The sequence below is a fragment of the Nyctereutes procyonoides genome, unplaced genomic scaffold, assembly GCF_905146905.1.
Source record: "Nyctereutes procyonoides isolate TBG_1078 unplaced genomic scaffold, NYPRO_anot_genome, whole genome shotgun sequence".
NCBI classification, from domain to species: domain Eukaryota; kingdom Metazoa; phylum Chordata; class Mammalia; order Carnivora; family Canidae; genus Nyctereutes; species Nyctereutes procyonoides.
The window spans coordinates 51,410,656-51,554,834 of record NW_026575131.1 but is presented as its reverse complement, the minus strand read 5'-3'; the positions used below and the strand labels follow the sequence as shown (position 1 = coordinate 51,554,834).

Genomic DNA, 144,179 nt, shown 5'->3' with positions numbered 1-144,179 from the left:
TTGGCAACAAATGTGCCATTAATCTTTTTCTTTCAATTAAAACATTTTAAATGTTTTCCGATTCCAGCATAATTAACATACTGTTTTATATTAATCTCAAGTGTACAATAGAATGATTCAACAATTCTATATATTTCTCAGTGCTCACCATAAATGTACTCTTAATCCTCTTTACCTATTTCATCCCCCCCCCCACCCATCTCCCCTCTGGCAACCACCAGTTTGTTGTCTATATTTAAAAGTCTGTTTTTTATGTTTGTCTCTTCTTTTCTTTGTTTTGTTTCTCAAATTCCATATATGAATGAAATTATATGGTATTTGTCTTTCTCTGATTGACTTACTTCACTTAACATTATACCCTCTAGTTCCATCCATGTTATTGTAAGTGGCAATATTTCATTATTTTTTATGGCTGAGTAATAGAATTGCCATATGATTCAGTAATTCCACTAATGACTATTTACCCAAAGAATACAAAAACACTAATTTGAAAAGACATGTGCGTCCCTATGTTTATTGCAAATTTATTTACAATAGCCAAGATATGGAAGCAGCCCAAGCATCTAACAATAGATGAATGGATGAAGAAGATATGGGATGGATAGATGAGCTAGGGGACTGTTTCATCCCCACTAAGGAAGGAAGAAGAGAGGAAGGTAGGGAGGGAAAAACACTAAACTTGTTGTTAGAAAGATTCAGTTTGATGTGCCTGTGAAACATCCCACAAATAGTTTCCACTTGGCAGTGGCACAGGTTGATCTCATGTTCTGTCTTATGGCCTTAGTGGGAGAGAATTGGATTACAGAGGAACCGGTCAGAAAGACATTATGCTTGGTTCAGCCCTACTCAAGATCCTTAATTTCTCAGTGTGGCTCCCCCTTTCTAAGGACAATTCTTCCCAACTTCTGACTCTCCTGCATCACAAATAAACTCTTGTGGACACTACATGTTGCTGCAGGTCACTATCCAAATGGTGATGGGGTGGACAGTAAATCTGTGTTGGGTCAACCACTTCTCCCTTCAGAACTATGGGCTTATTCTCCAGGTTCAAGGAGTGCAGCCATCTGACACTCCTCAGCCTTTAGCCCTCTTAGAGAATTGCACTCAGCTAAAGGAAACTGACTTACCCACTCAAGTCTCCTGCTGGGGGAGCATAACTGCCTGACAGCCATGTGTATCCACCATTGTATTTCCTCTGAGGATACTGATGGCTGCTCCCACCCACTGACTGATCACAGCTGGATACCAGTTCATGCCCACTGCCATGCTCATGCAATGACATTTATGACCAGGGTCAATTAATTCTGCCAAGGAGCACCTGGGTGGCTCAGTCAGTATCTGCCTTCAGCTCAGGTCATGATCTCAGGGTCCTAGAATTGAGCTCCATGTTGGGCTCTCTGCTCAGTGGGTAGTCTGCTTCTCCCTCTTCCTCTGTACTTCTCTGTGCTCTCTCTCTCTTTATCTCTCTCTCAAATAAATAAATAAAATCTTCTAAAAAAAATTAACTCTGTAGAGATGATGACTCGTCTTTCTGCCATGAGGGACCTCAAGTGCCAGGTAGTTACATAGCTTGAAGTTCAATGAGACTTTTTCTTGACTTTTTTATAGATTTTATTTATTCATGAGAGATACAGAGAGAGAGAGGCAGAGACATAGACAGAGGGAGAAGCAGGCTTCTCACAGGGAGCCAAGATGTGGGACTCGATCCCCGGACCTGGGATCATGCCCTGAGCCAAAGGCAGATGCTCAACCGCTGAGCCAGCCAGGCATCCCAATGGGACTTTTTCTGTCTCTGGAAATGCTACCTTCTAGATGTCAAGACCTCTAAACCTGCTGATGCCAGAGTGGAGGAGACCTGAAGCAAATACTGCCAAATTTGCTCACCAGGCATGACATTAGACAGGGCTGCTTCTACTAACAGCTTTGATTTCTGGACCCATGTATCCCATACATTAGAGATACAACACATTATGATTGTCATTTACTTAGAGTGTATATGTGTCCTGTGAATTGTGTGGTCAGAATGTATTCTGTATTTAAATGCCTGAAGTAAATAAATATGGTCATACCCTTTGAAATCAAACACGTTCCCTTATTTTCCATTAAACAAAAATTTTGTTAACTAACCATACTCCATGATTTCTTTTTTATTTTAATTTTTTTATTTATTATTTATGATAGAGAGAGAGAGAGAGAGAGAGAGAGAGAGGCAGAGACACAGGCAGAGGGAGAAGCAGGCTCTATGCACCGGGAGCCCGATGTGGGATTCGATCCCGGATCTCCAGGATCACGCCCTGGGCCAAAGGCAGGCGCCAAACCACTGCGCCACCCAGGGATCCCTACTCCATGATTTCTTATGCAATGATTTACCTCTATCCTCACCTTCCCTAACAAACGTCATAGGTGATTTATATCAGCACCTCTATTTCCTCAATAGTCACTCATCAACCCACTCTACCTGGATTGTTTATGCCCCTATCCCTCACTTTAAAGGTAACAAATGGAGCCGTCCCTAATATCAACAAAGGCGTCCATGTCACCAGTAAATGTCAAGGAATATTTTCAGTTCTCATTTGGTTAGTCCTTTCAATAGAACCAAAACTATTAACCACTCTACTTTTCACCAGAAAGGACCTCTTTGCCTCCATGACACTGTGGACTAAGTGATCATTGCAATCTCCAAAGACTCTTCAAGGAGTGAACAAGTGAACATCACAGAACACTCGTTCCTGGTTTTGGTTCTTGTAGGAGTTCAACGTTCCTTAGGGGATACTTTGTCATTTAAGTCAACCAAAGAGAGAAGAATTCCTCCTTGAAGAAAATACCTTCATCTTGGCCCACTGTTTTCTACACAGACACAGCATTGTCTGAAATGTTTCCATTCTTTCATCTTCCTATCCCAAGGGAGCTGAATTGTTCAGAGAGAGGAACGTCAGTAGGACAATTTATTTAATGAAGAGCTCTAAGAACACAACCTTTGGGATGATAATAACATATCTCTGTTGGCCCTTTCCTGTAATTCTCTGTTGCCAGCCTAGGGGGAAAACCCAAATGGCCTGCTCCAGGACAGACTGCAGAGAAGAGAAAGCTTCAGTGATAACCATCAGAGAGGGTAGGATCACTGCTTCCCAGTCAGGGCTGGAGGAGTATGAGGGAATGGGGCGAGAAAGTGGGTACAGATCTACCTCTAAGAGTAATGAAACTGGAACAGTCCCATATTTAGGTACAAAGCTGAAGTCTCTGTAGTATGAAGGTGCTTTACTTGCTCCTTAAACCAGGCTTTCCAGCACTTGCTAAATTTCCTATTTTCCAATGAGTCTCCTCCTCTTCTCTATTCTATTCCTTGAATTCTAGGCTCCTGTTCCATTACCCATCCCATCATTTATTCATTAACTGAAGATCTATTAAGCACAAGGTATTGACTATTTCATTCCTCATGTGATTGGATTTTTCTATTATATTCCATTTTTGTTGGCAGATTTGACTTGCTGATAGCACTTGATAGTTCTGTATTATTTTGTTTTCCTTTAGTGTCCACAATGTATCTACAAATAATGTCATTACTTCTGGCATTGAGTACTCAGGCTGATTTATTTTTCTTATGAATCTCTTTAAATGTTCATGAGAATGTTGAATGACTGAAGTTGGAATGGACTGCCTTGGCCTTTTCATGAACTTAACACAAATATTTTAGTGTTTTAATGTAGAGAACCCTGTTGCTGCAGTTTTCAACAGGTATTCTTTATTAGGTTAAGAAATTGTTTTTAGTTTCCTCCTTTAGTGAGAGGCTCTATCCTGGCAGCTAACCGCAGGAATGGCTGCTACATTTTCTCAAATCCATTTTCTGTTGTGATTATGATTATTATTCCTCTTCATTTCCCTGTATTTGTGATGAATTGTTTTTTTTTTTTGCAAACATCCTAGCATTAAACCATCTTTCCATTCCTAAAATAGGTATGACTTGTTTGTGATATATTATTCTTTTAAACAATTATGAATGCATTGCATTTAACTTTATCATTCTATTTTGTGTTTGCATTCAGGTATATGATGAGTTTGAAGATTCTTTTTTTGTATTATAGTTGACACTTTTGGTCTCAATCTTTATTATACATCTAACATTTGCAAGTATTGAAAAACTACTATGTGCAGACCCTATGTAAGGCCCTGGAAAGACAATGGTGAGCTAAGAAAGTCTCAGTTTCTGACTCACAATATATATATAATTACTAACATGATAGCACACTAAGGAATAGTACAGGATGCTCCACATGTGCTGCTCATACACTCTTTCCCTTTGACCTTCACTGTCTGTTCTCCATTTCACTGGCCTCTCAATTTCTTTCCATTACCAAGCTCACCCAACCATGAAGAAAACTATAAATTCTGTTCTTTCTGCTCAAAATGTGTGCCTTTTCCTTATTTCCCTTAATTAACAGTTAATTAATTGTTCTTCCTACCTCTCACAGCTCAGATATTCAGATTTCAGAGAAGTCTTTTCTATCCACCTCCCTAGGTTAAGTTGATCCCCAATGGTTCTGTTTTCCTTTTAATTAATTAGCATTCTATATACATTAATAATACTGAAACTTTTTCTATTATAGAAGGTATAAACATTTATTTTCACATCTTAAATTTGCCTTTAAATTTTTAAGATGATTGATTTATAGAATCTTTAAATATTTTTTATTAAGTTAACCAATATGTTTTGTAATTAACTCCTCTGATTTTTAATATAATACATCCCCACTTGCAGACATGTACACTTGGGCATACACTCCCATACGTGCTTTGTATTTTATTTTAATGATTTTGCCATTTTTTCCACTCTTCTAATTTATGTAGTTCATATCCTTTTTCCTCTTTCTTGGAAGAATCTACCTAGAAAGTGGTATCTGAAAGAGGGAGGCATAGGGTCTTCATTAACTAGAAGTGCTACGTGGTGGTCAAAAGAGGTTACAGATCTGTTGTGTTTATAATGATCAGAATTCCCTCTTTGATGGCTATCCCAAGTTTAAGTAGAATATTAATAAATGATAGCCATAGAAGATAAAATTTTTGTGATGGTAAGAACAGAAACTCACCTTTTCAAGTGTCCTCTGTATGTCACAAGAACCATAGAAGAAATATTATATGCATGATCTCATTTAATTCACTCACCAGGCTTGCAATGTATGGATTATTTACCACCCCCATTGTAGAGGTGAGGTATCTGCAGCTACAAGAGATTAATTAACTTTGTCAGGGCCACACGGAGAGTAAATTAGTAGACAAAATTTTTATTCTAGAAAGTCTGACTCAAGATCCCTTCTCCTTCTTTTTTTTTAAGATTTTATTTATTTATTTGACAGAGAGGCCACAAGCACAAGTAGGCAGAGTGGCAAGCAGAGGGAGAAGCAGACTCCCTGCTGAGCAGAGAGCCCAATATGGGGTTTGATCCCAGGACTTAGAGACCATGACCTCAGGCAAAAGAAATGCTTAACTGACTGAGCTCCCCAGGCACCCTCAAGATCCCTTTTTCTAAATCACAGTTCTATAACACTGTATTTGGGGGGCAGTTGTATGTCAAAAAATAATTATCATAAAAGGAATAGATTAATAAAATAGCTATTATTTATTGACATCTTACTGTGCACAACAGCATTTTGAATCATTATAAAGAAGGTAATAGCAGTAACCACATTTTTAGGGAAAAAAAGATACCTGAGAGTTAACTGTGACACCAGCATGCCAACTGTGACATCAGGTAACAGAGTAAATGTTGTTTGAGTTGAAAACCCATCCTAATCACTATGATAGGGTTATTAGAATAAAGGGAGTAATCAAAGAAAAGACCTAGAATGTCTTCAATTATTTTGGAAGATCATACCAAAGAAGAAATTGGTTTATATACATAGATTGAATAGAAGAACTAGAACCAGTGAGTAGCAGATAAAAAGAGAAAGATTTCTGCTAAGTTGAATATAGTCTGAATGATTATACACATTTAAAATAGAAATGGGTAGGGCACTTGAGTGGGTCTTTGGTTGAGCCTCCTGTCTTTGGCTCAGGTCCTGATCCCAGGGTCCTGGGATAGAGTACTGTATCAGGCTCCCTGCAGGGAGCCCCGTTTCTCCCTCTGCCTGTGTCTCTGCCTCTCTTTCTGTCACTCATGTATAAATAAATAAATAAAGCTTTTTAAAAAATAAAATAGAAATGGGTTGCCACTTCAATGAATGAGTCACTGGCATTGGAAGGAATAGTGGAAGGTGAAGGATGTCCATGCAAAGTGGGATCAAAGGTGAATACTAGGAAGTGACAGCTGACTGTTCATTGAGGGTTGCTTTTGTCTCCTTTTCCAGCAAACAGACCAGCTACATGGGAGCAGGAAACCAGACAGAAGTATCAGTATTCCTCCTTCTGGGCCTCTCAGAAGATCCAGAACTGCAGCCTCTCCTCTTTGGCTTGTTCCTGTCCATGTATCTGGTGACTGTACTGGGAAATCTGCTCATCATCCTGGCTATCCTTTCTGATTCCCACCTCCACACACCCATGTACTTCTTCCTCTCCAACTTGTCTTTTGTTGACATCTGTTTCATCTCCACCACTGTCCCGAAGATGCTGCTAAACATCCAGGTACACAGCAAAGACATTTCCTATATAGGATGCATCACTCAGGTATATTTCTTTATGATTTTTGCTGGAATGGATGATTTCCTCTTGACTGTGATGGCCTATGACCAGTTTGTGGCCATCTGCCACCCTCTGCACTATACCATCATCATGAACCCACGACTCTGTGTCCTCCTGGTTCTGATTTGTTGGCTCACCATTTTCTGGGTCTCCCTGATTCATATTCTAATGGTAGGGCAGCTGACCTTCTGTACAGGCACTGAACTTCCACATTTCTTCTGTGAACTGGCTCAGATTCTCAAGGTGGCCTGCTCTGACACCCTCATCAATAACATCTGCTTGTATGTTGCCACTGCTCTGCTGTGTGTTTTTCCTCTCACTGGGATTCTTTTCTCTTACTCTCAGATCGTCTCCTCCTTAATGAGGATGTCTTCCACTGAGGGCAAGTATAAAGCATTTTCCACTTGTGGGTCTCACCTTTCTGTGGTCTCTTTGTTCTATGGTACAAGCCTGGGGGTCTATCTCACTTCTGCTGTGACCCATTCTTCCCAGAGAAGCTCAGTTGCATCAGTGATGTACACTGTGGTCACCCCCATGCTGAACCCCTTTATCTACAGCCTGAGGAACAAGGATGTGAAGGGCACCCTGCGAAGGCTCCTCAACAGAGCAGCCTCATGTCCATGATGGGCCACTGGCCTCAGAACCAAGTGGACATTGCAGGCCCCAAAGGCAAATGTGAATTTAAATATTTTTCTCCTTTAATAGACATCTTTGATTTATCTAATTCCCAAAGTACCCATGATTTCCTTTTTGTTTTTGTATTAGTCTCTCCTCAACAATCCCTCTGTAGTCCTTTTTGACTTTTCTTCCCTATATGCTGTCCAAAAAGTTCCATGTTTTATCAGCTTTCTTGTAGCCATTCTTAAGATTTCTAACTTTAGGTTTAAAGTACTCATCATATCAAGTGCTGCTGTGGCTGCCCCCAAAATTATACTCTAAAATGTTGATGTTCTCCGCATCCTCTCCAACATTTGTGGTTTCCTGCCTTGTTAATTTTCCCCATTCTCACTGTGTGTGAGGTGTGAGGTGGTATCTCATTGTGGTTTTGATTTGTATTTCTCTGATGGCAAGTGATGCAGAGCATTTTCTCATGTGCATGTTGGCCATGTCTATGTCTTCCTCTGTGAGATTTCTCTTTGTGTCTTTTGCCCATTTCATGATTGGACAGGATGAGCACTGGGTGTTATTCTGTATGTTGGTAAATTGAACACCAATAAAAAATAAATTTATTATAAAAAAATAAATAAATAAAATGTTGATGTTCTTCACCTTCATTTGCTTGTGGGCTTGTTTTCCCCGCAAGAAATGGAATGAAGTCTTACATGGTCATACCAGTGTTTACCATATCAGAACTGTGCCTGTTCCTTCACATGTATGACTTTACATCATCTTGAAAACATGTCTTGGAGATATTTCCATTCATTCACCCCACTTTTCAAAAGAAGAGAATGAGGTTGACTGGGATTGTTACCTGGCTAGCTGACATGGAGTTTCTATCCTACTTTTTGTAAGAACAGTGATGTGATTTTCAACTTCAAAATAGGAATCTAGATTTCTCTTATTATATTAATACTAATATACTGCTTAAGAAAACTCTGAGATCTAGATTCATTCTTTGTGATCCTTCCATCTTTCCTTCTTTCTTCATTTCCTTCTTTTATTTGACTTTTATTCCCATATATACAATTTTAAGATACACCCTCTAAGATCCTAAATCATGTAATAATGAATACAATAGAATAAAAGTTATTTTTCTTACATGGTTTATTTTTTTTTCCTGGGACTCTCTGGAGATGCCATCAGAAATGGTAGTTACACACATGTGGAATGTGTTCAGAAGTTAGCTCATTTGAGAATAATGTTGATAGAATTGAGTGTTCAGTGAAGGTTGGGGTAATAGATGCTGTCCACATTTCTCCCACATTCCCTGAGATCCTCTCACCATATCCACTGCGTGACTGCCAATTGCCAACCCCATCCAGAACCAAATTTGCCCAATAGGTGGTGGCAGAACCTCCAGGGAATTATGCTCACACAAAGACAGCCCTTGATGGAGAGCTATGGGATTCATTGTCTTTCATCCATTAGCTAGGATAATTCTTAGATTTGTATTTTGTACCACTTTCCAGAATTTCCCCACAGGATGAAAATTCTGCTCATTCTCTGTGGTAGCTGACTTAATATAAACTTGACAGATGTATTTCTTCCATGTATCACTTCTCTCTCACCCATGTTCCATGTTCTTTGTTCCTACCAATAAAACACTTGCACATAAAAACCTTGGCTCAGCATTTGTTTCTCTGAGAACCCAAGCTAAGACAAGTGATAAAGCCTTTAATGTGTCAAGACAATATCATGAAAGGAGAAATTTTTGGAGGAAATAGAAGGGACCTAGCTATCGGGAATATAGTTAGGACTGAAAGATTTCTCAAAAATTATAATTTGTTAGAGAGGAAAGACTTATTTGATGCGGCTTTAATTCACTTTGATTCCATGAACTCTAATCCAATGTGAGTTTATTTTCTGCTGTGCACAAATTGAGTAGGGAACCAAATGATTGCAATACAGAGAAATGAGCATAATAATATTGGTGTGTTATAGATCCTGTTGAAATCAAAAGTAAGGGACACCTGGATGGCTCAGCGGTTGAGTGTCTGCCTTCAGTTCAGGGTGTGATACTGGAGTCCTGGGATCGAGGCCCACATCCGGCTCCCTGCATGGAGACTGCTTCTCCCTCTGCCTATGTCTCTGCATCCCTAGCCTATGTCTCTGTGTCTCTCATGAATAAATAAAATTAAAAAAAAAAGAAAGAAAACAAAGGTAAGCGTTTTCAACCCAGATTGAGTTATTCCCCAAAAAACCTCTAAATTTTTATTTTTTAAAATATTTTTATTGAGGGACACCTGGGTGGTTCAGTGTTTGAGCATCTGCCTTTGGCTCAGGTCGTGATCCTGGGGTCCTAGAATTGAGTCCTGCATTAGGCTCCCTGGGGGAAGCTTGCTCCTCCCGCTGCCTATGTCTCTGCCTCTGAATTCTCTGGGTCTTTCATAAATAAATAAGTAAAACAAAATCTTTTTAAAAGATTTTTATTGGGGGAGGGCGGGGCAAGATGGTGGAGGAGTAGGGTCCCCAAGTCCCCTGTCCCCACCAACTTCCCTAGATAACTTTCAAATCAGTCTGAAAACCTATGGATTCGGCCTGAGATTTAAAGAGAGAACAGCTGGAATACCACAGACAGAAGAGTTTGCACTTCTAATAAGGTAGGAAGACAGAAAAAAATAAAATAAAAAAGAATCAAGTTGGGGAGGGGCCCCGCGAGGAGCTGGACTAAGGCCGGGTGGTGAGAACCCCCGGGACAGGGGAGCCCAGCCCCGGAGAAGCAGGAACTTCAAGAATCTGCACCAGATTCTTTCCGAATGGAAAGGCGCTCAGCAGGGAACTCGAGCAGGATCCCAGGAGGGGTGATGGAGCCTCCAGTCTCCCGGGGTCACTAACAGAGGAGGTGCGCCCGGGAGAGAGCACCCACACCCCACAGGGTAAAGGGCTGGAGCCCGCCCGGCATAGAGGGGCCCAGGAGCCGGATCCCAGCGGCGCAGGCCCCGGAGCCCAGGACGCCGGGGGGACACAGCCCATGATCCTGCGCTCCCTCGGGACAGGCGGAGGCCGGGGGACACAGGACGTTGAGGACGCTCCTGCCGCTGGTTGACGCCTGGAGCTGTGCAGGTCAGTGACCCGCCACTGGAGCATCCAGGCCCCTGCCGACTGGGAGCTGCGGTGGTTACTGCGGGAGCTGACTCCAGGGCTGGAGAGCTGGCTGCCGCCAGTGTGGTTGTTCCTCCCTGTGTCACCCTTTGCCTGGGAACAGAGCCACCAGGGAACAGAGGCGTCACAGGATAAACAGCTCCCACTGAGCCGTGCACCTGGCGGGAGGCGGGGCAGCCATCCTAGGTGCATACACCTGAGAATCAGCACAGCAGGCCCCTCCCCCAGATGACCAGCTGGAAGGACAGGGGAAAAGCAAGGTTTTGACCAACCAGCCCTGGAAAGCTCCAGGGGAAGACGAAGGATTTACAATATATAGAATCAGAGGGTACCCCTCCTTTTTTTTCCTCTCTCTCTCCTTTTTTCTTTTTTTTTCTTCCTTTTTCCAGTACAATTTGTTTTTACCTACTCTGCACTGAGCAAAATGACTAGAAAGAAGAACCCACCACAAAAGAAAGTATCAGAAACAGTACTCTCTGCCACAGAGTTAGAGAATTTGGATTACAATTCGATGTCAGAAAGCCAATTCAGAAGCACAATTATAAAGCTACTGGTGGCTCTGGGAAAAAAGCATAAAGGATTCAAGAGACTTCATGACTGCAGGATTTGGATCTAATCATGCCAAAATTAAAAATCCATTAAATGAGATGCAATCCAAACTGGAGGTCCTAATGACAAGGGTTAACGAGGTAGAAGAACGAGTGAGTGACATAGAAGACAAGTTGATGACAAGGAAGAAAGCTGAGGAAAAAAGAGAAAAACAATTAAAAGATCGTGAGGATAGATTAAGGGAAATAAATGACAGCCTCAGAAGGAAAGATCTACATTTAATTGGGGTTCCCCAGGGCGCCAAAAGGGACAGAGGTCCAGAAACTGTATTTGAACAAATCATAGCTGAGAACTTCCCTAACTTGGGAAGGGAACCAGGCATTCAGATCCAGGAGATAGAGAGACCCCCCCTAAAATCAATAAAGACCGTTCAACACCTCGACATTTAATAGTGAAACTTGCAAATTCCAAAGATAGAGAGAAGATCCTTACAGCAGCAAGAGGCAAGAGATCTCTAACCTTCATGGGGAGAAGTATTAGGTTAACAGAAGATCTCTCCACAGAGACCTGGCGGACCAGGAAGGGCTGGCAGGATATATTCAGGGTCCTAAATGAGGAGAACCTGCAGCCAAGAATACTTTATCCAGCAATGCTCTCATTCAGAATAGAAGGACAGATAAAGAGCTTCCAAGATAGGCAGAAACTGAAAGAATATGTGACCACCAAACCAGCTCTGCAAGAAATATTAAGCGGGACTCTGTAAAAGAAAGAGGAAGTCCACAGAAACATCCACAAAAACAGGGACTGAATAGGTATCATGATGACACTAAATTCATATCTTTCAATAGTAACTCTGAATGTGAATGGGCTTAATGACCCCATCAAAAGGCGCAGGAAAAAAAAAAGGCGCAGGGTTTCAGACTGGATAAAAAAGCAAGACCCATCTATTTGCTGTCTACAAGAGACTCATTTTAGACATAAGGACACCTACAGCCTGAAAATGAAAGGGTGGAGAACCATTTACCATTCAAATGGTCCTCAAAAGAAAGCAGGGGTAGCCATCCTTATATCAGATAAATTAAAGTTTATCCCAAAGACTGTAGTAAGAGATGAAGAGGGACACTATATCATACTTAAAGGATCTATCCAACAAGAGGACCTAACAATCATGAATATTTATGCCCTGAATGTGGGAGCCACCAAGTATATCAATCAATTAATAACCAAAGTTAAGACATACTTAGATAATAATACACTTATACTTGATGCCTTGAATGTAGCGCTTTCTACAATCGACAGATATTCTAAACACAACATCTCCAAAGAAACAAGAGCTTTAAATGATACACTGGACCAGATAGATTTCACAGATATTTATAGAACTTTACACCCAAACGCAACTGAATACACATTCTTCTCAAGTGCACATGGAACTTTCTCCAGAATAGACCAAACTGGGTCACAAATGAGGTCTTAACCGATACCAAAAGGTTGGGATTGTCCCCTGCATATTTTCAGACCATAATGCTTTGAAACTAGAACTAAACCACAAGAAGTTTGGAAGGAATTCAAACACATGGAGGTTAAAGACCATCCTGCTAAAAGATGAAAGGGTCAACTGCGAAATTAGAGAAGAATTAAGAAGATTCATGGAAACTAATGAGAATGAAGATACAACCATTCAAAATCTTTGGGACACAGCAAAAGCAGTCCTGAGGGGGAAATACATCGCAATACAAGCATCCATCCAAAAACTGGAAAGAACTCACATACAAAAGCTAACCTGGCACCTAAAGGAGCTGGAGAAGGAACAGCAAATGAAAACTTCACCCAGCAGAAGACAGTTAATAAAGATTTGAGCAGAACTCAATGAAATAGAGACCAGAAGAACTGTGGAACAGATCAACAAAACCAGGAGTTGGTTCTTTGAAAGAATTAATAAGATAGATAAACCATTAGCCAGCCTTATTAAAAAGAAAGAGAAAAGACTCAAATTAATAACATCATGAATGAGAAAGGAGAGATCACCACCAACACCAAGGAAATACAAGCGATTTAAAAAACTTATTATGAGCAGCTATACACCAATAAACTAGGCAATCTAGAAGAAATGGATGCATTTCTGGAAAGCCACAAACTACCAAAACTGGAGCAGGAAGAAATAGAAAACCTGAACAGGCCGATAACCAGGGAGGAAATTGAAGCAGTCATCCAAAACCTCCCAAGACACAAAAGTCCAGAGCCAGGGGCTTCCCAGGGGAATTCTATCAAATGTTTATTTTTTTATTCATTTTTATTTTTTATTTTTTTAAACATTTTTTATTGATTTTATTTATTTATTAATGAGAGACACACAGAGAGAGAGGCAGAGACACAGGCAGAGGGAGAAGCAGGCTCCATGCACCGGCAGCCCGACGTGGGATTCGATCCTGGGACTCCAGGATCACGCTCTGGGCCAAAGGCAGGCGCCAAACTGCTGAGCCACCCAGGGATCCCCAAATGTTTATTTTTTAAAATATTTCAGTTATTTATTCATAAAGACAGAGAGAGAGAGAGAGAGAGAGAGAGAGAGAGAGAGAGAGAGAGAGGCAGAGGGAGAAGCAGGCTCCATACAAGGAGCCCAACGTGGTACTCGATCCCGGGTCTCCAGGATCACACCCTGGGCTGAAGGCGGCGCTAAACCACTGAGCCACCCAGGCTGCCCTATCAAATATATAAAGAAGAAACCATACCTATTCTACTAAAGCTGTTTGGAAAAATAGAAAGAGATGGAGTACTTCCAAACTCATTCTATGAGGCCAACATCACTTTAATTCCAAAACCAGACAAAGACCCCACCAAAAAGGAGAATTATAGACCAATAGCCCTGATGAACATGGATGCAAAAATTCTCAAGATACTAACCAATAGGATCCAACAATACATTAAGAAAATTATTCACCATAACCAAGTAGGATTTATCCCCGGGACACAAGGCTGGTTCAACACTCGTAAAACAATCAATGTGATTCATCATATCAGCAAGAGAAAAACCAAGAACCATATGATCCTCTCATTAGATGCAGAGAAAGCATTTGACAAAATACAGCACCATTCCTGTAGAGAAAGCATTTGACAAAATACTGCATCCATTCTTGATCAAAATTCTTCAGAGTGTAGGGAAAGAGGGAACGTTCCTCAACATCTTAAAAGCCATCTATGAAAAGCCCACAGCAAATATCATTCTCAATGGGGAAACACTAGGAGCCTTTCTCCTAAGATCAGGAACACAACAGGGATGTCCACTCTCAACACTGCTATTCAACATAGTACTAGAAGTCCTGGCCTCAGGAATCAGGCAACAAAAAGAAATAAAAGGCATTCAAATTGACAAAGAAGTCAAACTCTCCTTCTTCATAGATGACATGATACTGTATAGAGAAAACCCAAAAGACTCCACCCCAAGATTGCTAGAACTCATACAGCAATTCGGCAGTGTGGCAGGATACAAAATCAATGCCCAGAAGTCAGTGGCATTTCTATACACTAACAATGAGACTGAAGAAAGAGAAATTAAGGAGTCAATCCCATTTACAATTGCACCCAAAAGCATAAGATACCTAGGAATAAACCTAACCAAAGAGGTAAAGGATCTATACCCTAAAAACTATAGAACACTTCTGAAAGAAATTGAGGAAGACACAAAGAGGTGGAAAAATATTCCATGCTCATGGATTGGCAGAATTAATATTGTGAAAATGTCAATGTTACCAGGGCAATTTACACACTTAATGCAGTCCCAGTCAAAATACCATGGACTTTCTTCAGAGAGTTGGAACAACTCATCTTAAGATTTGTGTGGAATCAGAAAAGACCCCGAATAGCCAGGGGAATTTTAAAAAAGAAAACCATAGCTGGGGGCATCACAATGCCAGATTTCAGGTTGTACTACAAAGCTGTGGTCATCAAGATAGTGTAGTACTGGCACAAAAACAGACACATAGATCAATGGAACAGAATAGAGAACCCAGAAGTGGACCCTCAACTTTATGATCAACTAATATTCAACAAAGCAGCAGAGACTATCCACTGGAAAAAAAACAATCTCTTCAATAAATGGTGCTGGGAAAATTGGACGTCCACATGCTGAAGAATGAAACTAGACCAATCTCTTACACCATACACAAAGATGAACTCAAAATGGATGAAAGATCTAAATGTGAGACAAGATTCCATCAAAATCCTAGAGGAGAACACAGGCAACACCCTTTTTGAGCTTGGCCACAGCAACTTCTTGCAAGATACATCCATGAAGGAAAGAGAAACAAAAGCAAAAATGAATTATTGGGACTTCATCAAGAAAAAAGCTTCTGCACAGCAAAGGATACAGTCAACAAAACTCAAAGACAACCTACAGAATGGGAGAAGATATTTGCAAATGACATATCAGATAAAGGACTAGTATCCAAGATCTAGAAAGAACTTTTTAAACTCAACAGCAAAGAAACAAACAATCCAATCAAGAAATGGGCAGAAGACATGAAGAGAAATCTCACAGAGGAAGACACAGACATGGCCAGCAAGCACATGAGAAAATGCTCTGCATCACTGGCCATCAGGGAAATACAAATCCAAACCACAATGAGATACCACCTCACACCAGTGAGAATGGGGACAATTAATAAGGCAGGAAACCACAAATGTTGGAGAGGATGTGGAGAAAGGGGAACCCTCTTACACTGTTGGTGGGAATGTGAACTGGTGCAGCCACTCTGGAAAACTGTGTGGAGGTTCCTCAAAGACTTAAAAATAGACCTGCCCTATGACCCAGCAATTGCACTGCTGAGGATTTACCCCAAAGATACAGATCCAATGAAACTCCAGGACACCTGCACCCCGATGTTTCTAGCAGCAATGTCCACAATAGCCAACTGTGGAAGGAGCCTTAGTGTCCATCGAAAGATGAATGGATAAAGAAGATGTGGTTCATGTATACAATGGGATATTCCTCAGCCATTAGAAACGACAAATACCCACTATTTGCTTCGAAGTGGAGGGACCTGGAGGGTATTATGCTGAGTGAAATAAGTCAATCGGAGAAGGACAAACATTATATGGTCTCATTCATTTGGGAATTAGTGAAGGGGAGTAAAGGGAAAGGAGAGAAATTGAGTGAAAATATCAGTGAAGGTGACAAAACATGAGAGACACTAACTCTGGGAAATGAACAAGGGGTAGTGGAAAGGGAAGTGAGTGGGGGTTGGAATGACTAGGTGATGGGCACTGAGGGGGCACTTGGCGGGATGAGCTCTGGGTGTTATGCTAAATGCCGGCAAATTGAATTCCAGTAAAAAAAATAAAAAATAAAACAAGGAAAAAAATCCAAATGGACCACTTAGTAGATTTGTGACTTTGAATGGTCCTTAATTTCCGTAAACATTAGTTTTCTCTGTTCACCATGAATGTGAAATTTAAGGGCATTTTGGGAATTAATTCACATAATATGAATGAAAGTGCTATATAAACTGTGTGTCACTAATATGCTTTAAGAAGAGCTGTTTTATTTGTTTTCCTTTAACTGTAATTGATTTCTAAGTTGGAACAGAATATTCATTGCAGCTGTGATTAACAAACGCAGTTTTTATTCCAATGAAATATTAAGGACTTTTATATTCTATCTCATTTAGCCTTTGTGACACACCTATCAAACTGTATTTTTATTCCCAAATGAAGCACTAGGGGCAGTTTGGTTTTGTATCTTAGATATATCCATATAACTAATAAGTGTTCAATATAGCCAGGAATTATCTACAATTAAAGTCTATTCTCTAAAAGAAAAAAAAATCTCAGAAAATGATTCTGATCTGTACAAATGTGTTCTCTTTCAGCTTGGGCCAATCAACTGTGGTCAGGAAACAATGTCACTAGCAGCCCCTTTAGAACAACATTTTTTGTTTACTTTTTACTGTGTCAGTCATATTTTAAGTTCGGTCTCCACAAGGATAAACAGGTAGAGGTGTATGGGAAGAGCAAGTTGTCCTATTAAAAAGCCTGTTCTTAATAAACCTTATTGAGTACATTGCATTTGTTTTTTTTTTTTTTAAGATTTTTTTATTTATTCATGGGAGACATAGAGAGAGAGGCAGAGGGAGAAGCAGGCAGGCTTTCTGCAGGAGCCCAATGTGATAAATAAAAAAATAAATTAATTTTAAAAAGGGGGGGGGGATCCCTGGGTGGCGCAGCGGTTTGGCGCCTGCCTTTGGCCCAGGGCGCGATCCTGGAGACCCCAGATCGAATCCCACGTCGGGCTCCCAGTGCATGGAGCCTGCTTCTCCCTCTGCCTGTGTCTCTGCCTCTCTCTCTCTCTCTGTCTCTGTGTGTGTGTGTGACTATCATAATAATAAATAATAATAAATAAATAAATAATAAATAAATAACAAACAACAACAAACAAATAAATAAAGGAGCCCGATGTGGGACTCAATTCCGGAACTCCAGGATCACGCCCTGAGCCAAAGGCAGACGCTCAACCGCTGAGCCACCCAGGCATCCCAGGCATACATTTATGAAGAAGGTGAATGCACATCTAGGGTGGAGTGCCCTGGATAAATGGTAAGGTTAATACAAAGTCCCTGAGGTGGGAGGACACCTAGGGGAGGATGTGGCTGGAGTGGAGAATGGGAGCAAATGCAAAAGGAGGTAAGATATCCAGTACTGATCTTGTGAGGCTTTCCCTGCCTTTGGAAGATTTTTGCTTTCCTAAGTTCTGAGTGATGTGGGGAGTCGCTGCAGGATTTGGGGCAGATGCATGACACCATATAACAGGATTTCAAAGATCATTCTAGCTGCTGGGTTGAGAATGGATTGCAGGGTGTGAGGATGTCTGCTCGGAGCCACCTGCAGTAAGCCAGGTGAAATATGTATAGGAAGGTAGGGCCAGGGTGGCACTAGTAGTGTAAACCTTGAGAACTTGTCCATGGGGCTATACTCGGAAGATAGAGCCAAGAGGATTTGTTCTCAGAGGAGATGGGTGTGAGATAAAAGAGAGGAGCCAAGATTGGCTCCAGGGTTTGGGGCCTGAACAATGAAAGAATGGAATTGTATCCATTGAGGCAAGGAGGGCTGTGGGTGGAGCAAATTTGAAAGAAAAGTGGACATCAGAAGTTCAGGTTTTGAAAACCGGGAAGGTCAAAATTGAGATATTGCAAATGGATAAATTTTATATTACTCCACTTATATAAGGTACCAAGAGTAGTTAAACTCACAGACAGAAAGAATGGTGGTTGTCAGCGGCTGGAAGAAGGGAGGAAGTAGAAGGTTAGTGTTTAATGGGTACAAAGCTTCAGTTTGGGAAGATAAAGACATTCTGGAGATGGATGGTGGTGATGGTTGCCCAACAATGTGAATATCGTCAGTGCAAGTGTGTAGAAATGTGCACTTCAAAAGGACTAAAATATAAATCTAGGTACAATACAAACCATTAAATAGAGGGGAAGGGAGAAGAAATGGGTAGGAAATATCAGAAAGGGAGACAGAACATGGAAGACACCTAACTCTGGGAAACGAACTAGGGGTGGTGGAAGGGGAGGAGGGCGGGGGGTGGGGGTGACTGGGTGGCGGGCACTGAGGGGGGCACTTGATGGGATGAGCACTGGGCGTTATTCTGTATATTGGCAAATTGAACACCAATAAAAAATAAATTTATTATTAAAAAAATACAAACCATTAAATAGCACAAAAGAAAAAAAGAAAAAAATTGAGATTTATTTACATATTTTCAATATCTTTATAAAATAATAGAAAATGGTTGGGATTTTTTAGATAAAAATTTTAATATTATTCCCCAACAGTTTAGACCAGGGTTTCTCAACCTCAACAATATTGACATTTGGGATCTGTATTGTTTGTCATGGGGAGGCAGTGTCCTGTATATTGTAGGATGTTTAACAGCATCCCTGGTCTTTACCCACTAGATGCCAGCACCATGTGGTGATAACCAGAACTTGTTCTAGAGAGGTCAAAATCAGCCCATTTGAGAACACTGGAGTGAAACAATTCCATGAGCGCAGAAGTTGATGGTGTTTGCTTTCAAACTAGGGGTGGTGGAAGGGGAGGAGGGCGGGGGGTGGGGGTGACTGGGTGGCGGGCACCGAGGGGGGCACTTGACAGGATGAGCACTGGGTGTTATTCTGTATGTTGGTAAATTGAACACCAATAAAAAAATAAATTTATTAAAAAACAAACAAACAAACAAAAAGAGATGGGATAATAGAGAAGCAACATTTGGGAAAGGTGAAACATCCTGGAAAGAAGTTGAAGGGCCTAGAACACCCCATTGGCACCATTATCTTGGAGGGTCCAATATATTGGTCTGGAAATCATCGGTCTGCACGGATGGTAGTATAAGTCAACTACTGGTAAGGAATGAGTGAGAAGTTCCTGTTTTGAGATCAGGAGTTAGAAAAGCCAATGTCAAAAAAAAAAAAAAAAAGAAAAGAAAAGAAAGAAAAGAAAAGAAAAGAAAAGAAAAGAAAAGAAAAGAAAAGAAAAGAAAAGAAAAGCCAATGTCTGGCTGAATCCTACCCCATCCCTTCAGTTCTCAGTTGTACAGTCTCCACCAGATAGATCCTCTTCTCATTGAACACTATGCTATCCACAACATTGGCCATTGTAATTAAGTAATTATTTATATAATTATTAGTAATGATTGCCTCTTAGAAACCTCCACCTAAACTTTGAATCCCATCCTTTCCTACTTTTTGGGGAAACCTACACTTCAAATATCTTTTTTTTTTAAATCCTGTATATTCCATGTAATGTTATAATTTCTAATAACATGGGAATCTTCCATATTCCCATTTCTTCAATAGAAATAAAACTCACTCATCGGGGCACCCCCGGTGGCGCAGCGGTTTAGCGCCACCTGCAGCCCGGGGTCTGATCCTGGAGACCCAGGATCGAGTCCGCGTCGGGCTCCCTGCATGGAGCCCGCTTCTCCCTCTGCCTGTGTCTCTGCCTCTCAGTCTCTCTCTCTCTGAATAAATAATTTTTAAAAAAAAAAAAAAACTTACTCATCGACCTTTACTCTCCTTTGGACATTGCTCCAAATTTTAGGAGATTTGGTCTATACATGCTACTTCCATTCCCACATTGTTCCCTATCTTCAACCAACTAATCTGGAATCTTTCTACCTCCATCACAATTTCTCTCCCTGAGGTCTGCCACGATCTCACATGCCAAGTAAATTCTAAGGGGGCGTTCCCACTCTTTAGAATGCTTGGTTTTCCGACAGCAATGTCACTAACGGCTACATTCTGTTTCTTGAAATAGAGACCTCTTTTTTTTAATAAATTTATTTTTTATTAGTATTCAATTTGCCAACGTACAGAATAACACCCAGTGCTCATCCCATCAAGTGCCCACCTCAGTGTCCACCACCCAGTCACACCCCCCCCCCCTTCCACCACCTCTAGTTCATTTTCCAGAGACCTCTTTCATGCATTTCATTTTTGTTACAGTGGGATTCTGCAGGTCAGGTCTGCTGTGTTCTTTTTAACATGAACACATCCCTTAGGGAGAAACTCTCAACTTTGAAACTAAACCCTGTGAAGAAGGGGAGGCAAGAATTGGGGCAATATTTTTTTACCCCAAGAAAATACAATTGTGCTTATTTATTTTATTATTTTTTTAATATTTTAAGGACAGTATCTTAAGGAACCCTGGAAGATTTCTTTGATGGAGGATAAAACTCTTTTTAATCTCTAGGAGCATGATCTTGTTGACTGCACGTGTTTGGATGTACCAGGTAATGAAGAAATCATTGGAAGAAGGAAATACGCCTCTCTGCATAGCAATTTTCAGGGAAACAGAAGGGGGAGAATGTTTCATTTCTATTATTCTCTTAATCTTAATTGTTTAAAAAGTACAATGACAATAGAACAATTTATTTAATGAGGTGCTCTGAGAATTCAGCCTGGAAGTTCCTGGAAGCTTTGAATAAGCTCTGGGTGTCTCCAAGGCAGACTATGTTGGGCCTCCCAGAGATATGGGATATTCCCTGCCTGGATCATCTCCTTGAACTTTCTGGGGGAAAGTCACTGTAGAAAACAGAGCCAGGGCAACCAGGGGTTTCCCTGAGGCCATCTGAAAGAGCCAGCATATCCTAGTAAAGGCTCAGGCTGAGGTCAAGGAGAGGAGATATAAACAGTGGAGAAAAACTTTTTATTATTTTATTAGACTAGAACATTAGGGACACAGACAAGAGCAGTGTTTCTCCATATCAGCAGCATCTCCATCTCCTGGGAGCTTGTTAGACTTGCAAATTCTTGACCTACATCCCAGATCTACTAAATCTGAAACTCCAGGGTCAGGCCCAACCATTTGGATTTAATAAGCCACCCAGGTGAACCGCTAAAATTAGAAAACAATGACCTGAGGGGATTTGTTGAAATGCTTGATGAGGGACCCGCACAAGGCTACATCTTCAGAGGTCTGAGGGCTCTCCACCTCCAAAATCTTAATCTGTCTCTCACTTTGCAATGCTTGTGTCCCCTCTCTTTTTCATCTTATGCATTTCTTTGAATTATCAAAATGCTATTAAAACTCATGGTTCATAACAGCAATCCCTGTGTGTTCATTAATTATCATGCTCCCATCTTCAGCTGACCATTATCTCTCATTAAAAATCATTATGGGGAAAAAATCATTATGGGGGATCCCTGGGTGGCTGGGGATCCCTGGGTGGTTCAGTGGTTTGGTGCCTGCCTTTGGCCTGGGGCATGGTCCTGGAGTCCCGGGATCGAGTCCCGTGTTGGGCTCCCCGCATGGAGCCTGCTTCTCCCTCTGCCTGTGTCTCTGCCTCTCTCTCTCTGTCTCTCATGAATAAATAAATAAAATCTTTTAAAAAAGTTAAAAAATCATTATGATTTATCACTTTGAAGATAAATCCTTATTTTTTTGATTCCAGAGCCTGCATCCCCTCCCTCCTGCCCATGTACATGCCACCACTTACAGCAAAAGGTTTTTTTAAATTATCAAATAATTTTCTTCCTATTGATTTTACCATCTTTTTTGTCAACCTGAAATTGTCAGGAGACAATAATTGAGCAAAAGCATGTATTTGAGATCAAAGTATTGCAACTTGGGTGCATAGATTTTGTAGCAACCCAAATAGTGTCCCACTACCCAAGCAAAAGTCAGGGTTTTTTAAAGCAAAGCAATTTTATACATTTCTCAGTGCTCATCAAGTATACTCTTAACTGTTGAATCACTAAATTGTACACCTGAAACTAAGTACAACACTGCGCATTACACTGGAACTAAAATTAAAAATAGAAGGATAAAAAAATAGAGACAATGAAAAAACACACACACACACAAAAAAACAAGATAAGTGTACTTTTATCCCCTGTATCTATTTCACCCATCCACTTACCCACCTCCCCTCTGGCAAACACCAGTTTATCCTCGGTATTTACAGGGTCCATTTATTTGTTTGTCTTTTTTTTTTTTATTTGTTCATTTGTTTTGTTTCTTAAATTCCACATAGGAGTGAAATCATATGGGATTTGTCTTTCTCTGGTGGATTCATTTCACTTAGCATTATATCTCCAGGTCCATACACATTGTTGCAAATTATTGGATGTCTTTGTTTCTCATGGAGGAATAGTATTTCATTATGTGTATATGCAAAAAATAAAAATAAAAACATATATATACATACGCATATATACATATGTATACACCACATCTTCTTTATCCATTCATCCTTTGACAGGCACTTAGGTTGTTCCATATCTTGGCTACAGTGAATAATGCTGCAATGAACATGGGAATGCAGATATCTCTTCAACATTTGTTTTAAAGCCTATTATGTTTTTTCCTCATTTTTAGAATTTTAATGCTATTTAGTAAAGAAAAAGTCTATCTAACATCTATTAGAAGATTTTGCTATTTCAACCCAAATTGTCCTTTGAAAAACACATCTGCCCCTCTCTCAAGCCATTAGCCAGTGATCTTTTTTTCATTTTATGGTGGAATTCTATTATAGTGCCTCATTTACCATTTAACTCTGGGATCTTACACAGTACTTGACCTAAATCATTTAGTAAAGATTTGACTAATTAATTAATTAGTGGCACATCTAGATTCAAAGCCCCTATCAAGATCTTTCAGATCCACTAATCTGACATCCTCTTTGCCTCTTCCGTATTTTTCCTAAGGACTACCAAAGTACAGAATAGGGACTTTCCAGGATTTGTTGTTCAATGTCCCTGGGACAGTGTTTTTTCAAACATCTGATCATTTGGCATGCTTTTAAAAGTAGAGTCTCAAGATCCATCAACTCCATATCTAGATATATGCCCCTGACAATTGAAGGCAGAAACTCAAATAGAGAATCTTGCCAATATTCATACCAGCATTAATCACAATAGCTAAGAGATAAAAACAGTCGAATGGATAAACAGAATGGTAAATATGCATACAATGAAATATTATTCAGCCTTTAAAAGAACTGAAATTCTGATACATGTCACAACATGGTTAAATCTTGAAAATATTCTGCTAAGTGAGATAAATCAGACGAAAAAGGATAAGCACTGAATGATTCCACTTATATGAGGTACCTAGAACAGACAAAGTCATAGAGACAGAAAGTAGAAGAAGTTTCCAAGGGTTAGGAGGAGGGGAAATGAGGAATTGTTGTTTAATTGGGACAGAGTTCTTATTTGGGATGATGATAAAGTTCTGGCAATGGATAGTGTGATGGTTATACAATATTGTGAATGTTCTTAATGCTACAGAATTGTACACTTAAAAATGCTTAGAATGGGGATGACTGGGTGGCTCAGTGATTTAGTGCCTGCCTTCAGCCCAGGGCATGATCCTGGAGTCCCATGATTGAGTCCCACGTTGGGCTCCCTGCGTGGAGCCTGCTTCTCCCTCTGCCTATGTCTCTGCCCCTCTCTCTCTCTTTCTCTCTCTCTCTCTCTGTGTCTCTCATGAATAAATAAATAAAATCTTTTTTAAAAATGCTTAGAATGGTAAATTTTGTTATATATCTGTTATATATATATATTATATATATTATTGTGGACACTATATATGTATAACATATATACAATATACATAATAAATATATTATATAAATTATATATAAGTTATTGTTTAGAACACATAAATAATAAAATATATAAATTATATATTATTAAAATAAATATGAACATCTATTTATAAAAATATAATAAAAATAAAGTACAATTGTTGTCATTTTTTTTTTTCATAGTAGAGTCTCAGCCTCTTACCCTGGAGATGTTGACTGGGTAAGTCTGGAATAAAATGGGAAGCTATACATTAACAATAGCCTCAGATGATACTTTTGATAAAGCTTACATTTTAAAACTTTGCCCTAGGGCAACTGTTTCCAAAAGATTGTCCTAGAGACCAGCAAAATTCAGAATTTGTGAAAAATCCAAATTATCAGACCTAATCCCAGACCTACTGAGATAGAGACTTGGAGCTGAAACGCAGAAATCTGTTTAAACAAACACTCATGGTCATCTTGGTGCAAAGTTTGAGAACCATTATCCTAGTGGCTCCTGGGACCCTTTACTACTCAGCCATCTGCCTAATATGAATACAAAAAGTCAGTTGTCCCCAAGAGAAGATCTAAGAAAGACTGGAGACATTCTTCCAAGAGAGAAAAAGGACGCAGGAGGGAGGAGTCACAGCTGGCTCAACTGTTACTCTCTCCAAGGGATAAAGAGTTGGCAGGTCAGAGACACTTTTCTCCTGTGTGGTCCCTGCCTTTGAGGAGTCAAACTGATCAGGGAATGGAAAATCTATCGATCAATTTGTCTAACAAGCTTCAGAGGGGATTCAGTCCCCAGGGCCACAAAACCTGTAACACACCAACTTATCATCACCAAGGCCCATGTACCACTCAAGATACTCATGCTTTCTCCAGGAGAAATCAGCCAGGCCCTGTATTACATGCCTGGCTCTGTATCCTTTCTCTTTTGGGAAACAAATCTTTCTTCGTTACCTCCACAAGAGAACAAGATACAGGGAAGTTGGCCCCTGTGGTAAGCCCACATTGCTAAGCATGCATAGCCCAGTAAGTGCTCTCGGTAATAGGGAAAGGAGGTGGTTGGGTAGAAAGAGCATTGACTATAGCATATGGCAGAGCCACCCTGTGATGTCTGTGCAGAAGGAGCCCTATGGACCAATTGCTTAGGAGAGTTAATGGCTACACTATTTGTTCAAAGCCAAACAACTTGCTGTTGTTAGTGAGCTTTTACTTTGATTGCATGTTATTTGGGTGAGTGGGTGATGGAGATTATAGGAATGAGGAAGAAGAGGCTAAGCACAGTTCACTCTGGGATACCATAGCACTTTCCAGAACTACACTGTGTAGTGATAGTTACCAGTCAGAGATGTACAAATGGATGCCCCCATGTACTGAGAGATTTTTAGGTCATTTATCATGAAGTATTGATCTTCTCTTGTTTTCTCCCATCATTTGCTCCAAAACTCCAGTGCCTCCATCTTCACTCAGCCTAAATAAAACCTTTCTTTTTTTTTTTTAAGATTATTTATTTATTTGTTTGACAGAGAGAGAGCACATGCAGGAGTAGTGGCAGGCAGAGGGAGAAGAGCAGAGGGAGAGGGAGAGGGAGAGGGAGAAGCAGGCTCTCTGCTGAGCAGGGAGCCCAATGTGGGACTCAGTCCCAGTACCCCGGGACCAGGACCTGCGCCAAAGACAGATGCTTGACCAACTGAGTCATCCAGGCACTCCAACAAATCCTTTCTGAATCCTTCTTTGCCACCTTCATTTGCTGGGGGAACATCTCCTGTTTCTTCAAAAGGACCTGTCCTTCCTCCTCCTTCTTCACCTTTATCTGTGATTCTTTTAGACCTTTTCAAGTGTGAAGAGTCTGTTCCCTGGAAATTAGGGCTGCAGTAGGTAAGACTGGGGCAGGGTGGATAAGGGAGGAAAAGTGAAGTGCACAGGAAGGTCCAACATCCAATTCCCTCTTGACATTCTACCCTTTTGCCCTGGGAACATTCTATGGGAAATTGAAATGCACATGTCCCTTTCTCATAGTTCTCTGGATTGCACTTGGGTATGAGGTCTCATCCTTAAGTAGTTACATGGAATCATTAGCAAGACATTGGGCTAATTTATTCACCTCTTCTGGCCTTTGTTCCTCTTCCCCAAAAAAGTGACTTGGCCCCTTCAACATTAATGATGTGAGGTTTTCCAACCCCATTCCCTTTGACTCTAGTTTTGCCTGCCTTAAATCTATCTTTCATTTCAGGCACCAGGGAAAATTGTGATATGGATTATGTTACTTCTTTGGTCACAGTCCCTACATAGCCCCTTCATCAATTTTTTTTTCAAGGTTTCCAGAGATGTGGTCTCTGTTCATATGTCCAACCTCATTCTTCATTATTCCCATGTCCTGCTTTCTGCTTCAGCACATTGCTAAGAGCACGTTGTCCCATGCGGCTTTTTGCTTATGGGCCTTTTCCCTTGCTGCCTTCTCTGCCAGAAGAGCCTATATTCAATCATCAGACTAGACAACTCCCTGCCCAGAGATCTCTTCCTCCAAGAATCCTTCTCTGACTCCATCACTTCAGGCTAGATTTGGAGCTGCTTTCTGTACTTCACTCTGCAGACTGCCTTTATCTTAGCATTTAATTCACTGTGTTGCAATGTCTGGTTTCTACATCCATCACTACTCCTGGAAGGCAGGCTCTCTCAGGACAAAACCATACCATTAATCTTTGTTTCCCCAACAGCTAACACTTAGCCTGTTCCAAAGAAGCCCTTCTTGGACTAGACACTAGAAACAGAATAGAAACATAGGACAAACGTGCATTTGATGCATGAGGAAAGTATACATGACAAATGGTTGTATCCTCCACCTCTAATTTCTAACCTCTGGTCCTAAGATAAAATGTTTCTAACGTGTGAGAAACTCTTTTTAAAAATGAATGCTGTTACTCATTATTTCATGACCCATTTGAATTGTAATCCAGCCTCTGTAGGAAATGAAATTGTTTTGCTTGGTTATAATGTCGTTGATGACATTAACATGCACAGCACACTCCAGGAAATACCCAGAACTGTGGGTATGTCCTGTGCACTCTCTGATAGTCTGCTTAATAAAACAGATCGGAATGCAAGAGAGTAAGCCACACTTATTAGAAGTCAAGGGAATCTTTTGCAAACTATCGTACTTTATTTACTTATTTAAGATTTTGCTTATTTATTCATAGAGACACACAGAGAGAGGCAGAGACACAGGCAGAGGGAGAAACAGGCCCCATACAGGAAGCCCAACGTGGGACTCAATCCTGGGTCTCCAGGATCACACCCCAAGCTGTAGGCGGCGCTAAACCGCTGCACCACCAGGGCTGCCCCAAACTATCATACTTTAAAGATGAGTCATGACCATTTGCTTAGAAAACCTCTCACCAGAAGCCAGCAGAGATCATTGCAAACTACTCACCCCCTTAATGGTCAGAACAAAGGTGTTTATTTGTAGTTAAACAATTTGCCTCTGATCTGATCATTTTTATCATTCCAGGGACACTCTCTGCTTTGGGATTTTTGTGGGTTTTCTTTTTTTGAGATAAAATTGGCATGTAACATCATATTAGTTTCAGGTGTACAACATGATTCAATATATTGCACATATAAGGGTGCCTGGGTGGCTCAGTCAGTTAAACATCTGCCTTTGGCTCAGGTCATAATCCCAGGATCTTGGGATCAAGCCACAAGTATGACTCCCTGCTCTGTCAGAAGGCTGCCTCTCTCTCCCCCTCTGCCACTCTCCCCTGCCTATGTTCACTCTCTCTCTGTCAAATAGTCTTTAAAATTAAATATATATATATATTATATATATAATATATATATTGCACATATAATATTCGACATATTATAGGTCGAATAAGTCAATAAGTCTAGTTAACATCTGCCACCATACATAGTTACAAAAATTGTTTTCTTGTGGAAAATGTTTAAGATCTCTTTTCTTAGCAATTTTCAAATACCCCATACCGTATTATTAATTATATTCATGCCACACATTACACTCCATGACTTGCTTGTTTTATAACTAGAAGTTAGTGCTTTTGACCTCCCTTCACCCATTTTGGCCACCCCCTCCTGCTACTTGGTTTTTATATCTAAGAAGACTGACAGGGATAACAGCCAATGGTGGCTTTTTTTCCTTTGTAGGTAGGGGCATTACAGAATAGTACATGTTCAAAAATACTTCTAACAAGGCAAAACACAACACTGAAGATCATTTTATGATTTTATGCTGTTCGGCATACTGGGTTATAGGATCCATTCCTCTCTGTTTGGGTATAGGACCCTCAGGACCTGGAGTAGAGAGAGTAGGAAAGTGGACCTCAGATGAGTTCCCCCATCTTCCCAGTCTCATTTGAATCATCACCTTAATGTGAGTGCTGCATCTGATTCTCATCTTTTTTGGGCTCATGTGTCAACATCCTGGTTTAATTTCTATCTTGCCCAGTATTTAACGAGCACCATTGAGGATTTGACTCAAATTCTTTGTGTGTGTGTGTATATACATATATATATATATATATATATATATATATATATATATATATATGAGTTCAATTTGCCAACATATAGTGTAACACCCACTGCTCATCCCATCAAGTGCCCCCCTCAGTGCCCATCACCCAGTCACCCCGTCCACCCGCCCACCTCCCTTCAGTCACCCCGTCCACCCGCCCACCTCCCTTTCCACTAACCCTTGTTCGTTTCCCAGAGTTAGGAGTCTTGCATGTTCTGTCACCCTCACTGATATTCCCCACTCATTTTCTCTCCTTCCCCTTTATTCCCTTTCACTATTTTTTATATTCCCCAAATGAATGAGACCATATAATGTTTGTTCTTCTCCGATTGACTTACTTCACTCAGCATAATACCCTCCAGTTCCATCCACGTCGAAGCAAATGGTGGGTATTTGTCGTTTCTAATGGCTGAGGAATATTCCATTGTATCCATAGACCACATCTTCTTTATCCATTCATCTTTCGATGGACACCGAGGCTCCTTCCACAGTTTGGCTATTGTGGACATTGCTGCTAGAAACATCGGGGTGCAGGTGTCCTGGCGTTTCATTGCATCTGTATCTTTGGGGTAAATTCTCAGCAGTGCAATTTCTGGGTCAATAAGGTAGCTCTATTTTTAACTCTTTGAGGAACCTCCACACAGTTTTCCAGAGTGGCTGCACCAGCTCACATTCCCACCAACAGTGCAAGAGGGTTCCCCTTTCTCCATATCTTCTCCAACATTTGTTGTTTCCTGTCTTGTTAATTTTCCCCATTCTCACTGGTGTGAGGTGGGATCTCATTGTGGTTTTGATTTGTATTTCCCTGATGGCAAGTGACGCAGAACTTGCCAACAAGTGACATGTGCTTGTTGGCCATGTCTATGTCTTCCTCTGTGAGATTTCTCTTCATGTCTTTTGCCCATTTCATGATTGGATTGGTTGTTTCTTTGCTGTTGAGTGTAAGAAGTTCTTTCTAGATCTTGGATACTAGTCCTTTATCTGATATGTCATTTGCAAATATCTTCTCCCATTCTGTAGGTTGTCTTTGAGTTTTGTTGACTGTTTCTTTTGCTGTGCAGAAGCTTTTTACCTTGATTAAGTCCCAATAGTTCATTTTTGCTTTTGTTTCTCTTTCCTTCATGGATGTATCTTGCAAGAAGTTGCTGTGGCCAAGTACAAAAAGGGTGTTGCCTGTGTTCTCCTCTAGGATTTTGATGGAATCTTGTCTCACATTTAGATCTTTCATCCATTTTGAGTTTATCTTTGTGTATGGTGCAAGAGAGTGGTCTAGTTTCATTCTTCTGCATGTGGCTGTTCAATTTTCCCAGCACCATTTATTGAAGAGACTGTCCTTTTTCCAGTGGATAGTCTTTCCTGCTTTGTCAAATATTAGTTGGCCATAGAGCTGAGGGTCCATTTCTGGGTTCTCTATTCTGTTCCATTGATCTATGTGTCTGTTTTTGTGCCAGTACTACACTGTCTTGATGACCACAGCTTTGCAGTGTGGAATCAGAAAAGACCCCGAATAGCCAGGGGAATATTGAAAAAGAAAACCAGAGCCAAGGGCATCACAATGCCAGATTTCAAGTTGTACTACAAAGCTGTGATCATCAAAATTCCTTTTGTGACTTTGGAGTGTTTTGTCTTATGATCCTGAAATGGCTGAAACCTTGATATCCTCATTTGCCTTAGACATTTTCACCAATTCCTTAACCTCACAGATAAAGGGTGTTTTGTCAAGCAACAAATGTCTAGGAAGCATCTGTCCCTGTCCCTGCAAGATGTTGATGGCCCCTAGTACACTAACCATTAAGAATTTGTTCATGTGTTTTATTATTTGGTAAAAACATTTTCTTTTTCTTCCTTTCTTTTTTCTTGAGGAGTAAACTTACATTCTGCCGATCCTGAAATAGTCTGTCCAGATATTTGAGATAGTCTCAAATTTTCTCACCTCTGAGATATACTTATCTGTCCCTTTTCTGCATCCCAGATAAGGCAGATAATCCAGATTAAGTTACAAGGTTTCACTGGATCTCATGTTCCACATTTGCGTTAGATTGAGTTTGGGCCATTTTATTGCTAAGGTTCGAAGTTGTTCTTAACTTTTTAGATTTGATGATTCTAAATAAAGAGGATAAATGGGTGTCTTAGAGGCCAATGGACAGGGGTTGATCAACATTATTAAATATCTCACATAATGAATAACAGAATGTTGGATTCCTAAATTTTGTAATGTTAAGGCTTTTATCGCCAATGCTTCACTTCAAGAAATAAAAAAGGTAGAGAGACTCTAGAGTCTATCCAGTGCCTATTTCATATTCATTTCCTGCTTCAATCATCTAGCTGATGAGTTGGCAATATGGAAGCAAGAAATCAAACAAGTGTTTCAGAATTTTTACTCCTGGGATTTTCTCAAGACTCAGTGCATCAGCCCATTCTATTTGGGCTATTCTTGTCCATGTACCTGGTCACCGTGCTTGGGAACCTACTCATCATCCTGGCCATCACCTCTGATTCCCACCTCCACACCCCCATGTACTTCTTCCTCTCCAACTTGTCCTTTGCTGACATCAGTTTCACCTCCACCACGGTCCCTAAGATGCTGGTGAACATCCAAACACAGAGCAAATCCATCACCTATGCAGGCTGCATCACCCAGATGTATTTTTTTATGGTCTTTGGAGGTATGGACACTTTCCTCCTTACTGTGATGGCCTATGACCGATTTGTGGCCATCTGTCACCCCTTGCACTACACAGTCATCATGAATCCACAGCTCTGTGGCCTCCTGGTTCTTGTGTCCTGGTTCATCAGCTTGTCATACTCCCTGATCCAGAGTTTGTTGATGTTGCGGCTGTCTTTCTGCACCAACTGGGTAATTCCACACTTTTACTGTGAACTTGCTCAGGCCCTCACCCTTGCCTGTTCAGACACATTGGTCAATCATATCCTGCAATACATGGTGACTGCCCTTCTTGGCATTGTTCCCTTCTCAGGGATCCTTTTCTCCTATACTCGAATTGCCTCCTCAATCCTGAGAATCCCGTCAGCTAATGGGAAGTATAAGTATAAGGCATTTTCTACCTGTGCGTCTCACCTCTCTGTGGTTTCTTTATTCTATGGGACAGGGCTTGGTGTGTATCTCAGTTCTGATGTATCTTCCTGGAGAGGCATGATTGCCTCGGTGATGTACACTGTGGTCACCCCAATGCTGAACCCCTTCATCTACAGCCTACGGAACAGGGACATCAAGAGGGCTCTACAAAAAGTCCTGGGGAGAATACTCTATGTTCAGTGATGGGGACACTAGTCCTGGTTTTTTTGAGCTGACAGTGGTAACAGCAGTTGGCTAAAGAAATCCTGCCTCTTAATCACAGTGAGTTTTTCCCTCACCCCTCATTCATAAGTGAATTTGCTCAGAACTACCTTGTGAGTACTTTTTCTTATGTACTTTAACCTCTTATGTTGACTGCTCTGTTATCATTTCTACTCTCCATATCCCCTCCTTTTACTTTCCTATTACTACACTGCAGCTTGGATTTCCAGTCCCATAGCCACTTTCAGTACCAATTCAGAATAGTTGCCTGAAATAGTGCATTTTATCAATAACCATTGCTAGTTCTTCTTACTGAGCACATTTGGTGTGCCAGGCTATGGTAGGTATCTAGAACACAGCAATGAAAGAAAAAAAAAAGACAAAAATCTTTGCCCTCATAGAGCATAAACCTAGGATCTCAGAGTTTATCTGATCACATTATATGTCCAAACAGAATATACACTGATGGATAAATTATGTATTTGGTTATTATCAAGGTTGAACTTTTCTCCATGTGTTTATTGAATGCATTTCTAAAATAAGCTATAAAAAATGTATCACTAGAGATCAAAATACCCCAAGGTCCAGACTAGCAAAACTGATCAGGCTCTAATACATTATTTGGTTTAGTTGCCTTGTTTTGCAGGTGAACTTACCAAGGCCCACACATAAAAGTTCAGACAGTGATAAAATCTGTCTGAAAGGGGACCTTCAAGTGTGATGTCAGGAAAAAGCATCGGATTACAATTCAGGAGAGTAAGAACGGAATCACAGAATTACTACCCTCTAGGTATGTGATGCTGGGCAGCTTCAGGTGATGCAGAATATGTTAGGACCAGTGGATCTCTTAATAAATATTTTCATATCTTCTTCACCAAAAAGAAACTGGATAATGTGTTAAGTCTTTGGATGGTGGTGTTTGCCAAGACACTGTAGCAGGAAAGGCAAACATAGATACATAAATATTCATTCTGGTAAAGATGAATTACTGCCTACTCCAGGATGGAAGGAGTCTGACAGGATCAACTTTCCATCAAGTGGAGTCCTCAAAGCATATTACCATTTTGAAAAATCACTTTATGGGTTTCCAAAAGGGAGAACCATGCACCCCTTAATCTCTTTCAGGCTTTGCATCTAAAAACAGACTTAGGTCTGGAAACAGAAAAGAATCATGATTTTCTTTTTCTTTCTTTTTTTTTTAAGATTTTACTTATTTATTTATTTATGGTAGACACAGAGATAGAGAGAGAGGCAGAGACACAGGCAGAGGGAGAAGCAGGCTCCATGCACTGGGAGCCTGATGTGGGACTCGATCCCAGGACTCCAGGATCGCGCCCTGGGCCAATGGCAGGCGCTAAACCGCTGAGCCACCCAGGGATCCCCCTCTTTCTTTTTTTTTATAAGAATCATGATTTTCAATTGTGGTAGCTGACATCTGATTTTTGCTGACTTGCTTTTGATATTTTGGGTTATCTAAGTCAAACAACAATCTTGATGTCTGCTCACCTAATGGTCTGTTGCCACCACCACAGGTCTCTGGCTCATGGGCCCCGGTCACCATTCTGGATTTGTTGCTCAATTATCCATGGTTAATGCTGCTGCCATTTGAGTTTAGAACTCAAGATACTTGTAATTTAGAACTTCTGCTCTTTAGCTAACTGAATCATGTTAAAAAAAAAAAAACATGAGAATTATAGAGGTGTCTGGGTTGGTGCTAAGCATCCAACTCTTGCTTTCACTCTTCAAGTCTTGATCTCAGGTCATGAGATCAAGCCCCATGTTAGGCTCCATGCTCAATGTGAAGTCTGCTCGAAATTCTCTCTCACTCTCTCTCTCTGCCCCTCCCACTCATGAGCATGCTCTCTCTCTCTCTCCAATAAATAAATAAATCTTTTTTAAAAATCCTCCTGCTTTTTGTTCTGTAGAGTTGCAATAGTCTTGAATAAAGTCTTCTTTACCTATTGACTTTGTCCAGTGCAATTTTTCTTGGCAACAACTTTCTAGACTTCCTAACAAATTTCCCATCAAAGTATTGTTTCAATGAAATTTCCCAATGTCTTCTCTGTTAAGCAAATAATATTGCATCTCACAAAGGACTTCAGGCTGGAAGAGGAGCAAAACTCACTTTCTTGATGCATCAGTTTAATTTGGAACAGAATAGCTAAGGCAACCTGGTACAACAACTGTTACTAAAAATACTCAAGGGGATCCCTGGGTGGCGCAGCGGTTTGGCGCCTGCCTTTGGCCCAGGGCGCGAACCTGGAGACCCGGGATCGAGTCCCACGTCGGGCTCCCTGCATGGAGCCTGCTTCTCCCTCTGCCTGTGTCGCTGCCTCTCTCTCTCTCATTCTCTGTGACTATCATGAATAAATAAATAAAATCTTTAAAAAAAAATAAAAAAATAAAAATAAAAATACTCAAAACATGTGAGTTCACTCTGAAGGAAGTGGTAGTAAAAGATGACTAGAGACTAACTTGATGGAGAATTTAGATGGGCGTCAGACAAGACATCTTTAAGTTTTGATACTTAAGTGGAAAGTTCAGTAAGAAGGGGAAAGAAAAGTTTAGGCAGAGAGAATTAAGTGTAATGGTCTGGAGACTGAAACATGGTCTGTTTAAAGAACAATAAGAAAGCCACTATGTCTAGACAAGTGGTTCTCAAACTTAGTGTGCAATAGAATCACCCAGTGGGCTGGTTAAAACACAGATGGCTGCAGAGATTCTGGTTCATCAGGTCTGGAGAGGAGCCTGAAAATTTGCATTTGCAAGTTCCCAGGTGAAGCTGATGGTGCTGGTCCAGGGACCAGTGAGGGAGCTGGAAAAGAATAGGAGAGACTTACTGAAGGGTCTCATAGACTCTGGCAAAGGGTTCAAATTTTATTCTAGGAGTAAGACAAAGTGATTAGAAGGTTTTAAGCAAAGAAGTCACAAGTTTTTGAGTACACCTAAAAAAATCAGTCTGGCTGCCATGTACATGGAGAGAAAGTGAATATTGAGCAGTCATTGGGGACACTCTTGTAAGAGCAAAAATAAAATGTTACTATGAGCTGTTTTTATTTTTTTATTTTTATAAGATGAATTCTCTTTTTATTTTTTTTTAATTTTTATTTATTTATGATAGTCACACAGAGAGAGAGAGAGGCAGAGAGAGAAGCAGGCTCCATTCAGGGAACCCGATGTGGGATTCGATCCCAGGTCTCCAGGATCGCGCCCTGGGCCAAAGGCAGGCGCCAAACCGCTGCGCCACCCAGGGATCCCTATGAGCTGTTTTTAAAGATTGGGGAAAGCAATCATATAAAGGAGATGGTGCTATTCAAATGATTCGATTGCTTTGTTATAGACACAGATAAAACAAGGATCTAAAATGATAAAACTGGGGGGACCTGAGTGATCTGGATGGGAGTAGTAGGTTTCTCACTTGAAAATCTGAACGTGCTAGATGCTAGTGAATTTTGACAGTGGAAGCAAGAAAAGAGCTAAATAGTATGTCTGTCGGCATGTGGATAAAGCACCTCCCACTAATGGACAAGTGTTGGAATATTTCTGAGTTCTTCAGAAGGCTCCTCTTCCCAGAAGAGCAGGAATAACCTCAGTGTTAAACACTGTGGTCATCCCCATGTGCAATGCCTTCAACAATCCAATGAGCAGAGGAATCTGCATGGCCCTGGTAAAACTTGTAACAAAATAAAGGATGGTGAAGGGGAGACTGTTTATGACTGGACCATTGGCTCCAGAAATTTGAGGAGTACAACTGCAGCAGACGACAAATAAATGATCATTTTTAAGGCATATTTTATTTACATCCCAGGTTTTAATGTTTTAAAGTAAACTTTTTTAAAGTGTAGTACACAATGAGATATGTATTAGTTCAAACTCTGCACTCATTTTTTTATCAAGCATCTCTGAGTTTGGGTTTCTAGATTCATTAAGATTTTCTATTGGGACATCCCTGCTGCCCCCTGGGAGGCATTGAATGAATGCTCCCATTCTTCATCTCCTTTCCTTGAATTTTCCCATTCCTGAGCCCAGCATTGGGTGTATAATTCAAAGAATATTGCAAACCATTGCAACTACCTTGGAACTGTCTTTAAATTTTTCTTTTTTTTTTAATTTTTATTTATTTATGATAGTCACAGAGAGAGAAAGAGAGAGAGGCAGAGGGAGAAGCAGGCTCCATGCACCGGGAGCCTGACGTGGGATTCGATCCCGGGTCTCCAGGATCGCGCCCTGGGCCAAAGGCAGGCGCCAAACCGCTGCGCCACCCAGGGATCCCTAAATTTTTCTTAAATGAATTTTATTACTAACAAGGTGCCTTCTGAAGCAGACTCTTAGACATTGATTAGCACACAGGATGTTTACCAGGCAGTGTTCCTAGAATCAACACTTGGGGAAGGTCAGATGTGTAGTAAGGAATTTGGCTTCACTTAAAGAGAAATATGGACTTTGTCCCAACTTCCAAGAGGTGACCTTTAAACATTTGAAATTTCTCTAGTGATAAGAGTGATTGGTTATTCATGGAGGGCCTCATGGACTGTATCTGATAGTTTATGCGAACGAAATGACTCAGGATAGGGGTTGGCCATGCCAAAAAGACTAGCCAAGTGATTCAAGGGTTGGAACTTTGGGCAGAGTGATATCAGTCCAACCTCGGGAGGGAGGCTGGAGGTTGAGTTCAACCATACAGGCCATAATTCAATTAATTGTATTTATGTTATGAAGCCTCAATAAAATTCTGGACACTGGAGCTCAGGTGAGCTACTGGTTGGTAACAGTCTTTGAGAATTATCACACATATTGTCATCAGGGAAGGGTAATGGATCTGGACCCCAAGGAGAAAGGATACATATAGGATGTTCCAGATCTTGCATTTTGTGTATCTTCCTTTGGCTGAATCTAATTTGTATATTTTTTCTATAATAAAACTGCAATAATAAATACACTGCTTCTTGAGTTCTGTGAGTAATTCTAGTGCATTATCAAACCTGAGGCAGTCCTCTCAATTTGAATCATTCCAGTAAATTACGGAATGTGAAAAAGTTCCCAAATTTGTATCTGATGTGAGAGTGGACCTAAGGACCCTTGAACGTGTGGCTGGTGTCAGAGGGGAGGGCAGTCTTGTGGTTTGGCAAATTCTTTGTAATACAGTCCCTGTGTTGGGCTCTGCACCACTCATGGAGTCTACTTAAAAATATGTACATATAACTGACCAAGATCATTAAGGCATAAAAATGTATTGGATATTTTGGTCCTTAATGTAGGATTTATTGTTTTATTTTTTTTATTTGAGTTCAATTTGCCAACATATAGTGTAACACCCAGTGCTCATCCCGCCAAGTGTCCCCCTCCATGCCCATCACCCAGTCACCCCAAACCCCCGCCCACCTCCCTTTCCACTACCCTTTGTTCATTTCCCAGAGTGAGGTGTCTCTCATGTTTTGTCGCCCTCACTGATATTTTCACTCATTTTCTCTCTTTTCCCTTTATTCCCTTTCACTATTTTTTATATTCCCCAAATGAATGAGACCATATAATGTTTGCCCTTCTCCGATTGACTTATTTCACTCAGCATAATAACCTCCAGTTCCATCCATGTCGAAGCAAATGGTGGGTATTTGTCGTTTCTAATGGCTGAGGACTATTCCATTGTGTACATAAACCACATCTTCTTTATCCATTCATCTTTCAATGGACACCGAGGCTTCTTCCACAGTTTGGCTATTGTGGACATTGCTGCTAGAAACATCGGGATGCAGGTGTCCCGGCGTTTCATTGCATCTGTATCTTTGGGGTAAATCCCCAGCAGTGCAATTGCTGGGTCATAGGGCAGGTCTATTTTTAACTCTTTGAGGAACCTCCACACAGTTTTCCAGAGTGGCTGCACTAGTTCACATTCCCACCAACAGTGCAAGAGGGTTCCCCTTTCTCCACATCCTCTCCAACATGTGTTGTTTCCTGTCTTGTTAATTTTCCCCATTCTCACTGGTGTGAGGTGGTATCTCATTGTGGTTTTGATTTGTATTTCCCTGATGGCCAGTGATAATGTAGGATTTAGATCCTCCTAACAAATAGGGGAGGGGAGATTATAGGAAAATAACAAGAAACAGAGAGCTGTGATTATTTTGCAAAGATAGAAACAAGACTGCTCATGACCAAGAGTCCTGGGCAATGCATAAAGAAACTAAGAGGGGTATATGGATATATGCATAATCCTGCAGGGGCTATGATTTAAGTGGAGAATCCAAAATAATCTCCCAATTCCATTAGAACTATGCTAACAGGAAAAATTGTGTAAGTGTAAAGCAGAGATCCATAAATGTACATATACCATGTGGCTGCAGATTCAGAATTTCTTGTTGTGCACCTTTGATTTGCTGTATTTTCCAGTTCTATGAACCAAAAAGAATAAGATATATGCTGAGATTAAGCTGTTATGCTTATAATCCCCCACAGTGCCCTCTTGATGTCCCTGTTCCTCAGGCTATAGATGAAGGGGTTCAGCATGGGAATGACCACAGTGTACACTACTGAGGCCACTGCATCCTTCCCGGGGGAGGGGGAGATGGATGAACCGAGGTACACTCCAAGGCCTGTTCCATAAAATAAGCAAACAACTGACAGGTGGGAGCCACAGGTGGAGAAGGCTTTGTACTTCCCACCTGTAGTTGGGACTCTCAGAATGGAGGAAGCAATTCTAGTATAAGAACAAAGGATCCCTGAAAGTGGAATGCCACCAAAAATGGCACCAATAAAATAGATTAGTATGGTGTTGATGGAGGTATAAGAGCAGGCAAGGTGGAGAAGTTGAGGTGCATCACAAAAGAAATGATGAATTTCCACATCTGTGCAGAAGGTAAGTTGTGACACCATCAAACAGTGAATCTGAGATTCCAAAAGGCTGCTGAAAAAGGACACCAGGATCAACAAGCCACAGAGGCGTGGGTTCATGATAATTGGGTAGTTCAGGGGGTGACAAATGGCCACAAACCGGTCATAGGCCATCACAGCCAGGAGTAGATTGTCCAAACACCCAAATAGAAAATAAAAGGACATCTGAGTTAGGCAGCCTGCATAAGTGATAGATTTGCTGTGTGTTTGAATGTTCACCAGCATCTTAGGGACTGTAGTGGTGCTGAAACCAATGTCAGCCAAGGACAGGTTGGAAAGGAAGAAGTACATGGGGGTGTGGAGGTGGGAGTCAGAGCTGACGGCCAAGATGATGAGCAGGTTCCCAAGCACAGTGACCAGGTACATGGTCAGGAACAGCCCAAAGAGGAGGGGCTGCAGTTCTGGATCATCTGAAAGGCCCAGGAGGAGGAATTCTGAAACACTTGTTAGATTCTGTGGTTCCATGCAGGTGAGCCACCTCTCGAAAAAGAAGAGGGTATTGAATAAACAAAACAAATGTGGAGACCCTTGGCTAAGTGTGCATATTTTGAGGCAAGCAGTTCACAAGTAAAGTATTCACACTTGAGGAGCATACATCCCATTACCTTCAGCAACATTTCTCAATTATAAACTCTTTTTAGAACGCTTTCCCTATTGGTGTCTGGGCTATTCACCTGTTTCTATACATACCCACTATGAAGACATTGAACCAAGAATGCTACAGAAACATATACATATTTAAACATAGATAAACGTAGTTATATTTGCTTCAGAACTCATATTTGTTACCAGTAAAATTTGGATTTTCTTGCTTTCCTTTCATGATCCCATTCCCCTACACTTCAGTTGCCCAAAGGCAAACACTGTCATGGATGTGGTAGGCATATTTTCCATAATAATAGTATTGGTTTATATTTCATAAATAGTTTTCTTTAAAATTTACATAATACTGTAATAATACATGTATTGTGTCCTGAGTTCTCATTTACCACAGTAATGTGTTTTAAGTGTCTCTATGAAGAATATACATCTATTTCCAGCACTTCAAATGAAGCATAGTCTTTTTTATTTGAGGCATAGTATTATCCAAAAGATGAACTTTGTTTTCTTTTTAATTTCTCATTACAATTTCCCTAATAAAATTCTTGTGCCCACCTCCATATTACACAAGTGAGAATTTCTATAGTATATAGGCATAAAAGATGAAAGAATTACAAAAATCAATATATGTATAATTTTCTATTAATTACCTACATTGGACAACCCCGGGTGGCTCAGCGGTTTAGCACCTGCCTTCAGCCCAGGGCGTGACCCTGGAGTCCTGGGATCGAGTCCCATGTCGGGATCCTTGCATGGAACCTGCTTCTCCCTCTGCCTGTGTCTCTGCCTCTCTCTCTCTCTCTCTCTCTCTCTCTCTCTCTCTCTGTGTGTGTGTGTGTGTCTTAAAAAAATTACCTACATTTATTTTCCTAATAGAAAGCATAGTCCAAATCAATTTCATGATTTTATTGTCAGGGTATAGAATCAGAAAGTCTGATGAAGCCTGAAGTCTGTGTTACAATGGTCTTTTCATGATAGATCCATGTGAAAATTCCTATCTTATATCAGGAGTAATATTTCCATATCACAGATTTCCAAAATAGGCTGTAAAATGCATTACTCTCCATTGAAAATCCTATGATCTATAATATTCAATCAGTAAAGACCCCTGTAAACCACTTACCCCATTTCCCTAATTCACAGATGAACTCATAAAATCCCAAGAGAAGGAGTTTGTTGCCCTGTTTCTGTTTGCTTATCTGGGGCTAAAGTATATTTGAAAAGGAAGCAATCAGGCTGCCCCTGTGGCTCAGTGGTTTAGCGTCGCCTTCAGCGCAGGGTGTGACCCTGGAGGCCCGGGATCAAGTCCTACATCAGGCTCCCTGCACAGAGCCTGCTTCTCCCTCTGCCTGTGTCTCTGCCTCTCTCTCTCTCAGTGTCTCTCTGTGTCTCATGAATAAATAAATAAAATCTTCAAAAAAGAAAAGGAAGCAATCATTCCACACTGGTGGAGTGCACAGAACCCTGGGATGGAACTAAATGGGATCAGACTAAATATGGAGTATGTGTCAATGTATGTCTCAATCCCTCTGCTGGTATCCCTCACCTAGAAATGGGGATAACAGCATCCATTTCAAGATACATGTTGGCACCAAAAAGAGATTTGCACCCGATAAATATTCAGTCATGATTTTTAAATCAGAATTTGCACTGTTCTTTGGAATGGTGGGTTTATTGATGAAATCCTAAGAAAGGTTTAATGACCTTTATTTTGTTATATATCAGAGCGGTAGAAGCCTATCATGTCCCAGGAAATCCATTCAATAATGGGTGGAAATTGGGGTTCCTGGGTGGCTTGGTTGGTTAAGCAATCAACTCTTAATTTCAGCTCAGGTGATGATCTCAGAATTGTGGGATGAAGTCTATCTCCCTAACCTCTCCTTCTCTAAAGAAAAAAAAAGTTGGAAATCCAAAAATGTGCATCAGTGCATGCAATAAGATTTACTTCTCTTCTATTTTTCTCTCTTTTAATTTTCATCTTTATGACAATCTCCAGTAATTTTTAAATAATTAAACATAAATTCTATTAAGTGGAAAATGATAAGTCTCTTAGAAAATCTGTGTCATAGACACACACAAGCACTGTTTTATCTTTTATGTAGATCTATGAAACGTCATTGGCAGGAAAAGAAGCACCCGGGATCTCTGGGTGGCGCAGCGGTTTGGCGCCTGCCTTTGGCCCAGGGCGTGATCCTGGAGACCCGGGATCGAATCCCACATTGGGCTCCCGGTGCATGGAGCCTGCTTCTCCCTCTGCCTGTGTCTCTGCCTCTCTCTCTCTCTCTCTCTCTCTCTCTCTCTCTCTCTCTCTGTGACTATCATAAATAAATAAAAAATAATAATAAAAAAAATAATAAAAAAAAAGGAAAAGACCACCCAGTACATGGAAGCCATGCTGTCTATGCTCTATTTCTGAGAACCAAAGAAGGGTCTATTCAATATTCAACAGAAATCTCTGCTGTTCTTATAGCCTACTCTGTGCCAAGCAAAGTAAGCTCTGGGAAATCAGAAATAAATGTGATTTAGTTGTTTCTCTCCAAATACTCAGTACCTACCTGTACAAGGACAAAAAAAAAAAAGTTCTCTCAGGACCTAGGGAAAATCGAACCTTCCGATCACAGGATATTTTAATTGGATACATGGTGCTTGATAATGACAATAATAACAACAATAACAACAATACCTAAAATTTACCTTGCCTTTATTATATGCATCCCTTACATATTTAGTCACATGTTTAGTGCTTATATTAATCCTTACTCAGTGCAGTTGTATAAACTGGCTTAAAGATATTATGAACTTGCCCAGTTTCATACAGATAAAAAGTAGAGCAGATAAGATTCAAAATTAAATAGTGGGTCTCTGAAGTCCATGCACTGAACTTGTTTGCTTTGTTTTCTTGTACTTCATAGAGTTTAAGCAGAAGTCCAGAGGTCTTTTCCAAAACTGCTAAAATATATCTTTGAACAGTTTATTATTTCCTAACTAAGAATGGAATCTAACATCCTGACTATATCTCCCTTAGAGATCAAGGGTGAGGAATGGAGGAGGAAATGGAATATGAAGCAAAATCTGAGAGCAGGGTCAGTAAAGCGAGCTGCCCTGGATTGTCGGGAGCTGATTCGTTATGATCTCTACCTTCATCTTGGCTATCTTTTCTATAGTTGACACAGCAGGTGATTGACTGCTCTCTGGTGTCTTCTACCATGAATCCCTCAAAAGAGAAGAGCACAGCGAGTGGAGGTCTCTTGCTGGAGTAACAGGAAAGAGATGTACAAATTGGGTAGGCAGGAGAGAACACTGTCTAAGTGCCCTGTGACCAGTCTCACTGTCTGCATTCAAACCTGATTTCATCCCCTGTCTACCCCAGGACCTAATAAAACTTAAAAAGCTTCTGCACAGCAAAGGAAACAATCAACAAAACTAAAAGGCAACCTATGGAATGGGAGAAGATAGTTGCAAAGGACATATCTTTTTTTTTACATTTTTAAAATTTAAATTCAATTTGCCAACATATAGTATTACACCCAGTGCTCGTCCCATTAATTGCCCTCCTCATTGCCCATCACCCAATTACCCTATCCTCCCACCCACCTCCCCTTCTGGAAAGGACATATCTGATAAAGCGTTAATATCCAAAATATACAAAGGAATCAGAATGCTTTAGCCTGGGACACGTGGGTGGCTCAGTGGCTGAGCATCTGCCTTCAGCTCAGGGCATGATCGTGGGGTCTTGGGATCGAGTTCCGCTTCGGGCTCCCTGCAGGGAGTCTGCTTCTCCATCTGCCTATGTCTCGGCCTCTCTCTGTGTCTCTCATGAATAAATAAATAAAATCTTTTTTAAAAACACCTTTTTAAAAAAAGGTGGGTTGAAGACAAAAAATAAAATCAGGTGAAAAAAATATTGTGCTCCTATCCTTAACTGTGAGATGATGATAATGCATGTTGCTGTCTTTCAGGGGTGGTAATGTGTATAAAAGGTAGCAAGCTACATAGAAAATTTATGTATCTGGGGATCCCTGGGTGGCTCAGCGGTTTAGCGCCTGCCTTTGGCCCAGGGCGCGATCCTGGAGTCGCGGGATCGAGTCCCACGTCAGGCTCCCGGCATGGAGCCTGCTTCTCCCTCCTCCTGTGTCTCTGCCTCTTTCTCTCTCTCTCTCTCTCTCTATCATAAATAAATAAATAAATAAATAAATAAATAAATAAATAAATAAATAAATAAATCTTTAAAAAAAAAGAAAGAAAGAAAATTTATGTGTCTGGCACTTGGAGTCCCAAGGTAAAAGTTTGTGGTTGCTGATATTTCCATCATCACCATCATCATCACCTTCATGATCATTTGGAGGATTTAGGGGACAGTTAAGAAGAACCCATTTCCTGCTCTGATGGGGGAATATGCCCAAGGGAAATAGAACTAGTATGGGACAAAAGTAGAAATCTAAATAAGAGTTCTAGGATTCCCACCAGAACCAACAACATTAGGTCTTTATAGGGCTGTGAGCTGATTCTTTGCATTTTGGTCCCCTCCTTTCTGGCTATCCCAACTGTCCCAGTGGTCTTGAGGAGGAGGAAACAAAGTTCTCCCAGTCCCTCCCAACATATTTGCTACTCAGTGGGATGTACTGTGTCTCTGCTGGAGCAGGACTGAGGAAGACAGATCAGGCTGCCTGTCCCCTACCTGGAGCTGGATGAGGACAGAGGCTTTGTTTCCAGGACTGGCAGGAAGACAAATGCAAGTATGTGTCCCCTGGAGCAGACAGCTCTGCGAAGAGGAGACGCATGTATGGAGACCACTGAACTGGAACTGGCAACTAAAAGGCTGGAAAGCACAGATTGTTTACCGTTGCTTGGCCTTGAGGGCTCGAATTATGGTACATAATTAGCCAGATTGGTCTGCATTCTCCCAGTCCCCAAAGATTTGCTGTTACTAGTGGAAAAGGAAAAAAAGAAAAGTGAATGTACCAGAGGGGGTGGTATCTAGACCTGTCATCTTCTCAGGAAGAAGTGACCTCTACTCCTCACTTCTGACTTCCAAGTTACCTACCTCATTGTAAAATTCAGACACATTTGTTTTTCAACTACAGAAAGCAACATATGACTTTAATATCTGTACAGCCATTGACTTAATCATGTAATTTAGAGAGAATTAGGTCTTTTATACCAAGAATCTTATAGAATTTCTGTTTTCTCAGTTAAAATTTATGTCTCTAAGGATAACTTTCTAATTTTCTTTCTATAGTCCTGGTTTGGGTTTTGGAATTTTATGCATTGGAGACATATGTTTTTTGCTGTTTTGAAAGACAGCCCAGGTTCTAATTTTTCTGTCTAGTGATGAATGTTATTATATTAGACAATTATTTATTTTTACATATTTACTTTACATATTTATATTTACATGTTTTACACATTTATCTGGTGACTTAAGAGTTGGCTTAAATACTTCAGGGGTTCTCAGAGATCTCTACATTCAAAATGTGGGTCAGAGATGTAATCATCTCAAGGCTTGACTGGAAGACAAACTCAGAGCTTGATTTCTCATTAATTGATATGAAGAAAATTTCAATATTTACCCAATTAAATTGGGTATGAAAGAAATTGTGTTAATTATGTGTGTGGGCATAAATAACAGAGGAAAATTTTAGAGAGCCCAAATGACCAAATGACAGGAGTATAGAGAAGGATCAGAGGAGGTGGGAGTGTTGAGATGTTTTAGAATGCTTGAACAGGAGGAAAATCTAGTATTAAACTGAAGTCACGGAACACCTGGGTGTCTTAGTGGTTTAGTGCTTGCCTTTGGTGCAGGGTGTGATCCTGGAGTCCCAGGATTAAGTCCCATTGGGCTCCCTGCATGGAGCCTGCTTCTCCCTCTGCCTATGTCTCTCTCTCTCTCTCTCTCTCTCTCTCTCTCTCTCTCTCTCTCCTCTCTCTCGTCTCTCATGAATAAATAAATAAAATCGTTAAAAATTAAAAAAAATAAACCAAAGTCATTTTGGAGCAGAAAGAACCAATCCAATACGAGGTTCATTGTCAGTGAAGCTGGTAGGCCATTTGACTTAGTATAAAGGCAGAGCAAATTGAACTAGTTATTAGGCAGCTTTTCAAAACGCACAGATTGCTACTTCAGAAATTATATGTAGCATCTATAAAGGAAATATTGATATGTATATGGGTTCCTGGGTGTGTAGCAGCAGACAGAAGGACCCAAAGTCAGATTGATCATGATAGAAGAGAAGGAACCATGGTGACAAAGTGGAATCCTAATGAGATGGTTACTAGTAAAAGAAAAATCTCCCCTTTGCTGAGGACATGGTCCTTTGCTACCCTTGAGTAATAAAAATGAAGATAGAGTTAAATTTATCCATAACTTAGGTAACTTAGCAATCTACAGGCACAAAAGAACCACACAGCCACCAGAAATTTCACCACTACTTGAAACGTCAACTGTATCCCCTTGACTAAGATATATCATTACAAACACCTTTTTAACCTGAGCTCACTTTGCAATCTCCCCCATTGAATCTCACAACGTAGCTTTATTCCCCATATTGTGATTTATCAGTCAGAATTCCGTCAAGAAAAGAGAAACCACACTACTTATTTAATGAAGGTAATTTTAGTATAGGTAGGAGTAAATGCTTATTGAAAAGTGAAAGGCACAGAAGAAAAAATGTGGTAACAGAGCCATAGTTGCGGGATATAGTGACAACACCATGGGCTAAGAGGTTGGGGAAAAAAATTGGACATTAGTGCATGTGATCTTTATTACCATTATTAAAGAAAAGCCAGGTGGAAAATCAGAGCAATGGTTTAAGGATTCCCAGCCCCAACCACAGCATCACAACTTAAAGTATAGAAAGGTAAGTTTGGAGCAGAAAACAACAGCTTATTATTCAGCACAGTGAACCAGCTGTAGAGTGTGGAGGGAGAAGATATGTAAAAAAAATATTACCTAGAATATGAGGGGGAAAACCACATTTGTTACTGCTATGGAATACTCTTTCATGTCTCCTCCTTTTTGATCTCTGATCACTTTGAGATGTTCAGGGTCTGACACTGAACACTAAAAGACCCAACAAATGCAAGTTATCTTTGAATGAAAGGTCTGACAAAATTCAATAGTCCTCCACCTTAGCTGCTCATTAGACCCACCTGGAGTGCTGGTAAAAAAACTTCACGTTCTTTTTACTCTCAAGTCCAATTGAATCTTAATCTGTGGTGGTGGGACTCAGGCATGAGGATTTTTAAAGTGTATCAGACGCTTCAAACATGAAGCCAAGGTTGAGGACCAGTGACATACACTCTCTCATACAACCTGCATCAATAGATTTGATCAAAGCCAAAATCTTATGGGAGATAGACATGACAATGAAAATGGGTGAGAATTGTGCATACATTTTATTTTTTTAATTTTTTTGTAAATTTATTTTTTATTGGTGTTCAATTTGCCAACATATAGAATAACACCCCCCAAAAAAAATAACACCCAATGCTCATCCCATCAAGTGCCCCCCTCAGTGCCCGTCACCCAGTCACCCCCACCCCCCCCTCTGCCCACCTCCCCTTCCTCCACCCCTAGTTTGTTTCCCAGAGTTAGGAGTCTCTCATGTTCTGTCTCCCTTTCTGATACTCATTTTTTCTCCTTTCCCCTTTACTCCCTGTCACTATGTTTTATATTCCCCAAATGAATGAGACCATATAATGTTTGTCCTTCTCCGATTGACTTCTTTCACTCAGCATAATACCTTCCAGTTCCATCCACGTCGAAGCAAATGGTGGGTATTTGTCGTTTCTAATGGCTGAGGAATATTCCATTGTATACATAAACCACATCTTCTTTATCCTTCAATGGACACCGAGGCTCCTTCCACGTTTTATTATTATTTTTATTTATTTATGATAGTCACACAGAGAGCGAGAGAGAGAGGCAGAGACACAGGCAGAGGGAGAAGCAGGCCCCATGCACCGGGAGCCCGACGTGGGACTCGATCCCGGGTCTCCAGGATCGCGCCCTGGGCCAAAGGCAGGCGCTAAACCGCTGCGCCACCCAGGGATCCCCTCCTTCCACATTTTAAAAGAGAGTTGTGAATTTCTACAGGATGTCTGGGTCATAGGTGACAAATACAGAAGATTCCATAGGTTTAATAAGATTCAATTGTGCAGTGATTTTGACGTACATAGAGTCCCAGAATACTCCCCTAATTCCATCAAAGATGTGCCAAAATAAGTAATATTTAGATGTGACAAATCAAGAGGAATGGAAACCATGAGCTACAAAAATTATGTGACCAAAGGGGCATGCTTGCCAATTCCATATGTTTGTTTTTGCAATTATTTCTAATCAACAGACCAAAAAAAGAGTCCAAGAATTAAGACTGGGCTGTTCGTTGTTTTTTTTTTTTTTTTTTTTTTTTTTTTTTTTTTTTTTTTTTTTTTTAAGACTCAGCTTTTCTGTTGAGGAGCCTCTGCAAAGCCCTCTTGATGTCCTTGTTCCTCAGACTGTAGATGAAGGGATTTAGCATGGGGACAATGACAGCATACATTACTGAGGCCACTGCATCCTTTCTGGGAGAATGTGAGATAGTAGAACTGAGGTACACCCCAAGACCTGTTCCATAAAATAAGCTAACAACTGACAGGTGGGAGCCACAGGTGGAGAAGGCTTTGTACTTCCCACCTGTGGATGGGACTCTCAGAATGGAGGAAACAATTCGTGTATAAGAGAAAAGGATCCCTGAGACTGGAATACCACCAAAGATGGCGCCAAGAAAATACATGAATATTTTACTGGTGGAAGTATCATTACAGGAAAGCTTGAGGAGCTGAGGAGGGTCACAGAAGAAATGAGGAATTTCCACATTTGTGCAGAAGGTAAGTTGTGACATCATGAGGCAGTGCAGCTGAGAGTCCAGAAGGCTGATTAAAAAAGATATCAGAATGAGCAGGCTACAGAGGCGGGGGTTCATGATGACTGGGTAGTGCAGAGGATAACAAATGGCTACAAACCGATCATAGGCCATCACAGTTAAGAGTACACTGTCCAAACATCCAAAAAGATTAAAAAAAGACAACTGAATCAGGCAGCCCACATGGGAGATGACTCTGTTGTGAGTTTCAATGTCCAAAATCACCTTTGGGACTGTGGTAGAAATGAAACCGATGTCAGCCAGGGACAGGATGGAAAGGAAGAAGTACATGGGGGTGTGAAGGCAGGAGTCAGAGCTGACAGCAAGGAGGATCAGTAGATTCCCCAGCATGGTGACCAGATACATGGACAGGAACAGGCTAAAGATTACAGGCTGCAGTTCTGGATCTTCTGAGAACCCCAGGAGGAAGAATTCCAGGACATCTGTTAGATTCTGGGGTTCTGTGTAGCAGAGACAGCTTTTGAGAAATAAATGAGAGTTTAAATAAAGGAAACAAGTATACTGGGATCTGTCAGTGTGTCTATATTTTGAATTCAAGCAATTCATAAATAAAGTATTCACATTTGAGGAAAATTTAGCAAAATTTCTCAGTTGTAGCAATACATTCTTCCTAGAACTCTTTTCTCATATTTTGGTCCATTCACCTGTTTCTATGTGCATCCACTTTGGAGAGACTGGGAGAAAGAAATTAGAGGGACTAGGATACTTGGAGATTTAAAAATCCATAAACACTCTAATCAGCTCCCTCCTTTAAGGGAAACAAAAGTAATAAGAAATATCCTTTTCCCTCAAAAATTATTCTAATTAAAAGACACTAATAAGAAGTCAAAAGTACTTTATTTTATCTTGGGAGGACTGGGTGGCTCAGTCTGTTAAGTGGCTGCCTTTGGCTCAGTTTAAGGTCTCAGAGTCCTGGGATAAAGCCCTATCTCGGGCTCCCCACTGGGGCGGGAGGGTGCCTTCTTTTCCCTCCTCCTCTCCCTCTCCTTCTGTCTCTCTTCTTCTGCCCCTCCTCCTCCTCATGCTCTCTCCCTTTCTCAAGTAAATAAATAAAATCTTTTTTTAAGTACTTTATTTTATCCAAATGCAGAGAAATTAATTCCCTTGACTTGGACTATTTACAAATACCCTATAAGAATTTTGCAATAAAGTGACTCTATTTTTTGTGTGTGATATTTTATTGCTAACAGAGTTTAAGACATACTGCTCTCTTTACCCCATCAACTCAACATCTGGGCTAGTTTATAAGAAAACCTGGGTCTTGGGGTGCCTGGGTGGCTCAGCAGTTGAGCGTCTGCCTTTGGTTCCGGGCGTGACCCTGGTCCCAGGATCGAGTCCCACATCTGGCTACCTTCAGGGAGCCTGCTTTTTCCTCTGCCTGTGTTTCTGCTTCTCTCTGCGTGTCTCTCATGAATAAATAAATAAAGTCTTAAAAAAAAAAAAAGAAAACCTGGGTCCTCCAGTTATAAGGTAAATTAGTTCTGGGGATGTGATGTATAGCATAGTTAATATTGTGTTTCATATTTGAAAGCTACCAAGAATAGATCTTAAAAGTTCTGTATGTTGGCAAATTGAACACCAATAAAAAATAAATTTATTATTAAAAAAAGTTCTCATTATAAGAAAAAAATTTTGTAACTATGTATAGTGATGCATATTTGCTAGACTTATGATCATTTTGCAATATGCCTAAATTTTGAATCATTATGTTGTATACCTGCAACTAATATAATGTTATACATCAATTATATTTCAATTTTAAAAAATCAAGGAAGCAAGCAAGCCTAGGTTCTCCCTCCTTTGGTGACAGTGAAACATTCAAACCTCACAAGCACATATGCAGGAACTCTCACGTTAAACTCACACTGTAGACACAATAAAAAACCCAAGTGAGCCACATTCCTTGAACTCTTGTGCCATTTCAGACTAGTTTAGAAGGCCAGTTATGCTCTCTCTACAAGGGAGATCTTCATATGAGGAATAAAACTTTTTATATCTTCTTATATGTGTGGCATTCCCAGCCTCAACATCCAAGCCAAATTTTGAATAGATGTCCATCCTATTTCTTCAGTGTCTTATTTGGTTCAATGAGTGGGGCATGAGACAATGACCATCACCACACAAGGTCTTTCTTCTCTTGCTCTGGCTTGCTCACTGTCCCTGCTGCCTACTGGCAAGCATGAAGTATGCACTCTGGATAGCACTGCACTGTGATGCATTTCTTAAGCCCTTCCGATCCTTTCTTATAGATCTAAATGACTTAATTTGGAAGTTTCAATAATTACTTGGCTGTTAGAGACAAAAGAATGGGATTGGGTCTTTTCTTAATGTGGCCCTGGGTCTTGTGTCTTGGTTCAGACCTGTCTTTGAACGAAGCTGTGACTGACACTAGGGGTTTTTTGTTTGTTTTTTTTTATCTTTAAACTTAAAATTTTTATTTAAATGCGATTAACATACAGGGTATTATTAGTTTCAGAGGTAGAATTCAGTTATTCATCAATTGCATACAACCCCCAGTCACTAAACTCATATCTTTCAATAGTAACTCTGAACGTGAATGGGCTTAATGACCCCATCAAAAGGCGCAGGGTGTCAGACTGGGATAAAAAAAGCAGGACCCATCTATTTGCTGTCTACAAGAGACTCATTTTAGACAAAAGGACACCTACAACCTGAAAATAAAAGGTTGGAGAACCATTTACCATTCAAACGGTCCTCAAAAGAAAGCAGGGGTAGCCATCCTTATATCAGATAAACTAAAATTTACCCTGAAGACTGTAGTGAGAGATGAAGAGGGACTCTATATCATACTTAAAGGATCTACCCAACAAGAGGACTTAACAATCATCAATATATATGCCTGAATGTGGGAGCTGCCAAATATATCAATCAATTAATAACCAAAATTAAGACATACTTAGATAATAAGACACTAAGGTTAAGGAAATGCTCTTACCCTGACTGATTGTGTGTTTCAAACAGACATTGACCTCTAAGGGTGCTTAGGGGAAAGAATATACCCAGTACAAGATCTAGGTCCATTGGGTGGTTGCTCATGAAGGAATGTCATTGGAGGGGAGAAAGAAGGAGACAGAGACTGAGAAATAGGGAGGGAAGAAGAAGAAGAAAAGCAGTCATCATGTGTCTTGCCGAGGTCTATACCCCTAAAACTAGGCTAGGACCTTTCAATACATCTGCTGCTCCTGTTGTCCACATCTTTGTTGCAACAAAGATCCAAATCATCAGGGTTATAGAGAGAAACATCCATAGCTCCCCACCCCCACCCTGTAGCACAGTAAAGGGGTTAATTCAAGCCTGATTTAAGCACAGGGTATATTAACCCTATGAAACAATCATCATCATGGAGGAGGTCTCTTACCCTGAAGACACTAGTTGAAGCTCTCTGGAGAAAGAAATGTACAAATATGAGCAGGATAGAGAGGACCTCCCTTGAAATAGATCCAGTGACAAAAAATGAAGAAAAAAAAGAAAGGCAACTGACCCAACTGGAAGTCTGAAATGTATTAAAAGAATTTATAGAACAAAAAATAGAAATGTGCTAATTAGCTTTTACATCCTTTCAACATAGGTTCTTAATTAACTTTAATGTCCTGCGCTCATGTGAGTGATGCATATGGAAGCTAGAAATGATGTTGGAGGAGAACAGAATTCTGAATGAGAACTATGAAACCCCCAACACGAAAAAGAACACAAACTTCATAGGTCTCTGAGCTGAAACTTTGCATATTGCTGCCTTTCCATCTGGCCAGCCCCACCTCATCTAGCTGGTAAGAAAGCAGTTCCCAGCAGGCCATCTTCCATCCACCATCTCCCTGGGCACTCAGTGATCTGTGTATACCTCTGCTGGGTCATGACTAGGAGTTTGGATCCCCTCTTCTTTCCTGCTTGGTGAATGATGATGGTTGAGGCTTTTTCTTCAGGACTGGTAAGAAGACAGACTCAGGCATGAATCCTGTTGTGCAGATGATGACTCTGGGAGATAGTATGTGGCCTAACAGTCCTGGCACCCAGAAGGGCTGAAGGCACTGTCTAATTATTTATTCCTGCATGACCTTGAGAGCTCAATGCACAGAGCTCATAATTAACAAAATTGGTCCATATTATCCCAATCTCTGAGGATTTCCTAATAAGAGAAGAAGAAAAAGAGAAAAGTGAATGCATTTAGAAGGGTCTGGGCAGGGGTACCTGGGTGGCTCAGCATTTGAGCATCTGCCTTTGGCTCAGGACATGATCCTGGGGTCCTGAGATTGAGTTCTGCATTGGGTTCCCTGCAGGGAGCCTGCTTCTCCCTCTGCCTATGTCTCTGCCTCTTTCTCTCTGTATCTCTCATGAATAAATATTTTTTTAAAAAATCTTTAAAAAAAAAGAAGAGTCTGGGCATTCCTCTTCTTAGAAGAAAGCTCATCTGTACACTTTGCTAATGACTCCCAGTCTTGAGGATCTTAATATAAAGTACAGACTCTTTTTTTTTTTCAATTTAATTTATGACTTTTTGACTTTGGCATCTGCAAATCCATTATGTCAATCACATACATTAGGGAGAATTCAGTCTTCTATAACAAGAATCATAAATTGTTATCGTCTTCTGAGTTAAGACTTATGTCTCTAAGAGGAAATTCTTTTAAGTTTTTTCCCTTATTTAAATGACAGCCCAAGTCCTAGTTTTTCTTTCATTGATGTGTGAACATTAGAATATTATTAATTTTTATATGCTTATTTATATCTTGCTACTTCTCTTAAATAAACAAAAGTGTCTAACAAGACTGCAATCAGAGTCTACCATTTGACCACAAATGGCAATACTACTTTCCCACTCAACTAGGTTCTTTGGCTATTATTCAGCTTTGCAATAATGGATATGAAAATATATAAATGTAGTAATTTTTATTGGATGGTAACTTCCCACTAACTGCTTTGGCTTCATTATCTGTCCATTTCATGCCTTTCTCTAATATCAATGTTCCTTATCAATGTAGTTGGTAGGTGATCTACCTCAGAGATAAAAGGCAGGGTAAACTAAACTAGTTGTTGGACAGGTTTTCAGAGAACCAAGATTACTACCAAAAAACTACGTATGATACTTCTAAAGAAAGATGGATACTCATTTTGAAGAACCAAATGGACCCCAAAGACTGATTTATCAATGACAGAAGACAAAGAAGCATGGAACAAAGTGAAGTCCTAAACAGGCCGTTACTAGAGGAAGAAAAGAGCCCACCTTTGCTGATGACACAAACTTTTGCTGCTGAGGATTTTTTTTTTTAAAGAAGGGTAAAACACAATCTATTTATTTTATATTTTTAAAGATTTTATTTATTTATTCATGAGAGACACAGGGAGAGAGAGAGAGACAGAGACACAGGCAGAGGGAGAAGCAGGCTCCATGCAGGGAGCCCAACGTGGGACTCGATCCCAGGTCTCCAGGATCAGGCCCTGGGCTGAAGTGGCACTAAACTGCTGAGCCACCCAGGCTGCCCAAATTACAATCTATTTGTGATGAAATTCATGACTTAATAATCCTCAGATACCGTTAGAGCCACCCATCTACTGGAAATATGCTATCAGTACCTAGATCTCAGTTGTACACTCCTAACAAAGATATATATTTAAAACCACCTTTATTTTATGAGCTCATTTTGCAATATTCCAACTCACACAACTCATAACACACCTTTCTCGTCATGTTAATTTAACATTCAGAGTTTATTAAAAGAAAGAAAGAAAGAAAGAAAGAAAGAAAGAAGAAAGAAAAGAAAAAGAAAGAAAGAAAGAAGAAGAAAGAAAGAAAGAAAGAAAGAAAGAAATCAGAGGCACCTGGGTGGCTCAGTCCATTAAATGTCTGATTCTTGTTTTCAACTCGGGTCATAATCTCAGGTCATGGGATTGAGCCCCCCATTGGGCTCCATGCTCAGTGTGGAGTCTGCTTAAAATTCTCTCCCTTTCCCTTTGCCCCTTCCCCCTTCTCATGTTCTCTCTCTCAAATAAATAAATAGAAAAAATAAATCAAGCTAATTAGTTTAATAAAGAGAATTGAGTGTAGATAGTTGGTTAAATACCTACTGCAGGACAAAGCAAAAAATAGAACAATATGATGACAAATGGAAGCCAATAAATACCAAGGACTTAGGGGTTTAGAGAGAGTAATGAACTTTACTTAATTTTAGAGTATAATGACATTTGCTGACCATTATTAAAAATATGTATCAACTTTTAACTATAGAGAACAAACAGGGTTGCTAGAGGGGAAGTGGGCAGAGGAATGTGTTAAATGAGTGATAGTTATTAAGAAGGGCACTTGTGATGAGCATGGAATGTTGTATGTAAGTATGTAAGTAGTGAATCACTAAATTCTATGCTTGAAACATATATATATATATATTATATATATATATATATATGACAAGAAAAGCCAGAGGGAAAATAAAGCAGTGATTTCAAGAGACTCACCCTAGCATTACAAGATAAATATAGAAGGGTGAGTCTGGAGCAGAGACACTTAACCAACACAAATGAAAAAGCTTATAGTACTAAAGGACAATGGATTTGAATAAAACATTTGAAAAAAAAAGACCTTTGTCTGGAACTACAATAAATTTTTTCATAACTTACCCTTTCAAGCTTGATCTCTTTAGGAACTTGCAACTAAGTGATCACATACCTATCCAACTAAATCAGAGTCTCTGGTAATGAGACTCAGTTACCATTATTTATAAGACTCCTCAGAGGGTTCTAATAAAATCCATGGTTGAGGAGCAGTGAATGGCACCCTTGGACATTACCTGAATAAATAGTTTTGATAGATGCAAAATTTGCATAGAAAATACACAGAAACCATGGAAAGTATATACATTTTAAGTATATGAAGAAACAGTTGTAAAGCCACCTGGGTGGCTCAGTTGGTTAAGCATTCAACTCTTGGTTTCAGCTGAGAGTTCATGGGACTGAGCCCCTCATTGGGCCCCATGCTCAGTGTGAAGTCTGCTTAAGTCTCTCCCTCTTTCTCCCTGTGCCCCTCTTCCCCTTCTCAAATAAATAAATAAATCTTTTTAAAAAGAGAGAATTCTACATTTCATCAAGATACCAAGGTCATTAAGGAGAACCTCTCATGCATTCATTATGATGTACAAAGCATCCTAGAATACTTCCCTAATCCAATTAAAAACAAATAAAAAAACTAACACTCAAAAAAAAACTAACATTCATATATGAAACATGAAGAGGAATGAAAATCATGAGACTGAAAAAATTATGTGACCAAGAAAGCAGTATTTGCTGGTCTACACATTTGATTTTGCCAGTTTTTTTTTTCACCTCACCCTTCAAAAAGGATTGCACACATACTGAGATTAGCCTGTTCTTCTGAGGAACCTCCATAGGTCACTCTTAATGTCCCTGTTTCTCAGGCTGTAAATGAAGGGATTCAGCATGGGAGTGACCACAGTGTACATCACCGAGGCTACTATATCCTTCCTGGGGGAAGGCAACAATGCTGATCCAAGGTACACTCCAATAGCAGTTCCATAAAATAAGCAAACAACTGACAGGTGGGAGCCACAGGTAGAGAAGGCTTTGTATCTCCCACCTGTGGATGGGACTCTCAGAATGGACGAAACAATTTTATAGTAAGAGAAAAAGATCCCTGAAATAGGAAGAAAGCCAGAGATGGCACCAACAAAATACATGATTATGTTATTGGTGAAAGTGTCAGAACAGGCAAGGTTGAGGAGTTGAGAAGGATCACAGAAAAAATTAGAAATTTCCACATCCTTGAAGCAGGTAAGTTGTAACACAATCAAACTGTGCAGCTGGGAATCCAAAAGGCTAACCAAAAAAGACACCAAAACCAACAAGCCACAGAGGCGGGGGTTCATGATGATTGAGTAGTGTAGAGGGTGACAGATGGCCACAAACCGGTCATATGCCATTACAGTCAGAAGCATACCATCCATACATCCAAAAAGGATCAAAAAAGACATTTGAGTCAGGCAACCCACATAGGAGATGACTCGGCTCTGAGTTTGGATGTCCATGATCATCTTGGGGACTGTGGTGGAGGTGAAACCGATGTCAGCCAAGGACAGGTTGGAGAGGAAGAAGTACATGGGGGTGTGGAGGTGGGAGTCAGAGCTGACAGTCAGGATGATGAGCAGATTCCCAAGCACAGTGACCAGGTACATGGACAGGAACAGTCCAAAGAGGAGAGGCTGCAGCTCTAGATCATCTGAGAATCTGCTGAGGAAGAATTCTGAGACGCTTGTTAGGTTTTGTTCTTTGTAGCCTAGACACCTTTTAAAAAAGAAAAAGGGGTTAGAAAAATGAAACAAGTAAATGAGCATCCAGCACTGTGTCCATATTGCACATTCAAGCAATCACAAATAAAACAGTCACACTTGCAGTCATACACCCTAGCCTTCAGCAATACTTCTCAGTGTGACACATCCTTTTTCTTAGAACTCGTTTCTTCGTTGGTTTCTGCATTATTTACCTCTTTCTATAGACATTTACCTTAGAGAAACTCTACCAAAGAGTATCAGAACCAAGAACATAAGAGATAACAAATCCATGATCACAGTAAACACAGCCTCCTTCTTGAAGAGAAATCATAGAGTAAGAAATATCCTTCCTCTTTTAAGAAAAAAAATCATTCTAATTTAAAGAAATTATGAAGCAGTTAAAAATATTTTATTCAAATGAAATGCTAGATATTCTTTTCATTTAGAATATTTATAAACACTCCATGAAAGGCAGGAGTGTGTAGTCTGGATTCTAAATTAGAATTAAAGATTCATAATCAGAAAATATTTTTTGTGTTAGTTATCTTCATGGGTTTCATCATTCTTTGATTTTCTTTCTTTTCTCCTTCATGGAAATAAGTGATGACCAATGTTGGTTGTCTTTTTTTTTTTTTTTTTTTGGAGTTCAATTTTCCAACATATAGCATAACAGCCAGTGCTCATCCCATCAACTGTCTCCCTCGGTGCCCATTACCCAGTCACCCCAAACCCCCGCCCCGTCCACCTTTCCTTCCACTACCCCTTGTTTATTTCCCAGAGTTAGGCGTCTCTCATGTTTTGTCACCCTCACTGATATTTTCACTCATTTTCTCTCCTTTTCCTTTATTCCCTTTCACTAATTTTTATATTCCCCAAATGAATGAGACCATATAATGTTTGTCCTTTTCTGATTGACATATTTCACTCAGCATAATACCCTCCAGGTCCATCCACATCGAAGCAAATGGTGAGTATTTGTCATTTCTAATGGTTGTCTTTTAAAAGTCATTTAGCATATAATTCCTATCCTTGGCTTTTGCAGACTTCAAATTTTGATAAATGTGGTTTAGTTAAGTGCACATAATCAAACAACATTGATAACTATGAAAATACTTTCTTCTTTGTTTCTGTGAACAATGGAAAGGTCTATCCTGTACTTAACTGAGATTTTTAAATTTTTGATGCTTCCTCTGTGCCAAAAAGGCATAGGCTCTGAGGATTCAGAAATAGATGAGACTCAGTTGTTTCTCTTCATATGCTAAAGATGTACTTGTATAAACAAAATGAAATATCCTGTTAAGGCTGTAGGGAAATCATAACCTTTACCATTATTAGTAATAAAACATCTAAATTTTAATTTGCCCTTATTTTGTGCATTCATCACATATTTGTTGCATAGAAGGCATCCATTATTTGTTTAACCCTTATTCAGTTGAGCTGTATCAACTAGGGATCAACTTAGATGACAACCTTAAGTCTCAGAGATACCAAGAATTTTCCCCCTAGCACACTAATAATAAATGGAGCAGAAAGGATTCAAAATCAAATTATCATTCTTGGGCAGCCCAGGTGGCTCAGTGGTTTAGCGCCTGCCTTTGGCCCAAGGCTGAAGACTTTTGTCTTTGGACAAAAGACTCCTGGAGTCCCGGATCGGGATCGAGTCCCACGTGGGGCTCCCAGCATGGGGCCTGCTTCTCTCTCTGCCTGTATCTCTTCCCCTCTCTCTCTCTCTCTCTCTCCCTCTCTGTGTCTCTCATGAATAAATAAATAAAATCTTTAAAAATAAATAAATAAATAAATTATCATTCTCTGAGTCCCACAAACTTCCTCGTTTGCAGAATTTCCGAAAGTTTTAAGCAGATGTACAGAGGTTTTAACTATAGGCACATCTGAGATACATTTTTAAACCATTTTCCATTTCCTGAGTTGAAATGAACCCCAAGATTCTGACTTATGTCACCTTTTATGATTGAGTAGGCTGACTGTAAAAATGGAGGAGGGAGGCACCTGGGTGGCTCAGTCAGTTAAGCATCTGCATTTGGTTCAGGATGATCCCAGATCCTGGGATTGAGCCCCAAGTCAGGCTCCCTGCTCAGCGAGGAGCCTGCTTCTCCCTCTCCTTCTGCTCCCCTGCTTCTGCTCTCTCTCTTGCTCCTTGTCTATCTCAAATAAATAAATAAAATCATAAAAAAAAAGAATGGAGGAGAAAGTGAACAGTTGAAGTGAAATCCAGGAATAGGAGCAGGAGAGAGAGAGAAAGAGAGATCTCCCCTGAATAATCATGTGCCAACTCTCTGTGATCATTACATGCGATCTCAGCCATTCTTCCTGTAGTTGAAGCAGGAAGTGCTATCTACTGCTCTCCAATGGTGGTGTGCCAGAAACCCCTAAAGGAAGTGAAATAACCATTTTGGGTTAGCAGAGGAAAAGTCTGGTCTGATGCCCAGATTCAAACATGCCATCAACCCTTTCTAATTCACAACCTGCTGTAAGTTACATAAAATGCTGTATTCCTTTCATCACAAGATGAAATAATAATGTATGCACTTATTATGTATGCACAAATAATAATAATGTGTGCACTTATGATTTGGAACAGATTAACCAGATGAAATCAAATAAGATATGTAAAACACATACCTCAGAACCTGGCATTTAGGAAGCTCTCAATAAAAGTACATTATGTTGTGGTTAGTGGTCAATGGCATCCTTCTCCTTACAATCATCATAATCTCCTTCATGATCATTTTGGAGTAGCCTAGGCAAGACGTTGAAGAGATCCATTGGCTATGGTGGGGGAGAGGCCAACCAGACCAGAGTCAGTGAGAGTGGAAGCAGAACTCTTTTTTTTTTTTTAAGATTTTATTTATTTATTTATTTATTTATTTATTTATTTATCTATCTATTTATCTATTTATTTGTTTGTTTGAGAGAGGGAGGGAGAGAGAGAGCATGAGCAGAGGGAAGGGGAGAAGCAGACTCCCCATTGAGCAGGAAGTCCAATGTGGGACTGGATCCCAGGATCATGACAAGAGCCAAAGACAGATGCTTAACCAACTGAGCTATCCAGGCACCCCGGAAGCAGAACTCCTTTTTTTTTTTTTTTGGAAGCAGAACTCTTAATGAGAGTTCTCACATCCCCACCAGAACCAAGAAGATAAATGTCACAGGGGTCTCATCTGAAAGTTTGTATACTGATGCCCTCCCATCTGTTTAAACCAAGTGTTTCTATTGTGGAGGAGGAAAAAATGCTCCTGATACTCCCTCCTCCAATCACTGTTTCCTTCAGCACTTACTGAGCTGGGATGCATCTCTGCTGGAGCATGACTGAGGAGTACTGATCACTTGTCTGGTATATGATGAAGGCTCAGGGTCCCTCCTCAAGACTGGCAGGAAGACAGACTTGGCTGAGACCTTCTGATGCAGATATCCACAAAGGGAGGAGACACAAGTATGGAGCCAGTATAATAGAACTGTCAAACTAAAAAGCTGGAGGCACCCATCAATTATTTCCAATTGTATAACTTGGGAGGCTCAAAGCACAAAGCTCATAATTAGCCAATTGATTCATGTTGTCCCAATCTCTGAGGACTTGATAATGTTCTTTTCATTTTTAAAAAAAGATTTTAGGGATCCCTGGGTGGCGCAGCGGTTTAGCGCCTGCCTTTGGCCCAGGGCGCGATCCTGGAGACCCGGGATCGAATCCCACGTCGGGCTCCTGGTGCATGGAGCCTGCTTCTCCCTCTGCCTGTGTCTCTGCCTCTCTCTCTCTCACTGTGTGCCTATCATAAATAAAAAAAAATTAAAAAAAAGATTTTATCTATCTATTTATTTATTTATTTATTTATTTAGAGAGTGCAGTGGGAGGGGCTAATGAAGGGAGAGAGAGAATCTCAAGCAGACTCCACACTGAAAGTGAATCCTGACATGGTGCTCCATCCATGACCCTGAGATCACAACCCAAGACGAAACCAGGAGTCAAACACCCAACCAACTGAACTACCTAAATGTTCCAGGACTTGCTAATGTCAATAGAAGAGGAAAGGGAAACAGGTAAATGTTTTTAGAAGGATCTGGCTCCTTCCGCTCCTCAGGAAGCTCAGCTGTACTCCTTACTTTTTCCAAGTTGTAGGATCCTAACATGAAATTCAGACTTTTTTTTTCAATTGAATCATTCAATGTGTGATTTTGATATCTGTAAATCCATTGTATGAATCATAAAATTGAGGCAGAATTAGGTCTTCTATACAAAGAATGTGACACTATTTTCATTTTCTTTTTTTTAAATTTTTATTTATTTATGATAGTCACAGAGAGAAAGAGAGAGGCGCAGAGACATAGGCAGAGGGAGAAGCAGGCTCCATGCACCGGGAGCCCGATGTGGGATTCGATCCTGGGTCTCCAGGATCGCGCCCTGGGCCAAAGGCAGGCGCCAAACCGCTGCGCCACCCAGGGATCCCCTATTTCCATTTTCTCAGTTAATATGTGCTCTAAGGATAACTTCCTATTTTCATTTCCATAGGTCTTGCTTGGATTGGCACTTTATATGTTGGAGATTCACAGGGTTATTTTTATGTATTTTTATTTTTTTCAATATTTTATTTAATTTCAAGTTAGTTAACTTATAGTATAGTATTAGTTTCAGGATTAGAATTTAGCGATTCATCACTTGCATATAACACCCAGTACTCATTATATCACTTGCCTGCTTAATGCTTATCACCCAATTACCCATCCCTCAACCCACCTCCCCTCCAGTAGTCCTCAGTTTGTTCTCTATAGTTAAGAGTCTCTTATGGCTTGCCTCCTTCTTTGTCTTATCTTATTTTATTTTTCTTCTCTTTCCCATGTTCACCTGTTTTGTTTATTTTTGGCTAATTTGAATGGCTTTAGTTCTGTTTTTTCTCTAATTGAATTACATTGGTATATTAGAAAACTATTGATTTTTACATATTTTTTGGTAACTGATACTTTACTTAAATGCTTCAGAGAGCCTCTCATAATATTACAATGAAGATGTTTGCCAGAACTGTAATCATCTCAAGGCTTGACTGGCAGAAGTCCACTTAAAAGCTCACCCATAGGGCTGTTGGTAGGATTCATGCATTTGTAAACTATTGGCCCGAGATTTTCCAGATACATGGGCCTCTTTTTTTTTTCTTTTTTTCTTTTTCTTTTCTTTTTTTTATACATGGGCCTCTTAATGGGACAGCTTGTAACATGGAAATTGGGTTCTGTCAACAGGAGCAACCAAGAGAGCAAGGGAGAGGTAGCAGGAAGAAAGCCAGATTTTTTTTTTCCCACTCTATTCGTGGAAGTGACTTCTCAACATTTCTTTCACATTCTCATTGTTGGAAGCAAGTCACTATGTCTATTTCACACTCAATGGGAGGGACATATGCAAGAGCAAGAAAATCAGCAGTTGGGGATCATAGGGAGCATGATCTCAGGCACAGTCCACCACATAAGTCTCATCCTCTACAAGAACTTTGTGCTCCAAGCACTTCAAGACTCATGTCATATCTGTCTGCCTTCCAGTATAGTCCCAAATTTGTCACACAACAAAAATTCCCAGGAGACAAATTAGCAAATGGGTAGAACTTCCTCTCCATTGGGTATTTCTGCAGACCCCATTTACTACTTCTCAAGTAGACTCCCTGATTTCTGCTCTCCCAGGAGAGCCCCTCCACCAGTAAGCCAGTTTGCAGCCATTCCATGGCCAAATTTAACAAAAATCCCCAGTGGTTCTGATTTATGCTAGTTAGAAAGGAGTCAACTGGCTCCAAAGTATATTTTCTTTAGATTTCTGTGGGTTCTCAGCCCTTGAAAACATAAACTATGGTTTTGGTTTATCTGCTTTTTCTAGTGGATAAACTGAGATGTGTGTGGATAGTAGTATATTGTAACCTTCTAAATTCTATCTATGCATCTTTCCTGACTCAGAGATTTCTTTGCTGAGGAACATGGAGATTGTTTTGTCATTAAGTGATATGAAGAAAACTTCAATGAATATCTAATCAAATTGGATATGGAGGGAAGGATGCTATTTACTTGTGTGTGTGTGTGTAGATGTATGACAGAGGGTGTTTCTAGGGAGAACACATGGTATATATGTAGAGATAGATATAAGAGGGAGGGATGGGGTGTTAAGGCACTTAGAATACTTAATCCATAGCAAAAATGTGGTATTAGACTGAAGTTATTTCATAGTACAGTGTATAAAGACATTAATAGGGGCGATACGATACTAGGGTCATGGTAAAGATGAATTTACAGGACACAGAATAGGAAAACCAAAGATACTTATTTTTGTGCAATAAAATGTGATACATGCTTTATTCTTTTCCAGTTTCCAATTCCTTCTCCCATGATGAGTATCCATGATGAAAGGGCAAATGAGTAGGAGTGTACTGGAGAGGGAGGAGATGAGTATTGCAGCCTTCTAAAATATTTGGACGATAGCAAAAAATATTAAACTGAAATCAACATAGTGAGTGAGGAGATGAGATATTAGAATTGTCAAAGATGAGTGTAGAGAACATTTATCCCATATCCAATAAGGGGTAAGTACCCAAAATATCTAAAGAACTTATACAACTGGGGATCCCTGGATGGCTCAGTAGTTTGGCACCTGCCTTCAGCCCAGGGCATGATCCTGAAGACCCAGGATCAAGTCCCGCATCAGGCTCCCTGCGTGGAGCCTGCTTCTCCCTCTGCCTGTGTCTCTGCCTCTGTGTGTGTGTGTGTGTGTGTGTGTGTGTCTCATGAATAAATAAATAAAATCTTTTAAAAAAAGAACTTATACAACTTAACACCAAAACCCCCCAAAAATTTCAACTAAAAATAGGCATTTTTCCAAATAAGACATACAGATAGCCAACAGATACATGAAAAGATGCACAACATCACTAATCATCAGAGAAATACAAATTACCTTATGCCTGTCAGATGGCTAAAATCAAAAACATAAGAAATAACAAGTATTGTTGAGGATGTAGAGAAAATGAAATCTGGGCAGCCCGGGTGGCTCAGCCGTTTAGCCCCGCCTTCGGCCCAGGGTGTGATCCTGGAGACCTGGAGCGAGTCCTGGGTCAGGCTCCCTGCATGGAGCCTGCTTCTCCCTCTGCCTGTGTCTCTGCCTCTCTGCCTCTCTCTCTCTCTCTCTCTCTCTCTCTCTGTCTCTCATGAATAAATAAATAAAATATTTTTTAAGAAAAGAAAGAAAGAAAAGAAAATGAAACCCTCATGCACCATTGGTGGGAATGCAATTTGACGCAACCACTGTGGAAAACAGTATAGAGGTTCCTCAAAAAATTAAAAATAGTATTATCATATAATCCAGTAACTCCACTATTAGGTGTTTACCCAAAGAAAATGAAAACACTAATTCAAAAAGATATTTGCACTCCTGTATTTATTGCAGTATTATTTACAATAGCCAAGATATGGAAGCAACCCATGTGTCCATCGACAGATAAATGGATAAAGAAGAAAAGAAAATGTGCTATGTGTATATATGAAATGTATTATTAATCAACCATAAAAAAACAACGAAATCTTGCCATTTGCAACAAAAGAGTTGGACCTATGGGGTATAACAATAAATTAAATAAGTCAGTCAGAGAAAAACAAATAGTATATACTTTCACTCATATGTGGAATTTAAGAAACAAAACAAATGAACAAAGAAAAGAGAGACAAACAAAAAAAACAGACTTTTAAACACAGAAAACAAACTAGTGACTCCCAGAGGAGAGGTGGGTAGAGGGATAGGTGAAAAAGATAAAGAGGATTAAGATTAAGGATTACTTATCTTAGAGTGCCAGGCTGGCTCAGTTGATGAAGTGTCTGCCTTTGGCTCAGGTAATGATCTTGGGGTCCTAGGATCAAGCCTTGAGTTGGGTTTCCCCTGAGCAGGAAGTCTACTTCTCCCTTTCCCTCTGCCCCTACCACCCCCACTCCTCGCTTGTGCTCTCTCTCTTTCAAATAAATAAATAAATAAATAAAAAATTTTAAAGAAGAGTACAGTTATCTTGATGAGCACTAAGAAATGTATAGAATTGTTGAATCATAGTATTGTACACCTAAAACTAATATAACACTGTATGTTAATTATACTTGAAAATACATACATACATGCATACCAAGTTTGAGAACTAGTGACATGCATCCTCCCACATAACCTGCATAAACCAATTGGATAGATAAGAAATATGTATGGAAAATACACAAGAATGGAAAAATATGAATTTAAAATATATAAAAAGAGAACTTCTCATCTTTCTGGGATGCTTGGGTCACCAATGATAAAGCACAGAGTCTCCATAGATATAATAAGATTCAGTCAGGGGCACCTGGGTGGCTCTGTGGTTGAGCATATGCCTTTGGCTCAGGTCATGATCCCGGGGTCCTAGGGTGGAGTCCCACATCAGGCTCCCCACAGGGAGCCTGCTTCTCCCTCTGCCTATGTCTCAGCCTCTCTCTCTGTGTCTTTCATGAATAGATAAATAAAATATTTTTTAAAGTAAGGTTCAGTCATGCAGTGACTGTCATATACAAAGGACCCCAGAATACTCCCTCAGTCCCATTTAAGACATGAAAAAAGCAATTTCCAAATGTTAAGCAAGGAAAAGGATGAAAGCCACGACAACTACAAAAATGATGTGGTGAGAGCCTTAGAATTTGCAGGTCTACATGTTTAGTTTTTTGTTTGTTTTTAAAATGTTTTGTTTATTTGAGGGGTAGGGGAGAGAAAGAGCATGAGGGGGAAGGGACAGAGGGAGATGGAGAGGAAGAAACAGCCTCCCCACTGAGCAGAGAGCCCAACTCAGGGCTCAGCCTTGGGATCGAGATCATGACTTGAGCCAAAGGCAGACACTTAATGGATTGAGCCACCCAGGCACTCCTAGGTGTTTAGTTTTGCTGCATTCCAACCTACACCTCAAATGGATGGCAGAGGTACTGCAATTAGATTGTTTTACTGAAGAGCCTCCACATGGCCCTTTTGATGTCCCTGTTCCTCAGGCTGTAGATGAAAGGGTTCAGCATGGGGGTGACCACAGTATACACCACTGAGGCCACTGCATCCTTCCTGGGAGAAAGTGAGACAGCTGAACTAAGGTACACCCCAAGGCCTGTTCCATAAAATAAGCAAACAACTGACAGGTGGGAGCCACAGGTAGAGAAGGCTTTGTATCTCCCACCTGTGGATGGGACTCTCAGAATGGACGAAACAATTTTATAGTAAGAGAAAAAGATCCCTGAAATAGGAAGAAAGCCAGAGATGGCACCAACAAAATACATAACTATGTTATTGATAAAAGTGTCAGAACAGGCAAGGTTGAGGAGTTGAGAAGGATCACAGAAGAAATGAGAAATTTCCACATCCTTGAAGTAAGTAAGTTGTAACACAATTGAATTGTGCATCTGGGAGACCAACAGGCTGATTAAAAATGACGCCAAAACCAACAAGCCACAGAGGCGGGGGTTCATGATGATCAAGTAGTGCAGGGGGTGACAGATGGCCACAAACCGGTCATACGCCATCACAGCCAGGAGGAGACTATCCAAACATCCAAAAAGCATAAAAAAAGACATTTGAGTCAGGCAACCCACATAGGAGATGACTCTGCTCTGAGTTTGGATGTCCATGATCATCTTGGGAATTGTGGTAGAGGTGAAACTGATGTCAGCCAAGGACAGGTTGGAGAGGAAGAAGTACATGGGGGTGTGGAGGTGGGAGTCAGAGCTGACCTCCAGGATGATGAGCAGGTTCCCAAGCACAGTGACCAGGTACATGGAAAGGAACAGCCCAAAGAGGAGGGGCTGCAGTTCTGGATCATCTGAGAGGCCCATGAGGAAGAACTCTGATACACTTGTTAGATTTTGTGGTTCAATGTAGCTTGGACACCTTTTAAAAAAGAAAAGAGCGTTGGAAAAGTGAAACAAGTAAATGAGCATCCAGCTCTGTGTCCATATTGTGTATTCAAGCAATTAACAAGTAAAATATTCACACTTGGAGCCATACGTTCCAGTACCTTTAGCAATAGTTCTGTGTCTCAAATCCAATTTTCTTGAACTGTTTCCTCATTGGTTTCTGTGTTATTCACCTCTCTATATACATACTTTAAAGACACAGAACTGAAGAATGTTAGAGGAGCAAGAACATTTAGAGCTAAATGATAAATCCATGATCACCATAAAATACTCTTTTAAGAAACATGCCAAATAAGAAATATTCTTTTCCCTTTAGGTTAAAAAAAAAATCAGTCTAATTGAAGGACACTTAGAAGCAGCCTGATTTTATTCAAATAAATGCAAGAAATTCCCTTTAGAATATTGATAAACTGTGTAATTGCTAGAAGTACATCATTGACATTCTAAATTAAAACCGAATGTTTATAATCAGAAAGCTTTTTTTAATGGTTAATTATCTTTATGAGTTTTCATCATTCTCCGGTTTTCTGACATCTCTCCTCTGTAGAAATACATGCTCATTTCATTCAAATATGTGGGTTGTCTTTTTAAAGTTTTTTCAAATATAGGGGCAGCCCCGGTGGCTCAGCGGTTTAGCGCTGCCTTCAACCCGAGACTTGATCCTGGAGACCCGGGATCGGGTCCCACATCGGACTCCCTGCAGGGAGTCTGCTTCTCCCTCTGCCTGTGTCTACCTCCCTGTGTGTCTCATGAATTAATAAAATCTTAAAAAAGAAAAAGTTTTTTCAAATATAATTGTTAACGGTGGCCTGATAGACTTCAAATTTTGTAAATACGTTTTGGTTAAATGCACAAAATCATGCCGCATCGGTGACACCATAGATGGCATTTGTGCACAATGCAGCTCTGGGTCATTAAACAATAATTAACTTAAAAAACTTTTTTCCTATCTCTCATCTTATACAGGATTAAATACCAACTCTACACAGTCTCCGGGAAATTGACACTGGTGTTTGACACTGCTCTTTGGGGTTTTGTTTTGTTTTGTTTTGGTCTCTATTTTGAAGTGGTTTGGTATTGCTGAAAGTGCTTACATGTATTTCTAATCCTAAATATTTGGAAGTTCTGGGTCCACATGAAATCCAACTCTCTTGGGACGCCTGGGTGGCTCAGCAGTTCTGCATTTGCCTTCAGCTCCGGGCATGATCCTGGAGTCCTGGGATAGAGTCCCACATCAGGCTCCCTGCATGGAACCCGCTTCTCCCTCCTCCTATGTCTCTGCCTCTCTTTCTCTGTGTCTCTCATGAATAAATAAATAAAATCCTAAAAAAAAAAAGAAAAGAAATCTAACTCTCTTATTTATAATCAAGGAATTTAGGATCATATAAAGCCCCCCAAACCAGGTCTGAAATCTAGCCTTCTTATGCTTCCTTAACTTTAATCTTTACTGAAACAAAAATTCTCCTTAATTAATTCCTTTTAAAATTAATTCCCCTTAATAGTCTGGGGTTTTTGTTTGTTTGTTTGTTTGTCTTTTTTTGTTTGTTCATTTCTTTAGTTTCTTAAGTTCCACATATGAGTGAAATCATATGGTGTTTGTCTTTCTTTGACTTCTTTTGCTTAGCATAATACCCTCTAGGTCCATCCATTACATAAATAATAAAATCAATTCTCCTTATATACAATTTTTTTAAGATTTTATTTTTAAGCAATCTCCACACCCAACTGAATCCACAACCCCAAGATCAAGAGTCCCACGCTCCACTGACTGAACCAGCGAGGCACTCCTAAATACAATTATTTTTAAATCAATTCCCTGAAGACAACTCTGCTATTCATTTCTCCTGATAGGTCACACTATGATTTAATTTAGAGAAAAATGCAAAAGGGAGAAGTACAAAGACTAACATAACAAGTACATGGGGAGTTTCCACATTGGTAAAATGGAGCTAATGATTGAACTTACCTTATTGGGTTGTTTGAAGAAATTAAACATAAAGAAACATAAAGTGGTCAGCCCCATAGTTCTCAACCCTCGTTGATTATTATACTTACCCATTAATCCTGCAAAATGTACTAATGTCCTGTCCACTGCCTAGAGCCAATTAAATAATAATCTCTACATGCATGATTTTTAGTGGTACTAATGTACAGCCAGGGTCAAGAACAATGCCTTAAAATATTGCCAGGCACTTAGAATATGTACAAAGAATATTGCCTATTATTGCTATAATGAATACCTAATAGCTGTATATTTTTTAAAGATTTAACTTATTTATTCATGAGAGACACACACAGAGAGAGAGAGGCAGAGATATAGGCAGAGAGAGAAGCAGGATCCATGCAGGGAGCCTGATGTGGGACTCGATCCCAGGACTCCAGGATCATGCCCTGTGCTGAAGGCAGGTGTTCAACCACTGAGCCACCCAGGCGTCCCACCCAATAGCTAAATTAAAAATATAGCCATTTACTAATGTTTTCTTCCAAACTCATATTTTATAGAGATCTGAAATATCACTGATAAAATTTTAGCTTTCTTTAAATCCCTGCATGATCTTATTGCCCTGCACACTTGTTCCCCAAAGCAACCACAATTATTAATTTAGGTGAGTATATTTTCTTTCAGTGTTTCCATAACATTATTATTTATTTATAATCTACAAAACCTTACAAAAGGTTTTCTTAAAGATTTACCTAAATAGTATATTACTACACATAATGCATCTAAAGTGTTCTTGTTTACTACAACACTGCGTTTAAATCTAGATATAACATTTTTTGTGATATATATAGTATTAACTGAGGAATTAACTTCATTTTGTTTATCAATTCCTTATTTCAACAACCCTATGAAAATCCTTTTACCTTTCTGCATATCATGCAAATGAGAATTTCTATATGACATCTGCTTGGAGGATGGTTGTTAATATCAACCTTTCATCACAAGGTTGTTTGTGTTGTAAAAATCAGTGCAAGTTCAATTTCACCATTTATTTCCTACATCTGTTTTCCCAGTAGAAAAATTAGTTGCTATCAGCTACATGCTATTATTAAAGTATAGAATCAGAAATATTTCTCAGGTATCTAATAATCATAATTCTGTGATACCTTCACATAAAAATTCATATCTTACATAGGGGATATTTCCATATCTCAGATTTTCAAACTGGGCTGTAAAGTGCATTACTACTCATAGGAGATCCTATAATTCACCATATTACTGCCATAAGTGTTCCTGAAAACCAGTAGTCCAACGCCCTAATTCACGGAATACATGTAAATCCCTCAACTTGTCTGTGTTGGTATCCCTTCTCTGGAAATTGAAAGGTTAACAGCCATCTCCAGAGATGTGTGGCATCTAAAGGAAGTGGAACTTAATAAATATCTAGTCATTGTTTTGTAACCAGAATTTGAATCATTATTGTAATTGTGGGTTTATGGATGAAATGCAATCCTAAGAAAGCTTTAATAACCTTTCATTGGATTGTAGGGAGAGAATCTGAAGGCTCTCTCGTCTCAGGGCTCTAGAAATCCTAAAATATATCTAAGATCACACAGTAAAATTTATCTTCTCCTTCTTATTTTTCAAACTTACAAAAATCACTGTGATAGTTTTCAATAACTGAATGTTGTAGATGCTATTAAATAGAAAATAATAGAGGAGAAAGGAGTGTCTGGTGGCTTAGTTGCTTGTGTCAAATTCTTGATCCCAGGCTCAGGTCTTGGTCTTAGAGTTGTGAGTTCAAGCCTTATGTTGGCAACACATTGGGTGTGGAGCCTACTTGAAAAAAAGATCCTATTGAATGACATAGATACAAACAAGTGCTATTTTATCTTATTTCTTGTTCTATGAGACATCCCTAAAATGGATGAAGGCACGGACAGGAAAGCACCAGTGTGTGCAAGCCATATTAATTATTCTTTGTTCTTGTGACTCAAAGAAGGGTCTATTCGACATTTCATGTGTTTGGGAGTTTTATTGTTATTGTTGCCTACTCTGTGCCAAAGATGATATATGCTCTGAGGAATCAGAAATGAATGTGATTCAGTCATTTCCTTCCAAGCACCCAGTATTTAATTTGTACACGGATAAAAATTAAATTTTTGTCAGATATCCATTGAAAACCAAATGATCAGATCACAGGACACTTTGGTTGAAAGGTATAAAGATTGGTATTAACAATATTAATCAATATCATCAATAATAATACCTAAATTTTTGCCTTTACCGTATGCATCCATCACATATTTAACCACATTGGTAGTATTCATATCTATTTAGTCCTTACTCAGTGGAGTGGTATCAATCAGGGATCAATTCAGATGATAATTCTGAGGCTCAGATATACTAAGAACTTGCTCCAGGTCACTAGATAATAAGTAGAGAAGATAGGACTTAAAATTATATTGTGGATCTGAGGCACATGCAGTTAACTTCTTTACTCTTAAAATTCAGAAATTTTTTTTTTAAATTCAGAAATTTTAAAACAGAGATCCATAGATCTTAAGCAATAGCACATATATTGTACATGTTTTAATATTTTCTAGTTTCCTGAGTGTGAATGGAACCTGAGACATTGATGTTGTGTCTCCGTTTGAAATGGAGGAACTTATAAGAATGGAGAAGGAAGTAGACAGCTGAGGCAAGATGCAGGAGCAGAGGCATGCAAGAGAAATCTACTTTAAACTGTCATGAGCCGGCTCTTTCTATGATCTCTGCCAGCCAATCTTCAGCTGTCCTTCTTATAGTTGAGCACCAATGGCTCTTTACTCTGGTTTACTAGTAACCTCCAAAGAGAAGAGCACAGTGAGTGGAGAATGTATGGGTGGAATGACCAGAGAAGTGAAATGGTTGGTTGCATTGGCAAGAGGAGAATACTGGCCAGGTGCTCTGTGTCTGGAGTCAGACTGTTTGATTCAAACCTGGTTTCATCCCATTCCATCCCATGACCTGGGACAAGTCTAACAGGCTATAATCCTCTCCCCATCCATAAAAGAACAATAATGTGTACATATACATTTTAGGGGTGACTAGGCAGGAGAAAAGAAACAGTCTACATAAAGTACTTATTCCAGAGCCTGACACTTGGGAATCCTTAATAAAGGTTCATGGTATCATGTATATGGTCATCTAGCATCATTCCCCTGCTCCTCTTCATCATCACTTTCATGACCATTTTGGAATGCTTATGGGACTGCTTAGAGGGACTTATTTCCTGCTCTAGTGAGGGAGGTTCCTACAAGAGCTAAAACCAATGAGGGAGGAAAGCAGAACTCTGAATGACAATTCTCAGATTCCCACCAGAACCAAGAATATAAACATCACAGGCCTCATAGCTGAAACTGCATATTGGTGCCCTTCCTCTGGCTACTCCAACTGTCGTGCTTATCCTGATGATGAAGAAATAATGCTCCCCCCATTGTTCCTGTATCCTGTATCTCCAATATCACTCACTGGACTGTGCTGCCTCTGTGCTGGGGTATGACAAGGGAATGACGATCCATCATCCTTCTTATGCCTGTGAGTGATGAAGGCTCAGGCTCTGTTCTCAGGATCTGCAGGAAGACAGGTATGCACCCCGTGATGCGTACAATGACTCTGAGAAGAGAAGACACAACATACAGATCCGATTGTGCTGGGACTGGCCAACTGAAAGTTTGCAGGGCACAGGCCGATTATTTACAGTTGTGTGGGCCTGAAAGCTCAATGCACAGAGCTCATAATTACCCAAATTGATCCGGGTTCTCCCAATCTCTGAGGGCTTGTTAATATTAATGGGCCAGGATCATAGGAAAAGTAAATGTCCTTTGTTGGGTCTGAGGTCTTCCACTTCTCAGGAGGAATAACACTTGTACTCCCTCTGACTTTCAAGTTTCATACATCTTAATTTAAAAAACCTCAGATTTAATTTTTATTTATTTTTATTTTGTTTATTTATTTTTTAATAATAAATTTATTTTTATTGGTGTTCAATTTGCCAACATACAGAATAACACCCAGTGCTCATCCCGTCAAGTGCCCCCCTCAGTGCCCGTCACCCATTCACCCCCACCCCCCTCCCTCCTCCCCTTCCAACACCCCTAGTTCGTTTCCCAGACTTAATTTTTAAATTAACAAAAGCGTGTGAGTTTATCAGTCATCAAACGCATTCAAATGACTAAACAATTTAGGGAGAATTAGGACTTTCATATCAAGATTCTGGTAGTATCTCCATTCTCTCAGTTAATGTTTTTGGCTCTAAGAACACTTAACCACTACCCTTTTAACAAATTTGTGATTCATCTACTATTGTTGATTTTAGGTACAATACTGTATATCTCTAGAGCTTATTCATCTTGCTTGACTGAAACTCTATGCCCTTTGATTAAGAACTCTCCATTTCCCCCTCCTGCCACCATTCTGTTCTGACTCTATGAATTTGACTATTTTAGATACATTATTGAAATCGTGCAGTATTTATCATTCTGTGCTTGGCTTGTTTCACTTAGCATAATATCCTTAAGGTTCACCTGTGTTGCTTCAAATGACAAAATTTCCTGCTTTCTTCAGGCCGAATAGTATATATAGCATATATACTATTGCATATATATATTATTATATTGAAATATTATATAACATTATATATTGTTATTTATTATATTATATAGTATATAAAAGTATACTATTGTATATACATGATTTGCATTTCTTTGATGAATAGTGATATTGAACACCTTTTCATATACTTGTTAGCTATTTGTATATCTTCTTTGGAAAAATGTCTAATAAAATCCTTAACCCCATTTTTAAATAAACTTGTTAGTTGTTTGTTTGTTTACCATTAAGTTGTAGGAGTTCCTTATATATTTTGGAGATGAACCAATGATCAGACATAGGGTTTGCAAATGTTTTCTCCCATTCCATAGGTTGCCTTTTCACTGATAAGGAATCTGAAGAGCACTGATTTGTCACAAGTCTTAAATTGTTCCTGAGATTGGATGGAATTGTGTCTTTAAATCCCATGCCCTTTCTATTATCTGTGATGCCACTCTTCTATCAAGGATATTAGCACCACTCCTAGATAGTTACTGTATAGCAACTGTGGACCTTCCTAGCACATTTCTGTCCAGGCTTTCCCCTCCATGTATAATGTTAATCAATTAGTTGCACTCATTCATATTTTGAAGTTTGATGAGGAAAAAGAAACTGACACCTGTGGAGAGAATGTTAAATGAGATATCAAAAGCAATATTACTATATTAGTCAGGATTCTCTAGAGAAACACACCTAACAGGAAATGTGTATATTTATATAGAGATTTAAGAAATTGGTTCACATGATTATGGAGGCTTGCTAAGTCTAAATTTTGCAGGGTAGGCAGGAAACACAGGAAGAATTGCAATTCAAGTCCAAAGACAGTCTGCTGGTGGGATTTCTGCTTCCTCCAGGAGGTCAGTCTTTTTTCTTAACTGATTGGATAAGGCCCACCTACATTATACAGGACAATCTACTTTATTCAAAGTCCACTGATCTAAATGTTAAACTAAGCCAAAAAATACTTTTGCAGAAACATCCAGAATAAAGTTCAATCAAATATCTGGGCACTATGGCTCAGCTAAGTTGACACATAAAATTAACCATCATAATTACCTTGGCCAATTGCAAGCATTTTTGCCAATCATTTAGGTTTTCAGAAATAGAGACACACCCTATATATTGTTCCAGAGTAGATCAGACCCAAAGTGTTTCATTTCAATTCATAAAAACCAAGAAATCAAAATGATAATTTTGTCATTTTTATTGGGATGTATCTCTTTTCATTGGCCAATATGGCTTTCTCCTCAGTAAAGGAATACCCTTTTCCATTATTGAAGTTCCTGATCAGTAATGATGGTAGATGATTTAACTTAGTGGCCAAAGGTCAAATATATTAAACTATCTATGAGACAGGTTTTCAGAGAGCCCCAGATTATTGTCTCACAAACTGTAGGCGACATCTCTAAAGGAAGTGTCCTTTACTATGTCCTATATAGTGGACACAGAGCAGAGCCCAAAGACAGATAATGCCAAGACAAAACACAGGGAGGGATGGTTTTAAAGTGAAGCCCTAAAGATATTTTTACTAGTGAAAGGAAAGAGTTTTGCTGAGGTAAAGTATAAAAAGGTGAATTTGGATTTACCCCCAAAGATACAGATGCAGTGAAACGCCGGGACACCTGCACCTCGATGTTTCTAGCAGCAATGTCCACAATAACCAAACTGTGGAAGGAGCCTCAGTGTCCATCGAAAGATGAATGGATAAAGAAGATGTGGTGGTATATGTATACAATGGAATATTCCTCAGCCATTAGAAACGACCAATACCCACCATTTGCTTCGGCATGGATGGACCTGGAGGGTATTATGCTGAGTGAAATATGTCAGTTGGAGAAGGACAAACATTATATGGTCTCATTCATTTGGGGAATATAAAAATTAGTGAAAAGGAATAAAGGGAAAGGAGAGAAAATGAGTGAAAATATCAGTGAGGGTGACAAAACATGAGAGACACCTAACTCTGGGAAATGAACAAGGGGTAGTAAAAGGGGAGGTGGGTGGAGGGGTGGGGTGACTGGGTGACAGGCACTGAGGGGGGCACTTGGCAGGATGAGCACTGGGTGTTATGCTATATGTTGGGAAATTGAACTCCAATAAAAAAATTTTTAAAGGTGAGTTTGGAGCAAGGTGACAGTGTCTTATTAACCAGGACAAATGACTGGTTGTATGGCATGGAAGGAGAATATATGTAAACAAATATCAGGAATTTTAGGAAAAGTCACATTGCCTATTACTAGTGTTAACTTTTTTACATCATCCTTTTATGAGCTCAGATCATTTTAAGAACTTCAGCATCTAAAAAAAAAAAAAAAAGAACTTCAGCATCTGCTCATTTAATTACCCAGTTAAAGACCCAAGCATACTGTTATCTCTGAACAAAACATGTAATTAGATCAGTAGTTCCCAACCTTGCTTATACATGAGTACCAGGTGGGATAATTTTTAAGCCCCCATGCTAAGGCTTACAGTCCAATTAAATCATAATCTGTGGTGAGAAGCAATTACCAATATTTTTAGTGTCCTAGGTGACTCCAATTTAAAGCCAAATCTGAAGACCAGTTACATGCATCCTTACCTATAACATGCATAAACAGATGTAAAGAACACAAAAATTGTGTGAATGATAGACATGAATTTTGGAAAGTTTTGAGAATTTTTTTACAATTTTACAATTGGAATGTAATTATTAAAAACAACAACAACAACAACAACAAAGGGTGTGTATTGCTCCAGAATGCCTGGGTCATAGATGAGGAATAAAGAAAGCTCTATAGCTATAATATGATTCAATCATGCAGTGATTGTAATGTAGATAGGATGCCTCCCTCAATCACAACTCCCTCAATCCCATTTAAAATGTATCAAAAAAATCAATATTCAGATATGAAGGATTGGAAGGCACAAGAATCACAAACAGTATGGGACCAATTAGGCAGAATTTCCAGTTCCAAGTGTTTGGATTTACTGACTTTTCCAATTCACACAGAAATAAAAGGGGACAGGTATTGAGATTAGGCTGTTCTGAGGTACCTCTGCATGGCTCTCTTGGTTGCTTTGTTCCTCAGACTATAAAGGAAGGGATTAAGCATGTGGGTGACCACGGTATACACTGCGGAGATCACCTCACCTTTCTTGGCAGAATGTGGGATAGCCAACCTGAGGTACACTCCAAGACCTGTTCCATAAAACAAGCAAACAACTGACAGGCAAGAGCCACAAGTAGGAAAAGGTTTGTACTTCCCACCTATGGATGTGACTCTCAGGATGGAGGAAATAATTTGAGCATAAGAGAAAAGGATTCTTGAGAGTAGAACACCACCAAAAATGGCACCAATAAAGTAAAATTGGCAGGGATTTCCAAGGAGGCAAGGTCGAGTTGCTGAGAAGGGCCATGAAAGAAATGAGGTATTTCTGCATCTATGAAGAAGGTAAGCTGTGACATCAAACTGTGCAGCTAGGAGTCCAAAATACTGATGGAAAAAAAGACACCAAAACCAGCCCCACATAGAGGTGGAGATTCATGATCACCAGGTAGTGCAAGGGGTGGCAGGTGGCTACAAACTGGTCATAGGCCTTTGCCATCTCTAGATTGTCCAAACATCCAAAGAGAATAAAAATAGACATCTGAGCCCACACAGGAGATGATTCTGTGAGTTTGGATGTCCAACATCATCTTCGGGACAGTGGTGGATATGAAACAGATGTCAATCAAGGACGGATTGTAGAAGTATATGGGGGTATACAGATGGCAGTCAGAGCGGACAGCCAGGATGATTAGCAGGTTCCTGAGCATGGTGACCAGGTACATGGATAGGAACAGCCCAAGGTGGAGGGACTGCAGTTCTGAATCATCTAGAAGCCCAGGAGGAGGGATTCTGAGACAAGTGTTAGATTTTTTAATCCCATGAGGCTAAGACACCTCCTAGGAAAGAAGAGTATCTTGGAATAAATAAAACAAGTAAACAGGCAGTGGGCACTGTTCCACTTTCCCCCACCTTTTTATTTCTTCATTATGACTCATTTTTTTATCAGGCTAAAAATTTCCAATATTTTTTCTGTTTTACCACCTTAACTACAATATTTTACCAAATCTTCGTTTTTAAGTTTTTTCCTTTTTCACTTTCATATTTCTACAATTATATGTCTTAGATATATATTTCACTTCTGGACTCCCTTCAATGTATTCAGTTTAATTTTGGTAGATATATGAGATATGGGTATTTGTTATTTGTTTTTTCTGTCTCATTTTGTTTTACAATGGTGCAAGTTAGTACCTTCTAACACACGACCAAAATACACCCAGAACCAAGTGGAACACTGTGTTGGTTCATTCTGTGAGATTATATTCTCTTTTCCTTCCCATTCTGCCCTCCTCTTTTATCTTGCTTATGTTTCCGAGGTCAATGTTGGGTCTTTATATCAGTATTGCTGGTTTATATAAATTTGGGATTGAGCATCTTCTACATACAGAACAAAATACACTCAGAACCAAGAGGATCATCCTCTAGGACCCCTCAGGGAGACTACATTCTCTCTACACTATCACTTCCTCACCACCACCATCCCCCCTTTTTTCTCTTTTCTTTTTTTTCTTCTTTGTTTTTGTTTTTGGTTTTTTATATTTACTACTTTGTTTTAAAATTTTTCACTTTAGTGGTCCTTTGTTTTATTTTATTCTGTTCTTTTTCCTTTATTTTCTGGTCTCTGACCTCTTTGGAATCATTTAGGGTGTATTTTACTTAGGTCGTGGTTGATGTTTTTGACTCAGCTCACTCATACAGCCACTCTGCACTGGACAAAATGACTAGAAGGAAGAATTCACCACAAAAGAAAGAACTGGAAGCAATACTCTCTGCCACAGAGTTAAAGAATTTGAATTTAAATACGATGTCAGAAATTCAATTCAGAAGTACAATTATAAAGTTACGCATGGCTCTGAAAAAAGCATAAAGGACTCTAGAGACTTTGTCACTGCAGAATTGAGATCTAATGAGGCCGAAATTAAAAATAGTTTAACTAAAATGCAATCCAAATTGGATACTCTAACTACTAGGGTTAATGAGGTGGAAGAGAGAGTGAGTGACTTAGAAGACAGGTTGATGGAAAGGAACGAAGCTAAGGAAAAAAGAGAAAAACAAGAGCCCATGAGGAAAGGCTTAAAAATTTTTTAAAGGATTTTATTTATTTATTCATGATAGACATAGACATAGAGAGAGAGGTGCAGAGACACAGGCAGAGGGAGAAGCCGGCTCCATGCAGGGAGCCTGATGTGGGATTCGATCCCGGGACCCCAGGATCCCGCCCTGGGTCAAAGGCAGGCACCAAACCGCTGAGCCACCTAGGGATCCCAAGTCTTAAAATTTTTTTAATGTGAACTTTCAGTAATATTTTCTTCAGAACTTGTAATTTATACAGATTTGAAATATTACCGATAAAATTTCATTTTTCTTGCTTACTCCTTCATGATCTCATTTCCCTGCATACTTATCCCACAAAGGCAACCTCTGTTATGAATTTGACAGAGTATTTTCCTGCTGATGTTTCCATAGTGTTAGGATTGATTTTGTATCCATAAAGTCTTCCCGAAAACATAGCTGAAAAGTACCATACTAGATATGTCCCTGGAATGTTCTCATTAAAACTTTAAGCCTTTCTGTGAAGTACATATATCTAGATCAAATACTTTAGTGATGCATAGTAGTGCCAGAGGAATAGTTCATTTATTTTCCAATTCCTTATTATGACAATTCTAATTATTGAAATGGAGGACTTGAGTTCTTTAGTCACTTGAATCAGATTTACTTTTGTGATACTTTTCTGTTACCTGGATAGATTTTGTACCCACTATATTCTAGCCTGTAATTTGTATCAACTTACCATCTGCTGTCATTTAAAAAAAAGTGTTCATAATGCCAAAAAATTTTTTTACTTCTCCATATCACACAACTGAGAATATCTATAAAAAATATATATCGGGGATCCCTGGGTGGCTCGGAGGTTTGGCGCCTGCCTTTGGCCCAGGGCGAGATCCTGGAGTCCCGGGATCGAGTCCCACGTTGGGCTCCCAGCATGGAGCCTGTTTCTCCCTCCTGCTGTGTCTCTGCCTCTCTCTCTCTCTATGTCTATCATAAATAAATAAATCTTTAAAAAATATATATATATGTATTGTATATGTATGAAGTATAATTGTTTGCATTGTACAAATCAGTGCACACTTTACTATTAGTTGCTTAGGTTTTTACTGATATATATATATATAAACTGTATATATATATATACATGTCGACCTCAGGACCCCAGGATCATGACTTAAGTGGAAGGCAGATGTTCAAACACTGAGCCACCTAGGTGCCCTCTAAGGGGCTATTTAATGTTTAACAGAGATTTTTTTGTTGCCTACTCTGTACCAAAGATTGCATAGGCTCTGAGAAATCAGAAATGAGTGAGATTCAGTATTCCCCTCCACTCAGTATCTATGTGTGTAAGGACAAAATGTCCCATTAGAGATTCAGGGAAATCCGTACCTTCAGAGCATGGGGTATTTTAATCAAATAGTATGAAACCAGATTATTAATAATATCTGAAATCTATTTTGCCCTTTCTATACATATCCATCACATATATAGTTTCCACTATACTGTTTAATCCTTGCAACCAGAATGAACAAGAGGACAGTTTAAGGACCAAAGACAAGAGAGAGATCTGCCCTAAACTATAATTAGCTGATGCTTCTATGATCCCTACTTTGATATCAGCTGTCCATCCGACAGTCTATTACTATAGTTTAGCCCATGCAAGGGGTGCCCATTACTCCCCGCTGTGGTCTACTGGAAAGCTCCAAAGGGAAAAGTACAGTGAACAGAGGGACTCCTCCTGAGGTGACCTGGCAGGTAAAATGACAAACTGGGTTGGTAGGAGAGAATAATGGCTAGGTGTCCTGTGTCTGGAGTCTGGATGTGAGGATTCAAATCTGAATTCATACTCACTTTACCCTATAGCTTAATACAGGTTATATTTAAATGCTGTGCTCCCTCGTTCATCTGTAAAATGACGATAAAGTGCATTCCTCTTCCTTGGGAGGTGGTTATGCAGATGAAATGAAACAAGCTACACAGAACACTTAGCTCAGTCTGCCATGTAGGAAGCCAATGAAGGTTAATGATATCATGCTTAATTGTCTTCATCCTCATCACTCCACAGAGCATTCAGGGGCAGGTCAGAGAGACTAGTTTCCTGCTATTGTGGAACTAGAACCAGTGTGGGGAGAATCTGAAAGTTCTTGGACTCTCTCTAGAACCAAGAACATAAACTTTGTAGTGCTTGGAGCGAAAACTTTGCATGTTGGTGCCCTATCATCTGCCCAACCCAAATGCCCTGCTTGTCCTGACAATAATGAAACAACTCTTCCCTAGTCCCTCCTCCATCCACTGGATCCCATGGCTCTCCCTGGCTGCACCGTGACTTTGCTGATGCTGACCAAGGAGGAAGTGTGCTGCCCGTCACCTGCCTGGTGAGTCATAGTGGCTGAGGCTCTGTCCTCAGGACTGGCAGACAGACTCAGGCCTCCGTTTTTGTTTTTTTTAATTAATTAATTATTTATTTATGATAGTCACACACACAGAGAGAGAGGCAGAGACACAGGCAGAGGGAAAAGCAGGCTCCATGTGCACCGGGAGCCCGACGTGGGATTCGATCCAGGGTCTCCAGGATCGCGCCCTCGGCCAAAGGCAGGCGCTAAACCGCTGCGCCACCCAGGGATCCCCAGACTCAGGCCTCCTGATGGAGAGTACTACTCTGGGAGGAGACATTGGTATGAAGCCTACTAGACAGAGACTGGCAATCTGAAAGGCTGGAGACACAGGCTGATTATGGTACTGTGGCCTTGAGAGCCGGATGTGGAAGTCTCCAAGACTGTGAAAATTTCAGTCTTGGAGAACCATCAGAGGAAAAAGTGTCCTTGGTCCAGCTCAACGACTTGAGTCGTTGAGCCCACCTCTTCCCAGAGGGAAGTTCATTTAGACCCCTCTAGGCACATACCCACAAGGAAGGCTCTTTCTGTAAAGATTATTTCCACTTTAAAAACTCTATTGTGAGACTCCTAACTCTGGGAAACGAACAAGGGGTGGTAGAAAGGGAGGTGGGGGGGTGACTGGGTGACGGGCACTGAGGCGGGCACTTGATGAGATGAGCACTGGGTGTTATTCTATATGTTGGCAAATTGAACACCAATAAAAAATTAAAAAATAAAAAAACCCTCTTGCAATTTTGATTTATTGAAATAGCATTGATGATGAAATAATATCAGGAATATTGGCATTCTAATTAACATTTCCCATGCTAGAACTGGAAAATATCTCCATATTTGTACATTTATATGTCTTGTCTGCAAGGACAGCTTCAAACTTTTCTTAACATAAGTCCATCTAGGGACGCCTGGTTGGCTCAGTAGTTGAGCATCTCCCTCTGGCCCAGGGCCTGATCCTGGAGTTCCGGGATCGAGTCCCACATCAGGTTCCCTGCATGGAGCCTGCTTTTCCCTCTGCCTATGTCTCTGCCTCTTTATTTTCTGTCTCTCATGAATAATAAATAATATCTTTAAAAAGTCCTTCTAATTCCTTATGACTTTACTCCTTGATAACTTTGTTAATTTGGATGACACCATTGGTTTCATCTGTTGCTAATTGATTTCTATTGCCATATTAGAAAACAATTAGGTTGTATACTTCCATTATCTATCACTCTTCTTTATTGAGAGCTTCTCATTTTTCTTGAGAATTATTTCATATGAAATTACTCGTCATTGTGAAAAGTAAACACACTGCAGTTGTAAAGTGTTTCAAATAGTGCCTGACATAATCACTCAATAAATCTTTTGATCAAGTCAAGCTATATCTATATAATGCTCACAACGTGCCCTATGTTTTCAAAGACAAAGCAATCTCGGTCTTTCATACTTTATTGATGGAGTTTTCTCCTTCCCTGTAATTCCTTCCATAACATAGGGAGCTCATATGATATGCATGGTTGAGAAGATACTTGGTGCTTGCCTAAAAGATAAGTGATGGTTACACTAGTATACTGTTCACAGCCCCTATCCAACCCTAGTAGTTCCCCATTCAACCATACCCAATCCTGCCTGTCCTGACTCTTCAGAATAATCTTTGGTCCCTGGAGGCAGTAGTGTGTAGTATTAAAAAGCCTGGGTTCTGGACTTAATTCCACCACATAATATGTAACTTAGGGAAATTACTTGAGTTCATTTGTGACTCTATTTCACCATGTGTATTATGTTGATAAGTATCTGCTTCATAAAATTCTTGTGATCAAATAAGTTAACACATGTAAGTTAAAACAGTGAATGACAGAATAAAAGCTCATTATGTTAAATATATATATATATATATATATATATATATATATATATATATATATATATATTACCTCTTCTCTTTTCATAAAATCAAGCCAGTCCCCTTCTTTTCAAATCATCTCTGAATCAAATCTTCATCTTCTAAACTCTTCTACAGTCTAAAAATTTGGGGCAGTGAAGTGTTTCTGATCCCACAGAAACGATGTGATCCCTGCCCCCACTCCAATCACTCTAATAGCACCTCCAATATACATCTGATGGTACTGAATGGCTTTGATTTATGGTCAATGTTGATAATACACCTGCCTTAGACTAAATACAAAATCGTGAAAAAAAAATCGTGTTTCTTGTTTGTCTATTTTTAACACCTTAGAGATTTTTAAAGATGTATTAGCCTTAAAATATATTTTATAATTGATGAAAGTAACAGAAAAGCAACTATTAGTAAACTGAATCCAGCACTGTACATGTGCTCAAACTGCAAAGAAACACACACACACATATGCATTTCAAACTGGCAAAATCTGAATAAGCTCTTGGATTTCCACTGGGTAAAACTGGGTGATGGGTACATGGAATTTCCTCATATTTTTTCACAGGTTATGGTGAATCTACAACTATTTCATAAAAAAGAATTTACAGGGACGCCTGGGTGGCTCACCGGTTAAGCGGCTGCCTTTGGCTTAGAGCGTGATCCTGGGGCCCTGGATGGAGTCCTCCATCGGACTCCTTAGGGGGAGCCTGCTTCTCCCTCTGCCTATGTCTCTGCCTCTCTCTCTCTCTCTCTCTCTCTCTCTCTCTCGCTGTGTGTCTCTCATGAATATATACATAAAATCTTTTTTAAAAAAATTTACACACACACACACAACTCAGGACCAGAAAGCTTAAGTGACTTTCCAAAGTCATAGAGGTAGAGCTGAAAAGTGAATACCATCTAGTGTCTTGACTACCAATCCAGTTTTCTTTCCACTCCATCAAGGAATCCCCATGACCTTAACATAATAGAGATAAACAGTATTCTTCTGAATTATCTCAAGCACATTGCTACTGACAATGCTAACGGTAGAAAGTTCTGATTGGGTAGGTTTATAAGCAGACTGGCATATCAGAAAAGAGGCACTGATAGAAGTATCTTTTTTAAAAATTTTTTTTTTATTTATATATGATAGTCACACACAGAGAGAGATAGAGGCAGAGACACAGGCAGAGGAAGAAGCAGGCTCCATGCACCGGGAGCCCGACGCAGGATTCGATCCCGGGTCTCCAGGATCGCGCCCTGGGCCAAAGGCAGGCGCCAAACCGCTGCGCCACCCAGGGATCCTTGATAGAAGTATCTATCTCAAATAGCTAGAATTAAGTGAAACCCAAATATAATAGAAGGGAATAAAACCAGAAATTAAAGAATCAGAAAGAATAAAGTTGGTTCTTTGAAAAAATTAATATATCTAAATCCCTAACAGGATGAAGAAAAAGGAAGAGAACATATATATCACCAATATCAGAAACGAAAAGGGGATATATTAGTTTTCAAACATTGAAAAGGAATCATAGGATATTATGAACAAAATTTATGCCAACACATTTGAAAAGTTCTGGAATAGACAAATACAATTCAGCAAAAATAACACAAAAACAAATAAAAAACCTGAATAACCTTTGTCTGTTTATATTTGGTGTAATGCACCAGTTAAACTATCTTACAAAAGCTTTCTGTGAAGAAAACACAAAAGACAGATTCATGGGTGAATTGTTCTAAACATATATGGACTAACTGGTTCAAATTTTATATAAAATCTTTCAGAATAGTTTCCAACTCCTTTTATGAGCTAATATAAACCTGACACAAAACACAGACAAGTATATTAAAAGAAATTATACGACAAACCTCTATTTAACAGACACAGGAATAATTTTTAAGTAGTATATTGAATCTAGCAAAATGAAAAGGCCAATAAGCCAATATATACCATGTCCAAATGTGGTTTATTCCAGGAATACACGTTGTTTTACTATCTGAAAAACAAGGAATGTAGCAATTTACATTAATAAACTGAAAGGTTTTTTTCTTCTTTTTTTTTTTTAAGACCATGATACATGCAGAGAAGGCACTGGATAAAATATTTACTCACAATTAAAAAAAAACTTGGCAAATTGGAAATAAAACAATTCTCTTCATTATTAAAAGTAATCCATGAAAAAATTACAGCTATTATTAGACTTATGAAATAGGGAATATCTTCCCCTAAAATCAGGAACAAGGCAAAGATGTTCATAATCATTTCTATTCATCACTGTAAAGCAATGAGGCAAAAAATATATATATAAGATAAAGTTCAGAAATCAAGTAAGACTTTCTTTTGTTATTGACAGGATTGTACATAGAAAATCCAAAATAATCCACAAACTATTTGAATAATAATTCAAGTAATAATAATTTAATTTATAAATGTCACTGGAGAAAAAGATCAATGTACAAAAAGAAAATTGCAATTTGTGCTAGCTGAAAATAAAAAAGGAAATAAATAAAAATATTTACAAAGCAAAACATACCACATACCTAGAAATAAATTAAAGATATTCAAGACCTCTACAATTAAACTACAAAACACTGTTAAGACAAATTAAAAACAACGTAGGTAAATGGATGATTATGTTTAATTCAATATTATAAAGATGCCAATTTCATTCAGTTTACCACATCAAGTCAATGCCATTCCAAGCATATTCTCAGCATACTTATGAAAATCAGTAAGGAAATTCTAAAAATAATATAGAAACAAATGAGGAGTAGAGAAGGCAAGACAATTTTAAAGAATAAAAAAGTTCTAAGTCTACCAGATTTCCAAATGTACTGCAAAACAGCAAAAAAGTTGAGAAGCCATCTCTAGCAATCTAAAAAAAGATATGTTAAGTTAACAGACGGCACTTAACCTTTCTGAAGGGATTTCTAGAACTACTTAGCCCCTGCTGTGTTAGCAGACTTCAGTGTCCTCCTATTGCTAAGACCCTAGTAAGCACAACATGCTAGCTGACAATATTTCCTCTATTCCCATTATATCCACTTGCCCATAGCTGCCACCTTCCCTCTCTGTACACATCACAATGGTCAGGACTCTGGTTCAGTTGGTGCAAACTCTACTTTGGTTTCTGGATGAGCACAGGAGCCAGTCCTAAACAATTCAGAGCATTACATTCCTCTGGCCACAGTGATTGGCTAACTATTGTCAAGTGAGACAATCAGATTCTATTATAATGATCATATTGGAGTTGCTCCAAAAGACCCCTCTTTTCTCTCTGAGACTTCAACCTAAAAAAAAAGCAGCCTGGATCTTCTGGGACCCACAGTAGAGAGAAACAGCCTGCCAGGAATAATTGTTAATACAAGGCGATGCACAGCCAAGACACAGACACAGAATTCACCCAGATAGTAGCTTTTTAGCCTCAGGATCCCAGCCATCTCTGAAGCTAGTTATGCCCAAGGACTTCTCAATAATCAAACCAATAAATTCCCTTTATAGCTTACAAAAAATGAGAAGAGTAAAAAGACAAGCCAGAGAAAGGTTAAAGGTATCTGCAATGTATGTATATATAATATACACAAGCTATATATATATATATATATATATATATATATATATATATAGTATATAACACACGGTTTTATATATGTATGTGTACATAACTAGACATAGAGATACACATACATACAATAAAGGACAAGACTAGAAGGAAACTCTTCAAATAAAAAAGGAACCAAAAATGGGTGCCCTCATAAAAGATATCCAAATAGACAATAAGCACATAAAAAAATATTTACCATCATTACATATCAGGAAACTGAAAAGTAAAACCAAAGCAGGATAGTACCATGTCCTCTACTGGAGGGCTAAGATTAGAAAGGGCTGGTCAGCTATGTGGAACAATTGCAATTTTCATGCATTGCTTTTAGGATGAGCTTTTAGTCCATCTTTTTGAAAAACTGGAATACTCAAAACTAAAGCTAAAGTCTACCCAATGAGTCAGTTATCTCATTCCTAAATACAAAACATATACCAAGAGAAATAAGTGTAAGTCAACAGAAAAGAGCAATTAAAAGGCAAGCTAGACATCATGCTGAGAAAAGAAGCCAAGCATATAATTGTACATATTGTACTTGAGCACTTAAAGATCAAGAGGATCAAGAAGCAAACCTAATGAACTGAATAAAGTCAAGATTGTGGTTTCCTCAGTGGAGCATTATTGAGAAAATATAAACTTCCTGGAATCCTAGAAATGTTTTTTATCAGAGTGTGTACGTATGTAAGTGAAATTTCATCAAGCTATATGTCTAAGATCAGCACACTTCGTGCACATTAGTGTATATATACTTCACTAAAACAACAGATGAAGGGAAAGTGGCATAGGTCTACTTTCAGAAATGATGGGGAAACATAACAGAAGGGAAAAGTGCAGCTAGATCTATCTGAAGAAGCACAAACCAAGTAATTTTCATCTTTCCCAAATAAAAAAAGCAGAAAAATCTGTTTGAAGGTATCAAATATAAATTTTCCTCCACTAAAATAGGACACCCTGTCTGATGTTTACCTCCCTTATACCTAATTTTCTTTACTGTCCACAACCCTTCTTGCTGGAGATCCCGATGGACTTGCATAGATGTCTCTCCTTGAGCAAAGTGGTGTGATGGGATTGTACTATGCAGATAACAATCCTGCTCCAAACTTGGGCCACCTCTATACAGTCAGTTGATGTGCCAGGGACTATAATATCAGCAAAATGACAATGCTGGACCCTGCCAGAAAATCTTTTTTTTTTTTAAGATTATTTATTTATTCATGAGAGACACACACACACACACAGAGAGAGAGAGAGAGAGAGAGAGAGAGAGAGGCAGAGACATAGGCAGAGAGAGAAGCAGGCTCCATGTAGGGAACCTGATGTGGGACTTGATCCCAGGGCTCCAGGATCACGCCCTGAGCTGAAGGCAGGCGCCAAACCATTGAGCCACCCAGGAATTCCCCAAGAACTTGCCAGAAAACCTAAGAAACTGTGTAGGACCATGATAGAGGAATTGATGGAGAGGTCTAGGGAGCTGCTGGCTCTGAGGTTAGTAGGCAGGACACACAAAAGCTTTTACTCATGTAAAAGCATTTACTATTCTGTTTCAAGCTAGCATTGGTTAGTGGGTCCTAACATCAGGAAAAATGAGCAGGAAACTGAAGCCCACCATGCACCCCTATGCCTCTGTCTCCATATTATGGCCCCACTAAACAAAAAGTAATAGCGCTTCCATCTGCCTTCCAATTCTCATGCAAAAGCTCTTCTAGACAATTCTAACCTGGAACTGGATATAAGGAAATGATTCTGAGAAACACAGTCCAAAATATGTCCAAATTAACACATGCATACCAGCTCAACTACCTTTACTTCCAGCTTTCTTATTGCAAGATCCCTTTTTTTTTCCCCCTTTTTAAACTCAAAACATGGGGTCCAGTTCCCAGCCATGAGCAAGGACCAACAACAAAATACTAAAACAACGCATCAGATGTGACTCTTTTTTTGGAGACTTTTCACTTATTAATTTCTGTTAAAATTACTTATTAGACAGGAAAAGCTTTTAATAGTAAAAAGTGATAGCCTCAAAAACTTTAGGTTCTCTTAGTAAATAAAAAGGAAAAAAATGGGTAGGCAATTTCCAGTATGTTCCATACTAGATCAAAATGAAACTACCAATCACAAGGAAAAAATCACAAAAGAAATTACAAATACCAAAGTATTAATACCATAATGACTACATACCTGGAGAACGATGAGCATTAATTAGAAACTAACTGAACAAACCAAAAAAAAGAAGACCACTCCTGCCTGCTTATGAAAAACACCTTGAATCCCCTATGGGCCCAAAAGGTTTTATAATGTAAAAACATTTACATCTCAGGCAAAATGAAAGTACCTATAATAAAACGTGGTTAGAAAATAAATACATAAATAAATAAATAAATAAATAAAAAGCGGTTAGAGCGGAAAAGGTATTAGAGGGAAATTTATCACCATAACTATGAATTCATATCAGGAAACAGAAACTGAAAAATCAATGAGCCAGCAGTCCACTTTACAGGTGACGTGCTGATCTGTGCTTCTTATATGAATTTTCTTCCACACAGGAAGCAATGTTCACGAAGGCATTACCACCAGGTATACATAAACAGGTCTCTCTCAGCTGTGAGTTCTCAAGACTTCAAACAGATAAGCAACAATTTCTTGCTTTCTTACATTCACGGGGCATTTCCACAATGTTCCATCTATGATTTGAAAACACCTTGCAGACATCCCCACATTTTTTATATTTATACACTTTCTCTAGTGTGAGTTTTCACATGTCTTCGAAAGTAGGCAGGACACACAAAAGCTTTCCCACATTCCTTACATTCATAGGGTTTCTCTCCAGTGTGGCTTCTTACATGTCTTCGAAAGGATGAGGGACAACTGAAGGCTTTCCCACATTCCAGACATTCGAAGGGTTTCTCTCCAGTGTGCATTCTTGCATGGACAGTAAGGTATGAAGAATGGCGAAAGGCTTTTCCACATTCCTTACATTCATAGGGTTTCTCTCCAGTATGTGTTCTCATGTGGATCCTAAGAGCTGAGGGATAAATAAAGGCTTTTCCACATTTCTTACATTCATAAGGTTTCTCTCCAGTGTGAGTTCTTATATGTACTGTAAGGTGGGAGGAACTAATGAAGGCCTTCCCACATTCTTTACATTCATAAGGCTTCTCTCCACTGTGAGTTCTTAAGTGTTCAGTGAGGGATGAGGAACGGCTAAAAGCTTTCCCACATTCCTTACATTCATATTGTATCTTTCCAGTGTGATCTCTCACATGTGCTCTGAAGGATGAGGGACAACTAAAGGCTTTTCCACATTCTTTACATTCATAGGGTTTCTCTCTACTTTGATTTTTCACATGCGTGTTAAGGGAAGTGGGAAGATAGAAGGCTTTTCCACATTCCAGACACTCATAGGGTTTCTCTCCAGTGTGTTTTCTCATATGGATACTTAAGGAGGAGGGACAATTGTAGGCTTTCCCACATTCCTTACATTTATAGGGTTTCTGTCCTGTGTGTGTTCTGACATGTACAGTGAGTTTTGAGGACTCACTGAATGCTTTCCCACACTCTTTACATTCGTAAGGCTTCTCTCCAGTATGAATTCTTATATGTATTATAAGGTGAGAGGAAGAACTAAAGGCCTTCCCACATTCCTTACATTCATATGGCTTATCTCCACTGTGAATCCTTTTGTGTTTGGAGAGTGAAGAGGAACAACTAAATGCCTTCCCACATTCCCGACACTCATAAGGCTTATCGCCACTGTGAATCCTTTTATGTTCTGTCAGGGATGAAGAACAGCTAAAGGTCTTCCCACATTCCTTACATTCATAGCTCGTCTTTCCAGTGTGAATCTTCATATGTGCCCTAAAGAAGGAAGAACAACCAAAGGCTTTTGTACATTCTTTACATTCATAGGGTTTCCCTTCAGTGGGATTTTTCACATGCTTCTTAAAACAAGCAAGAAAATGGAAGGCTTTCCCACATTCTTTACACTGATAGGGTTTGCTGCCAGTGTGAGACCTGATGTGATTCTTAAGGGATAAAAGATCCGTGAAGGCCTTTTGACACTCATGGCATTCATAGGACTTTACTTCAGTAGTTCCCTTGTCTATGTTAAGACGTGAAATTTGGCCAAAGGCTTGTTCACACTGATTTTCTTCGTTACATTCAAAGATGTGCTCCACTGGACTTCTTTTAAAAATAAAAAACACATTATTAGCAATAAATAAATTTTTACCACTTTCAGTGACTATGTACACTTTCTGCCCTGTCAAGTTACAAGTTCAAAGTTCTCAACAAGGGGTCTACAAAAGCCAGTATTACCACTGAAGTTTGTTTTGACATACAATTTTTCTGATAACTGCTTACAGCTGAACTGTGTGTCAAACAGTAAAGATCTCAATGTCATTTTTGAAATCTTGAAAAACTCTTTATGAAATCACAATTTATGACTAAATTCTATGTACATGTTTTTTAAGTTTTGTCACATTTTAAGATTCTTTCCTGAGGCATTACATTTTCTTTTATGAATGGCACTCACCTCAAATGTCTCTCATGGCTTTTGTTCTGATAATAAGTATCATGGTATTCCGAGTTTTGGTGTAAAATGGATGACCAAGAATCATTCCTTTTGAATCTTACTATTTTCTGTTCACTGGATATTTTTTGTTCACAAGTATCTTGTGCTGATTCATTAGTTTTAAGTTGAATCTTAAAACCTGAAACAAAAAAGTAAAGGTACCTATAAGCAAAGGACTTCTGGCAGTGTTGCCGTTTCAGGACTTTGGCAATATACACAAGGGTCAAGATAGTCAGCAACTAAGAAATGATTCTATGAAGACTGAGACTGATAGTAACACATATAAGGAATTATTAGGAGAACAAGGGGCACCTGCCTGGCTCAGTTGGAAGACCATGTGACTTGATCTTGGGGTCATGAGTTCGAGCCCCATATGGAATGCAGAGATTACTTAAATACATAAAACTTAAAAAGGAAAACAAAACAAAAAAGAACCAGTTCCTTCCTAAAGTACACATGATACTAACAAGAGGAATTCGGACAATCTTTCCCAAGAACTAGGAAAGTAAGAATACTGATAAAATGTCAAAATAGTAATGCAAGGTATCTGGAAGATCAGACTCCTCAAACAAAACAAAATTTTGTTTTGCTCTTATTTGATGTTTCCAAATGTCATATCCCCCAACCAGGACAGTTTCTCCCCAGGATTCTTGCCTTCCTGGTGCTTCCCCTGGATAAGTCCTTGTTCTACTGTCTCCAGGTCCTCCTCTTGTTTCCATTGGGAGATCAGATATGGTGTGTGCAGTGGATATCCTGTTAATGCAGAAAGGCAAAAAAAAAAAAATGCAGAAAGGCTTATCAGAGGGAAAATGATGAGGAACCATAAGCATTTCCATGAAGACAGGGTCAAAATTTTGCTCTTCTAATACTCTAATTATGGGCAAGAGTAAACTGAATTTCAACAAAATATTTGTCAAAAACTTTTTTAAAGCAGGGTCAGTATGGGGGAGTAGACAATGACAAAGACAACAACACAGCCTCTGATTTCTAGAATTGATGTGACATTCATTATCTAAATTTCCAATATTAGAAGCTAAGTCAGGACATTTTGTTCTCCTCTTGCACATAAATAATCTCTCAGAATACCAGTCTTAAACAAGGTTACTCTGAGATCATGATAAAATAAAACAAGGCCACCACATAATTTAATCTAAGGTTGACAAAAAAAAAAAAAAAGTCATTACGCCACCCACAAAATACTCAGTAACAAAATTTCTACTTCTTTTTGTCAGCATCCAATCTAAAGTGATCATCTGTGGACTGGGTTGAACAATGTCCCTTGAAAACGTATGTCTAAACACATCAATGAGACAAAATCGCTCAGAAATAGACCTACATAAACAGTCAGCTGATCTTTGACAGAGGAGCAAAGGCAATACATGGAGAAGATAGTCTTTTCAAAAGAGACTAAACAACGAGCCATCAACATTCAAGAAAATATAGACACAGACACAAAAAGCAACTCAAAATGGATCACGGGGATGAAAAACCTAAATGTAAAGTGCAAAACTATGACACTCTTTGAAGAAAACACCATATGAAAAGATAGTCCAATATGTCCTGAGGAAAATACAAATTAAAACAATGAGAAACCACTGCACACCTATGAGAACAGCAAAATCCAAAACACTGACACCAAAAATGCTGGCAAGGATGTAGAACAGGAATTCTTTCACTGCTAGTGGGAATGCAAAATGGTACAGCACTTTGGAAGAGTTTGGCAGCTTCTTACAAAACTAATCTTAACATATGATCAGGCAATCACACTGCTTGGAATTTACCTAAAGGAGCTGAAAACATGTCCACACAAAAACCTACACATGCATGTTTACTGCAACTTTATTCACAACTGCCCAAACTTAGAAACAATTAAGATGTCCTTTATTTTTTTTTTAATTTTTATTTATTTATGATAGTCACACAGAGAGAGAGAGAGAGAGAGGCAGAGACACAGGCAGAGGGAGAAGCAGGCTCCATGCACCGGGAGCCCGACGTGGGATTCGATCCCGGGTCTCCAGGATCGCGCCCTCGGCCAAAGGCAGACGCTAAACCGCTGTGCCACCCAGGGATCCCTTAAGATGTCCTTTAGTGGGTAAATGGGTGAATCAAACTATGGTACAGCTAGACAATGAAATATTATTCAGAATTAAAAAGATATGAATTATCAAGCCACAAAAAGCCATGAAAGAACCATAAATGCATATTACTATGTGAAAGAAGGCATTGAAAAAATCCATACACCTTACCACATGACTCCAACTACAACATTCTAGAAAAGCCAAAACCATGGAGCAGTAAAAAGATCAATGGTTGCCACAGCTTAGCAGGAAAGGAGAGAAGAACTGACAAGGCAAAGAGGATTTTTAGGGCAATGAAATCACTCTGTATGATACTATAATGATGAATATATATCATTACATATTTGTCCAAACCATAGGATGTATTCTATGTTGAATGAATTCACCAAGAGTGAATCCTAATGTATAAATTATGGACTCAAGTGATGATGATGTGTCAATTCAGGTTCATCAACTGTAACAAATGTATCATTCTGGTAGAAGATGTTGATACTACCTGTACAGAGGTAGGGCACACATGAGAAATCTTTATATCTGCCACTCACTCATTCTGCTATGAATCTACAACTGCTCTAAAAAAAAAGTAAGTGTATTAAAACAAAATGTCATGTACACCTGAAACCTCAATGTCACTTTATTGGAAATAGGGTCTTTGTAGATTAATCAAGTAAAGTTGAAATTATCTTTAATTTCATTAAAGATATGGATTTGAATGGGTCTTAAATCCACTGACTAGTGTCCTTATAAGGAGGGGCATAAAACAGAGGGAAGAAGACCAGGTGAAGATAAAGGCAAAGATCAGAATGACCTAGTTGCATGGGGTGCCCAGATGACTCGGTAGAGTGTGCAACTCTTGATCTTGGGGTTCTGGGTTCGAGCCTTATGCTGGGTATAGAGATCACTTCAAAATAAAATTTAAAGAAAACAAAAAACAAACAAACAAAAAAAAAAAAAAACCCCAATATCATCACAAACCAAAAAACACCAGGGATTGGTGGCCAACTACCAGAAGCTAGGAAGAAACAAGGAAAGATTGCTGCCGTAGAGCCTTCAGGAGGAGCATGGTCCTACTGACACCTTGAGACTTCCAGTCTCCAGAAATGTGAAAGAATAAGTTTCTGCTGTTTTCAGCCAGTTTGTAGTATTTTGTTATGAAAAGCCTAGGAAACCAATACAGCCTGCTTCCACAGACCCACCCCTAAGTCACTCAACCAAAGTACAAACCCTGTAGTATAACTTTTTAACACCTCTTTTCGGAGATATACCACAGCTCCCCATGTCATCTGTTCTCCCTCCCTGCGCTAATAATCTCCCCTTGTTTACAGGTATGTTTCTGAGTAAAGAGCATTAACATCAGTAAAATTCTCACAATGACCCAAACCACAAACTTCCCTAAGGCTCAAAGTGACTCCTGAAGTCTATGCCAACACTTTCAACACTTAATAAACTTCAAGGCTTTTAACCACAAGAAAAAGAAAAAGGCAGTTCACCACACAGATGTTTATTTTCATGGTGAAGCCACTAGATTCTAAGTTCCTTGGGGTCGGTGACCACGTCTGTCTTATTTACCAATTTATTCTAATTCCTCAGTCTAAATCCTAGAACAAGGTCAATTAGTAACTTGTTTTCTAAACAACTAAATAAAGAAATGTTGCCATTCTTACCTAGTGAGGCCAGGTTCTGAAAGTTTTCCAGCATCACATCTCTGTAGAGGCTTCTCTGAGCAAGATCCAGCAAAGCCCACTCCTCCTGGGTGAAGTCCACAGCCACATCCTCAAAGACCACAGAGTCCTAAAACATCCCACATACATTCTTTTCAGAAAGGTACCAACTCTCCCCACGTGTGCAGGAAGATGGATGAGGTTGCTAATACCGGGGAACTGAAAATCATAGGAAATTCTGAAGATTTTATGATCTCCCAAAATCTACCTAAGAATTCAGACATCAGATCTTTCTCTTGTATCCATTATATCCTTCCTAATCTCATCCTGTTTCATGGATCTAACTACACTTCTAAAACACTAAATTGATCTCTTGCACAGTTTGATGGTGACCAATTACAATCTTATAATGATCCAGAACAGTCCAGAGCCTATAGCAGAAATGACAGAAATGCTCTAGAGATGAAATAATTTCCACAGACACTAGCAATTCCTTGTTCCACAAATAATTTCACCTGCTTCCTTCTTTCCTACCATAGCAATCAGCATAACATGAAAGACCGAGTCAAAGCCAAATGAGGTTTAAATGCATAAAATCACACTGAGGGATGGGGAACTTTCTTTGTTGGTTTCTTTTTTTTCCCCACAAACCTGAGGCCCAGAAGCCTGCAGAAATATAACTTTCCATTCAGGCCCACAGCTGGCCATATTGTCTTTTACTTTAGCCAGGGGGTCAGCAAACTACAGCACATGGGCTAAATCCAGCCTCCAACTTGCTTGTGTAAAGTTGTATTGGAACACAATAAAACATTTGTTTATGAACTGTCTGTGGCTGGTTTCATACTAAATTGACAGTTTAACTGTAATAGAAACTCTATAGCCTCAATGCCTAAAATACTATGTGATCCAACAGAGAAACAGATTGCTGACCACTGCTCTAAACAATTAGGAGGTGGAATGGAAAATTATTTTGGAGAATTATTAGCTCCTACCTACCTGTGTCATATTTTTCTGTAATTCAGCAGCATTTCTTTCTTCTTCCATGTTCCCTTCATGAAGAAAGAGCACTGAGAAGTTAGTTAGAGCTAAAGCAGGAGAAAGAAAACACAAGAATCCAGGTCTCCCCACAATTTCCACAACTCATGAGCCCGGATGCTGCAGCACATCTGTTATGAGGGACCACTCCCCTCAAAACACACACACACACGTATAGAGCATACCCTTAAGACACCCAACCAAACACACACTGAGTAAGAAGGTAGTCTTATCTCCTGCAGAGCTAGAAAAAAAACATTGCTGTGGTCCTTGCTGACCATTAAAAAGAGGAGGGAGAAAACGTTAAAAGTCCCATTTTGTAAATTAACCAAAATCTAAAACAGTTTAGCTGTCAACTTCCCATAATAATGAGAAACAAAAAATATCAGACAATGCTTTCAACCATAAAAATACACTCTGTGTCAAATCCAAAAAAGGACTTACATATCCAATTTCCGGGGGCTCCACTCCCAGTATTTCTTACTTCTGCACCACTGGCAGGCTAACAGGAATTACTCCTCAGCCCCTGACCACTGAATCCACCCCTGCAGGGCCTCTGAAACTCAGTTTCTGAGAAAGAGTATCAACTGACTGAATACTACATGTAGGAGGCAGAGAAGATTGCCACACTGTGACTCCCATGTTAAAGTTTGCCTATGCAATACAGCAGCACAGAACAAGAACACCCAAAGTGAAGTCAGCAACATGTCATATCCGATAGCAGCTCTATTACATAAATTTAAAGTAACGAAAACTAACAGCTTTTTTCATGCAGTGGATCAAGCAGCATATTTTAATATCTATAAAAATTGCAACATTCTTTACTGTATTAATAACATGTGCCATTTGAGCAACCATGATGGGAGAATGACCCCACAGAGAGCTTTCCTCTCATAGAAGTTCTGCAAATCAGGTATTATTACAGTTTTTATAGTTGAGAATTCTTAGAATCGATTAACCATATACTCAATGCTACCAAGTCAGAAAGTGGCCGAGGTGTACGTAACACCGGGTGTACTACACATACAAGTGTGTGAATGCAGGCCTGTTTGTCTTCAAACCCTAAATTCCCAATGAGTGTATTTCTGAACATACACCTTATAATTTAGTTGTTAGTGAGGCATTACAAGCAGTACCAGAGTCTAGCCTAGAATCCTGCTGTGCACTATGGAGAGTAGACAAACGAAGTATTCTATTTAAATGTTTTATCTTTGAGCACCTCTTGACTAAGACCCATGTTCTGATCAAGAGCGCTTCCCTTAAGGCCCCTACCTCTTGTTCCTTCATTTCAATTTACTTAGGTAATATTTACCCCAATCCCACTACATACAGCCACAGAGGATATCGCACTGAACAAAATAGAAAAATCCTGAAGGACAGGGATGTCATGATCTTCTGAGGGAGGGCAGTAAACGAACAAACTGTATCAGGTAGTGGTATAGGATACATAATAATGCAGCGCACACACACACATTTACCTTTAACCAGTTAGGACTACTTTAGTAGCTGAGAAGAAGCAGAAAATGAAACAAAGTGTTTCAGATAACACTGGGAATCCATAGCTGATGTGGGACATATATTTACATAGTTCTATGAATATCATCAACTCCCAGAGAAAATAAAATCAGGATGAGTGGGGTAACCGTTAACTTAAAGGTTGGAAAAAGGACAGCATAAAGGTTTAGAAAAATGAAAATAGGACAAAATTAATGATGTTTTTAAAAACTAAAAAAGGAATCATAAAAAGGAATAATGTGCCCCTTGAAAACTAATAAAATCAACAAAGCTTGAACAATTTTAACAATAGAGCATAGACAAAGAGTTATGAATGAGTCATAATCACAGATTTTGAAGGGAGAATACAACAAAAAAGCTAAGATAATATACATGAAAATGTACGGATAATGAATGAATTCCTACAGAGAAGTACAACTTTCTGGCAATGATCTAAAATAAATACAAAACCTGATTACATCCAATCCTGAAAGAAAATACAACAACAACAACAACAAAAAAAAAAACAGTAGTTTAAAACAGGCCCACAAAATAAATATAAATTACAAATTTTTTCACAGGCAAGTACACCAAATAAATAAAGGATTCATAATTCCATTGTAAGAGTGGAAAAATACTGTTTTCCTAGTGTTTCCAAGCCAAAAAAGTACAACTCAAGACAAAATAGGAAAGATCTCAAACATATAAATGCAAAACACTATAAAAGTATTAGTATAGTCAAGAATTGAATAATGAGGGATGCCTGGGTGGCTCAGCAGTTGGGCATCTGCCTCCCGCTCAGGACGAGATCCCAGGATCCTGGGATCGAGTCCCACATCAGGCTTCCTGCATGGAGCCTGCTTCTCCCTCTGCCTGTGTCTCTGCCTCTCTCTCTCTTTGTCTCTCATGAATAAATAAATAAAATCTTTAAAAAAAAAAAGTGACCAATCTATATCAATATCCATTGATGACCATTTAACACACTAGAATTAGAGAATAGCTCTAATTTGGAAAAAAATAATTAATATCTATGACCCTACAGCAAATATATGTTTATATTTATATTTATATATTTTTTAAAGAGGCCAGTATGGAGCCTAGGGGAGCTTGAAATCACGACTCTGAGATCAAGACTTGCACTGAGACCAAGAGTCTGAGGCTGGGGTCACCTGGTCGGCTCAGTCCATTAAGAGCCAGACTCTTGATTTTGGTTCAGGTCTTGATCTCAGGGTTGTGAAATCCAGTTGTAATAGAAGCAAGACTCCCCCTGATGATGAGTGGGGAGTCTGCTTAAGATTCTCTCTCCCTCTCTAAAAAAAAAAAAAAAAAAAAATCAGACCCTAAACCAACTGAACTATCCAGGTGCCCCCACAAACATCCTATTTAAATTCTGAAATGATAGGGGCGCCTGGGTGGCGCAGTGGCTGAGAGTCTACCTTTGGGTCAGGTGATGATCCCGAAGTCCTGGGATCCAATCCTGCACCGGGCTCCCCTTAGGGAGCCTGCTTCTCTCTCTCTCTCTGCCTATGTCTGCCCCTCTCTCTCTGTCTCTCATGAGTAAATAAATAAAAATAATAAAAAATAAAAAAAAAATAAGTAAATCCTGAAATGATAGAATAATTCCCCTCTGGGATCGGGAACAAGGCAAGGATGCAAATTATATGCTCTCATTTAGTACTGTCTGTCCACTGAAGTGGAGGTCCTAGCAAACACACTCAAGAAATCAAGAACGCAAGGTACGGGAATATAAGAGAAAACGCTGAAAACGGCCCATGATCTCACTCTCGGGGTGAAATTCAAAATAACCTACAGATAAATGGTTAAAATTTACAGCCGCATTGGAGGAAGAAGGGGGTTACAGAGATACTAAGTAATCAGTTCGCGTTTCTGTACCTGAATATAATGTATCAAACTGCTGCCCACAGGCAGGGTAAAATTCAATGATGAAGTATCTCCTGCACCGGGAGGGGAGCCGGGAACCGAGCTGAGGCCAACGTCACCCGGTGCTCACCCAACACACCGAAATCCACCGACCAGCGGACGGACGAGGTGGAGGCGCCTGCCCCGCCCCCGAATGGCGGGGATGCTTTTACTTTCTGAAAAGGCAGCCAGGGATGCTTGGAAGGCCTCGTACATAGGAGGGCGGGTGTCTAACTCCAGCCGGCAGCCGACTCACCCCGGCGGCTGCACGCAGCCCAGAGCTCCTGATTCGGGGAGTTTGGGCCGAGCCGCGGCCGCGGGAGGCCCCCCGCGCTGGGTTCCGGCGGGGGCGGGAGGCACGGCCCGAGCGGCCGTCCTCCGACTGACGACCTTTCCCGCTCCCGCACGCCAGACCCGGGGCTGGAGGGCCTGAGCTGGGAAGGACGCCGACTGAGGCAGAAAACCTGGCCCAGCGGCGAGCGGGGGACCGAGGCGCTACGGCCGTCAGCTCGCGCACGCGCAGGGACACACCTCTACTTCCGGTTTCTGAGCCGCGCACAACGTAAAGGGCGGGGCCTGGGGATCAGGGGGTGTGGCGAGACGGCAGGTGGGGGCTTCCAGCCGCCGGAGGAAGAGAAACGCTAGTTTCGTGCTGCCGTGAGTCGCGGTTGGGCCCTGGGGCCGACTTGGGGTTGGACCGCGCAGGACTTGGGGTTGGACGGGGCTCAGAGGGGCCTCAGGTGGTTGGCGGGGTTTGGTTGTCTAGGCCTGCGGGGCGGAGCTGGGGCGGGACACCGCCTGGGGGCGTGGTTTAGGGTGGGACCACTCCGAGGGGCGGGGCTTGGTTGAAAATTGTCGGGGAGGGCACCTGGGTGGCTCTGGGGTTGAGCACCTGCCCTTGGCTCAGGTCGTGATCCTGGAGACTGAGGATCGAGTCCCACGTCGGGCTCCCTGCATGGAGCCTGCTTCTCCCTCTGCCTGTGTCTCTGCCTCTCTCCGTGTGTCTGTCATGAATAAATAAATAAATTCTTAACAACAACAAAAAAAAGCAATGGCATTCCAGCTCCTCCTCAGAGGAGCATCAAGACCCCCAACTCTTGGGCCCAGCCAGCTAAAACAATACTTATAGTAACTGAAGTCAAAGGAGTTTACATCCCTGCCCTCCCCAGGAGTCCAAAGAAGGTGGCTACTTTACTGAAGGAATGTTCTAAACCACGAGATAGGTGTGGGGTCCTCCTTACCACAGCTTCTCACCAGGATGCCCACCCCCCCTCCAAGAGGAGGAAAGAGCCCAAACTCCTGCAGGTGATGAGCCACGACAGAGTGCAGGATTCTGGAAAAAACGGGCTGTGTCATCACTGTAAGAACAGAGATGTCTTATGCTCCCCTTGGCCAGTGACCTTCCAAAAAGTGGTAAAAGACAAAAAGGCAAAAGGGGAAGGCAAAAAAAGGAAGAGCTGACTCTTTCTTGGGGGAGGAAATATACATTGTCTCTACTATTAAGGGCCTAACCCAAGAAAGCAGTCTCTCTCTCCGACCCCAGGAAGTGAATACCTTGGGAGGAGGATTAATGAAAAGGTAAATTACCAGCTTAACCAATAAAATGGGCCCACTTTTGCTATAAGATGATACTGTCCTGGGTGTTCTTTCCAGACAGTCCCTTTTCCCATTATTGGAATGGGACCTGCTGAGCCAACCTTCTGAAATAAGCTGAAATCTTGTGCCATTGGTGGGCGCCAGTTGCTGAGAACAAGTTAACCTTCCGTTACTAGTGGAGGTGGTCAATATGCCACAGTATCTACTGGCTGAGGAAAGGCACTGACTTAGTGAAAAAAGGGACACTGATTCCTGCCATTTCATCTTTAGTTCCTGGTGCAGCCTGTGATTAAAGCATAAATAAGGCTGACCATAGACCATAGTTAAACGTGATTATTCCCTTCACTACAGCACCCATACCACATATCACCGCCTTATTGGATGATGTTTGAGCTGAAATTGTGAATTTGGCTAATATGTTCTATTCAATAAAAGTCTCACAGATGAGAAAGGCATCCTCACCCACTGCCCACGTGATGTACTCTCTCTTAAAAAAAAAAAAGATTTTATTTATTTATTTGAGAGAAAGAGAGCATGGGCCGGGGCTGGGGGGGAGGGAGAAGCAGACTCCAAGCTGAGCCTGGAGCCTGATGCAGGGCTCTGGATCCCAAGACCCTGGGATCATGACCTGAACTAAAGGCAGATGCTTAACCTCTGAAGCCACCCAGATGCCCCCATGTTGTGCTCTCTTAAAGGCCTGGAACAAACTTGGGCCTGCTCCCAATACCCAGAAAATAGAATGAATAGAATGAATCCTTTCAGACGAAATAGATAACACCATTTTGGCAATACCCTGGGAGAGGTTTGGGCAGACTCCCCTACTGCCTCCCACAAATGACCATCAACTTTAACCTATGCTCTGTGGCTGTGCCTCTTTGGCTATACTCTGCACTTCTGTTCTGAATGGGGCAGAGCAAAAAGCCCTTTACCTCATCAGAACCTAGGAGTCAATGAGAAACTGTCTTCTGACCATTTCCCAAGAGAGGTGAGTGGGAGATGATATCATAACAGCTCCTTACAGGCCTCCCATCCTATCATGTTCTGGGAGAATCACAGGGCAAACTGCCAAAACTCAGATTTCCCCACAGGTCAAGCTTTTGCCTGCATGGCCTATGTGGATAGATACAAAGTCTCAATGGCACCACAGCTGAGTCATTTCTATACAACTCTGGCCCCAAATTTTTCATGTATCTAGCTAAAAATTCTTTTTAGATGTTTTGGGCTGGGCAGAATAATGCCCCTACCAAAGATGTCCATGTTCTAATCCACAGAACCCATGAATGTATTACTTAGTGTGCCAAAGGGGACTATGCAGATGTGGCTAAATTAAGGTTCTTGAGATGGGAGGGATTATGGAGGTGGGCCTAATGGGCCAGGGATCTTTATAAGTGAAAGAGGGAGGCAGTAGGGTCAGAGCCAGAAGAGATTTGAGAATGGAAGTGGTGATAAGAGTAATTTATGGTTATGAGCCAAAGAATGGAGACAGCCTCCAGAAACTGGAAAGGCAAGGAAATGAATTTTCCCCTACAGTCCCAGAGTAATGTGGACACCTTGTCATGCCCTGTGGACACCCTGAATCTCACCGTGAGACCCATCAGATGCCTGACCTTCACAACTATGAGATAATAAATTTGCTTAAGCTACTAAGTTTCTGGTAACTTGTTACAGAAGCAATAGGAAGCTAACACAGATACTGTAATTAATTGTACCTATAGGGGCTTATGCCAAAATAGATAGTATTTTTTAAGATTGTATTTATTTATTAGAGAGAGAGAGAGAGCAGAGGGAGAGTGAGGGAGGGGGAGAGAATTTGAAGCTGACTCTATGCAGAGTGCAGAGCCCAATATGGAGCTCGATCCCACAACCTTGAGATTGTGCCCTGAGCTGAAACCAAGAGTCATACACTTAACCAGCTGAGCTCTTCACGGACCCATGATTCTGTTCTTTTAGGGAACTTCAGACAAGAATGACCAGGACCATGACTCCCAGTAGAGTAATGAGGGGTACATACTTCAGCCAGGCTCCCCATGCAGAGCCAAGCCAATTAAATCATTAAACTGGGTGCAGCAAGAGGTGTTGGCAGCTGAACACACCCTGCTTCAGCTGGCCAACAGGAAGTCCAAGGTAACACAATTGTTCATTACCACTCATGCAAAAGTATTTGAACACTGTCATCATCTGTGGGAAATATACAAAATAGAACAATAATAATAGGATGAGACCAAAAGGAATCATATTAGTATCCAGAAAGTTAATTTTGTTCTGTTAATTCAAGTTCAGTATCAAGGGAGGCTGCTCCTCCCTGAAGGTTCTTTGAAGTGTCTAAATGTGAACATCCACTTTAGAGGTTACCTTGGTGCACAGAGAGAAATTTTATAGACTGAGACCTTCTTAGAGTTTTAATGTGTCATAACAAATTCAGCATCCCTGTTTTACTGCAATTAAACTCACATCTTCCCATTTCAAGAGATCCTGGAGACGAAAACATTGACCAGATCTCATAAAAATATTTGTTTCCCTAGAGTTTCTGTTTGGGATGATGAAAAAGTTTTGGTAATTGATAGTGGGGTAGTTGGAGAACTTTGTAAATATACTGAATGCCACTGAGTTATACACTTAAAAATGACTAAAGTGGTAAGTTTTAATTTTATTGCAGTTTTTAAAATCATTTGTGTCCTTCACTATCTTATCTCATTGGGTGCATTTTTCTCTGACCAGTGTGTAAGCTACACACTTTCTGATGTCCCAGGAAGAGCAACAGAAGGATCTAGGGAAAGTGTACAAAGGTTTATTTGGGAATAGCAGAGAACTGCAATTTGGGGCAAGCAACCTACAGCAAAGACCATACACTAGTCCAACAAACAAAGGAGAGGAACATTATTTTATAGAGAAGGAGAAACTTGGGAGGGGTTGTTTGAACAAGAGTCCTTTGGAGAAAAAGAAGTGAGGGTGATGATAGTTTCTCATTGACTGAGTTGCTAGAGTAGTCTATTTCTTTTTTTTTTAATTTTTTATTTATTTATGATAGTTACAGAGAGAGAGAGAGGCAGAGACACAGGCAGAGGGAGAAGCAGGCTCCATGCACCGGGAACCCGACGTGGGATTCGATCCAGGGTCTCCAGGATCGCGCCCTGGGCCAAGGGCAGGCGCCAAACCGCTGCACCACCCAGGGATCCCGAGTAGTCTATTTCTTGTAGGAGATGCAATGTGCATCTTCTGTTGGGGTCTGTAATTTCCTGTTGAGGATTCTTCCGTAGGGAAATTTATAATTGATCATTCTTACAGTGACTAAGGAGTGGTACCCCGTGAGAGCGTCCCCTCTGGCCTCCTGACTGCATTTTAGTGAAGTTTCTCTTCCCACAAGAGAATAAATTACAATTCTATTAGATAAGCAGGTTCACTATCTAGTCCATGACATATCCCTGGGAGGCCAATCCCTCAAGCCAAGGCAAATTACAGCAATTCAAAATTCTCTCCCTTTGCACTAAAAGACAATTTAGAGGATTCCTAAGACTTATTATAGGCTGTCCATTCCCAGTGTAATGTCATACCTGCCTCCGTCTATGACATGACTAATGACATCCCTTAAGCTTTGCCATGGCTAATATTGAGAACTTTTCCACTCTGGGTCTCCCAAATTATAATATGTGTGTGTATTGTTGTTGTTGTTGTTGTTTTTCTTCTTACCTGAAAGGGATGGTCAAACTCTTGGGCTTTTTTTTTTTTTAAGATTTTATTTATTCATGAAAGACAGAGAGAGAGCACGAAAGACAGGCAGAGGGAGAAGCAGGCTCCCTGCAGGGAGGGAGCCTGATGCGGGACTCAGTCCCTGGACCCCGGGGATCATGACCTGAGCTGAAGGCAGGCGCTCAACCACTGAGCCACTCGGGAGTCCCAAACTCTTGACCTTTTAACTCAAAATCATAATAGAAATCAGAGGTCCATTAGGCATAACAGTTGCTTTTCTAACCCAGTAAAGAAGACAGTAGACTCAGCCACACATCTAGACAAGCCATCTTATTTAAAATTAGGGTCACCTCTTTACCTCCAGTGTAGTATCAGAATGAGGTGCCTCTTACCTCAAGTGCAGTTGGCAGCTCCCTTCCCAGGTAAGGGGAATCACAGGCAGGAGAGTGAACTATGTTGGGGGAAAAAAAAAAAAAGAATCATGAGGGAGCCCCTGGGTGGCTCAGTGGTAGAAAACCTGCCTTTGGCTCAGGTCGTGAACCACAGGTCCTGGGATTGAGTCCCGAGTCCAGAACCACAGGTCCTGGGATTGAGTCCCGAGTCCGGCGTAGGACTCCCTGCGGGGAGTCTGCTTCTCCCTCTGCCTACATCTCTGCCTCTCTCTGTGTGTGTTTCTCGTGAATAAATAAAATCTTTTTTAAAAAAGAATCATGAATAGTGAATTTATGTTGCTATAGGAAAAGCTCAATTGCAGCTATGCAGCTATGCAGTATTCATTGTCTCCGCGGGAAACATTCAGCAACAGTTGTGCAATGAAGAGTATGATGCATTCATGCCTGCACCAAGATTCGTTGTTTTTAAGATTTTATTTATTTATTCATGAGAGACACAGAGAGAGAGGGAGGCAGACACACAGGTAGAAGAAGAAGCAGGCTCCATGCAGGGTGCCCGATATGGGATTCGATCCCGGGATTTGAAAGCAACTGTTATTCAACTAAGATGTCTAAGAGAACCGGGCTGGGGAGGAAAGTAAAGCGGTTCCCACTCAGAGTCCTCCAGCGGTTGGTAGAACTGGGGGCCGCGCAGCCCGCCCTTTCCCCGAGGCCCCTCCCTTCCCCGAGGCCCCGCCCCCGAGGCCCCGCCCCTTGCGCGGTTGGCGGAGACCAGAAAGGCGCGTGCGCAGGGCGGCGGCCATCTTGGCCGCGCGCCACTCTCGCGTCTGAGGGGGCGCCGCGCCCGGCCTCTGAGAGGCCCCGCGGGAAGGAAGGCGTCCAGGAGGGAGGCGCGGGGTCAAAGGTTCCTTCCTCAAGAGCCGCGGCGAATTGGGCCCTCGGGGCGGCGTCCGTAGCCGGCCAGGCCTTTTCTGGTCGCGGTGACTCGGGCTGTAGCGTCCCCCGCCCCCGGTAGCCTGGCGGTTGTGTCCCTTGTGGGGCGGGCACGCGGTGCTCTTGGGAATGTCGGTTATTGAAGTTGGGTAAGTTCTCCGGTGGAGAGGGGGGCCCTGGCGGGTCATTAAGGGGCACCTGTGTGTGACATAAATAAATGCAGGAGTGCAGGGATTCGCCTGAGTAGGAAGCCGAGCGCCGCGGAGTCCTGTCAACGCCCGGAGCTTCGAGCGTAGGAGTCCCTGAGGGAAGGACGAGGCGGGCCGGCTGCCCTTAGCTGGAACCGAGTCGACCCAGAGTAGGAGGAGTTTGGACAGGTGGGTGTTTCTTGCGGGTATTCGTCTGGAAATACCTCCTCAAAATCTGTAGCGGCAATCAAATGAACATCCGTGGAACCATATCCCTGTTCCCCAATTGTTAAGATTTTGTCTCTCCTTATACGTATTGTTACGATTAACTTTTATTTATTTATTATTTTTTTAAGATTTTATTTATTTTTTCATGAGAGACACAGAGACAGAGAGGCAGAGACACAGGTAGAGAGAGAAGCAGGTTCCATGCAGGGAGCCCGACATGGGACTTGATCCCGGGTCTCCAAGATCACACCCTGGGCCAAAGGCAGCGCTAAACTGCTGAGCCACCCGGGCTGCCCCGATGAACCTTTTTTTAAAAAAATTTTTTATTCATGAGAGAGAGAGGCAGAGACATAGGCAGAGGGAGAAGTAGGCTCCATGCGGGGAGCCCGATGTGGGACTCGATCCCAGGACCCCAGGACCAGGACCTGAGCCAAAAGCAGGTATCTGCTCCACCGCTGAGCCCCCCAGGCGTCCCATTTTTAGTATGTTTTATTTAATCCAACTTACCTAGTTATCAAAATTACTCGTGAAATTAACAAGAGAATTATTAATGAGGAATTTTACATTTGTTTCCTTTTGTAATAAGTTGCTGGAACCCAGTGTAGACGCTGGATCTCAGTGCGGATGCTAAGTTTTCATTGGAAATTCTTGATCTGTATTTAGCTCTTACTGTTTTGCTGTTGAAAAGGATCTCCGGGGGATCCCTGGGTGGCTTACAGCAGTTTAGCTTCGCCTTCAACCCAGGGTGTGATGCTGGAGACCCGGGATGGAGTCCCGCATCGAGCTCCCTGCATGGAGCCTGCTTCTCCCTCTGCCTGTGTCTCTGCCTTTCTCTCTGTGTCATGGATAAATAAATAAAATATTAAGAAAAAAAAAAAAAGAAAAGAAAAGGATCTCCAAGCCTAGATTGTTCAAACATACTGAAAAGCTTTTTTTAGTAACCGAATCAATTTTATTTCTAAATTCTAATTAGTTAAAAGTAGGTAAGATTAAGAATCTAAGCCCTCAGTCACACTAGCCACATTTCTGCCAGAGAACCAGCCAGTCGCTGCCCGGTTAAGACTGCAAGTTTAGCCACTTGGACGTTTCTGTGTACTTTGTAACATACCCCATCGGGAAGCAGGTGAGTTCAAGTTGTCCCATGGTTTATTAGGGATGAGAAGCATTTAGTCAAGGTGCACTTCTCTCATAGCCTCATACTTTCGTTGCAGTATTCCTTGGGTGATACTTGGCAGCAGGGGAATCTGTTCCCTAACTATCTTTCATCGGAGGGTTTCATATCACTTGTCAGTCTTTGCCTCAGTCTCTTTTTGCATGGTGGGAGGAGAGGTTACAAAATAATGTTTTTCCTAATTCTGTCATTCTTTTTCCATTCTTTAGCTATGCAGCTTTCTTTTCCCACCTCCCCGTCTGCACTTTTTTCTTTTTGGAGGATCACAATGTATTCTTGGACTTTTCTTTAATTCACTATGTTATAATCAATTGCAGTCATTTATTTTGATGCTCAGACTGTCCCATATTTGCCCAAGGGTAGTCCTTAAATCCCATGTCCCTTCAACATAACTATTAGTCTTTAAGTGTAAAATAAATCCCCAGTTCACTTTGTACTTTCTTGTTACAGACTTGTCATCAGTGATTTCTCCAAAAAGCCTTTTTTCTTTTAGATACCAAAATCTGTGATAAATGGGCTCGGTGCTACTCGGGTATAATCATGTCTAGGCCTTTCAGTGGATGTCTAAAATACACATTTCCTTACATCTTAAGTTCATACTCCTATTCCCTGTAAAAATTTAGTATTACATGGGGGTTTTTGCCTTGTTTTATTTTATACTTGTGTCTCTTTTCTGTTAAGAAATCTTGGTTCCTAATAGCATTAATGTATCATTTTATACTATAGTGTATGTATAGTAGTTTTAAAAATTGTAATACCAAGACACCTGGTTGAGTGTCAGCCTTTGGCTCAGGGCATGATCTCAGGTTCTGGGATTGAGTCCCTCATCAAGGGAGCCTGCTTCTCCCTCTGCCTATGTCTGTCTGTCTGTCTCTCTCTCTCTCAATGAATGAATGAATGAATGAGTAAAAATTGTAATACCAATATTACTATCAACTGTAGACTTAGTAAACTGTTTAGTTTCTTTGCATTTCTTTTTGTCCTTATAGATTTATATTAAGGATGTAAAGTTCAGAGTACCATGCCCAAATATGTGCATGAACTTTGAGTCTTTTCTCTGCATGGTTATCAGTTTGATACACTTCAGAAGTAAAGGCAAATTGCAGCTGAGAGGCTATTTAAATAGACACTGGGGACGCCTGGGTGGCTCAGTGGTTGAGCATCTGCCTTTGGCTCAGGTCATGATCCCAGGGTTCTGGGATGCAGTCATCATCGGGCTTCCTGCAGGGAGCCTGTTTCTCTCTTTGCCTATGTCTCTGCCTCTCTCTATGTCTCCCATGAATAAATAAGTTAAAAAAAAAAAAGGACACTGAACAGAATATGTTAGCCCAATCTGTAAGAGCAAAATTTTTACTGGTTATTGATTAGATGAATCCAGTAATTTGAATAATATTGAATGTTGAGTACAGCACCCTAATAGATGGACCACAGTGTTACCGTTATAGTAATACACCATAAGACACCTTTAGTTTTTTCCAGGTTTAAGAAGAAGCAAAATTGGGCTGTTAAATGGAGAAGCAGTTGGAAATAATCACTCCTTTATTAATTAGATTTTACATAATTTTGCATCCTTGAAGGCCATGTTTTAAATTAATTGGGCCTATTAACTATTTTACCTGGGGAGTCTATGGGGTTACATTTTAATAAGCCTACCTGTGTGTGCTAAAGATTGAATTTTAAATTATCATTCTTATGTTAGAGCATCTATGTCCAATATGGGATATTTCAGGGCACTGGGTACTGTGACTAAGGGAGATTTAGGCAAGGTGTTAAAATATTCAGGGACATTTGTTGAAGATAGTAAGGCAAACTTTTTCTCTAGGTATAGGCACCACTGTGATGGGATTTTATAGTGTAGGAGAGAGACTGAGCTCAATTCCAAATGAATAGAGCATGGGCAAGTAGAAATCTATAGCCAGGGATCAGAGTAGAGGTTAATGAATAGAAAATTATTAAGAGGAAAAAAAAAAGAAAATTATTAAGAGGAAGGAGGAGGTAAGGAGGATTCTGGCTAAAATAGCCTAACAAGATTCATACTAAAGACAGATCAGGGCAGCTTGGGTGGCTCAGCAGTTTAGCGCCCCTTCAGCCCAGGATGTGATCCTGGAAACCCAGGATCGAGTCCCGCGTCAGGCTCCTTGCAGGGAGCCTTCTTCTCCCTCTGCCTGTGTCTCTGCCTCTCTCTGTGTGTCTTCCATGAATAAGTAAATAAAATCTTAAAAAAAAAAAAAAATCAGAGTGATCAGACATCACCTGGGAAATGGGTAGAGGATGAGGAATCTGATCAGATATTGAGGGTGATCATGTATTCAGAGTTCTAGGCAAACTGACTTAGCATTTTTGCTAAAACTGATTTTATAGGGAGGGGCACAGATAGGCCTAGATGTTGGATGGAAGATGCTAGACACAAATTAATGCATAACATGACTTGATATGTTCAAAAACAGATAAAATTACAGTGTTAGAAGTCAGAATAGTGCTTCCATTTGAAGAAGAGAAAGGAGCAATTTAGATGAAGCATATGAGTGCTTCAGAGGTGGAAAAATTCATGATAATGTACTGTACACTTGATGTTCTACACTTGTTTGAATGTATAATTCAATACAATGTTTGAAAAATGAACTCAACTATAATTTCCAAGTGTTTCAAAAGACCAATAAAAGGAACATAAAGCATAAATAATAAAAATGAAAGTATAAGGAAGGAAGGAAGGAATTTTAAAAAGGCAAATTTTAATGAAAAAAAGAACTAAGAGGGACGCCTGAGTGGCTGAGTGGTTTAGCGCCACCTTCAGCCCAGGGCGTGATCCTGGAGCCCCGGGATCAGGTCCCATATCAGGCTCCCTGCATGGAGCCTGCTTCTCCCTCTGCCTGTGTCTTCTCTGCCTCTCTCTCTCTCTCTCTCTCTCGAATATATAAGTAAAATCTTTTTTTAAAAAAAGTGGGTTTATTTTATTTTATTTTTTTATTTTATTTATTTATTTTTGGGGGGGGGTTAAGAAGAAAATAAATTTTGGGGAAAATCTGGTTTAGCACTCCACCTGCTCGCAACATTTTATACTCTTTGGTTAAGACCTGGGGGATTGGTCAGATCTCTTACGTGAATGTTTCTAAGCTGATAGGCCACTGAAGTAGAGCAATATTTGAAATGAGTTCTGAGTTTATTTTGTTTACCATGGAATTCTGCTTTGGAACAAAAGTTGAATATTACTTTTTAGGCTAGTAGGATGTCAGTTTTTCAAGAGTCTTCTGAAATTGTTGTTTTTCTATTGTCTTTATCTTTTATAGAGCTAGTCCTGCATTTGCTAAGAAAAATCCTTGGGTGTGTTTGTATATATGTTGAAGGCAGAGGATAATGTTCCTTATCTGTTCATATTTTTTCCCTAACACTTATCACCAACTAATAGAAGACATATATTGTTTATAATCTATTTAGCTCTTTGGGATGTGGAAAATCTAAGTATAGGACATTTTCTGTCAGTTCACTGTGCTGTCCTAGTAGCTAGTGTATTATGTAGCAAAGGGAAGAACTTTAATAAATATTTGCATAATGAATGAAGGCATAAGCTGATATAAGGACTTGGAGGAAGGCAACTGGGTCTATATGATTTTGCCAACTGGAGGAGCTCAAAGATGTCTGAATTAAATAAGCCGTTTATGCTTGGGATCCCAAGACCACCTTCGTGCTCAGCAATGCGGTGGGACTCCCAAGACTCATGCTGTTAAACCCACCATTATAGTTTATTAAAACCAAAGGATACATATCAGAATCAGCAAAGGGATAAGACACATGGGATTAATTCCAGAACAAACTAGGCACAAGCATCCAGGTGTCTTTTCCCAGTACAGTCAAATGGGCATTGCTTAATATTCCTAGTAATAATGTGTAACATCCCATATGAAATATTGCCAACCAAGGAAACTCACCTGACATATTAGGTTATTCAGCTGGATTGCTGCAACAAAAATACTACAGATTGGGGGGCTTATAAACAACAGAAATTTCTCATAGTTCTGTAGGCTGGCAAAATCAAGATCAAAATGCCTGCAGATCTGGTGTCAGGTGAGGACCTACTTGTTAATGGAAGGCAGTCTTCTCACACGGCAGAAGGGGTCTCTTATTTTTTTTTTTAATTTTTATTTATTTATGATAGTCACACAGAGGGAGAGAGAGAGAGAGGCATAGACACAGGCAGAGGGAGAAGCAGGCTCCATGCACCGGGAGCCCGACGTGGGATTCGATCCCAGGTCTCCAGGATCGCGCCCTGAGCCAAAGGCAGGCGCCAAACTGCTGCGCCACCCAGGGATCCCCAGAAGGGGTCTCTTATAAAATCACTAATCCCATAATTAAAAGGCCCCATCTCCAGACACCATCACACTGGGGATTAGGTTCCAATATGCAGAGAGGCAGGGAGGTACAGACATTTAGTCTGTAGTCCCTGAGCTTTGGTGTCCGAGTTTTTATTGTGGGTCAGTTGCATAGGCATGCACCACCTGCATGGCTGACTTAGACACAATCCAACCTGAGTTCCAACTGTTAGAACATTGCCCAAAGTCTCAGGTGTATAAAAACAGATGTTCACCATAAATCACATTGTTAGCCTAAACTATCCGGGCAAACTGTTACTGTGTGGTCCAAGGCTTCAGGTGTACAAAAACATTATCAGGCCGGGTATTCCATGGTTTTGGGTCATCTTGTAGATGTCCCGGCAAGAGTAGGTCTCAGACAGGCCTTTCTCAGGGAAGTGCAGGACTTGAGCAACACACACCTGCTGAGTTAATCATTTTTGCACATCACTTTATGATCATTGTCCAGGTGTGTTAGAGAATAACAGTAACTTCAGGAATTCAAGCTTTTGAGATAGAGTAACCTGTATCCAGACTCTGGCTCTTCCTAATTGATGATCTTGGGCCAGTGACTATTTTTGTCTAGTGTAAAGTGCCTTAACTGAAGAATGACAGTAATAATAATTATGTTGATAATCATATGAGTTACTATTGCTTCTAGTACCTAGTAGGCATTCAGTAAATGATGATTGTTATTTATATTCATGTGGTATACTACTCTACAATTTTTAATGGCTTTCACTAATATAACTTCATCTTCTACAGAGAGCTGACTAATGAATGATGCTTCATGACAGCTGAGTAATGCCTGTTGCTTAAAGGCTGATGGTATGTGGTAAGATTCCACCGCTACTTAAGAGGAATTGAGATTGACCTATCCACTAAGTTCAGACACTGTCTTGAAGGACTTTGGAAAAAAGAAAAGTTCAGGCAGATTCTGCTGTCATACCCACGGGATGCCAGCCATTGATCTTTTCTCTTGTGGTAAGCCCTTGTTGATGCTCCTGTCAGAGATTGCTTTACCTGGCCTGTGAACAGCCTGTCTTGTGGTCAGGGTCTAAACAGGCCTGTTTCTATGCTGTCTAGGAGGGGGCCTAAAGAGATAAGAACATCCTGATTTCTACATCCTGGAATTTGGGAAGGAGAATTGAGGATGGGCATTTTTGTGGGAGAGGGTCTCCTTGATCACATGATGAGATTCATTATTTTTGGCCAAAGAAAACAACAACTTTACCTCTCTGGACTTCAAGTGTCTTTTTCTGAAAAATGGGATTATTAAACTTTTCCTCCCAAAGCTCTAAACCCTTCTTCTGATTTCAAATAAGGCAGTTTGCTTGGGTATTTTATGGCAATAGCATGTGTGTCAATTCAGAATTAGTGTGGAGTAGCTTCTAGCCTGAGTGGAAACTGCACGACCTGGGTTCTCAGGTTTTTTTTTTCTTCTCCCCAAGGTCATCTTTCTCAAGATTTTTTCTGTCTTCATGAGGAAAAGTCAGAAGGGGAAAGGATAGTGACCAAGTGTCTTATAAATTATTGTCAGGTAAGTAGGAACTTTATTCTTTTATAAAAGTACATGCTTCTGGAGTGCCTGGCTAACTCAGCCAGTTAAATTTCTGCCTTCATCTCAGCTCCTGATCCCAGGGTCCTGGAATTGAGTCCCACATCAAGCTCCCAGTCCAGCAGAGAGTCTGCTTCTCCCTCTACCCCACCCCTAACCAGCCAGCTTATGCTCTCTCACTTGTTCACTCTCAAATATTTTTTTTTAAAGTACATATTTCTTCCTATTAAGTAGATATGTTTTCTTCTAGTGGAATGGAATTTCTTTAGATATATATAAGGCCTGCTTAAGGACTTGAGTAGCCAGTTAAATCTCCTTATGTTTTAGGATTTTTTAATGAGGTTGACAAATGACATAGGGAAATGATATTATTATCCCAGTATTTACTAATTCAGTCCAGCTCACATCTATGCTGATTGTGTGCTCTCATTGTGCTATGATACACTGTGACAGAGTGAACATATGTTTCTCAGAATTTGTGCTATCACTGGAGTAATCATTCACCACCATTTATTGTGTCTATAATGTGTTCAGACTATGGTAAGTCCTGTCAATAGAGGAGAATAAGACTAGAAAAGTTGTGGTGAGATACATTCAATTGGGTGAAAGAGGTGCTCTTAAAGCTATATGACTGGATGATGTCACCAGTGAATATGTCCAGATAGGAGAATGGGCATGAGGACTAACAAGCCCTGGGAGAGATGATGGAGAACATGGAATGCTGTCTAAGCTTTAGGTCTCCCATTTTCTTCATTGAACACGGATTTAGATGGTGACTGCCTGATGCTGGGATGTTTGTGGTGATTTAGGACCCAGTGACCTTTGACGATGTGGCTGTGGAATTCACCCAGGAAGAGTGGACTTTGCTGGATCAAACTCAGAGAAGGCCATACAGAGATGTGGTGCTGGAGAACTACAAGAATCTAGCTTCAACAGGTAAGGCTGGTACCATATCTTCATTTCGCTTTTTCTGCAACAAATCTTTAAGTGACGGTGTTCTAGACTCTGCTGACTAATGGCAATGCAGCAGTTAAAAAAAAAGGAGAAACATTGTTTTTGTTTTTGTAGATCTTACATTGAAGTGGCTTCCTCTTGAAAATGAAGATGTTTTTATTTCCTGTATGGAATGAAAGACTTAGGACTTCAAAATGTTTTAACATACGAGTTTGAGCCTGGGTTTCAGGGGGAAAGATGGGCATCCCTTTTGGTGAACGATGAGGGAGTATATGTTTGCATTTTAGTTTCATTTGGAAGTTTATTGGTTTGATACAGTTGTTGTCACAAACATTTTATTGTTTCTCAAGTTATAACTGACAGTATTTGGTATTCCTGAAGGGCAGAATCTTGGTCCTGATTTATGGAATTATTTGTCATCCCTTTAGTGTTCTTGTATCAACCTTCTTTCTCTGCTAGTCAAGCACCAAGTGTGCAGACCAGGTCTGATCTTTCAGGTGGAACAAAAAGGAGAGTGGAGGATGGTGGGAAGAGTTCTATAAAGTAAGGGAAAGAGGAGAGGTTATTTAAAAAACAAAAACAAAAACAGGAATCCATAAGAGTTGCAGTCTATTTGGAAATGTGAAATAAGCTTTTGAAGGTGAATTTTTCCTGAGAATGCTAGTACCTTTGGTTTCTCTGGTTCCTTGGGTACTTCAGACTTTTTTTTTAAATAATAAATTTATTTTTTTATTGGTGTTCAATTTGCCAACATACAGAATAACACCCAGTGCTCATCCTGTCAAGTGCCCCCATCAGTGCCCGGCACCCATTCACCCCCACCCCCCGCCCTCCTCCCCTTCCACCACCCCTAGTTCGTTTCCCAGAGTTAGGAGTCTTCAGACTTCAACTTCTTACCCACTTTTCTGAAATTTCCTTTTGGCCTGACAGTAAGATCTATTTCTTCTTTAAATTTTGCGTTTAGCTCTTTATCCATTTCCTTTCAGCTTGCTTTCCTGGTTATGGTGCTTTTTGTTCACCATCAGTCTCAATATTTATAGAGTCATTTCTTAAAATACCAACCAATTTGATCAGGACTTTATCATTGCCAAATTCTTTTTTTTTTTTAAGATTTTATTTATTTATTAACGAGAGACACAGAGAGAGAGAGCAGCAGAGGGAGAAGCAGGCTCCACACAGGGAGCCCAACGTGGGACTCGATCCTAGGTCTCCAGGATCAGGCCCTGGGCTCAAGGCGGCGCTAAACCACTGAGCCACCTGGGCTGCCCCCAAATTCTTTTTTTTTTTTAATTTTTATTTATTTATGATAGTCACAGAGAGAGAGAGAGGCAGAGACACAGGCAGAGGGAGAAGCAGGCTCCATGCACCGGGAGCCCGACGTGGGATTTGATCCCGGGTCTCCAGGATCGCGCCCTGGGCCAAAGGCAGGTGCTAAACCGCTGCGCCATCCAGGGTTCCCCTCCAAATTCTTAATATAGACAGATTTCTCAATCTCTATATATTCATTTCCTTTAATTTTGTAATCTGTTTTAAGTCAGACTTTGAAAGTAAGTACACATCAGTCTTTATTTTTAACACTTTCCTTCCATCATTTATTTTTCCAAGACCTTAATGTTTTTTTTTTTTTAATCTTATTTCAGATTGGGAGATTTGTCTTAATTCCAATGGTCAGCACCTCAGCAGAATATTTTGCAGGGGAAAACACCCAGTGTGGTAGAAATGGTAAGATTCACAGTGTGTAATACTTTGCCTTCCACATCAATGGAAGATTGGAAATTCCATAAAATAGAAAAGCAGCATGATAACCATAACAGACATTTGGGGCTAGGTTATTCATCCCAAACAAAACTGTTTCTCACAGAGTCTGAGCGTTATGAATTTGACACTTTAAATACTCCCTAAGATATATTCACACAGTATTCACTTAGTATTTCCATATATATAATTCAGATAAAGTTTTGGATAATTTCATCTCAGTCAGTTATCAGCTAAGCTCTCTAAGAATACCTGCGAAAGTAAAGACTATTACAGAACTTTTTAGCAGAATGGTCACTTTATTCTGTTTGAAAGCACTCAGGTCTGGAACCCTGCACTGCATGCAGTGAAAATTGAAGAAAAAACAAAAACTAAAGTCATACTGGTGTGTTTCATGTATAGTATAACAGAATTCAAGATAGAGGGGAGGATCTCTGAATATAATAAAGCTGGATAACTTTTATAAGTCATCACTAATTTCTTCATCAACAGGAAAGAAGCCATATTGGAGAGGAAATTGTTTAATTTTAACCATTGGGAAAAGGCCTTCAGTGAACACTCCTGCTTTAAGATTTACAGATTACTCACATTAGAAAACTTGTGAGTGCAATCAGTGTGTAAAAGCCTTCACAACTCTGCTCTTAATGTACACAACAAAACCCATAGTAGAAGCTTTATAAGTATAATCAGTGTGAAACCATCTTCAGCCAAAATCCACATCTGGTTCACAAGAAAACTTAGACTCACAAGAAACTGACTGTGGGAAAAGCATTCCTTCATCCTCACACTGTAATGTAAGAATTCATAGAATTCATGAATTCATAGAATTCATAGAGGCTGTATGCCTTTAAGGAATGTAGGAAAGCTTTTTCACATTATGTAGGCTTTTTTGTACATATGCAAGTTAACAGAAAAAATCCTACAAATATAAAGAATGTGGGAAAACCTTTATTTGATCTTCATGTCTTAATTCAACATTTAAGAACTCAAAGTGGAAAAAAAAAGAATTCAAAGTGAACTGATGCCTATGGAATGTAAGAAATTTGAGAAAGCTTTTCCTTATTCCCCAAATCTTGCTAAATGTATACAATTTCATAGAGAAACACTGTTTGCAAGGAGCATAGTAAAGAGTTTACTTGCTTCCCAAAACTCAATATTCACATGTGAGTTCACACTGGAGAAAAACCCTCTGAGTGTAGTAAATGTCAGAAAACCTTCACTGATTATTCAAGTCTTAGAAAACACAGAACTCACACTGGAGAGAAGCCCTGTAAATGTAAGGAATGTGGAAACGCCTCACTATATAGTTTCTCATACCTTACTATACATATAAGAACTCACACTGGCAAGGAACCTTAACAATATAAGGAACATGGGAAATCCTCTAGTAACTCCTCTTGTTTTAAAAGTCACATGCAAACCCACCTTGAGTAAAACCCTATAATTATAATCAGTGTGGGAAAGCCTTTATTTGATCATCATTTCTTACTCAATATTGAGTAATAGTGTAGAAAGACTTTTTGAGTGTAAGGAATATGGGAAATCATTTAGATATTCCACACACTTTAGTCAACATAAAAGAACACATACTGGAAAGAAGCCATATCAATGTAAAAAGCGTGGGAGAGCCTTCACTATTTCATCAGGCATTATAGTACACATGAGAACTCACACTGGTGGATGACCTTGTGGATGACCTTTTGAATGTAAGGACTGTGAGAATGCCTTTACCGTCCACATACCTTATTCAACATTTAAGAATTCACAGTGGGAAAGAAAAATGTAATAAAAACATTAAAAAAAAAAAAAAGAATTCACAGTGGGGGGAGAGAGACTGCCTGGGTGGCTCAGTGGGTTAAACATCTGCCATCCCCCCCCAAGTCTTGATCCCAGCGTCCTGGGATCAATTCCTGCATCGGGCTCCCTGCTCAGGAGAGAGCCTGCTTTTCTCTTTCCTGTTTCTCCCTGTGCTTGTGCACACACACACACACACACACACACTCACTCTCTCTCTCTCTCTCTCTCAAATAAATAAAATCTTAAAAACTCAATAGAGAGAAGCCACATAGAGATGAGGGATGTGGGAAAACCTTTTAGTACTTCTTTATTCGTTAATGAATGTATAAGATTGCACACTTGAGAAAAGTTTATGCTTACAGAGAATATGGGAAAGCCTTTTTACTTTATCTTATAAAACATACTAATTCACAGTGAAGGTGACCTTATTAATAAGGAATATAGAAATCCTTTAGCTTTGCCTTATACTTTACTATTCAGCTGTGATATCATAGGTATGAAAAGTCTTGCAAATGTAAAAAGTGTAGGATTAAAAAAAAATTTTTATCCTCCACTTTGGAAAAATAAGAAAGCACACATTAGGAAAGATCCCATGAGAGAAAGGGATATAGGAAGACCTTTGATTGTTCTTTGTTATTAGGAAACATTATTCACACTGGAGAGGAACTGTAAATTATAAATGTAGGGAATGTGGAAAAGACTTTATGTTACACGGAATAAGTCACTTAGTCTGTGAACGTAAAAACTTCTTTCAGTAAATATCTTACATGTATTTTTTACAAAAATTGATATCCTAAAAGGGTTTTTTATTTTTTTTATTGGAGTTCAATTTGCCAACATATAGCATATCACCCAGTGCTCATCCTATCAAGTGCCCCCATCAGTGCCCATCACCCAGTCACCCAAACCCCCGCCCACCTCCCTTTCCACTACCCCTAAAAGGGTTTTTTAAATGAAAAATCTTAAAGGGAAAGAAAGAAAAACCTTTGTTACAAAAGATGTTTTGTTTTGTTACAAAAGGTTTTAAAATAAAACCTAAAAGTGTAAAAATTTGGTAAAGTTTTAGAGTACAAATTTTTACTTACTACATACAAGAAAATTGATACCAGAAAAGAAAACCATTTTTATTTAAATGAGTTGACTCTGCATGTGTCTCTTCTTAAAGTAGACCTGTAGATTTAAAGACCAATAATGTTGAACATCTTTTCACGTATTTGTCATCCATTTATCTCTGGTGAATTGTATGTTCAAATATATTTTTTCTTGTTAAGAGTCTTTGGTTTGTTATTATTTTTAAGATTTTATTCATTTATTCGTGAGAGACACAGAGAGAGAGGCAGAGACACAGGCAGAGGGAGAAGCAGGCTCCACGCAGGGAGCCCGATGTAGGACTCAATCCTAGAACTCCAGGACCATGCCCCAGACTGAAGGCAGGCGCTAAACCGCTGAGTCACCCAGCGATTCCCTGGTTTATTATTGAGTTTGGTTTTCTTAACAGGTTTATTGAGGTATAATTGCTATGCAATAAACTATACGTATTTTAAGTGTATGACTTAAGTTTTGATGCATGCACACATTCATGAAACTATCAATTGTTTTTCTGTACACTAGCAATGAATAAATAGAATTTGATATTTCAAACACAATACTATTTATATCAGCACAACAAAAGTCTAGGGAAAATTATAAAACTGATGAACAAACCCAAAGAACTAAATAAATAGGTATTTAATGTTCATGGATAGACTCTATATTGTCAAGATGTTAGTTCTTCCCAACCTGACCAATAGATTCAATCCAATCAAAATTGCAGCTACTTATTTTGTGGATATTGACAAACTGATTCTGATGTTTATATGGAGATGCAAAAGACCCAAATTGACAACACAGTATTGAAGGAGTAGAACAAAGTTGGAGGACTGAAACTACGTGGCTTCAAGATTTCATATAAAGCTACAGTAAGCCAGCCTCGTATTTGGTAAGAGAATAGACAGATTGATAGAACTGAACACAGCTGAGAAATAGGTCCACATAAATAGCTGATCTTTTGACAGAAGAGCAAAAGCAATGGAATGGAATAAAGATAATTCTTTCCAACAGATGATGCTGGAACAACTAGTCATCTACATGGAAAAGAATGAATCTAGATCCTGAACACTCTTCATAAAAATTAACTCAAAATGCATTGTAAACCTAAGTGGAAAATATGCAACTATAAACCCCTAGAAGATAATATAGGGGAAACCTAAATGTTATTGGGTATAGCGATACCTTTTTTTTTTTTTTTTTAAGATTTTACTTATTTATTCATGAGAGACAACAAAGAGAGGCAGAGACATAGGCAGAAGGAGAAGCAGGCTCCATGCAGGGAGCCCGACGTGGGGCTTGATCCCCGGTCTCCAAGATCACGCCCTGGGCCGAAGGTGGCGCTAAACCACTGAGCCACCTGGGATGCCCATCCTTTTTATTTATTTATTTATTTATTTATGATAGTCACACACACACAGAGAGAGAGAGAGGCAGAGACACAGGCAGAGGGAGAACCAGGCTCCATGCACCAGGAGCCCGCCGTGGGATTCGATCCCGGGTCTCCAGGATCGCGCCCTGGGCCAAAGGCAGGCGCTAAACCGCTGTGCCACCCAGGGATCCCAAGGATGCCCATCCTTTTTAAATATAAAACTGAAAACTCGATCTATAAAAGAAATAATTGGTAAACTGGACTTTATTAAAATTAAAAACGTTCTGTTAAAGACGTCAGGACTGTGGCAAGCATGGATTTGGAGAAAATATTTGCGAAAGACACATTTGGATAAAGGACTGTTACTCAAAATACATAAGGAACTCTTAAAACTCAACATTAAGAATAGCCTTTCAAAAATGGGCCAAAAACCTTAACACGCTTCACCACAGATAACAAATGGCAAATAAGCATTTGTGAAAAGATGTTCCACATCATGTCATCAGAAAAATACAAATTAAAATGGGATATCCCCACACATCTATGGGAATGGTCGAAATCTGGAGCACTAATAGCACCAAATGCTTCTTTGCTGGTGGGAATACAAAATTGTACAAGTGCTTTGGAATAGTTTGGTCGTTTCTTATAAAATTAAACATTCTATAAAATTATCCAGTAGACAGGGTCCTTGGTATTTATCCAAAGAAGTTGAAAACTTAGGTTCATTCAAAAACCAGCACATGGTGTTGCAGGGGTTTTATTATTATTATTATTATTGTTTCCACATGAATGTTTGTAGCAGATTTTTTTTTTTTATTCCTAATTGCCAAAACTTCAGTAGGTGAATGAATGTCTTCAGCAGGTAACTGAATAGACTGGTGCATCCAGACAATGGAATATCCAGCACTTAAAAGGAATGAGCTATCAGGCCTTGAAAAGACCTGGAAGCACTTTAAATGCCTATTACTAAATGAAAGAAGACAACCTGGAAGGGTTACATATTGTATGATTCTAACTCTAGGACATCCTGAAAAAGGCAAGACTGGAGATCATTGGTGGTTGCAGGGAGGAGTGGATGGAGATATGAATAGGCAAAGCACAAGCATTTTGAAGGCAGTGAAATAGCCTTGTATGACGCTAAAGTGGTGAAAATGTCATGCTGTATTTGTCCAGACCTTAGAGTGCGCAACACAGAAAATGAACCCTAAGGGCTATGGGTGATGGTAATGTGTCAGTGTTGGTTTATCAGTTGTAACAAATTTACCACCCTGGTGTGAGATGTTAGTAGTGGTGGAAGTTATTCATGTGTAGAGGCAGGAGTATATGGGAACTCTGTACCTTGTTCAGTTTCATTTTGAACCTAAAACTGTTGTTTAAAAAAGTCTTAAAGTAAATAGAGACCTTTGTATCCCCAAACTGTGGGCAGGAAACAAGATGAAATTTGCCTTTAAAAGTACTCCATTAAAAATATGGTCCTATGGGAAAGCAAGTGTGATTCAGGTAGCTGAACCTCAGAATCACTCCTATGATACATTACTGATCCTTAAGAAATAGACAAGATGTTCCTGTCTTTCAGAATTGCTATTGATCATTGGCTGCAGTAGGCCTCTCATTCCTCCTCCTCCTTCCTTCCTTTATGAATGATAAGCAGCCAGCATTTTATTTTTTAAAAGGTTATTTATTTTTTTAGTAATATCTGCTTCCAGTGTGGGGTTTGAACTCACAACCCTGAGGTCAATAGTCACATGGTCTTCTGGCTGAGCCAGTCAGATGCTCCCAATCCCTTTCTTAAAACAAATGTCTGTTCTGATTATCCTTTCCTCCTCTCACAACTATATACTGAGTGTGTGAGGAGTAAATAACTTGTCTCTTCACAAATCTTCTAGAGTAACACTCAAAGCAAACCCAAGCAGTCTTTTCCAGATTGGACCTGATTTAGTTGTCAAGATTCTGTACATAGAACTTGAGTCTGAACTATGGGCACAAGGTTTGGGCATGTTTTTATAGGCAGTGACTATTTGTGTATGTGGAAAGTATATAAGTAATTTGTGACAGACTGTGATGGTTTTAAAACATGGCCCCCAGGGGATCCCTGGGTGGCGCAGCGGTTTGGCGCCTGCCTTTGGCCCAGGGCGCGATCCTGGAGACCCGGGATCGAATCCCACGTCGGGCTCCCGGTGCATGGAGCCTGCTTCTCCCTCTGCCTGTGTCTCTGCCTCTCTCTCTCTCTCTCTCTCTCTCTCTCTCTGACTATCATAAATTAATTAATTAATTAATTAATTAATAAAAAACATGGCCCCCAAATTCTTTGACCTCCCCTTGAATCTGGGCATACTTTCAACCTTTTCCTAGAGGAGTACAATATAAATAAATGGTGCCATATGATTTCCCAGTCTAGGCCATAAGAGACCGTTTCCCTCCTGGTTATCTTGGCATTTTCTCTGTTGGTATATTTCCTGTTGGTATGCAAACAGTTCTGCTGTGACATGGTGGGGCTACATGGAGGTGCTCCTGTCAGCCATCACCATGTTCTCAGCCTTCTAGCTATTTCAAAGAAGGCAACCAGATGCATGTGTGAGTCTCCAGATGATGACTCCAGTCTCAATGTCTTTCGAGTCACCTTGAGCTGTGTGAGTCTTCTCAAGTAAGGCCCCTGGTCTTTGTAGGGCAGAGACAAGCCATTCATTCCCTTTGTGTCTTGTCCAAATTCTTGACTTTTGGTCTGTGAAAATAACAAAATGGTGGTGGGTCCACACCAGCAGTTTTCAAACTTTTTGACCTCTGGACTCCTTTATACTCTTCAAAATCGAGTACCCAAAATGCTTCATTTTATGGGCATTGTATCTATGAGTATTTGACATTAGAAGTTAAGACAGATGTTTCAAATATTTATGATTCATTTCATATTGTACATATTTGTGAAAAATAACTTTCCTAAAATGAAAACGAAAAATGTGAGAAGTGAGAATCTCTTCTTGACCAAACTTTAGTTAAGTCTCCTAGGTTCATCTGGGGTTTTTTTTGGGGGGGGGGGTTCATCTGTGCATTTCCTTAAAATACCTATTTTATTTTATTTTTTATACATACTTTATTTATGATAGTCACACAGAGAGAGAGAAGGGCAGAAACACAGGCGGAGGGAGAAGCAGGCTCCATGCACTGGGAGCCTGACGTGGGACTCGATCCCGGATCTCCAGGATCACATCCTGGGCCGAATGCAGGCGCTAAACCGCTGAGCCACCCAGGGATCCCCCTAAAATACCTATTTTAGTAAGAACCCTGCTAAGTCAGTTTAGCGAGAGTTCCCCATCCTCCATTAGTGATCATTCTGAGTGTCTGGCTGGGTTCCTTATCCTCTACCATCTTTCAAGTGATTTCTGATCACCCTGGGTGATCTTCAGCAAAGATTCTGTTAGGTCAGTTCATCCAGAAACCCCCCAATCCTTGTTTCCTCTTAGTAAATTTCTATCCACTGATTCCTATCCTGCTCCTTTGCTCTTCAGCAAAGATTCTGTTAGGTCAGTTCATCTAGAAACCCCCTAATCCTTGTTTCCTCTTAGTAAATTTCTATCCACTGATTCCTATCCTGCTCCTTTGCTCTAAGTTCCCACTTACATGCTGTATTAGAACTTGTGCCCATTCTCTTTCCCACTGTAAAGTCTTGTTGCAGTGGTCCCTGTACCTATCTTAATGGCTGAAAAAAGTCTGCCTCACTATCTTTTTTTTTTCTCACTATCTTTAATGAATGTCATAAAGTATTTTTTTTCCTTAACCAGATGAGTGACAAGCTTTACAAAAAAGATTTTATAAATCATTTTGTCTGGTGTAATTAAGGACAGCTGGAGTCTTATACCTGCTTCTGCATTCAATTTTTTGCCATAAGTTGTTTTAGATAAAGTATATATAGAAAATTTGGCTTTATTGAGATACATAGTTGGAAAAGAGAATTATTTTCATAGAATTTTGGCTCTTTGATACTTTGCCATAACTCAACTAATGGTAGTTTCTTAAGGATTTAGCTGCACCATGGAGTATGAAGTTCTATCAGCAAACCCTTGCTGTTCTTTTACATTACAAGTGGATTTTTCTTACACTTTGGATATTTTTCCCATATGTGATTTTTTTTTAAGATTTTATTTATTTATTCAGAGAGAGAGGCAGAGACACAGGCAGAGGGAGAAGCAGGCTCCATACAGGGAGCCCGATGTGGGACTTGATCCTGGGACTCCAGGATCACACCCTGAGCCAAAGGCAAACACTCAACCACTGAGCCACCCAGGCATCCCCTCAGATGTGATTTTGTGTCATCATATGTTACTTGGGTAGGAAATAGTTCACTATGGTATGCATATTTTTCAAATGTTGACCTATTTTATTATCCAGCATCAAACATCATCATGGACTAATACAACTATTGATAATAGCAGAAAGGTTTGTAAATGTTGAGAAACTTGCAACATCTTGGTTGCAGTTATATACGTTTTCCAGATTTTTCTGTTGCCTCAAGGACATTTTTTAAGGAAAACTGGATTTTTTTTTTTAATTTATCATGAGTCTGTGGCAGTGAAGAATACAGTGATTGTGGCATGTGGTGCCACTACCTTGATATCTGCTAAGGTGTCAGCACTTATACCCACCATTGCTTTTATAATCAGTATAAATGTTAACATGATAAAATGGTAAATAACAGAACTATTCTAACAATAGTTTTGACCTCACAGACTGCTTGAAAGCGTCTTGGGGTCCTTCAGCAGTCTGGCAACCACATTTTGAGAATTGCTATTATGTATTACTATGTTTGGGTAGTTTGTTACACAGCAGTAATGACCATAACAGACTTACTCTCTTTTTCTTATGATGAGTCTCTTCAGTGGTCTAGACAGTTAACTGGGAAAATTCCAGGGACCCAGTATGCTTCAGAATTTGGCTTGCTTTTTGCCCAAGTACATCCTGGGTGTTAAGGGCTCAGACTGGAGTCAGACTGTTGAAGTGTGGGCTCTGCTTTTTTGGTTTTGAGCTATGTGTTTGGGGTACTTCCCTTAGCCTCTTCTAAGCCTCATTTCTTTGCTAAATGAGATCTAATAAGGCAAGTTATTTCTTACCAAATGTCAATGGAAAGTTTCTAACAGTCATGACTCAGAAGGGCTGGTGAGAGCTCCCAGTTACTTTGCAATTTACTTTATGCCATGAAATGCCTTGAGCTTTGCATGATTGAATCACTTCGTTTTCATTACAACTCTCTGAGGGAGCCACTGTTCCTATTCTGCTTATGTGATTTATGTGACATGAAATATCCACAATCATTTCTGGTGGATTCTAGCTTATCATTTCACTTTAAACTATCCCCCTCCCCTTTTTTTAAAAATTCATGAGACACACACAGAGGCAGAGACACAGGCAGAGGGAGAAGCAGGCTCCATGCAGGGAGCCTGATGCGTGACTCGATCCCGGAACTCCAGGATCATGCCCAGGGCCAAAGGCAGGCGCTAAACCGCTGAGCCATCCAGGGATCCCCCAATATTTCAGGATATTAACATGACAGTAATTAAGCACATGATTTTATTAGTAAGCCACTTACTCTGCAGATCCCAAAATGAACCTGAAAAACCCCCATGGCTGGCACCAGAGACCTATTAAATCACAGTAAAATCATATCAGAATAAGACTGTACTTTTTGCTTATTTTGCTTTTTAATAATCTTCAAATTTAGACCACAAATAGAAGGGGTGTTTATTTTTCTCCACTGTTTTGGCACCTGTAATAGTACAAACGATTTAATTTCAGGTTATCACAGTTACATGTTTTAGTTTTCAGGAATCTCAAGAAAATGAAAAATTTGTTACTGTCACCAAAATAAGAACCTAAATCTTCATTTGTCTATTGTAAAAAACTTCGCATTTGACAAAGGCAGGTAATTTTTTAAAAGTATACGTGACCATTTAATGAAGCTAGAGTTTTTAATTTTGGAACCCTGGAATCCCCCAGATTTAGCTTCTGGAAATTTGTATTGAAAAGTGTCTCAGCTCTTAACCTGTATGTGGTACAATTTTGCCAGGTTTTGATCTTGGTATAAATGGCCAGAGGGACTTTTGTTTTTTCAAAAAAAAAAGGGGGGGGGGAATCCCTGGGTGGCGCAGCAGTTTGGCACCTGCCTTTGGCCCAGGGCGCGATCCTGGAGACCCAGGATCGAATCCCACATTGGGCTCCCGGTGCATGGAGCCTGCTTCTCCCTCTGCCTGTGTCTCTGCATCTCTCTCTCTCTGTGTGTTACTATCATAAATAAATTTAAAAAAAAAAATCTCAAGTAGTCGTTTTTAAAATCTGAAAATTTGGTCAATCAATAATACACAAACTAGAAATACAAATGCAGAGATTTCTAATGGAAGAAGAGTTAACCATTGAGATTGAAAGTCTGTGTTCTTTTTAAAGAGAAAAAAATTGTTTTAATTTTATTTATTTGACACAGAGCATGCAAACACAAGCAGGGGGAGCTGCTGCAGGAGAGGAAGAAACAGGGTCCCCACTGAGAAGGGAGCTGGGTGCGGGGCTTGATCCCAGGATCCCAGGATCATGACCTGAGACAAAGGCAGATGCTTAACCACCTGAGCCACCCAGGTGCTCCAAAAGCCTGTTTTCAACTTGAGGTCCTTTGTGCATTAAGAGTAAGGATTTTAGGGATCCCTGAGTGGCGCAGCGGTTGGGCGCCTGCCTTTGGCTCAGGGCGCGATCCTGGAGACCCGGGATCGAATCCCACGTCAGGCTCCCGGTGCATGGAGCCTGCTTCTCCCTCTGCCTGTGTCTCTGCCTCTCTCTCTCTCTCTCTCTCTCTCTCTCACTATGTATGACTATCATAAATAAAAAAGAAAAAAAAAGAAGTAACTTCCTTTAAAAAAAAAAAGAGTAAGGATTTTAGGCAAATGCATCACAATCACAAAGTGTTCTTGGATTGTATGAGCCTATGGTGGGTTGGTATAAATGCAGTTATCCTAACATGGCTTTTTACAAATGCTTTTGAGGAAATCTCCAGCATTTCTACACTGCTTACCCCAAATCTGACTGGACTGTCAAAGCCCATAAGGGCCCGGTTAAGAGAACCCGTGTCATTAGTTTTCAAATGAGATTCATACAAATGGAAAATTCACATCTGGTGCAGTAGCTTTTATGCCAACCCCATTCATGTCCCCAGGTTCTGCTTTCCACCTTGAAGTCATCTCTGTGGGTTCCCTCCCCCACTCCATACCACTCCTCTGCCCCAAACGTTTGCAACCATGAGAGGTAGGATCTGCCCTTGTTAGTCCTTTGAGTAGAAGCGCTTTGAGGCAAGGGCCCAGGGTTGTTCACTGTAATAGCAGGGAGCAGAGCTAGTTGTGAAGAGACATTCCACTGTGAATTTCTGGACCATTTGACTTTGGAATTTCTCTTTTCCCCCATTTCCCCAAAAAACTGTTAAACGATGGAATCAAATTTCACTAGTGAACTCTTCTAGGGTATATTCCTAAGAATAAGCAGCCTAACCTGTGCAGCTGTGTCATTTCCTCTAGGAACAGGAAGCTCTGGGTTTGCACAGCGCAAAAACAAAGATGGCCGGGGCAGTTATTGGCCAAGGCTGTGTGTGTACAGTGGAGCTCAGGACGGGTAGTGGGTGTTTTACTTCTGTCTCAGAGTGTCCTGCTTTGTGCCCCAAGAAAAGCAAAGACTCCTTGGTCAATAAAAGTGTGTAAACACCCTCACAGTTCACCTAGCAGTACCTTGTAAGGCTGTGCTCATTATGTGGTAAAGAACAGATGCCTCCTTGAAATCTTTTTTTGGGGAAATGTAAATTGAAGAATTTACATTAAATTTTTTTTGTTGTTGTTGTGCCCAAGATTGCAAATCCGAGAAACCACCAAGGAACCTACACTGATGGAAGTACACGAGGGTTTATTTACAAGCTCGAGCTTGGGTCCAAGTATACTCCACACAGCAGAGCAGGGGCTTGGACCCTGAAGTGGGTTACAGCTGGGTTTTTTATGGGCTGGTCTAGGGGGTTTTCAGAAGGGGTGGAGGAATTTTTTCCATTCCAATATGGGGGACAGGGTGGGGGAGTTTCTTAAGATCTGATATGGGATTCTCTGCCGAGGGCATTTTGAGCTCTGTTGTCTTTCTGATATGGGATTCCCTGTCTTACTCACAGGGGCCCAAGATGGCTGTACTTGTGCTAATGCTAAACTTGAGGTGGAATGGCCTTAATTTTCTCGGCCTCCACATTTTAAGTAATCCCTACACCCAACATGGGGCTGGAAATTAAAACTCCGAGATTAAGAGCTGCATGCTCCATCTGAGCCAGCCAGGTGCTGGAAAATTTTCCACTTTAAACACATGGTTCTAGGGCCTTCTGTTTACTGGCAGTATTTTATGGAGTTGGTCTGCCTGAGCAGCACAGCCCACCAGGAAGGGATTGAGATTTCTTTTAATCACAGATCTCCACTTCTGAGTAGCTCCATTAAATAATAATAATATGGTTCTCTTAATTCTTAAATCTGTGTCTAGGCAGATGTTTTATTCATCGAGGTATCAGGAAGAGTCACAAAGAGAGGGGGTTCTGGAGATTTTTTAAATCCTGAATTTGGAGTGTCTAAAAGTAGTCACAACACCCTCAAAGTACCTAAAATCCACTCCTTTCTCTACCAGATTGGGATTTTCACTTAAAAGTGAACTCATGGACTCCATTTAGGCAGATCTAAGTCAGTCTTCAGGGCCCTTATGAAGTACTATTTCTTGGTGGGTAGTCTTAAACCTCTGACACCCAACCTTTTGTTTTTTCGTTTTTGCTTTTTAAGTACCAGAATATAATTCTTTAAATCAAGTACGACCTCCGTGGGGACTTAGGTTAGGAAGATAGGAGGGGCAGTGACCTCACAAGTGAATCCATAGTGGCTTAGAAGTGAGGTTTAAGCCTTCTTTCTTTTTCCTGCTCAGTCCCTTTTTCCAAGTCTTGGAGAGCTACCTTTTCCCCTTGGGGAGATCGAATAGCGTCAAAGACAGCTCTGCGGTCAGGAGCAAGTTGCTCCACTCTTCAGTTGCCCCGGTTTTGTTTTCAAGTCTACACCTAAGTCGGGCCTTGAATTCACCGCCTCAGGTCAAGTGTCATTCCCTACGGACTGAGCCAGCCAGGAGCCCTCGCTTCCTCTGAGGGAATAGAAAGCCTTGACTTTTACCAGCACCCTCCTCGGCCGCGCCGGGCGGGTTCTCCCTGCCGGGCTGCTGCGAAGCCGAGGCCTGCGCCTTCTCCCCCTGGCCGGCCGCCTCGCCCCGCGCTGACCCGGGTTGGGCCCGCGGGCTGAAGAGGGCTGTGTAGGTTAGGGAGAGGGCAAGGGCAGGGTTTCGGCGGTGGCTGCTCCAGGGCCACGGCACTGCCTCCGGGCCCGGCCGTCCCTGCCCTTGCTCCCGGAGCCCCGACCGCCTTCCCTCCGCGGTCGCTCGTGACTTCGGCCCCGAGAGGAGGCGGGCGCGGAGATGCGGTCGGGCGCCTCGGTGACGCCTTCAGCCCATCCCTGAAATTCTCCCCCAAATATTTTTACTTGTTTTCCCACAAGGAAATGCCATTTTCTGTGTCTCATTTCCTGCGTTAACGGCATTATTTTGAGATAACGAGTTCACAAAGATCTTGCTCCCACTCCCCCGCCCCCCGGCCTGAGTTACGCGGATCCGTCCTCGCGCCCTGTGGACGATGGAGCTGGTCCCCACCGTGGCCCGGTTTCTCCCCGTTTCTGCACCGGGGCTGAGTTTCAGAGATGAACTTGTTGGGTCACGTATAGTATTTCTGGGTGTTGCCAACCTACCCGGTCCAGGGGGCTTGTTCGACTGTGGAGCTTGAGAGTGTTTCCATGACCTTATGATCTAAACTGACTGAGCCACCCAAGCGCCCCCTGAATTGTGTCTTTGATAGAGTTGGTTAGGATTATTTTTAAGTTTTATGAAATACTATTACAAGACATTTTTATTGTGTCATTGAGATGATCACACTATTTCCTCCTTTGATCTATGAATAAAACGAATTATATTAGATTTTCTAGTAAGCATCTCTGGGATAAGCACAACTTGGTTCCGATGTATTATCATCACTTATTAATATGTTTGGTTTAGACTTTAGGTTATTTGTATCTGTGTTTATTCTTTTTAAGATTTTATTTGAGAGAGAGCGCAAGAGCAAGGGGAGAGAGAAGCAGACTATCTGCTAAGTAGTGGGGCTCCATCCCAGGACGCTGGGGTCCTGACATGGGCCTAAGGCACAGGCTTAACTGACTGAGCTGCCCAGGAGCCCCATGCATCTGTGTTTTTGTTTTTTAAAGATTTTATTTATTCATGAGAGACACAGAGATAGAGAGGCAGAGACACAGGCAGAGGGAGAAGCAGGCTCCATGCAGGGAGCCCAACGTGGGACTCGATCCCGGGACTACAGGGTCACATTCTGGGCCGAAGGCAGCGCTAAACTGCTGAGCCACCCGGGCTGCCCTCATCTGTGTTTATTAATGAGATTTGCTTATAAGCTTTTTTTTTTAATCATGGCTGTGTAATGTTTGATGTTAATATTATACCAGGCAGAAAGAACATTCTTCTTCCCTTTATACTCTTAGTCAAGGTAATTCCTTTGATAAATCAAGCTATTATGTAAAACTTATAAAAGAGGTGTCTGCCTCCTCCTCCTTTCTCCTATGTGGTAATTGTATAAGGTGTTGTAATAGAATAATCAAAATGCAAGCATGACATTGTGAATCTTGCACATTTGTGGAGTTTCACATAATGGCTAAATTTATAAATAAAACCTTCCAAGTATATAACTCTATATAAAGTATATAACTTTACAGATTCAGAAAGTTATTATCCCTACTAATATAGTAATATACAAACATGTGACATAGCCAGTCTTCATAAGTGTGTCTAATCACCGGAAATTTTTGAGTCAGGTTGGAGTTTTCTCTGAATGGCAGAACCAACTTATACAACCCAAGCCTGGTATTTTCTTTGTGAGGAAATTTATTTATTTATTTATTTATTTATTCATTCATTCATTCATTCATTCATTCATTCATTCATGAGAGACACAGGCAGAGGGAGAAGCAGGCTCCGTGCAGGGTGCCCAACATGGGACTGGATCCTGGGTCTCCAGGATCACGCCCCAGGCCGAAGGCCGTGCTAAACTGCTGAGCCACCCAGGGATCCCTAGTGAGGAAATTTAAGTGCGTAGCTCTTTATTTTGTTTTTTTTCTTTTGTTTTATATTTTATTTTGTTTAAGATATCTATCCAGGCAGTAAGTTATTGGGGCTGGGGATGCCCGAAATCTCTCTGAGATGGTCAGCAACAGCCCAGATTATTTCAGGTTTTTTTCAGCTTTTTTTTTTTTATTGTGATGAAATATACATAACATAAGGGGCACCTGGTGGCTCAGTTGTTTGGGTGTCTGACTCTCGATGTTGGTTCAGGTCTTGATCTCAGGCTCCATGCTCTGAGGGGAGCCTACTTACAGGGGAAAATACATATATATTTTATATATGCTGTGTACACACGAATGTGTATATATGTCCTACACATGTGTGTATATGTCATACGTTTATATAACAATAACACATTATATGCGCATGTGTGTTGTATACACGTAAATGTGTATATATGTTATGCATACGTGTGTATAACGTGTAACACGTGTATGTGTGTTATATACATATATTAAAAAACATAAAATTTGCCATTATAAGCATTTTAAATATACAATTTAGTGGCATTAATCACATTCACAATGTTGTGCATCCATCACCACCAAGTTCATTTTTTGTAATCTTAGCATTACTCAGTTTATTTCTGTAGGGCATTTTTTTCTGAGTTTTATTTTTCAAGAAATTGATGTTTCCGTGAGTTTTGAGGTTGGTTGGCATAAAGTTGATCATAATATCTTTTGTGTTTAATCTCTGTAGCATCTATAATTGTTTGTGGGGGGGTTCTTAATTTTCTTTGAGCCTTCTCTTTGCCCTTCTTTTTTTTTTTGAATAATCTTTTCCTATTTTATTAATTTCAAAGGACCAAATTTTTTTTTTGCTTGATTAACTTCTACTTTTTGGTTTTTAAGATTTAATTATTTATTTTAGAGACAGTGCACAAGTGGGAGGGGAGAGGGGGAGAGAGAGAGAATCTCAAGCAGACTCTGTGCTCAATGTAGAGCCTGACCCGAGGCTCAATTCCAGGACCCCAAGATCCCAACCTGAGCTGAAACTAAGTGTTATTGTCTGCTTAACCTACTGTGCCACCCAGGCCCCCTACTTTTTGTTTTCTAGTTCATTTTTTTTCTATCTTTTCTTCCTTCAACTTTTTTTCTTTTAGTTTGGGATTTTTTTTTTAAATGTTTTTTTTTTTTTAATTTTTATTTATTTATGATAGTCACACAGAGAGAGAGAGAGAGAGAGAGAGAGGCAGAGACACAGGCAGAGGGAGAAGCAGGCTCCATGCACCGGGAGCCCGACGTGGGATTCGATCCCGGGTCTCCAGGATCGCGCCCTGGGCCAAAGGCAGGCGCCAAACCGCTGCGCCACCCAGGGATCCCATAGTTTGGGATTTTTTTTTCCTCTAAATTCTTAAACTGGAAACTTAATTTTTAACTTCATTTTTTTCTAATGTAAGTATACAAAGGTTACTTTTTTCCCTAAGCACCACTTAAGCTGCAGCTTACAAATTTTGCTACTTAGAATTGATTGATAATCATAGTACTGTGTATTTTCTAATTTCCAATTTAATTGGAATAATTATATATTTTATTCATGAGTTATTCATAAAGATGTTCACTAAACTCCAAATGTATGGCTTTTAATATTAGATCGAACCATATGAACCTGCTAACTTTGCACCGCTTTTTTACTTGTTGAAATGGCAGTGCCATATGGCTCAACGTAATAGTTTTCTTTTTTTTGGCTGAATTTTACTTTGGTCAAGGAACATACCTGTATATAAATCCATCGAAAGCTTTAAAACCATTGCTCGCTTTGGCAGCATATATGCTAAAGTTGAAAGCTTTAAGACTAGCTGTATATATAGGAAGAGAGCTAGTTTTTGTAAACACTCCACATGTGGGGATGCCTGGGTGGCTCAGCAGTTGAGCATCTGCCTTTGGCTCAGGGTATGATCCCGGGGTCCCGGGATTGAGTCCCACATCGGGCTCCCTGCATGGAGTCTGCTTCTCCCTCTGCCTGTGTCTCTGTGTCTCTCATGAATAAATAAATCTAAAACAAAAAACACTCCACATGTTTGAAAAAATGTGTATTCTCCATTTATTGATTGTAGTGTTTGTGTTTTAGGTGAAGCTTGTTCATTTTACTATTCAAATCTTTATTTTTTTAAGATTTTATTTATTCATGAGAGACACAGAGACACAGGCAGAGGGAGAAGCAGGCTCCGTGCAAGGAGCCGGACGTTGGGCTCGATCCTGGGTCTTCAGGATCACGTCCTGGACTGGAGGTGGCGCTAAACCGCTGAGCCATCCGGGCTGCCCTAATCAAATCTTTATGTCCTCATTTTTTTTCCCTCTGATCTCTGCATCACTGACAGTAGTGTGTTAAAATCTTTCACACTGATGGTGATTTGTCTATTTCTCCTTTAATTCTGTTAGCTTTTATGAGACTATGAGTGTGTACAACTTCAGAATCTTTGTATCTTCCTAGTGAATTGAACCTTGTATCCTAATGTAGTTGCCTTTCATAATGCCTTTTGTTTTTAAAATGTGTGAAATCAGGGGTTCCTGGGTGGCTCAGTTGATTGAGCATCCAGCTCTTGATTTCAGCTCAGGTCTTGATCTCAAAGGTTGTGAGATCAGACCCCCTGTTGGGCTCTGCTCTGGGCATGGAGCCTACATTAAAAAAAAAAAAAAAAAGGTGTGAAATCAAACCATTTTGGTTAATATTTGCCTAGTATATCATTTTTATTTTTGAATTCAGTCCTGTGTTGCCTTTTAAAAAAAAGATTTTATTTTTTAGAGAGAATGAGCACAAGCAAGGGAAGGGCAGAGAAAGAGGGAGAAGCAGGCTCCCCCCAGAGCAGGGAGCCTGACACGGGGCTCAGAGCTCGATCCCAGGACCCGGAATCATGACCTGAGCTGAAGGTAGATGCTTAACTGACTTGAGCCACCCAGTGCCCTACTCTCTTAAGTTTCTGTTTCCATCTCCTACCCCCCCCCTTTTTTTTAGGGACCAGCACACTCTTTTCATGTTTTTAAATATTTTTGAGGTTTAAAAATGTTTAAAATTTGTAACTCCTAGCAGGAAAACATTATCTAAATGAATACTATAATGGCAAACCACTGTAGAATGTTTCAGTTGCATGTGGGGCAGAGGGATAGGGATTCTCTTCACATCACCTCAGCTTTCTTCATGAGAAGGTCAGAGGTATACTGGTTTGTATTAATGTGACCTCCATTAGGTGATCAAAGTTGCTTTTCCTTCAGCAAGGGCTTTTCTTTGTCAGAAGGGCATTATGCTTGACCTCCAAATTTGGCTGACAATTTACTGATAAGATTTATAACCTTTGGGTTGCTCTGATATTTTGACATATTTGCTGGGTTCTGTGCTACATCCTGGAAGGCTACCATAACTTCTGGATTCTGCATGGCTGTAAGAACCTCTGGGTCAGTAAGAATTTCATTGAGCCCAGGGATTCCTGCCATTCCAGGCGTCTCGCCCTACCTTTCCAGGCATTCCTCCAGAAAAATTAATAGGCATTCCCCCAGGAAAGCCACCTGGGAAAGAGCCATACTGAGCTCCTGATTGTCTTCTGGCTTCTTCCTCCCTCGGGGCTCTCTCATGTTCTTCCGGGGTCTTATTAACCCTTTCTATTCTTTCTTTGATCTCTCACTCTTCATGATTTTGCTCATACTTCCATGTTCAGCAATTTCCTGGGCCCTCGTTTGAACTTCTTTCAGCATTGCACTAGCATCTTCATAATCCAGTTTACAAGCAAGGGCAAGATCGTGTACTGCTTCTTCCCAATGGCCCAGAAGTCTCTGTGCTTTCCCTCGCCACTTGTAAGGCTGAGTTGAATCAAGGTTTATTTCAATAGCTCTGTCACAGTCTCGAATGGCAGCATTTGTCTTCTGTAATTTGATGAAGACACTAGCTCTCTTGGCATACAGAATGGTCAAGCCAGGATTCAGTTTGATGGCATCTGTGAGCAAGTCAGTAGCTTTCTGTAGTTCACCATCATTTGGGGCATCAATGGCAGCCACTTTTTTATCATTTACCTGATCCATCATTTCTGTGGTTATCTCTACATTTCATCTCCCATTTCTTGAAGGGCATCAGTATCTGGTTCAATCACACCTTCATTGTCCATTTCTAGATCACTTTCCTCACTTGATGGTTCGTCTGTCTTTATGTTTTCCTCCGCCTTCTTACTGTTTTTTCTTCCTTGATATTGTCTTCTGATTTGGTTTTATGAGTAGCAGGTGGTATTTTAACCCTCATGCTCTCCAACCACTTCCACAGGAAGCACATTTCCTCAGTGTGCTGAATGCTCGGATCCTGCTTCTACATTTTGAGAAAAGCCCAAAGCTTGCTCACTTTGCGGGGTTCCGTGGTCCAGAGGCAGTGGCGGGCGGCAGGTGCAGCTGAGGTTGCTGCCTGATTCCAGGCATGGGTGCTAGCTCAGCATGGCTGTGTGGAAGGAATTCATCTCCTCCCTTTCTTTTTTTCCTTTTTTTATTAATCCATTAACAAAAAATGGACTTATTAGAGAGACTAAGTCATTTGTCTTTAAAATGTTCTGTATTATATATTTGGCTGATTGCGGCTTCTTGGTGTTTAACACATTTATCTCTATTTCCTGTTAAAAGTTGCTAGTCTAGAAACTTGGCTAGATTGAGGCTTGATTTCATAAATTCACTCTTAAACTAACAAAGATACTTCAACTAGGTTTGGGATTTTAGGTTGATAGTTATTTTTTCCTCAGCACACCGAGGGTTTTATCCCATTCTTGTCTGACATCCATTGTTACTGTTGGAACTGAGCCATAGCTTGTTTTTCCTGTTTAGATGATTCCCACCCCCGCCAGCTGCTTTTAAGATTATGGGGGAAAAGTAAACACTGAAGAAGAAAAAATTACAATGAATCTAGATGTGGGTTTCTTTTTATTCATTCAGCTTGGGATTTATTTTGCTTTCAGAATCCAAAGGTTAGTGTCCTTTACTCATACTAGGAAATCAGTAGCTAGTTCTTCATCAAATGGTGCTAACAAAGTTCTAATCTGGTTGGAACTTTGCATTGAGTGTCTGACTTAATGAATGTATTTTTCATTTCCAAAAGTCATGTTCGTTTTTTTAAACTACTTGACCATCTTATAGTGTCTTATTTCATATTTATCTGAGTTTCTCTTAAGTCTGTTAAGTAGTTTTTTGTATTCTCTGTCTAAAAAGTCTAATATCTGAAGTTGTGGTTTTTGCTTTTATCCATTGCTGCCTGTTTTGGCTGCTTCTCACTCCTGGCACATTGTATATTTGCATTTTATAATTTTTTAAACTGTGACTTCCTCAATTTACTTGGAACATTTTAAAAATTTATTTAAGCAGTCTCTACACCCAATATAGGACTCAAACTCACAACCCCAAGATCAAGAGTCGTACGCTCTTCCAACTGAGCCAGCCAGCCCCCCCCCCCCACCATTTACTTGAAACTTTATATGTGGGAATTCTTTGAGACTTGGCTTGAAATTGAGTTTTTCCCGAAATAGAACCATTTGTTGATACTAATTGCAGTTAGTGTGGCAATGCCATTTAGGACCCTCTTTATTTATTTATTTATTTATTTATTTATTTATTTATTTATTTAATTTATTTATTTTCTAGTTTATTTTTTATTGGTGTTCAATTTGCCAACATATAGAATAACACCCAATGCTCATCCCATCAAGTGCCCCCCTCAGTGCCCGTCACCCAGTCACCCCCACCCCACGCCCAGCTCCCTTTCTACCACCCCTTGTTCGTTTCCCAAAGTTAGGAGTCTCTCATGTTCTGTCTCCCTCTCTGATATTTCCCACTCACATTTTCTCCTTTCCCCTTTATTCCCTTTCGCTATTTTTTATATTCCCCAAATGAATGAGACCATATAATGTTTGTCCTTCTGATTGACTTATTTCACTCAGCATAATACCCTCCAGTTCCATCCACATCGAAGCAAATGGTGGGTATTTGTCGTTTCTAATGGCTGAGTAATATTCCATTGTATACATAGACCACATCTTCTTTATCCATTCATCTTTCCATGGACACCAAGGCTCCTTCCACAGTTTGGCTATTGTGGACATTGCTGCTAGAAACATCAGGGTGCAGGTGCATTTAGGACCCTCTTTTTTTTTAAGATTTTATTTATTTATTGAGACACACACACACACAGAGAGAGAGAGAGAGAGAGAGAGGCAGAGACACAGGCAGAGGGATAAGCAGGCTCCATGCAGGGAACCCGACGTGGGACTTGATCCCGGATCTCCAGGATCACATCCTGGGCTGCAGGTGGCACTAAACCGCTGCGCCACCGGGGCTGCCCTAGGACCCTCTTTAAGTGAAATTACTCGAGGTTTTCTTGCACTACACAAATAATATGAATTTGGACTGAAACCTAAAGTTTTCTTTTTCTACCGTATCTGATGCCAAGTTCTAGACAGGTGCACATCCTTGCTGTCCCCTTCTGTATGGAAGGTTGTTTTTTTTTTTTCTATTCTTTTTAAAACTCTTAATTATGCACTTTCAAACATACTCAGGAGTCAAGAGAACAATGATGAAATCTCCCTGTACCCATCATTCAGCTTCAGTGATTACCTCTGCTTTGCCATTCTTAATTCATCTGTTCTTCTCCTTGTTTACTGTTCCTGAGTTTTGTTTTCCTAGGGTACATAAAAACAAGTATCAGACATCATTATTTCACCCATAGTTTGAGTTGTATCTCTAAAAGGAAAGGGCCTCGTGAGGACACAATGACTTAACTGAGTTTGGGGCTTAAACAAGGAAGGGAGAACTGTTGCAGTACAGTCCTTCATCCAAAAACGAACTTTCTGAATCTAATCATGAGAAAATATCAGGCAAGCCAAAATTGAGGTGGGTGGAGTCTGTGAAACATCTGATCTGGACTCTTTGTATCTTGAAAGATGAAGAAGGGCTGAGGGACAGGTCCAGATTAAAGGAGAGTAAAGAACTATGGTTAGAGGGCATGGTCCCATGTGAGAGATTTACAAAGGGATTGCTATAAAGGACATTATTGGACCAGTTACTGAAATTCTGCATATGGAATATATGTTTAATAATAATAATAATAATAATATTAAATCCACGTTAAACATTCCTGATTTTGATCATTGTGGTTATGTTAGAGAATGTCCAAGTTCCTGTGTTACTTTGAAGTATATAGGAGAAAGGGTCATGACATCTATTTTCCCTTGAATAGATTGTTCTCAACATTGTTGCTGAAACAGATGGAATGCAAGAGAGAGAGAAAGACAATTTTAATGGTGAAGAGTCTGTGGAAGTTCATCATATTCACACCATCCTTATTTTCTTTAAAATAAAACATAACACTTATTCTTAAACATCTCCATTCATTTTTCACCTAATAATTTATTAGCTGTTAATTGTTGCCATGATCCATTAATTTACTAGTGGTTGCAAAATGGTGACTTTCTGACTCTAGCATTTTCTTTATAATAAATGAAGCTTCTTGTAAAGCTTGTATGCTTCTTCTGTAAAGAACTTTAACTCACACAATAGGGATATATGCTTGATTTTTTCCTTATAGAATTTTCAGAATTAGAAGTTGATATCCTGGCCTCCTCCAATTCTGACCATTAGGGTTTTTTTTTTTAAATATCATTATGAATTCATGATTTTGTTTAGATTTGATGATTTCAACAGACTGCAGCCATTATTTATCAAATTGTTCCATCTTAATAGGGGAGCTCTTTTAAAAAAAATTTCTCCCTGTCTTTTTGACACAACCCCATTAGCCTTTGCTGGGTCTCTTACTTTCTGTTATAAGATGTTCCAGACTCAGCTTGAACATTTCATGTTCTACACTGGACTGAGCTATTTCTCAAAAGGGTCCTCATTTCTTTTATGGAAAGACTACCGACATTTAGAGGCAAATTGGTAGGAGAGTGGCTCATTGCTCTTCACAATGCCTATTGATTGTAGACATTTTTAGTAGTTCCGTCTAGAAAAAAGTTCAAAAACTAAAAATAAATGCATCTTATATTCCTAATTCCTAGCTGTTCTTGGATAGGGAGATAAAATCCTAACAGTGTACTATATGGTGGGTATGTATGTGTGCATGTGTATGTGTGTGAGTGTGGTCTGTCTGAAGCTAGTATGAAGAAGCTTCTAGGTTGTAAGTGTTGAATATTTGTCAAGCCTGGACTCTCCTGGCTTCTTTCTTCTCTAGGTCTGCTTGCTCAGAACCTTGTCTGGTAAGGCGGGAAACATACAAGAGGAAGAATGGCTGCCAGATTGCTGACAACCTGGTCACAGGTACTGAGGAAATTATTCTGATTCCAAAAAACATTGCTGTTCCCAAAGGACACATCTCTTGCCCATGACCCACAGCTTCAACTGAGCTGGCCTCAGGCTTCCCCAGTTCTTTGGGGTTCTTAGAATGGGACAAAGAATCCCTAAGACAGGCTTCTATTACTATAATATTTGTTGATTTCTTTTTTTCCAGATCTTCCTCCAGGTTAAGTATTTGTTCCATATTCTGCTGGATGCTATGAAGGAAAAGAGATTTTTTTCACTAGGAAAATCACCCATTCATTTTTCAAGTATTTTTCTCATCCTGTAGTACAGTCAATCTATACTTGGTCTTGACTAAGACTGGAAGAGGCCTCGAAACCTAGTGGTGGAAAGATCAGATAAACCATGTATTAGACAAGCTACTAAAAACATGAGTCTGGATGAGATGGTCCAGGCAGGGAGAGTGAAAGAACTGAGCCTTGGGTCAGATAATGAGATCTATGTGTTGGTCTCCTTCCCCATTGCTGGCAGCCTCCCCTACCATTCCTTTGCTACATTGTTGGAAATGGGCCTTGGCTGAGCCAGAATGTTTGTGATGTTTCAGGATTCGGTGACCTTTGAGGAAGTGGTGGTGGACTTCTCTCAGGAGGAGTGGGCACTGCTGGACCATGCTCAGAAAATCCTGTACAGAGATGTGATGCTGGAGAACTTTAGGAACCTAGCCTCTCTGGGTAAGATTGGTCTCATTAATTTTCTCATTTCTTCATGCAGCAGATGGTCCTTCCTGACATACCATGTTCCAGGATTTGTGAAAAGAATGATAATACATGGAAAACATAAAATGAATGGCGCCTGTCCTTGTAGAGCAGTCTTATGGCTTCCTGTAAAAAATGGAGTGATTTCATTTTTCATTATTATTACAAAATTTAGGTAATTTGCCATATGTATCTGCTGTTGGGCTTGGATTTCAAGGGTCAGTTCTCTATGAACAGGGCATACATAGGTATATCTGTGAACAGATAAGTAGATACCTGTTTTGGGGACCTTGTAAAAGATCTAATTCTTGGGTCATTCCTGAAGTTGTATTTGCCTATCTTCCTCAGTATCAAAGTATTGGAATCAGTTTTGTGGACAGATTTCTTGTCTCCTTCACAGTTCCTCCACCTCACACATCTTTCTCCATGAGCAGGGTATCCTCTCTGCAAACACAGTCTGATCACGGAGGTGGAGCAGGAAGCACTGGGTCCAGAGGAGGGGGGAATTGTCCAAAGTGCCTGTACAGGTGAGCCCCAGGCAGAAAGGAGTCATTATATGGAGGAGCCATGGTGAGGGATGATCCATTGGGGAGCGTCGGTTTTGGGATAAAGAGGCCATTACTTGAGCTTTCCATCTTTCACCATCTTGCCATTCATTCACATTTTCCTGTGGTTTCAGAGAAAAGGCTGTTTTAATTCCACTTTCAATTTGATATTTCCTTGAATACTTTTTGTTCCATTCTCCCTACTTTGCTTTCCAGGTAATACACTCTAGTATCTCAAACCTTCAGAATCCTTTCCCATTTCCATTGCTTGTTCCTATCATTGGCATCTTCTCCCAGAGTCACATTCCTAGAACAGTTCCTCTCATCACACGTTACATCTTCTCTTTCATCATTTCCCTTCTGTATTTAGTGTTACTGAAAACAAATCCATAGGGTGCCTACCTCCTTTTTTCTGTTATCTCTATTTTTTATCCCAATAGTTATAAAAATTTTCAATTTCAGACTGGAATATGCAACTGAAATCAAAAGATGGAATTCCCATGCAGAATGTTTCTGGGGAAAAAACTTGCAATGGCATAAAAACGGTAAGATTCAGTAGGAATAATTCCTGGTTTTTTACAGTAGAAGTCTGTGAATGCCATTGAGTTAAAGCACCAGCTTCCAAATGAGGGGAGGCAGTGAGGCGTGGCATTTGCTCACCAGGAAGCTGTTTCAGGAGAGTCTTCCTGAATCTCATAAAATTAGGGAAATCTCTAAACCAAGCCCAACGCTTTCTGCCCCACAAAGAATACCAAAAACTAAACATTTATTTAAATGTGATTCCAGGGACGGCTGGGTGGCTCAGTGGTTTAGCGTCTGCCTTCAGCCCAGGGCATGATCCTAGAGTCCCCGGATCGAGTCCTACATCAGGCTCCCTGCAAGGAACCTGCTTCTCCCTCTGCCTTTGTCTCTGCCCCTCTCTCTCTCTAATAGGAAAAAAAAAAAATCACATACATACCACGAAAATAGTAAAAATGTCAGTTGTAATCATGTACTTCCTATGTATGGCAGAATGCACACGAAGAATTCTCATGAGTATAAAGAAAGTGATAAGGTCCTTTAGTCACCACTTACTCCTTGCTCTGCAGGCACTAACTCAACCTGGTAAGAAACCCTTGGAATTTGATCATTGTGGAAAATTCTTCAGAAAGAACTATCGCTTTACGTGTACAAGATATTGTGAGAGAGAGAAATGCTACAAATATAAAGAATATGGGAAAGACCTTGGCCATCCCTCAACTCTTAGCAGTCATGTAAGTACTCACAGTGGAGAGAAAGCTTTTGAATTTAATGATCATGGCAAATCTTTCAACCAAGAGGGATCCCTTAGGAAACACTTAAGGACTCTCACAGGAGAGAAATTTCACACGTGTAGTCAGTGTCTTATGTCCTTCAGTTTACATCCTTCCTTTTCAGTACATGTGCAAATACCTACTGGAGAGGAACTCTGTGATTGCAGTGATTATGGAGAAAGAGCTTCCCATAGTGTCCACAAAACAATGTGTACCATGGAGGAAAGCTCAGAATATAATGAGCATGGGAAGGTGTTCGCCAGCCCCTTGTCCCTTCAGAAATGTGTGAGACCTCATGCCGGAGAGAAGCCTTACGAATGTAGTGACTGTGGGAAAGCCTTCATTTTTCAGTCTTCCCTTAAAAAGCATGTGAGATCTCACACTGGAGAGAAACCTTATGAGTGTAATCACTGTGGAAAATCCTTCAGCCAGAGCTCTCATCTTAATGTGCACAAAAGGACTCACACTGGAGAGAAACCCTATGACTGTAAGGAATGTGGCAAGGCTTTCACTGTTCCTTCATCCCTTCAGAAGCATATGAGAACCCACACTGGAGAGAAGCCCTATGAATGCAGTGACTGTGGGAAAGCCTTCATTGACCAGTCATCCCTTAAGAAACATACACGGTCTCACACTGGAGAGAAACCTTATGAGTGTAGTCAGTGTGGAAAATCCTTCAGCACAGGTTCTTACCTCATTGTGCACAAGAGAACTCACACTGGAGAGAAAACCTATGAGTGTAAAGAATGTGGGAAGGCCTTTAGGAATTCTTCCTGCTTAAGAGTACATGTGAGAACTCACACAGGAGAGAAGCCCTATCAGTGTGTTCAGTGTGGGAAGGCATTCAGCACCAGCACTAATCTTATAATGCACAAACGAATACATACTGGGCAGAAAGTATGAATGAAATGACTAGAAGAAAGCCTTAACTAGGCCTTCACACCTCATTCTTCATTTTAGAACTCACACTGGAGAGCAGCCCTGTTGTGACTAATATAGAAAGCCTGCAGGCACAATTCTTGACTTATGCTACCCTGGGACCAATCTTACGAATGTTACCATTCTGTGATTGTCTTTTATCAGTGAACGTTTCATCCTGAAAGTCTGTTAACCGATGAGTATTAAAAGTTATATGGCACTTAATCTACATCACAAAAATTTTGATAAATAATATTTTTACCATGAATTTAGTACTAAATGTTGTCCAATCATCATCAAGATGTCTTGGACCTATAGGTTATTTAGAAATGTATTTTTTAATGTGCAGACTCTACATATTTTAGTTATTTTTTATAGATTCCTAATTTAATTACATTATACACAAATGTATGGTCTTCATGATACAGATTCTGTATGACATTATTCAAACAGAAAATTGTTGGGAGACTTGCTTGTGGTCTCAGATACAAGTATCTTCGATCCATTCCTCCTTCCCTTTCCTAAAAGTAACAAAACTACAACTGTGTTCAAGTTGGCAGTGTGGACAATTTTTTAAGGACTCCTGTCTCAACTTTCTTTGCCGCTGTGAATGCCCATGAGCCCCTGGCTCTGTTCAGTGAGAAACAGGCAAAGGTGACTGCTTGTGGGCTCTAAAGAAGCCCATGGCAATGGGAGTGTCTCGTCTGGCATTTTTGCTTCACCATTTGCCCTGTGGTCTCATCTCATTTTCTCTCCTAGAAAACAGACCAAGAGGATCATAGTCAGAAGCTACTGATTATACAACAGGGACATACAGTATTATTTGGTTGTACCAACTCTGTGTTGCTTATTTCTGAGCTTCATGTAACAAGAGAAAAATAAACTCCTTAACTGATGCAAACCACTCTGGAGGGAAGATTCTGTTACAAGGGATTTCAGTTAACTGATAATCTCTCATATGTGGTCAAGTTTTGTGAATCCTTTAAGTATGGTTGAAAACAATGCCTGTTCTGTAATTATTTGGTATAATCAGTTCTCAGTGTGTCTGATGGATGATCTTACTATTCTTAAAATTTGTATCATTACAAACCTTCTTTCATTTGTCCTTTATTGAAAGCGGAATGTTAAGATGTGTCACTATTACTGTGGGTAGTCAGATTTTTTTTTATTCTCATTTGTTTTACCTTGAGTCACTATAGCTAGAAGCATATAAGTGTTGTAATTTTATATTTCTGATAAATTGTCCTTTCATTCTTTAAAGATT

At 40.1% G+C, this 144,179-nt stretch overlaps 9 protein-coding genes and 2 pseudogenes across 12 annotated transcripts; 4 read left to right on the top strand and 7 right to left on the bottom strand.

Annotated features, from left to right (window-relative positions):
• The first annotated feature begins 6,357 nt into the window (after positions 1 to 6,357).
• On the top strand, positions 6,358 to 7,296 carry LOC129522065 (olfactory receptor 7D4-like). The gene has a single exon (XM_055344145.1). It carries the CDS (start codon positions 6,358 to 6,360, stop codon positions 7,294 to 7,296), a length of 939 nt encoding a protein of 312 aa, XP_055200120.1.
• Positions 7,297 to 30,921: 23,625 nt separating this feature from the next.
• LOC129522029 (olfactory receptor 7D4-like) lies at positions 30,922 to 31,860 on the top strand. The gene has a single exon (XM_055344077.1). The coding sequence runs from the start codon at positions 30,922 to 30,924 to the stop codon at positions 31,858 to 31,860; it is 939 nt and encodes a 312-aa protein (XP_055200052.1).
• A 6,438-nt stretch (positions 31,861 to 38,298) lies between these two features.
• Positions 38,299 to 39,252, bottom strand: LOC129522214 (olfactory receptor 7E24-like). Its single transcript, XM_055344346.1, has one exon. It carries the CDS (start codon positions 39,226 to 39,228, stop codon positions 38,299 to 38,301), a length of 930 nt encoding a protein of 309 aa, XP_055200321.1. The 5' UTR covers positions 39,229 to 39,252.
• Positions 39,253 to 42,391: 3,139 nt separating this feature from the next.
• LOC129522212 (olfactory receptor 18-like) lies at positions 42,392 to 51,555 on the bottom strand. The gene is made up of 4 exons (XM_055344345.1): positions 51,470 to 51,555; positions 47,811 to 48,807; positions 44,934 to 44,992; positions 42,392 to 42,614 (listed from the first exon to the last, which is right to left on the bottom strand). The coding sequence occupies exons 1-4, from the start codon at positions 51,553 to 51,555 to the stop codon at positions 42,392 to 42,394; spliced, it is 1,365 nt and encodes a 454-aa protein (XP_055200320.1).
• A 4,099-nt stretch (positions 51,556 to 55,654) lies between these two features.
• Positions 55,655 to 59,568, bottom strand: LOC129522211 (putative gustatory receptor clone PTE01). Its single transcript, XM_055344344.1, has 2 exons — positions 59,562 to 59,568; positions 55,655 to 56,577 (listed from the first exon to the last, which is right to left on the bottom strand). The coding sequence occupies exons 1-2, from the start codon at positions 59,566 to 59,568 to the stop codon at positions 55,655 to 55,657; spliced, it is 930 nt and encodes a 309-aa protein (XP_055200319.1).
• Positions 59,569 to 65,548: 5,980 nt separating this feature from the next.
• Positions 65,549 to 66,541, bottom strand: LOC129522083 (putative gustatory receptor clone PTE01). The gene has a single exon (XM_055344216.1). It carries the CDS (start codon positions 66,539 to 66,541, stop codon positions 65,549 to 65,551), a length of 993 nt encoding a protein of 330 aa, XP_055200191.1.
• Positions 66,542 to 76,105: 9,564 nt separating this feature from the next.
• On the bottom strand, positions 76,106 to 77,000 carry LOC129522210 (olfactory receptor 18-like; annotated as a pseudogene).
• A 9,106-nt stretch (positions 77,001 to 86,106) lies between these two features.
• LOC129522277 (zinc finger protein 699) lies at positions 86,107 to 99,338 on the bottom strand. Of its 4 annotated transcripts, XM_055344410.1 has the most exons (6): positions 98,814 to 99,338; positions 95,388 to 95,440; positions 94,395 to 94,521; positions 91,307 to 91,405; positions 90,614 to 90,791; positions 86,107 to 90,264 (listed from the first exon to the last, which is right to left on the bottom strand). In XM_055344410.1, exons 2-6 carry the CDS (start codon positions 95,433 to 95,435, stop codon positions 88,809 to 88,811), a joined length of 1,908 nt encoding a protein of 635 aa, XP_055200385.1. In that variant the 5' UTR covers positions 95,436 to 95,440; positions 98,814 to 99,338; the 3' UTR covers positions 86,107 to 88,808. The 4 variants fall into 4 exon arrangements, with proteins under 4 accessions (XP_055200385.1, XP_055200384.1, XP_055200386.1 ...); XM_055344409.1 differs by lacking the exon at positions 98,814 to 99,338 and having other exon boundaries at positions 95,388 to 97,936; XM_055344411.1 differs by lacking the exon at positions 98,814 to 99,338 and having other exon boundaries at positions 86,107 to 90,261; positions 95,388 to 97,936.
• A 5,996-nt stretch (positions 99,339 to 105,334) lies between these two features.
• LOC129521775 (zinc finger protein 559-like) lies at positions 105,335 to 140,048 on the top strand. The gene is given in 8 exon segments (XM_055343576.1): positions 105,335 to 105,825; positions 112,147 to 112,365; positions 112,833 to 112,921; positions 113,749 to 113,875; positions 115,534 to 115,551; positions 115,554 to 115,615; positions 139,341 to 139,426; positions 140,010 to 140,048. Coding segments are annotated over 6 exon segments (396 nt in total). The 5' UTR covers positions 105,335 to 105,825; positions 112,147 to 112,337; the 3' UTR covers positions 139,413 to 139,426; positions 140,010 to 140,048.
• Positions 134,330 to 137,742, bottom strand: LOC129521595 (hsc70-interacting protein-like; annotated as a pseudogene).
• Positions 139,341 to 143,811, top strand: ZNF177 (zinc finger protein 177). Its single transcript, XM_055343575.1, has 5 exons — positions 139,341 to 139,426; positions 140,010 to 140,136; positions 140,595 to 140,687; positions 141,168 to 141,250; positions 141,794 to 143,811. Exons 1-5 carry the CDS (start codon positions 139,394 to 139,396, stop codon positions 142,898 to 142,900), a joined length of 1,443 nt encoding a protein of 480 aa, XP_055199550.1. The 5' UTR covers positions 139,341 to 139,393; the 3' UTR covers positions 142,901 to 143,811.
• Positions 143,812 to 144,179: the final 368 nt, after the last annotated feature.

What these genes read in the sequence shown, in the direction of transcription:
- ZNF177 (XM_055343575.1), top strand. Translation starts at nt 139,394, where the DNA reads ATGGCTGCCAGATTGCTGACAACCTGGTCACAG. An exon ending in TAGGAACCTAGCCTCTCTGG is followed by an intron (nt 140,137 to 140,594) that starts GTAAGATTGGTC and finishes CTCCATGAGCAG; the next exon opens with GGTATCCTCTCTGCAAACAC. An exon ending in CTTGCAATGGCATAAAAACG is followed by an intron (nt 141,251 to 141,793) that starts GTAAGATTCAGT and finishes CTTGCTCTGCAG; the next exon opens with GCACTAACTCAACCTGGTAA.
- LOC129522029 (XM_055344077.1), top strand. Translation starts at nt 30,922, where the DNA reads ATGGAAGCAAGAAATCAAACAAGTGTTTCAGAATTTTTACTCCTGGGA.
- LOC129522212 (XM_055344345.1), bottom strand. Translation starts at nt 51,555, where the DNA reads ATGGATGTTTCTCTCTATAACCCTGATGATTTGGATCTTTGTTGCAAC. An exon ending in AGCAGCAGATGTATTGAAAG is followed by an intron (nt 48,808 to 51,469) that starts GTCCTAGCCTAG and finishes TTCAAAATATAG; the next exon opens with ACACACTGACAGATCCCAGT. An exon ending in TGCAGAGGCTCCTCAACAGA is followed by an intron (nt 44,993 to 47,810) that starts AAAGCTGAGTCT and finishes TAAAATTTTCCT; the next exon opens with CTGTTATTTATGCCCACACA.
- LOC129522065 (XM_055344145.1), top strand. Translation starts at nt 6,358, where the DNA reads ATGGGAGCAGGAAACCAGACAGAAGTATCAGTATTCCTCCTTCTGGGC.
- LOC129522277 (XM_055344410.1), bottom strand. Translation starts at nt 95,435, where the DNA reads ATGGAAGAAGAAAGAAATGCTGCTGAATTACAGAAAAATATGACACAG. An exon ending in TACAGAAAAATATGACACAG is followed by an intron (nt 94,522 to 95,387) that starts GTAGGTAGGAGC and finishes GGGATGTTTTAG; the next exon opens with GACTCTGTGGTCTTTGAGGA. An exon ending in CCAGGGGAAGCACCAGGAAG is followed by an intron (nt 90,792 to 91,306) that starts GCAAGAATCCTG and finishes TTTTTGTTTCAG; the next exon opens with GTTTTAAGATTCAACTTAAA.
- LOC129522083 (XM_055344216.1), bottom strand. Translation starts at nt 66,541, where the DNA reads ATGCTCATTTACTTGTTTCACTTTTCCAACGCTCTTTTCTTTTTTAAA.
- LOC129522214 (XM_055344346.1), bottom strand. Translation starts at nt 39,228, where the DNA reads ATGGAACCACAGAATCTAACAAGTGTTTCAGAATTCCTCCTCCTGGGC.